The sequence below is a fragment of the Onthophagus taurus genome, chromosome 3, assembly GCF_036711975.1.
Source record: "Onthophagus taurus isolate NC chromosome 3, IU_Otau_3.0, whole genome shotgun sequence".
NCBI classification, from domain to species: domain Eukaryota; kingdom Metazoa; phylum Arthropoda; class Insecta; order Coleoptera; family Scarabaeidae; genus Onthophagus; species Onthophagus taurus.
The window spans coordinates 3,378,601-3,485,570 of NC_091968.1; the positions used below are offsets into that span (position 1 = coordinate 3,378,601).

Genomic DNA, 106,970 nt, shown 5'->3' on the forward strand with positions numbered 1-106,970 from the left:
TATCATTCCCACTATTAATAACAAAATTGTTAATTAAATTATTTCAGTATATGTAGACACTAATGCCCTCTTACTGGGGGATTTCGACATACAATCAGTCCCAAGTTCTCCTATCAAAAATACCTGGGGCTGCTATTAATCATTAGTTGGACTAATGAACTAATGATTGAACCTTCTGTAAGGAAGGTAAAATCTAATAGGACTGCTACACCCTAAAACCAAATGTCTTTAACTTTAGGTCTAGTGTTAGTTCTAGCATTAAATAACTATAAAACTGAAATTGACACTAGACCTCGAACGAGAAACATTCTGGTTTAGCCGTGAGTCTCATAAGACGGCTAAATCTGAATGATTCTAGTTCTAGTATTAGAATAATCTAGTATTGAATAACAATTAAAGCTAGAACCAACACTAGACCAAGAAGGAGAAATATTCTGGTTTGGCCGCGAGTGTCTTAAGACGGCTAAAGCTGAATGTGAATGAATTGATTTTGTGTATTTATTTGGGTTTTTTCCACAAAAGCAAATGGCATCAGTATCTAATATCGATGATGATATGATGGACGTGGTGGATCGCACCACAAGATATCAAAATTTATCGGAAGAAAAGAGGTGTGAAAGAAAGGTTAGCCATATGGTTGACCGGTGCTGATGGACCGGTCGAGGATATCAATGCATCCGAAGACGACGCCAACACGAATCCTGATTATGTGCCAACGTTGGAAGATGCGGCTTCCGATGCTGAGACAGAGACCGTTATAGAAACTAAGACTTCATATGGAGATGATGAGGATTTAGAAGATTTATATGCAGGCGATTGAAGCAATCAATATGGACTAAGAACTACGTTCGGCGAGCTCGATTATAAAATACCGTTCAAAGGATGGCAAGCTTTGGTCAAGCGCTCCGTCAGCTACAGGTAGACTTCGTGCGCATAACTGCGCCATTGTGAGCCTCTGGGTTCCTGGGATTATGCGAAACCCGATTTTAATATTTAAATCCCTAATAACACCAGAGATCGTTAGTTTAATTGTGTCTGAAACAAACCGGAAGGGCCACGAGCTATGCCGTTATGGTGTACTAAGAATCCTAACCAGACACCGCGAACGGTGACAAAACCTGTAACCGAAAATGAAATATAGCCTGCTCTTGAGTTGTGGGGCAACAACACATCCTATCTACAGGGCGACGATTCTAACTAAAACTATTCTACAACATGAGCAACTTAGAGCGTCTATACAGCATGATTTATTAGCTCGCCATCAAACTTTGACATATGATAGCTAATCTAATTACAAAAAAAATGTTAATGAACATATGTCCTATTTCAATTATTTACGAAATTATAACACTTTAAAGTTTTAATTTTTATATCATAACTAACTGCTACATTTTTCTTAAAACACATAAATATTACAAATATTGTTCAAAATAGCCTCCTTCTGCTAGAATACATGCTTCACAACGACGAAATAAAGAGTTCTTCAGCCGAATTAAAATGTCCGGTTGATTTGTTATTTTAGTAGCAGCCATCTATACTCTTTTTAATAACTGTTCTCGTGTGTTAATTTCTACTTGATGCACAATTTGTTTCATATGACCCCATAAATAGAAATCCAATGGAATCTTTATCAGAGGCGGCGCTACCGGGGGTTGCAAGGGGTGTACCGCACCCGGGCGCCGCCTAAAAAGGGGCGCCGGTGCCTTTTTAATGTTTTCTCCAACAATATCTTATCTTTCTTTTGCAGTACTTAGACCTGTCAGCAGTATCTAGTCTTCAGAAAGCAGTATTTAGTCTCCACAAAGCAATTTTTTTTTCTGTACCACTCGGTACCTCATTGCTGCAGCTGTTACCTTGTTTTTGTGCTTATCCTGCATTGGCAAAGTTTCCGTATTGGTGATTTCCTGTCCTGCACAATAACAAGACAAGTCCATTGGTTTCTTGTTCATATTCTTCGCATTCTTTTATTGAATACATAAGTATTGCCATGAAAAATCATGTTTGGTTTATAATCAATTTTTTGTTTTCTCTGAACAGTAATTTCAGACTTCATGTGGACTTTGAACAATGTAATTCCTGTTTTTTGCTGAAGTCTAGTTTATAACTATTGCAATTTCAGACTTTTTCTTGCAAATTAACCTTCTGACCAGAGTATTCCCGACTATTCCCTTAAGTTTGGTTGAATTTTTAATTTTTCCCCCGCATTTTGGGCGCCGCATTCCGCCCAAAATGCTTGGGGGGGGGGCGCCACTCCGGTTCCCGCACCCTGGCGCTTCATTTGCTAGCGCCGGCACTGATCTTTATGTTCATTAACATTTTCTTTTGCTAATTGGATTAGCTATCATGTGTCAAAGTTTGATGTTGAGCTAATAAATCATGTTGTTCCCGTACAGAGACCACACGCGCTTCACCCAGTATATTCCGTCTAAACCAGCAAAATGCATAATTAAAGTCTGGTGGATGTGTGATGCCAATTCCAATTACCCACTGAAAGGAATAATATAATATATGTTGGAAAACAGGCAAATAAAGCGCGTACGATAAATCAAGGTTGTTCTGAAATTGGTCGAAATATACTCCGGTTCTGGACAAACAATGTGTGCCGATAATTTCTTCTCATCTTTTGATTTGGCCACGGCTTTGATGACAAAACGGTTGGCATATGTATGAACCATGCGCAAAAACAAAGCCTGCATACTGAAGGAGATGTTGGATCCAAAACGAGGTGTATTCAGCACAGTATTTGGTTACCACAATAATAACATCGCGCTATGTTCATATGTCACATAAATGTTGTGGTTCTCATCTCGATCGAATAATACAATTCCGCCGTCGAAGCCACTTACTTCAAATTCTGGACTACAATATGTATAAATCCGGAGTGGACATCATGGATTAGATGGGTAGCGGTTACTCGCGCAAATGGGGCACAAACCGATGGCCGTTAACTCTGTTCTATAACATGTTGGACGTGGCGGACTTGGCTGCATTCAATTATTCAATGTTTTTTCGCAGGTAGCTGTAAGCCCACCATAAGACGATCAACCAGTCCATGCCGTTTCTTCTGCGACTCGACCATCGTGCTTGCTGTGCTATAAATTGGATAAAAAGCAGCATTGATTACAAGTGGTGAAAAAAACCGGTGTGTCAACAGCATTAACATGCCAAGTACGCGTGCCTTGAAAGCCGTGTCTAACATTTATTTTCCTACATTGTTACTTAGAAAATATAAAAATATATTTTTATTATTGACCTTGTCTTTTTCCTAGCATTAAACACATTTATATACACTTTTAGTACATCTGCCTATGTATTCCGATACAAATTCCATGTAGGTTTACGCAGACCTAGTTGTACCAGTTAGGGCCAAAAAATCTCTGAACCACCTAGAGTTAAAACTGGAATTAACACTAGACCTAGACTGGTTTAGACGTGAGTCTTTTAAAGATGGCTAAACCTGAATGATTCTAGTGTTAGTTCTAACGCTAGTATTAATTCTTATTTTAGTTGTTATTCAACATTAGATTGTTGTACATTCTTCATTAAACTAAAACTAGAACTAACACTAAACCTAAAACTAGAAACATTCGGGTTTAGCCATACGTCTCATAAGACGGCTAAACCTGAATGATTCTAATTTTTGGGTCTAGTGTTAGCTCTAGTGACAGTGATAATGTAAAACTAGAACTAACACTAGAATTAGAACTAGGAACATTCGGGTTTAGCCGTCTTAAGAGATGTACGACTAAACCCAAATGATTCTAGTTTTAGGTATAGTGTTAGTTCTAGATTTTTCAGACAGTGTTAGTGTAATACTAGACCTAGAACGTTTCCGGTTTAGCTGTGCATCTGAAAACGTCTTTTAATTGTTGTGCAGCGCCAGATTGTTGTATATTTTTATTAAACCAAAAGTAGAACTAACACTAGACCAAGAACTAGAATCATTTAGCCGTCTTATGAGACGCTCGGCTAAACCCGAATGTTTCTAGTTTTAATGTTAGTTCTAGTGTAAAACAAGAACTAACTGTATACCTAGAATTAGAATCATTTGGGTTTAGCCGTCTTTACAGACGTGTGGCTAAACCCAAACGATTCTACTTCTAGGTATAGTGTTAGTTCTACATAGTAACAGTGTTAGTGTAAAACTAGAACTAACACTAGACCTAGAACTAAAAAAAAAATCGGGTTTAGCCATGCGTCTGAAGAAAGTTTCTAGTTTTAGGTCGTTAGTTCTAGTTTTTGTCGTTATTCAGTGCTAGATTGTTGTATATTTTTATTGAGCGAAAACTAGAACTAACTAATAATCTTTGTCGTTTGAAAGCCAGGTATATTCAATAATAATTATGTATATTAAATGTAAGAATAGTGAGTCTCTTAAGATGGCAAAACCTGAATGTTTCTAGTTCTTGGTTTAGTGTTAGTTCTAATTTTAATTGTTATTCAACACTAGATTATTCTTTAATATATCAAAATATATAGGATTATTAATAAATAAAACTCAAAAAAACAAATTAATAAGTTACTGAAATTTATTTAAAAATGAATCCCTAATAAAAAGATGAAAACTAAGCATATATACGTTATTTTATATTATATTTATATATAGATTTTAATAATATATTATATGTACTTTATTGTAGCATACACATAGTTTCTTGTATTTTTTCTGTTTTTTTTTTATTAATTTTAAAACTCTCATGAGACAGGAAAGTGTAGTAGTAATAAAAACCCAAGATTTTGCAATAAACGGGGTTGAAGGTATGGGTTTTAAAGAGGATAATGAGACACTGCATCAAAAACTGGGTGTGGGGAGGAGTCGCTATAATAAACTAACTCAAAATACAAAAAAGTATAAAGAAAAAAACTTAACGCGCTCTCTCGATAATTTTTTTCGTATTTTTTTAACATTTAAAAGTGTACAGCCAACTTTCACAAACGTTAACATATAACTACGACCTACTACTTTGATTTTTTTTATACGCCGGACCAACGAAACCTCGTCCATCTCATTCACTTTGACGATTCCTAACTATGTACAGTGGTGTTCCTGTTGCCCAAAAAGTAGACGAAGGGGGGATGGCCGACGACAAAAATTTTTTACTTAAGTATGCCCATTTTTAATTTTTTACTAATTACTTAAACATTTGCGGCGGCGCTCTTACGTTGTTGTGTACATTATTTAATTAATTAAATTTTTTAAATCCTTTTTTATTTTTCATTTCCGTCCTCGCTAATGAAGTATTTTTGATAAATTTAATTTCTTAGTTTTTTTTTTTTTTATTTAAATGACAACAAAATAGCGTACGGTGAGGCTCCACTACTACGTTGATGATTTTTCTAAACAAGTTAAAAATATATTATTAATAATCATTTTTTATAATTATTGTTTATTCAACATATCTCGTTGAATATTAATACATTAATTTTTAATGTAATTCAGAAATAACTTCATTTGCAATCTTCAAATTTCTTAATTTGTGTTTGTATCTCTTGTTTAGGAAGGGATTCAATAAGAATTAACACAAGAAGACTAGCTCAAGAAGTGGAAAGGACCCTTTTATTCCATTTAAGACACTCATCTGATAATTCAATTTAACAGAGAGGTTATGTTTTGCAACCAAGAAGATGTTATAACAATATATCCAATATACACAGTGTAAAAGTTAGTATATATAATAGTATATAATGCAACTATGAACCATTTCCCTTTGACTTAATATGTCAGAAAAACCCAATGAGATTAACAAAATAAGAAGAACCTCTCTAGCCTTAATCAACCCAGCTATCATAATTTATTTATACTTTTATAATTTGAAGATTGTAAGTCATGAAGTAATTCCTCAGTGTTAAACTAAAAATATATAAAACATTTAAAAAGTTTATAAATAAATATCGAATAAAAAATTATTAGAATTTACCTGCAATGTGGCAATAACCGAATAATATTGCTAAAAACCCAGCGCTTCTTCGTAACTAACAGCACTGTTTTCGAGCGCTGTCCGAATTATCGGTAGGTTTAACGTCGATGGGTTCAACGTTGTGCGGCCGGATGGTGTCACCTTCGGGTGGGTCACGAATTTGCTTTTGTGAGACGATCCGGTAGATTTCCGTCAGGATGTTTTGGAACGCGTTGTCGACGTTCGTCGAATCGAGAGCGGACGTCTCAATAAACGAGAGACCGTTCTTCTCGGCGAACGCTTTCGCCTCGTCCGTTAGCACGGCTCTTAAGTGCCTCAAATCCGACTTATTCCCAACCAACATTATCACGATGTTTTGGTCGGCGTGATCGCGCAATTCGCGTAACCAGCGTTCGACGTTTTCGTAGGTTAAATGTTTTGCGATGTCGTAGACGAGAAGAGCTCCGACTGCACCACGATAATAAGCTGCCGTTATCGCTCTGTAACGTTCTTGACCGGCCGTATCCCATATTTGAGCTTTTATGGTTTTACCATCCACCTAAATTTCAATTGAGAAACAAAAATTATTAATTAAGTGTTTTTAAATTAAGTCATGAATGGTATTGATAAGTTATCGATTCAACAAGTTTTTATTTTTAATGAGGCAATAAACAACGATTAACAAGCAATCAAATTCCTTTGTTCTTAGTATTCAGCAATAATATGACGAGGGTTCTATTTTGCAAACGAAGATGTTAAGAAATTCTTTTTGTAATACAATATTGTATATGGCATAAAATGTAGGGAGGGGAACGAAGAAAAACCCTAGTAACTTTGCAGGTATTCTCAGAGATCTCCCTTTAAAAGGAATAATGTGCGGAAAGTTAGTTATCGAAACACTAGATTATGTTGTATTTCAATATTTATAACTTTCCAAAAATTTGGGAAAAATTAAGAATAATCATATGGCTTGAAAATCGACGATATTTTTTTAATCAGTTTGAAATCAACCCAACCCAACCCAAAAAACACGTTAAAAATAAAAAAAATAGCGCAGAAAAGTGTAGAACATACCGAAAAATCACATTAAAGTTCGATATGACGTCTCGTTTTGTGACCGAATGTTTCTAGTTCTAGGTCTAGTGCTAGTTCTACTTTTCTTTCAATGAAAATATACCACAATTTAACGCTAAACAACATTTAAAACTAGAATTAACACTAGACTTAGAACTAGAAACATTCGGGTTTAGCCGCACGTCTCTCAAGACGGCTAACCCCGAATGATTGTAGTTCTAAGTCTAGTGTTAGTTCTAGTGATAGTTTTAGTGCAATAAAAAAATGTAACGTAGTGATATCTTACACTAACCAACGCTACCTATCATTGTCACTAGAACTAGGAATAGACCAAGAACTAGAAACATTCGGGTTTAACCGCACGTCTCTCAAGACGGCTAAATCCGAATGATTTTAATTCTTGGTCTTGTGTTAGTTCAAATGTAAAACTAAAACTGACACTAGACCGAAAACTAGAAACATTCGGGTTTAGCCGCACGTCTCTTAAGACGGCTAAACCCGAATGATTCTAGTTCTAGGTCTTGTTAGTTCTAGTTTTACTGCAATAAAAAATGCAACGTAATGATATCTTATACTAACCAACGCTACCTATCACTGTCACTAGAACTAGCAATAGACCTAGAACTAGAAACATTCGGGTTTAGCTGCACGTCTCTCAAGACGGCTAAACCCGAATGATTCTAATTCTAGGTCTTGTGTTAGTTCTAGTTTTAGTGCAATAAAAAAATGCAACGTAGTAATATCTTATGTTAACTAGCGCTACCTATCACTGTCACTAGAACTAACAGTAGACTTAGAACTAGAAACATTCGAGTTTAGCCGCACGTCTCTCAAGACGGCTAAACCCGAATGATTCTAGTTCTAGGTAATGTGTTAGTTCTAGTTTTACTGCAATAAAAAAATGCAACGTACTGATATCTTAAACTAACCAACGCTACCTATCACTGTCACTAGAACTAACAATAGACCTAGAACTAGAAACATTCGGATTTAGTCGCACGTCTCTCAAGACGGGTAAACCCGAATGATTCTAGTTCTTGGTCTTGTGTTAGTTCAAATGCAAAACTAAAACTGACACTAGACCGAAAACTAGAAACATTCGGTTTTAGCTCCACGTCTCTCAAGACGGCTAAACCCGAATGATTCTAGTTCTAGGTCTTATGTTAGTTTTAGTGATAGTCCTAGTGTAAAACAAGAACTAACACTAGACCTAGAAAGTATCAGGCTTAGCCCAGCCCAGAATTTATAAACCACCCTCTGCTCAAATAAATCAGTAAATTAGGTTGATTCGAATGTAACGTTTAAAGAGGGGACCCTACCCTCCTCTAAAAAGATATGGTGCATCTGAGTGACAAAGAGTGACTACTAGTGTTGTAGCAGCAATTATTCAATCTGTAATGGAAGGGACACAAAAAGATATCACTCAACAGGAGAATAATTGCAGTAAATAGTCTTCAGCCAGTAGTATTGTAAACTCCAAGTACTTAGTAGTGTTTTGACAGCAGTATATAGTCTTCTAAAAGTATTAAGTAGTCTTTGCCAACAATATCTAGCTTACTCCAAGCAAGTAGTAGTCTTTCCAACAATATTTAATATTCTGAAAGTAGTTAATAGTCTTTTGAAAAGGGAGATAATAGTTTCCTACTTCTCTAGTAGTATATAGCGCTCTGAAAGCAGTAAGTAGTCTTATGGAAGCAGTATCTCGTCTTTCCAATCAGATTGTAGTTGTTTGTTAGTACTATCTAGTCTTCTCTAAGCAGATTGTAATCTTTTCCACCAGTATCTAGCATTTTGGAAGCAGTAGGTGCCTTTTTTAGAGAGCATATCTCTTTTTCCCAAGTAGTTATTAGTCTTTTCTAGTAGTATTTAGAATTCTGGTACATTAGGTAGCTTTTTGGGAAGCATATCTCTTCTTTCTAAGCAGTTATTAGTCTTTTCCAGCAGTATCTAACATTCTGGAAGCAGTAGGTAGCCTTTTAGAAAGCATATCTCTTCTCCAAACAATTATTAAAGTCTTTGAAAGCAATAAGTAGTCTTGGAAGCAGTATTCCGCCTGTTCAAGTAGGTCAAAACCTTTAACAGCAGTGTTTAGCATTCTGGAAGCAATAGGTATTATTTTGAAAACAGTATCTAGCCTTTTCCAAGTAAGTTGTGGTCTTTTTTTGCAGTATCTAGCATTTTAGAAGCAGTAGGTAACTTTTTGAAGTAGTATTTCCTCTTTCCAAGCAGTTTTTAGTCTTTTTACTAGCAGTATTTGATCTTTTGATAGCAATAATTAGTCTTTTGCCAACAGTAGCCAGCATTCAGGAATCAATAAGTTAAAACGTTTAGATTATAGATGATAAACAACGACATTTTAGTCGTTGTGCGTCGAAAACCTAAGAAACAGCCGTATTTCATCCGAAAATATGCGTTTTAAGCAAATGTGCTGCGAAAATATATGGTTAAGTGACGTCACGTCGAAACTTTAAAGTGATTTTTCGATAAGTTTTACATTTTTCCACACTTTTTTTTATTTGTAACGACTTACTTGAGCGATCTCCTGTCCATTACAAAAAAAAATAGTCGATTTTTAAGCGAAATGATTAAATTACACCAAAATTGGTCCTGATTTTTTGTTCCACAATAACTCGTAAGTGATTGATTATTAAAAAAAATTAAAAGGGAATGTTTAAAAGCATCAATTTAAACAATTAAAAACATTTTAAAGGAACTGTCACTTTGACAGTTGAATCATAACCTAAATTTTTTTCTTGTCAAAAATTTTAATCGAATTAAAACATGTATTAGGGTTAACCAAAGAATATTGAAACCAACCTGTATGCTACGTGTGGCGAATTCGACACCAATCGTAGACTTGGACTCCAAATTGAACTCATTCCTAGTGAACCTCGATAATAAATTACTCTTTCCGACGCCGGAATCGCCGATTAAAACAACTGCAAAGTAAAAAATCAATGTATAAAACAAATAGATTAGCAACAAAGGTGATAAATTGTATGAATATATTTAAAGTGGAATCGAAACCGCTGATTCACGAACAAAAAAAATAGGTGACTAATTTCTATTTACGAGACAATAAAGATAATGTCAAAAAAAAACCGGGTTAATACAACTAACAAAATTGAATTGTAATAATAGAATAGGACATTTAATTTATTATTATTACAAGATTAAATGGTTTCGATCACTTGACCTCTTAAAAAATAACACTATGCCTTGTCATCAACATGACAGTTACGTCAAATGGACACTGGCACACAAATAACCCGGATTAAAAATCTATATGCGAAAATAATCCCGTTAAAACCAAAACCAACTAAAACTTGAAACGTACCTTTAAATAAATAATCGTACTCATCATCCCTAGTGCTCATTATTAAAACGGTTTCGTCTCTTATGGGTTTCGCGAGAAAAAAGGAAAACAACAAATATATGTATATATAGATGTAGATATAACACTTGTATAGTTTTTAGTTCATATCACTACGGTTCGTGGGGATAACAAATATATAAGGGGGCGCGCACTTAACGTTATCACAGGCACATATTAGCACGGTTTTGGACACGTAACTAACCGATGACAGATATAAATCCAGGAAAATCGCCGTTAACTCGCACCAAAATGGCGGAAATTTTTTGTTTTATTGTTGGCTGACCGCCCCTTCCTTCAACGCAACCAATACTACGAATATAGCCGCACGTCGTATCAGCACTATATTCATTCATATATGAAGGATACGTTCTAAACTTAATCAAAATAAAAAAATTACAATTTTTATTCTATTATTATATTTAACACCAATCTAAACACATTTAATTAACAACTATTTATCGTTTTTTTTATCTTTAAAGTCCAACATTTTTAATTTGTTGTGTACTGTAATTTTCTTTCGAGGCACCGCGGGCCCCGCAAATTTTGCTTTTACATCTCGTTCTTGTGGAATATAAACTTCGTACATTTTGTAATACTTCAATATGTGATCTTAAAAAAATGACTTATAAAAAGTTAATTTATTAATAGATTAAAAAAAATCTTACTTGTTGTATCTTCTGGAAGTAAATACTGTTCAGCTATTTTACTAGCACTAAATGTTTTTTTATCGCTTTGATGATCAGATATAAATTTAACCACATTTCTCAATGTAACTCGCCCCAAAGGAACTTTTTTAGGTTCGTAAAATCCATAATCTCCACTATCTACGTACGTTCTAGAAGTAGGTAAAGGTCTATCAGGGTTTGTTGTGCCTTGCGATTCATGTTTAACCTAAAATGATATTATATTGTATAAATTAATTAGTTAATTTAAAAAAATTACCATTGGATCATGAGATCTAATAAATACATCTTTTAAACGTTTATCTAAACCATCATCTTTCTCTAAAGCCTTTTTGAATTCTTCAGGTTGATTTTTAAGCATTTGTTGGTAACTTAATTCATCCGATTTGTATTTAGGTGCTGGAGTTGGTTTTGGTTGAGAAATAACTTTATGAGCTCTACTTTCTATATTAAATTCTCGTATTGGTTTCGTTATAATTTTCGATATAGTTTTACCCATGACATCAATAAATAATGATTTAATTTATATTTTATATTAATTAAACAATTTAGAGCTTCACACGTTCGGTTACTTAACTAAGTTGAGGTTATGTTCAGTGTGATTTTGACAGAAGAAATTTATTTTGTTTTAATTTGATGATATTAATAAATAAGAGTAGATATTAGGATCGATTTATTTAAGTATTATTTTATTAATTTTTTTAAGGTTACGTTATTAATTAAGAATTATTTTTAATTTTGAAATTTGCTATCAGAAATAAAGGGTGCAAGGTTGGCAACCGTGGTCCCGTAAAATATGGCGCAGATGACAGATATCTAAAACTCGAACGATTTTCTTTGTTTTCGTTCGCGATTGAGTGCCTTTTAGCGTTAATCCCACCAAATTTCCGGAAAACCCGAAGAATACTGCCACGCGGATTACTTAAACGACCGGAAAAATCACCCGCCGCGAGAAGTGCTTATGCGGTGTTGTTAAATTCCTTTTAGAAAGAGACGGAACACGGCTTTAAATCTGTCAGATTTTCGCTCGTTTTATGGATTTTTGGGGAATATTTCGGAGGTAAGAAGTGTTTATGTACAAAATTCGCTACTGGGGAGACGATCCTTATGTTTATAATCACTATAATTCGTTTACTTAACCGAGTATTGCTAAAGAATGCCCCTCTGGTATGCGATAAAAAGAGATGGACCGATCGCAATTTGGCACATATCTTTAGCATTGCCTGGGGCTTTCTTGCACATTGACAGATACTCTTATATTATCATTCACATATACAGAATCTGTGATTGTATTTAGAAGTTTTCGTAATTAATGTTTAATAATTAAATCTTAATTATTTCTAGAATTCCTATAAGTGAAGAGTTTTAACCCAAAGTTATCAAATGTGAATCGTTTTCAAGAAAATCTGGAGTGCTAGCTAAGCTAGCGTGCAATGTGAGACGATTGAGGGACGTTTGAGGGCCCAGTATGGGCCATCAGCCTTGGCCCCAAAGTGCAATGAACCCCACAATGCCAGCCCGTTCGTCGGGCTATCACCAAAAGGCGCTGGAGGAGATCCACAATTCGTTGCTGCCCTTTGCAAAAAGCAGCGGCGATATTGGTGGGTCCAGCGCGGCTAGTACCATATCAAATCTATCAACGACGAGTGGGGCGAGTTCCCTCAGCTCTACTTTTGGTAGTAATGGTACTGAAAAGGAATACATGAAGCAGTGTATGACTTATTTGATAAATATTGGTTGTTCAGAGGAGATGGCTATTAAAGCTATGCAAATGTCAGAAGGGAGAATGGAGATTGCGGTTGATTATGTTAAGCCCATTCTTGAAAATGGTACGAAATCTTATCAGAAATTGATGAGGAAGCCGAGTATTGAAAGAGATTTGGTTTTGCATCGAGGAAGTCCTGCTTTAGATAGCGGGGCGGGTAGTTCTCGCTCTGATAGCCCTCGGGTGGCCGATTTACATCCGCCTGTTAATCGGCAATACTCCCCTAGCAATTTTAGCGAGCCTCCCCCGCCTCCTCCACCAAGAAATACCCCACCACCACCTCCGCCACACGTGTCTTACCAACCAGTGATTCAACAAATGTTTAAAAGGATGTCTCCAGCACCAGGTGTTCCTTCGCGAGCGCCCCCAGCAGTGCCTTACAACTCCCCCGCTCCCTCCCAACGGGGAACTAGTCCAGTTAGTATGGTGTCATCATCAGGAGGAAGGCAGCCGATGGTTGTTCAAAATAGCCCCCAAGTTCAGCAACAACTCACGCAACAAATCCAAGCATTGAATTTATATCAAAGTTCAACAACAGGAAACGCAGAACCGCCCCCTCCATATCCATTAATCTCACCTTCATCAGGGGGAAATGCCCCACCTCCTCCGAGTTATAGCGCATCGATTCAAAATCGGCAAAGTCCAACTCAAGATTTTCGAAAATCGCCTTCGTCGGGGATTTATTCTGGTTCGGCATCGACGGGATCTCCTAGTCCTATCCCCGTGGCGTCTGCAACACCTACATCCATGCCGAGGCCAACTCCTATGGCGGCTCGCGGGGCTAGACAAGCAAAAACCCAACCACCCATTATAATGCAATCAGTTAAAAGTACTCAGGTACAAAAACCAGTTTTACAAACAGCCGTTGCGCCAACAAGTCCTCAAATTCCCCCATCACCAACGAGTACAATGCCAATGACGAATCCTCCCCCTCCCTACACAGCTTCAATTCAACAAAAACAATACGCAAAACCCGCTGCGCCAAATCCTACATCTCCATCATCGGGGGCCGTCGCCGTACCCACCACGGAACCCCCAAGCTACGCTAGTACAATGCAAGCGAAAGCAAAAGCTGTCCAACAAAGAGTTATGTTGCCTCCCCCACCTTATTCCGATGAAAACATCGCAGCCCAAGTTGCTACAGTTGAAAGTAACATGACTCCGAGGGCAGCCGCTCACATTCATCCTCCACTTCAAAGGAAATATTCCCCAGCCGTTCAAGTAGATTCAAGGGAGAATTGTGAGAGTCGATTGCCCCCATACCCAGATAATGGAGCACCACCTTTACCACCTACAGGTAAATAAAGGGTTTTTCATTAAGAGCGACGCATTTTGTTTTTAACATTTCTCGAATAGGAGTGAAGTTGGCTTCGCAATTCTTTCACATTTTGAAACGTCAGTTTATGCCATTTAATCATGGAGAGATATACGCTTCAACAACGTTTGCAAATTATTCAACTTTTTTATCAAGGTTCACGTTCTATCGCGACTACATTGTGTGCGCTTATGCTAATTTCGGTTGACGAATTGAACGTTTGGTGCCAAATTCGAATCGACTTATGCATTGCATAATGTCCCATCGCCTGTGCGACGACGTAATGTTCGAAGTGAAGAAAATATCGTGGCCGTTCGAGAGAGTGTACCAATCGCAGACGTTGAACACCACTTTGTGGCGAATTTTGTGGAAGGATTTGGCTCTTCGCCTGTAATAAGATAAGATTTCGTTGACTCAAGAACTGAAGCTAATTAGGCTCTACATTTAATACCTTTGTAGATTCAGCTGATGATGGCTTATAAGCTGAAACCGATTTTGAATATATTAACTTTTATAAGAAAAGATTTGCAGGCTGACGACGACTTTCACAAGAAAATCATCTTTTTTTATAAAAATTAATATATTCAGAACCGGTTTCAGCTTATAAGCCATCATCAGCTGAATCTACAAAGATATTAAATTAAATGACAAGAAAATATCTTAAAATAAATGATAACCTAACTTACTGTCAAAGATAAAATAAGAACTTAAACATAAGTTAAATAACTTACAACAATTACAAAACTTACAAAATTTTGGACTTACATGATAAAATAACAAGAAAACTACACCACAAAGACGAATGAACTGACTGTCAAAAAACTAATTTATATAACAAGACAGGAATAAGAGAGATGGAGTGAGATCAAGGAAAAAAGGTGAAAAGCGATTTGCGCTGGAGTTCAATTTGTTCATTTATAATAGTTATTTTTGGATTTTTATTGTTTTCAAAAATTTCATGATGTTCAAGTAGATCTATTTTATGATGACACTTAATGAAGTGAAGAAAATATGGTGGCCGTTTGAGAGAGTGTGCGTGAGCAGCTAAGGATGTCGATTCGACGCCGATCGCAGACGTTGAACATCAGTGTGACCAGTTTGTGGTGAATTTTGCGGAAGGAAAATAAGATAAGGTTGCGTTGACTCAAGAACTGAAGTCAACCGATCATTTTAATCGTCGCAAATTCGCTAATTAGGCTCTGCACCAGATACAAGCTGACGACGACTTTCACAAGAAAATCATCTTTTCTTATAAAAATTAATATATTCAAAACCGGTTTCAGCTTATAAGCTACCATCAGCTGAATCTACAAAGATATTAAATTAAATGACAAGAAAATATCTTAAAATAAATGATAACTTACTGTCAAAGATAAAATAAGAACTTACACATAAGTTAAAAAACTTAATGTAAAACTAAAATGCAAATCTTTAAATATAAATGTAAAATATACAAAGTTTTGGACTTGCATGGTAAAATAACAAGAAAACTACACCACACAGACGAATGAACTGACAGTCAAAAAACTAATTTATATAACAAGACAGGAATAAGAGAGATGGAGCGAGATCAACGAAAAAAGGTGAAAAGCGATTTGCGCTGGAGTTCAATTTGTTCATTTATAATAGTTATTTTGGGGTTTTTATTGTTTTCAAATATTTCATGATATTCAAGTAGATCTATTTTATGATGACCCTTAATGAAGTGAAGAAAATATTGTGGCCGTTCGAGAGAGTGTGCGTGAACAGTCAAGGATGTCGATTCCACGCTGATCGCAGACGTTGAACATCAGCGTGACCAGTTTGTGGTGAATTTTGCGGAAGGAAAATAAGATAAGGTTGCGTTGACTCAAGAACTGAAGTCAACCGACCATTTTAATCGTCGTAAATTAGCTAATTGTGCTCTGCACAAGATGCAAGCTGACGACGACTTTCACAAGAAAATCATCTTTTCTTATAAAAATTAATATATTCAGAACCGCTTTCAGCTTATAAGCCATCATCAGCTGAATCTACAAAGATACTAAATTAAATGACAAGAAAATATCTTAAAATAATTGATAACTTTCTGTCAAAGATAAAATAAGAACTTACACATAAGTTAAAAAATTTAATGTAAAACTAAAATGAAAATCTTTTAATATAAAATATACAAAATTTTGGACTTACATGATAAAATAACAAGAAAACTACACCACAAAGAGGAATGAACTGACAGTCAAAAAACTAATTTATGTAACAGGACGAGAATAAAAGAGATGGAGCGAGATCAACGAAGAAAGGTGATAAGCGGTTTGCGCTGGAGTTTGTTCATTTATAATAATTATTTTTGGATTTTTATTGTTTTCAAAAATTTCATGATATTCAAGTAGATCAATTTTATGATGACCCTTAATGAAGTGAAGAAAATATTGTGGTCGTTCGAGAGAGTGTGCGGGAACAGTCAAGGATGTCGATTCGACGCCGATCGCAGACGTTGAACATCAGTGTGACCGGTTTGTGGCGAATTTTGCAGAAGGATTTGGCTCTCCGGTCGTATAAGATTACGTTAACTCAAGAACTGAAGCCAACCGACCATTTTAGGCCCGTTCACATAACAATGATCTGACACGCGTTTTTTAAGCGCACGGTTTGATATCCAATCAGCACGTCAGATTCCGACGCGCGTTCATATGAACGGTTGTATTTAAATACATTAGCGCCTTTTACACCAAGAGTTTTTTCTACAGTTTTGGAGCGCACACAAGCGTGCATGTTGGACCGCTCTCTTGGAGCGTCCGCTCACGGTATGTGACCAACAAAAGTAACGACGTGCCAAACCTGCATTCCGAACATCCGGTTTTGACGCGTACAACTCATAAGTGGCATATAAATGCAAAAATATGACATTTTACTAACTTCTGGAGTGGAGTGTAGAATTTCTGCCAAGTTGAAATTTTTGGAGACACTCCTATACTTTTTTAGTCACCTTTGCGAAAACATTTCAGTTACAATTATTGTTTCTATTTCAATTCAATTTCTATTTTTATATTCATTATATTTTACTTTCCATAAACAATTATCTTTGTACATTTCTATAAATACACTGCTGGACATAATTCACGAGCACACCCTGTATAATGCGAATTCTCTGTAGGGTTAAGTTTTGTGTTCCTTCAAAATGTAAATCTTGGCACGTTCGAACCAAAACTCTTCTGTGAAGTAAACAAGTATAAACGCTGTGCAGGTTCTAACCTGCGTTCCAACCACGTGAGCGCGGGGCACGTCTAAGATCGGCATGTTTACAAGGGCAGTTTTGGTACGCGCGCTATGGATTGTACGCTCCAAAACTGTAGAAAAAACTCTTGGTGTAAAAGACGCTATTGGATATCAACGCGCGAGCTTAAAAAACGCGCATCAGATCATTGTCATGTGAACAGGGTCTTAAGCGTCGCAAATTCGCTAATTAGGCTCTGCACCAGATGCAAGCTGACGACGACTTTCACAAGAAAATCATCTTTTCTTATAAAAATTAATATATTCAGAACCGGTTTCAGCTTATAAACCATCATCAGCTGAATCTACAAACATATTAAATTAAATGACAAGAAAATTTCTTCAAATAAATGATAACTTACTGTCAAAGATAAAATAAGAACTTAAAGATAAGCTAAAAAACTTAATGTAAAACTAAAGTGAAAATCTTTAAATATAAAATATACAACATTTTGGACTTACACGATCAAATAACAAGAAAACTACACCACAAAGACGAATGAACTGACAGTCAAAAAACTAATTTATACAGGCTGAGTCAGAAAGAATAGGAAATCCGAATACCGGAGATACTAGACACCAAAATATGACGATTTAACCTAACATCTCTCCTATGTCGGTGGTTTTCGAGGCACAGGATGTTGAAAGTTAAATTCTTATTTCGAAATTTCTTGATAATTTTGAAGGTTTTTGTACTATTAACATAAAATTTCTTAGTTTTATGTTTTCGAGCATGAGAAGTACCAATTTGAAACTTCTTTCTATATACACGCTGCTCGTTTGATAAATCAAATCAAAAGTTTTTTGGCTCGACAGCTACGACCAATAAGAGCTGCAAATCACAAAGAGCATTCAATTTTACATAAAAAAGGTACTCTTATTGAAATTGTCTAAGTCTATCGGTTTTCGAATTATTTACTTTTAAATGTTTAAATGTAGTTTTTCTTCTAAAATATTTATTTTTTAACATAAGGGTTATTTTTCCGCTTATGTTTCGACAAATTGCCTGTTAATTGTCAACATTGATCTAATTTCTGTGTGCAATTATCATTTTTACCAACAATAAAGTTATTACCAATTTGAAAATGCCACGACATAATGAGTTTTTTAATAGTGAGAAATCCAAATTTAAGTCCACTGGATTTTTGAAAATGGTCACAATATTCTATTGTTATTAATTAATTGTTATTGTTATCGATTATTATCGTTACTAATTGCTATAGTTACTGTGTGTTATTGATTTTAAATGTTAAAATTACTTTGAAACAATTAAAAGCAGATAACTTGGAAACCAGTAGACTTGGACAATGTAAGCAAGAGTACCTTTTTTGTGCAGAATTGAAAACTCCTTCAGATTTCTGGTTCTAATTCACTATACCTCAACTGACAAAATAGTCATGACTTGATATCTCAAACGTACAGTAACGTGTAATCCCAAACAAATACAGTGAAGACCGGTTATAACGAGCAGGCAAGGGACCGAAAAAATTGCTCGCTATAGACGGTACCTCGTTATAACCAAGGTTGCCGTAATATGTAACATAAATTTTAATACTTGTGCAAAAAGTAGTAACCAGCAATTTTAAGAACGACTTAAAAAAATCTTTTTGTTTTTGCACTTTTACAATGAAATTTTTGTTTATTTACTATCAGAAATTAATCACTATGAGAAATTTTGTTTACTTTAAAAGTATATGATTGAAAAGGTAAAAACAAAAAAATACATTATCATGTTTTTGTCATTTTTCATAACATTATTGTTTAAGACAGATAAAGATTTTCTTCCACAGAGATACGCGTAATTAATTGAGCTAAGGGAATTTCATATTCCTCGCTAAAACTCTCTGCAAGATTGCCGAATGCATGACGAAAGCAATTCATTATTGTTTCTTTTTTAACATTTATCCATGCGCTGTTTAGCATTATTATGGCATCTAAAATATCGATTTTTAATTTTTCGTTCAGATCCATAGCTTCTACTAACTTGAACAATAACTTTTGTCGGTAAAACGTTTTCATTGATTTAATTATGCCTCGGTCCATCGGTTGTAAGACGAAAGTTGAATTTCGCGGAAAGTACGCAAGTTCAATACATTCTAAGTTGTTAATATGAGGATTTTTGTAACGACATATGGATACTAGTTCACGTAAATCTAGCGATAAACTGAACTGCCCATGGTGCCTAAATGGCGCGTCACGACGTCGCCAGATTTTTACGTCATTCGCTCGTTATAGACGGTACAAAACACGCAAAACTACAACCGAGCTCTCGTTATAACCGAGCACGCGTTATAACCGAGATTTTTTACATTGTAAGGATAGGATTTTTCACGGGACTTGGAAGCTTGCTCGTTATAGAGCAGGTGCTCGTTATAAAGCATACTCGTTATAACCGGTCTTTACTGTATCAAATTCGTATTTCTCATGCTCGAAAACATCTAACTACCAAATTTTATGTTAATAGTACAAAAACCTTAAAAATTATCAAGAAATTTCGAAATAAAAATTTAACTTTCAACACCCTGTGTATTACAAACCACCGACATTTGTATAAGACATGTTAGATTAAATCGTCATATTTTGGTCTCTAGTGTCTCCGGTATTCGGATTTCCCATTCTTTCTGACTCACCCTGTATAACAGGACGGGAATAAAAGAGATGGGCAAGATCAACGAAGAAAGGTGAAAAGCGGTTAGCTTTGGAGTTCAATTTGTTCATTTATAATAGTTATTTTTGGGTTTTTATTGTTTTCAAAAATTTCATGATATTCAAGTAGATCCATTTTATGATGACCCTTAATGAAGTGAAGAGAGAGTGTGCGTGAGCAGTCAAGGATGTCAATTCGACGCCGATCACAGACGTTGAACATCACTGTGACCAGTTTGTGGCGAATTTTGCGGAAGGATTTGGCTCTCCGCTCGTATAAGATTGCGTTGACTCAAGAACTGAAGCCAACCGACCATTTTAAGCGTCGCAAATTAGCTAATTGGGCTCTGCACCAGATGCAAGCTGAGACGACTTTCACAAGAAAATCATCTTTTTGGGTGAAGCCCACTTCTGGCTTGATGGTTTTGTCAACAAGAAAGTTTGTCGCATTTGGACGAGTGAGCAGTCTGAAGACACAATTTTATTCGAAACAATTAACTGTTTGGTGCGGTTTTTATGCCGGCGGCGTCATCGGCCCATTTTTCTTTTTTGATGAAAATGGCGCACCAACAACTATCAACGGAATATTAGAGGACCATGATATCAGAATATTTTTGGGACCAGCTCGACGCTATGAACTTGGTTCCAACAGGATGGTCCACTGTGCTATACAGCTACGACTCAATCGAATTATTGAAGACCAAGTTTGGAGAGCGAGTTATCTCACGCAACGGTGCTCGGGAATGGCCGTCTCGTTTGTGCGATTAGTATCGCACTGTCGCTAGTCTATGCCAATAAGCCAGCAACGTTAGAAGAGCTGCAGGCCAACATTGAACGCGAAATTCCTGGTATTTCAGCCGAATCTCAAAATTGTACGTGTGTCGTAAATTGTAAATTGATGTCGTATTCCATAAATAATGGCATCAATTGTACTTTCATTTACAAAAAATCATTTCCATAAGTAACCCACAAGTATTTTGATTGAAAAAATAAAATGCGTCGCTCTTAATGAAAAACCCTTTATATTAAATAAATAATTAAAAATATTAATTATATTTCCTTACTAGCTTCATCATCGGTAATATCAAAAAACAACGTTAACAACACAAAAAATAATTCGGATAATCGTTCAGAAGGTCAACAACCTCCATTTACAACGATAAAACATCAATCACCGATCCCCGAACGGAAACAAATTAGTAAAGAAAAAGAGGAAGAACGGCGCGATTCAAAAGTGCGCAATTATTCCCCGCAGGCATTTAAATTTTTTATGGAACAACACGTCGAAAACGTCATAAAATCGTACAAACAACGTCTTTATCGTAAAATTCAACTCGAAAACGAGATGAGTAAAATCGATCTGAAACCCGACGATCGGTTGCAAATGCGCAAAATGTTATCGCAAAAAGAATCGAATTACATACGGTTGAAACGGGCGAAAATGGATGAGAGTATGTTTGTGAAAATTAAACCGATCGGCGTGGGGGCTTTCGGTGAGGTTACTTTGGTGAAGAAAATCGACACCAATCATCTTTACGCGATGAAAACTTTAAGGAAAAGCGATGTTTTGAAACGAAATCAAGTGGCGCATGTTAAAGCGGAACGAGATATTTTAGCGGAAGCCGATAATGAATGGGTCGTTAAGTTGTACTATTCGTTTCAAGACAGTGATATTTTGTATTTTGTTATGGATTATATACCCGGGGGTGATTTAATGTCTTTACTTATTAAATTTGGGGTGTTTCAAGAGCATCTAGCCAGGTTAGATTAAACATTAAATATAGTAAAACCTCGATATAATGGACGAAATATTTTTAAGTCAATTATTATTCAGTGCTAATTGTTGCATATTTTTGTTATGGGATTTTGTAATTTATTTATTTATATTGGGGAGCAACAAGAGGACAAACCCAATAAAGCGGCTCCACATAATTAGTTATATACAAAAAGTTTAAAGTAAAAAAAAAATTAAAAGGTATTTAAATAAAATAACTTTTTTCACGCTATAAAAATTAATATATTCAGAACCGGTTTCGGGTAATAAGCCATCATCAGCTGAATCTACAAAGATATTAAATTAAATGACAAGAAAAAGTAAATAAAACTAAAATGAAAATATTTAAATATAAATGTAAAATATACAACATTTTGGACTTACATGATGAAATAACAAGAAAATTACACCACAAAGACGAATGAACTGACTTAATGCATCGATGTAAAAGTTTAACTCCCTTAAAATTAATTTTATGGCAGTAGTTTCAGCTGATGATGGCTTATTAGCCGAAACCGGTTCTGAATAGATTAATTTTTATAGCATGAAAGAAGTTATTTAAATACCTAAATTTTATATACATTTATGACTCGCAACATGGATTACCAAAGATATTTTAAAGTAAAATTTAATGTAATTACAAATATCACGTGAACCATAAAACTAATAAGTTATTATTTTAAATTAACATTATTAAATTATTCTATTTATTTAATTACATACAAACATGTTATGCGCAGTCTTCACAGCCTCGCGGACCGCAAACTTAATAGTGCGCGAGCTACTCTAAAAAAGATCGCATCTCACCCGATCCGCGATTCTTTCCATCCTCAGAATAGGTGAGTTACGATATGCGTTTGTTCGAGGAGTGGGCATATAAAAAAGGAAGTTGTACCGTAATTGACGAGGAGAAATAAGATGAGGCTTGTATAGAAATAAAACATCTTTATATGCTCGTCACTGGGAGAGCGTTAGCAAACATTTCATAACTTGTTGGGTTTTATAACATAAGTATTTAATCAGTCATTTCTGGATTCTTGTGATATATACGGAGTATTGATTCCAGATTACGCTACCAAAGTTTAAGATGCTGTTGACATATGCATTGTACATACTTATAATAGCGTTGAGGAATGAAGCCCAGCATTCTGTACGATCTAGCAACCACACCATCTACATGAACATCGAAAAGTAGTTTTTGATCTAATTTTACACCAAGATCAACTGTAGATGTAACTCGGCGCAACTTTTCAAAGTTAAGACTGTAATCATATTTTATGTAATCCTTTTTCCTGGTGAACGTGATGGTGTGACACTTAGAAAAGTGTAATTGATTACTAGTACAAAAATTGCAAATCCTTTCAAGATTTGCCTGTAATTTAACCCAATCGTCGATGTTTCAAATAGAAAGGGAAATTTTTAAATCGTCAGCGTACGTCAGGCAACGCGAATTAACAATATTATAAAAAATGTCGTTTATGTAAATTAAAAACGGTAAAAGACCGAGATGACTGCTTTGTGGTACTCCGGATGTAGTATGAATTACGCGTGACTTATAGCCACCAATATAGAAACAAGCCAACGCAACAAGTTGCCAGAAATACTAAAAAGTTGCAATTTACTTAGCAACAGAGTGATCATCTTTGTCGAACGTCTTACTAAAATCGGTCGACTTGAACATTTTCGTCGAGCGACGCAAATAGAAAATCGATATATTCTAAAAGATTAGTTTCCACTGAATGCCCGGTAAAAACACCAACTTTTCAAAGACCTTTCCAAGTATGGGTAACATAGTTATTGGACGATAATTGACAACGAAGTGTCGATCACCTAATTTAAAAATGTGTGCAACGTTGGCTCACTTCCACGCATCCAGAAACACTTCCAGTTTAATGGATACGTATATAATATACAGATGTCCCACGACGTGACTGCCATAGCTTGGGAGTGTGTTGCTGGGTGATTTCCAGTGAAAAATGTTTAATGAACATACCAAGGACAGTAGAATCTAACAGGACTGCTACATCCATTGTATTTTTGTAGTCTACTACGGGTTGGTTGCCCGCACTCTACGTCACACTATTTGCCACGCCTGGTAACTGTCTGTGTTTTTAGAGGTTATACGATAGACATTAATACGTCTAAAAACATAAAACTTCAAAAATATAATGAATACGTCTAGGATATAACCTCTAATAATACACAGCAAACATAGACCATAACAACAGCTGGGCGTGGAAAATGGTATGACGTAGTGTGCGGGCAGGTTGTCACAACAATGGATGTAGCAGTCCTGTTAGATTCTACTGTCCTTGGAACATACACCTAAAACGCTATCATATAGAGCTATTGATTTAACCGCTGTTGATTTTGTTATTATTAAAAAGTCCGGGTGGCTGTGAATGATAATTTGTTATTTATTGTGACAGTAAACGTCAATTTATTTTCGTGTGTTACATTAAAATACTCTTAAAGATATGTTTACTTTTTCGAATGAAGAATACGCCGACATTCACTTTGTTGAACTGTGTTCTGTTGTTAGAACTGTTTTTAGCAATGTCCGTCGATGTTTAAAGGAAACAGGCAAGTTTGCTACAGCTATTTCTGAACGTCCCGTTCAACAGGAACTTGCTCAAGAAGAAGCAATACTTAATACGATTGATGCTCAAGGTTCTACCAGTGTCCGAAGAATAGCCAACACACTTAACGTAGGCCGGATGAGAGTGTGGAGAACTTTACACAATTTCGGTTTGTACCCGTACCACATCTTACAAGCTTTAAAACCTGCCGACTACGCTTCAAGATTTGAATGGGGCAATTGAAAATCCACGACAAACTCGGGAATACCATTTTCAAGATAGATTTTTGGTGAATGTTTGGTGTGGCATTATTGATGACCGCCTCGTTGGTCCGTTTATAATTGAAGAACGTCTCACGGCCATTCGTTATTTGCGTTTCATTGAAAATGATCTTCCAATATTACTGGATAATGTTCCTCTCAATGTAAGACAACGAATGTGGATTCAGCAAGATGGCGCATCTCCACACTTTGGTCGACAAGCAACAGAATTTCTTAATCAAAATTATACAAACCGGTGGATTGGAAGAGGTTCAGCAGTTCCTTGGCCAGCAAGGTCACCAGACTTTAATCCCTTAGATTACTTTTTATGGGGAAAACTGAAAAGTTTAGTTTATGCAGAAAATATTGAAAACAGAGAACAACTAGTAGCTGAGGCTGTTAGCAGAGCTACCACTACAATTCTAAGAAGAGCTAGACTATGTATATAGCAACTGGGTGGACATTTTGAGCAACTAATTCAAAAAAGCTGTTTCTTTTTTAATGGTATACTACTACTTATTTAAAATGCTTGTAGCTCGGATACGATAGCGTTTTGGGTGTATGTTCATTAGACATGAGCACAGTTTCTGACCAGTATAGCAATGCCCCCTCCACTTCAACGAGACTAAAGTCATGAATGAATACGCGCGAGGAATCAACCGTTTCCACCGCATCATAATAGGTAGCAGACGGTGCTATGAAAACTTCACTAAAATAATTCGCAAATAACGAACAGTCCGATGTTTCAACCCCATCTAGAATTACAGTTAATGGGATACCCGTACCGCCTCTTCTGCGTTTGAGATATGCCCATAACTGTTTTGCGTCCAATGCACACGTTTAATATACGCCTTATAATCCTGATCAATCAGGTATTTAGAGCTTCCTCGCAGAAGACGAAACGTTAAATAGTCCAAAAGATTTCCACAACGCTCCACTTCTTATTGCTTCATGTTGTGCTCTTAGAGAACCAAATTGTGTAACCGTTCTCAGGTTGGCATTTATGTGGCACAAATTTTTTAATGGCTAAAGACAAATGATTATAGAAAAGTGTTGACATTTACATCTGATATCATTAAAAGCAGCTTTTTTTAAATGTTATAAGTAGTAGGAAGTCGTTCAGTGAGGTTGCTTACAGGTGCAATATTGCACGCTAACTCAAGTGATGAATGAGGAACATCTTCTGGAATAATCACAGTTGAATTCTAGATGAAGTTACAAACCGCTCCAAGACCGAATTTAACGTGCTGCCAAATATGTTTCTAAAAGAGTTATGTTGGTTAAATTCCCAAAGTGAAAGAAATCAGCTAAACGTGGGCCAGCAGGAGAGGCAGTATACATTCCAGAACCATCGACACTCCAAACTATCTCGGGCAAGTTGAAATCGCCACAAATCAAGAATGTGTCTCAATTCATTACAAAATACATTTAATGCAACATTATCGTTAGGAATAATATAGATACAACAAATATGCAGGTTGATATTATGCTTATCACAATAAAGTGTTACACAAATGGCTTTATTGGCTGGAAACACGATCAGACGATATCAGCACGATCTCTTCTGTAGATGTTGTAGGAAGAACTTCAGTCGAATCGTACCAGGGTGGAGCCATGTTTCCGTTAGGCATACATATTTTTATTGAACTAATATTAGACGTAAAAGTACTTTCTGGTTTAGTCGCGCGTCTTTAATGGTTATAATAGACACTCCTTTCCCCGTATTAGTCCGTTATATCGAGGTTTTACTGTAATTTGAGAAGTTATGTTATTTAATTTGATTAATTTAGGTTTTACATTGCTGAATTAACCTGCGCGGTAGAAAGCGTACATAAAATGGGATTTATCCATAGAGATATTAAACCAGATAATATCTTAATCGATAAAGAAGGACATATTAAATTGACCGATTTTGGGTTATGCACCGGGTTTAGATGGACGCATAATTCGAAATATTATCAACCCAATGGTAAATTATTAATTTTAATGTAACAAGATTATTTAAAAATGACTTATTTATTTAGGTGATCACAGCAGACAGGATTCAATGGAACCAATTGATGATTGGGATGAGGAGTGTTGGTGTAAACCGTTGGAACGAAGGCGCCGTATGGAACATCAAAGGTGCTTGGCGCATTCTTTAGTTGGTACGCCGAATTATATAGCACCGGAAGTCCTGGAACGAACGGGGTATACGCAATTATGTGATTGGTGGAGTGTTGGTGTTATTCTTTATGAAATGTTGGTTGGAAGTCCTCCATTTTTAGCTAATTCGCCAGCGGAAACACAACACAAAGTATATTAATTAATAAAATAAAAAAAATTAAAATTAAACCAAATTTTTTAAGGTTATTCATTGGGAAACAACACTTCGCATCCCTCAAGAAGCAAATCTAAGTAAAGAAAGTACCGATTTAATACTAAAATTATGTACAAGTGCCGATCGCCGACTCGGTCAAAAAGCATCAGAAGTAAAATCGCACGTTTTCTTTAAAGAGATTGATTTCGAGAAAGGTTTACGCCGACAACCTGCCCCTTACAAACCCAAGATTGAATCGCCAACGGATACGTCGAATTTCGACGAAATCAGCCCCGAACAACTCCGAAATTTTGGCTCGTTAGATTCTGATGAACAACTTGATAAGCAACACCCAGGTTTTTACGAATTTACGTTTCGAAGGTTTTTTGATGATGTTGTTGGATCGGATTTTAATCGCATTAATTTGGACGATAACGAAAATCAGGGTGCTATTTATGTATGAAAAAAAAAGGGGGAAAAATCTTTTTTTCTTTTTGTTTTTTATTTTTGTTTAAAATTTTCGGGCTGGAACCCGATTATAAAATTATAACCCCGTCCAAAAATGTGCTCTCTCTGTATTTATCTCTCTCACTCTATAATACATAAAAAAATGTTTGTGGAGGAAATGATTTTATAAAAATGAAAAGAAGAAAAGATGGGAAAATCAGGTTAGAAAATGATAGGAAAGGTTTTTTTTGGATTGCATCTGTGATATTGTTAATATCATTTAATTTTTTTGGATTAAAAGGTAAGGTGATGATGGAGGATTTATTACAAAATATATGGATTGATTTTTTTTTTGTTTGAGGAAAATTTAAGTGCTCAATTTTAACTCTAATAATTTAAATAGAATGAGGAAAAAGCGCGAGAAATGAAAATAAAATAAATAAACTAACATAAATGTAGATTTTAAACAAACGTGTAAAGTACAAGTTTTTTCTTTTTTTGTAGTATATTTGTGTACTAAAAAATTAAACTGGAGTTATCTTTAATAAAAGAGTTGATCGAATAACGTTGTACAGAAACTATAAATATTTTTTAAAAAACAATAAATTATTATGAGAAAAAGAAAATGATGTGAACATTATGGTGCTATGTTATCATAGATTTTTAAAATGATTTTAAGAAAAAATACACTATTTATGTATACACATTGTGATTTTATTTATTTATGAATACTTAAATCATTTTGTGTATGTATGTGATAAAAAAATATTGGACAAATTAACACGATTAATAAATTATTAACAGCAAAGAAAAAAAAGTTATTTTCTTTTTGAAAAAAATAAAGTGTAAATACCATGTAAAAATACTCTGATTAGGATACTAATTTTTTTGGTTGTAAATAAACATAAAATGGTATCCGTTCGATTTTTTTTCTAGATTGTAACGAATATTTAATGTAATTTAGAGATCTAATTTGCTAATTTTTATTTGTTGCACAAAATCGATAAAAATACAAAAATAAAAAAGTATAAGTAATAAATATTAAAAAAATGAAAACATAAAACTATTTGCGAACACTGCCTTAACATTTTGACAATAATCTATCTCCTAAAAAATATTAAAAAACTTATTTTAGTTCTTTATTTTTTTAAAGAGAAATTTGTATAGCTTTTAAATTCCTTTAAAAGTTAATAAACAATTCTTTTCCCCCCAATTCAATCCCACAAACTATTTTTTCTAATCTTAATATTTGTAATAACGCATAATTTTAGCCTAAGTTATGTACTAGTTCGTCAATTTCTAGTCTATTTTTTTTTTGTTTTTTTTTAAGAAAACCGATTCGAGAACCGCAGTTCTTTTTCAAAATAAACGGGAAATTTATTATTTTTTATTATTATTATTATTCTATTTCGGTTGTTCCTGTCGTGTTTCGCTTTTCAAATGAAAAAAAAACTACTAAGTAAAGAATAAAATAAAAATAAAGAAACGAAAAAAACGGTTCAAAACGTTCGAGTGTACCGAACAAAAACGAAAAATTGTTTCAGTGCCTTTAATCGTAGAGAGCTGTTCATTGTAAATGTGTGTACAGAAAAATAATTATTTACTTTTCAAAAAATAAAGGGTTTTTATTTAATTTTTTTCCTAGTTTCTGAAATCGTGGAAGTCCCATCCTCATTCCATATTATACCGGAAATTTCATATAACTCGCAATATATGAATCCAGTAATCATAGTTGCGAAACTGCTATGCACTTGCACTGTCCCACATAAAATGCAACATAGCTTATAACACAGCAATTTGTAAAATGATAAGTATATTGTAAAAAAACAAACAATTACACATATACAGGATGTTTAGAAATTGGTGGATAATGTACAAGTAGCGACATTCTTCGATCGACTCTGAATCAAAAATCTGAATATTAAAATGTTCTACTATGTTGCCAAACGTGTTTTCGAAAACTGTTATTAAAATTTGACTTTTGCATAGTACTTAACGACCGTCAAAACGATAGTTTTTTACGATTTTACAGCGTTAACCAAAAACAAGTTCCAATTGTGACAACCACAAGGAGTAAAGAATGTTCTTGAGTTAATATTCGGGATTCTTGTTTTAACCCCTTTACTTACACCGATCATGTTCGCTCCATTATTGTATCCGTTACACATCGACAGTTTTGGATATCTAAGTTGTGTTCTTCTAATTTTTTTTTAATATAGAATCTTAAATACTCCCCCGTTGTTTTAACGACAGCCATAAATCCAATGAAGTTTTTTTCAATGTGACCAGTAGAAATATTGCAGTATCGCAGTATGATACTCATTTGTTCAGTACGTCTTACATCTCTGGTGCAACCAAGCATGATGGCATAATATTATGCTTGTTTTATTCTGTGCATAATTTCTCCAATAACTGAATCAGACGTTAATACAATTAATTTATTTTGGATATCATGACTCAAATGATGTGAACAAGTTATACCAATGTTTTAGGGACTCTCTAATCAATTTTTCATTTTCCATATTTATCGTTAGTCCATGTTTAATTCCTTTGTATAGTTCCACCCATTTAAACATGAACTCAATGTATCCTTGAGTCTGGTCGTGACTTTGCAATATTCTTCATAAATCTTTCCAGTCACAACATACTTCTTTTATTATTTGTACCTTTATACCTAGAACTAGAATCATTTGGTTTTAGCTGCAAGTCTCTAAAGACGGCTAAACCCGAATGATTCTAGTTCTAGGTATAGTGTTAGTTCTAGTTTTACACTTGCACTGTCATTAGAACTAACATTAGACCTAGAACTAGAAACATTAGGGTCTCATAAGACGGCTAAAGCCGAATGATTCTAGTTCTAGGTCTTGCGTTAATTCTGGTAATAGTGTCAGTGTAAAACTAGAACTAACACTAGACCTAGAACTAGAAAGTATCGGGTTTAGCCGTGCGTCTTCGTCTTCAAACTTTAGAAAAAATTAATATTTTGAACTTGGGGATTACATAAACCATAAAAAAGATGAGCAAATCACACGACATTTGGAAAACTGACCTTTAACCATAACTATCATAAACTCGTTTCTAAAAAGTATATTATGGGAATTCCCTAAAAGTTTGACAATTTTCTCGTTTAAATGGAGTTCAATGCTATCTTTTGATACAAGTATTACATACTTATGCACCACGCAAAACAAATATGTAACAGCTACACATTTAGCTGCATTCTAGTTTTAGGTTTAGTGTTAGTTCTAATTTTACATTAGCACTGTTAGTATGTAGAACTAACACTGTACCTAGAAGTTCCTAGAACTAGAATCATTTGGGTTTAGCCGCACGTCTGTAAAGACGGCTAAATCTGGGTATCCGGAGCATAATACAGAAAAACTTTAACTACAAAAGTTGTAGCAAATTGTACTCTTAACACAATGGTCTGTAACATTTTTGCTCCCAGATGCATCAATGTGGAGAATTTTTCAAAAATATGAAAATTAGAAGAGTGTTAAAAGAAATCGGCATCGGGAGCATAATACAGAAAAGCTTTAACTACAAAAGTTGTAGCAAACTTTACCATTAACACAATGGTATGTAATATTTTTGCTTCCAGATGCATCAATGTGGAGAATTTTTCAAAAATATGATAATTAGAAGAGTGTTAAATAAAATCGGAATTCGGAGCATAATACAGAAAAACTTTAACTACAAAAGTTGTAGCAAATTGTACCCTTAACACAATAGTCTGTAACATTTCTGCTCCCAGATGCAGCAATGTGGAGAATTTTTCAAAAATATGAAAATTAGAAGAGTGTTAAAAGAAATCGGTATCGGGAGCATAATACAGAAAAGCTTTAACTACAAAAGTTGTAGCAAACTTTACCATTACCACAATGGTTTGTAACATTTTTGCTCCCAGATGCATCAATGTAGAGAATTTTTCAAAAATATGAAAATTAGAAGAGTGTTAAAAGAAATAAAACTTTTACTACAAAAGTTGTAGCAAATTGTACCCTTAAGACAATAGTCTGTAACATTTCTGCTCCCAGATGCATCAATGTGGAGAATTTTTCAAAAATATGAAAATTAGAAGAGTGTTAAAAGAAATCGGTATCGGGAGCATAATACAGAAAAGCTTTAACTACAAAAGTTGTAGCAAACTTTACCATTAACACAATGGTATGTAATATTTTTGCTTCCAGATGCATCAATGTGGAGAATTTTTCAAAAATATGATAATTAGAAGAGTGTTAAATAAAATCGGAATTCGGAGCATAATACAGAAAAACTTTAACTACAAAAGTTGTAGCAAATTGTACCCTTAACACAATAGTCTGTAACATTTCTGCTCCCAGATGCAGCAATGTGGAGAATTTTTCAAAAATATGAAAATTAGAAGAGTGTTAAAAGAAATCGGTATCGGGAGCATAATACAGAAAAGCTTTAACTACAAAAGTTGTAGCAAACTTTACCATTAACACAATGGTTTGTAACATTTTTGCTCCCAGATGCATCAATGTAGAGAATTTTTCAAAAATATGAAAATTAGAAGAGTGTTAAAAGAAATCGGTATCGGGAGCATAATACAGAAAAGCTTTAACTACAAAAGTTGTAGCAAACTTTACCATTAATACAATGGTTTGTAACATTTTTGCTCCTAGATGCATCAATGTAGAGAATTTTTCAAAGATATGAGAACTAGAAGAGTTAAAAAAAGTCGGTATCCGGAGCATAATACAGAAAAACTTTAACTACAAAAGTTTTAGGAAATTGTACCCTCAACACAATAGTCTGTAACATTTCTGCACCCAGATGCATCAATGTGGAGAATTTTTCAAAAATATGAAAATTAGAAGAGTGTTAAAAGAAATCGGTATCGGGAGCATAATACAGAAAAGCTTTAACTACAAAAGTTGTAGCAAACTTTACCATTAAAACAATGGTTTGTAACATTTTTGCTCCCAGATGCATCAATGTAGAGAATTTTTCAAAAATATGAGAACTAGAAGAGTGTTAAAAAAAGTCATCGGTATCCGGAGCATAATACAGAAAAACTTTAACTACAAAAGTTGTAGCAAATTGTACCCTAGCACAATAGTCTGTAATGAATTTTTCAAAAATATGAAAATTAGAAGAGTGTCATTATACAGAAAAACTTTAACTACAAAAGTTGTAGCAAATTGTACTCTTAACGAATGATTCTAGTTCTAGGTATAGTGTTAGTTCTAGTTTTACACTTATACTTTCACAGAACTAACATTAGACCTAGAATTAGAAATATTCGGGTTTAACCGTGCATCTCATAAAACGGCTAAAGCCGAATGATTCTAGTTCTAGGTCTTGTGTTAGTTCTAGTGATAGAGCTATTGCAAAACTAGATTCAACACTAGACCAAGAACTAGAATCATTCGGCTTTAGCCGTTTTATGAGATGCACGGTTAAACCCGAATATTTCTAATTCTAGGTCTAATGTTAGTTCTGTGAAAGTATAAGTGTAAAACTAGAACTAACACTATACCTAGAACTAGAATCATTCGTTAAGAGTACAATTTGCTACAACTTTTGTAGTTAAAGTTTTTCTGTATAATGACACTCTTCTAATTTTCATATTTTTGAAAAATTCATTACAGACTATTGTGCTAGGGTACAATTTGCTACAACTTTTGTAGTTAAAGTTTTTCTGTATTATGCTCCGGATACCGATGACTTTTTTTAACACTCTTCTAGTTCTCATATTTTTGAAAAATTCTCTACATTGATGCATCTGGGAGCAAAAATGTTACAAACCATTGTTTTAATGGTAAAGTTTGCTACAACTTTTGTAGTTAAAGCTTTTCTGTATTATGCTCCCGATACCGATTTCTTTTAACACTCTTCTAATTTTCATATTTTTGAAAAATTCTCCACATTGATGCATCTGGGTGCAGAAATGTTACAGACTATTGTGTTGAGGGTACAATTTCCTAAAACTTTTGTAGTTAAAGTTTTTCTGTATTATGCTCCGGATACCGACTTTTTTTAACTCTTCTAGTTCTCATATCTTTGAAAAATTCTCTACATTGATGCATCTAGGAGCAAAAATGTTACAAACCATTGTATTAATGGTAAAGTTTGCTACAACTTTTGTAGTTAAAGCTTTTCTGTATTATGCTCCCGATACCGATTTCTTTTAACACTCTTCTAATTTTCATATTTTTGAAAAATTCTCTACATTGATGCATCTGGGAGCAAAAATGTTACAAACCATTGTGGTAATGGTAAAGTTTGCTACAACTTTTGTAGTTAAAGCTTTTCTGTATTATGCTCCCGATACCGATTTCTTTTAACACTCTTCTAATTTTCATATTTTTGAAAAATTCTCCACATTGCTGCATCTGGGAGCAGAAATGTTACAGACTATTGTGTTAAGGGTACAATTTGCTACAACTTTTGTAGTTAAAGTTTTTCTGTATTATGCTCCGAATTCCGATTTTATTTAACACTCTTCTAATTATCATATTTTTGAAAAATTCTCCACATTGATGCATCTGGAAGCAAAAATATTACATACCATTGTGTTAATGGTAAAGTTTGCTACAACTTTTGTAGTTAAAGCTTTTCTGTATTATGCTCCCGATGCCGATTTCTTTTAACACTCTTCTAATTTTCATATTTTTGAAAAATTCTCCACATTGATGCATCTGGGAGCAAAAATGTTACAGACCATTGTGTTAAGAGTACAATTTGCTACAACTTTTGTAGTTAAAGTTTTTCTGTATTATGCTCCGGATACCCAGATTTAGCCGTCTTTACAGACGTGCGGCTAAACCCAAATGATTCTAGTTCTAGGAACTTCTAGGTACAGTGTTAGTTTTACATACTAACAGTGCTAATGTAAAATTAGAACTAACACTAAACCTAAAACTAGAATGCAGCTAAATGTGTAGCTGTTACATATTTGTTTTGCGTGGTGCATAAGTATGTAATACTTGTATCAAAAGATAGCATTGAACTCCATTTAAACGAGAAAATTGTCAAACTTTTAGGGAATTCCCATAATATACTTTTTAGAAACGAGTTTATGATAGTTATGGTTAAAGGTCAGTTTTCCAAATGTCGTGTGATTTGCTCATCATTAGACCTAGAATTAGAAATATTCGGGTTTAACCGTGCATCTCATAAAACGGCTAAAGCCGAATGATTCTAGTTCTTGGTCTAGTGTTGAATCTAGTTTTGCAATAGCTCTATCACTAGAACTAACACAAGACCTAGAACTAGAATCATTCGGGTTTAGCCGTCTTGAGAGATGTGCGGCTAAACGCGATACTTTCAGTTCTAGGTCTAGTGTTAGTTCTAGTTTCAGTTCAATAAAAATATACAACATAGTGATATCTTATGCTAATTAGCACTACTTCTCACTGTCTCTAGAACTAACATTAGACCTAGAATTAGAAACATTCGGGTTTAACCGTGCATCTCATAAAACGGCCAAAGCCGAATGATTCTAGTATTAGTTCCATAAAAATATGCAATATAGTGATATTTTATGCTAACTACCTATCACCTGCCAGCCGTCTTAAGAGAGGTACGGGTAAACAGAATGTTTCTAGTTCTAGGTCTAGTGTTAGTTCTAGTTTCATCGTTATTCAGTGTTAGATTGTTGTATATTTTTCATTAAACTGAAACTACCCGGTATAATTGAAAGTTTCTAATCTTGATATTTTTGATTTAAACTTTTATTATTTTTTTTTATTTTTGATTTTTACTACATTTATATCGTCTTAAAACTATCCAATATAAAGGACTACGCTTTTTATCTATTTCTTTAAAAAGATAATGTATAAACCCAATTATAATCAATCTCCTCCTTCATCGCCAATTTTCTTATAATTCTCTTTAACCAATTTCAAATTTTCATGTTCCATCATCTGTTGTATAGACACAGGAATATCCGGGATACTATAGGCTATAATACTTGTTATGGCAAGAACAACATGCTAAAAGTTTACGTATTTTATATCATTATATGTTTCTATTAATTTTGTTACCTCAAATATAATAATAAAGGCCATAACCCATGTAATTTCGTGCCAAAAAGCGCCGCTAAGTATGTATTTATCCGGGTCATCTGGTGGATACCTCAAAGATGGGTATCTACACGTTTGAGGTTGGTTCGGAATGTTCTTGATGGAAGATGGGATTGATGATGGGTAGTCGCTCGTGTTGAATATAGAGAATCTATTTTCGTAATATGGGAGATGTGTGTCCGAGTGAGTGTAAATTGCTGTTGGAACAAATGTCATTGTCCATCCAATAACAATGGCCTTAAAATAAAATAAAAATATGTACATATTTTTATGAATTTTATTTTTTTTAATACGTACGTTTGTAACTACTCCCAAATGAGTCATTGCCATAAAAACTTGCATCCAAGCGCCGATTCCGTTCACACAAATCGGAATTGGTCTTCTATAGTTTCTTAAAAGTTGCACTGCGTTGTTCCTAATCTCCACCAATGTATGCAAAAGGACAATTAATGGCGCTAAAGGTTGCGCAGATGAAAAGAACGTTATATATCCATATTGGATCGCTAAAAAACTTAATTTAATTCAATTTATATCCCAATTAACTATATTTACCAATTTCTTTGTATTCATTAATTAAAAAAAATCTTGACGTCTTCTTTAAGTAATATTCTTGTTCATACGGTGGTAATTCACCGTTATAATCATGAATCATTTTGTATTTTCTAACAATTACCCTGATATAGGTCACCAAAAAATTGACTAAATCTTTAAGTACACATTTTGTGAGTAAAACCACAAAAATATGAATGCAAAGGTGTTCCGCACATCCGGTGGGATCGCAACGCCCCGAAGCATGATAATCTTCACTTTCATGGCCCGGATAATATGCATAACGATGCTTAACAAACGCAATGTAAACAGCGACACCGAAGCTGTTGACGAAAGTCAAAAAATAAATTTTTAAAATATATGAGTTATCGTATTCCTGTTCGGTTCTTGGATTTTCAAATCTAACCAACCAAACCGCTATGTATTTGTAAACCTGAAAAAAGGAAATTACTTTTTTGTCCATTCCGAAAAAAACTTTGATACTTTACAAAGTCAAAAATAATCATTAGTAGAACACTTAGGAGTGACGATGTTGTTTTAGCTCCTATCACGTGATATTTATTTGAAGAATCAAATTGACTTTGGGCTAATGTTAACGAAACGACTGAGTCGTTAAATTTTATTGTTACAATAACGATTCCTAAAATTGAAATCCCCCCCTAAAAGAAACATTAATGTTAATTTTAACGATAAAATTTTTATGTTAAAACTTTAAACCATTGCTGCCAGAGCCAAAATGCTTAAAAAAGAGTGGCAAATATGAACAGCTGTATCTTCATAAGGCTCCCATTCCCCTGTAATCGGCGATAATTTCCTTAAAGTTGCTGAAGTTTCGTATTGGGGCCTAAAATTTATTTTTAATCTCATTTAAAGTACAGTAAAACCTCGATAGACGCGCTCATAGATAGAATCTAAGTTGGGTTATTCCCCAAGTTGCTCTATTTCATGTTCATCGGGGTATTCCCCGAGCTGTTTATACGGTGTATAAATCAAGGATAGTACTAATTGTTGGGCTAAACCCGAATATTTCTGGTTCTAGGTCTAGTCAAGGTAGATGAATATAAGGTATGTAAACTGCAATGCCAGAGGGAAGGATGACAGACACAAAACGAGGGATAGAAACTGTTGGGAATACCAGATAGCGGCGGAGTTAGCGAAGAGAAGTATTAATTATGAGGACATGAAGAGAGGGCAGAAAGGGAGGGAGCGGATAACCGACTGTGAGGGGGAGGTGAGGGCACTTTATCGAAAAACTAGATGGGGGAGGGGAGAATCCAGAGAAGAGCGAGGGCAGTTCTGGGAGTATTTGAAGGGATTTGAGTTGATTTGTATGGTGGAGACCTGGGTTGATGAAAGAGAGTGGGCAAAGATTGAGGGAAAGATACCAGAAGGGTATAGCTGGGATTGCGTGCTTGCAGAGAGGAGAAGTAAGATTAATTAAGAGTTTATTGTATACAATAATCTGTCTACAATTCTATAATGCTTTACATTATTAATGAGAGGAGAAGTAAGAGAGGAAGAGCGTAGCCGGGGGTATTACAAGGTGGGGCAGAATGCAGTCCCCAGTTTCAAAAAATTACTGTAGGACGCCCAGACGGAATAGAGGGGTGGGGCAGGTGCCGTTAGGTAGGGGGAACAATACCGTTATCAATATCCACCATGCCGAGATCAGGTGAGCAACGGGGCTTTGTTGTGGAGACGTTCTTTAAAAACGGGGAAAGTGTTGTGGCGATGCAGAGGGCTTAAAACCTAAAACCACTCGGAATTGGATCAATAATGTAAGGGCGACAGGATCTGCAGTTCCTAAAAAACCCGTTGGGCGATCTAAAAGTGTGCGAACACCCGAAAACATCACGGCACTAAGAGCCACAATTGAATCTTCAACCCGATTTGCGCGAAAACATGCTACTGCGCTTCAAATATCATCCAGATCTGTAAGGCGAATCTTACATTCAGACCTTCACCTGCACCACTACAAGATGATGTGTGCACAGGAATTGAGTGCACAAGACTTTGTGAAACGTAGAGACGCTTGCAATGCAATCCTAACTGCTGTACCCCCCGGTACTGTTGTGTGGACTGAATTTCGCAAGATATACTGGGAAGATTGGCCGAAAACTTCATTGAAGGACTTAATATGTGTATTGCTCGCCAAGGCCTTCACTTGGACGATATTATTTTTAAAACATCGTGAAAAAAAAACGGTATTATATGTACTTTCGAATAATAAAACCTTTTTTATTTATCTCAAACCGTTGTCTTACAATTAACCCTTCAAAATCAGGGACTACATTGTGCCCCACCCTGTATAACAGGAATAGCGAGGGGAATTACGGAGGAGAGTAAGACGGAGGGGAGATGGAGGCAGAAAGGAATGGTAAAAAGGCAAATCAAGCTAGAGGGAGAGAAGATGCAGATAGTCACAGTATATAGCAAGGCAATGAAAGAGACAATGGGATGATATGACAGAGGAGGAGAAGGAGGGATGTCTGATTATTGGAGGGGACTTTAATGCAAGAATAGAGGAAGAAGGGAGAAGAGGGGAGGTGGGGGATGAGGAAGAGGGGCGACGGTCCCAGGATAAGATTCTGAATGGAGAAGGAAGGGAGATGCTGAGGTGGGTAGAGGAGAGGAGATGGGAGATACTGAATGGGAATAGGGAGGAAGGAGATGAAGGGGAATATATACGGGTGCAAGAGGTGTGTCCGTGATAGATTATGTGGTAGTGAACCAATAAATGTGGGAGATGATAGAAACATTTAGGGTTGGGACGTTGGTAGAGTCGGATTACCAGCCTCTAGAAGTGTGAATAAAGGGATCGAGGGGAAGAAGGAACAGAAAGATAATGGAACATAGTGGAAAATACATTAGGGTAGATTGGTCGAAAGAGGGGATAGAACATTATAGGGGAAAGTTGGCAAGCTGGGGTTAAAGGGTGGAGGGGACTGACGGGCTGAATGAACTAATTGAGGTGGTTAGGGAGGCCACGTTGAAGAAAGAGAGTGGGCGACGGGAGGTTAGACTGGGAAGGAACTAATGGTGGGATAGGGAATGCAGAGAGGCCAAGAGAGAAGCTAGAAGGAAATTGAGACAGTGGTAGAGACGGGAGGTAGAGATAGATAGATATATAGAGGTCAGGAGAAAATACAAAGAAGAGGGAGCTGAAGCAAAGGGAGGCTGAGAAGATTAAGGAGTTGAAAGAGGAAAATGAGGTATAGAGATACTTAAAGAGGATGAGGAAGGGAAGAGAGGAAATCAACAGAGATATACAAATGACTGAATGGAGAACCTACTTCATGGGATTGTTGGGAGGGGCGGAAGAGAGAAGACTGGGGGAGGAAGAACGAGGGGTGCAAGGAGGAGAAGAGATAACACTGGAAGAAATGGAAGCAGTGTAGAGGGAACTGAAGAGTGGAAGGGTGCCAGGAGGGGATGAGATCCAGAATGAGGCATGGTTGGAGGCGACGGAGACAGTGAAGAAGAAGCTATGGAAGATAATAAACGACGTATGGATAGGGGAGAGGTTTCCGAACAGGTGGAGGATGGGGATAATATTCCCACTGTATAAAAGGGGGGATTAAAAGGGTGGTGAATTATAGAGGCATCACCCTGTTGGACACAACTTTCAAAATTTATGCAAAGATACTGCTGGGGAGGTTGGAAGACGAAATGGAGAGGGGGGAATTGTTGCCGGATGGGCAGGCGGGATTCAGGAAGGGAAGAGGGGCAATTGACAATATACACATACTGAAACAGCTAGTACATAAGGAGTTGAACAAGAAGGGAGAAAAGTTCTATGGATTGTTTATTGACCTAAAGGCTGCATTCGATAATGTGGATAGAGAAAAGTTGTGGGAGGAAATGAGGATGAGAGGTATCAGAGACCAACTGATAGAGAGTGTAAAGGAGATGTATAGGGAGATGATGGCCAAGGTTAAAATGGGGGAAGAGTTAAGCGAGGTATTCTTGACGACAAAGGGATTGAGACCGGGGTGCCCGCGTAATCCCACACTATTTGCAATATACAGTGTGTCCCAGGATAGATGTTACAAGAGGTATAATGATTTAAAAATTTTTGAATTTTATTTTAAGGCTGAGGAATTAAGCCCTGCTTAGTGTGGAGAGAATTATAAGTATATTTTCATATTTTGTAAATCACCTCGGCCTTGATACTGAAGCGAAAACTATTTTGAGTTCTGGTAAAGTAAGCTTTTTGTTCATGATACGGCAAAATATCATTAAGAAAAGTTGTTTAGAATGAAAAATTATGCAACTATGCAAAATTTCAGAAAGATCTACCTACATTGATTAAACCACCATATTTTAGATTAGATCAGAGTGAAGAAAAAAAAAAGCAATGAAAAATGCTATGAAAAAAAAATGACTTAAGTAGTCGCAAATATTCACAAATAAATTGTATTTTCCCTCAGTTTTAGTTCAAATTTCAAATATTATACAATATTTATGTTATTTAAACTAAAATGTGATGGTTCAACCAAAGTAGATAGATCCTTCTGAAATATTGTATAAGACCATAATTTCTCATTTTGAACAACTTTTCTTAATAAAATTTTTCCGTATCATGATCAAAAAGATTACTTTACGTAAACTAAAAATAGTTTTCGATTCATTGTCAAGGCCGCCTTTGTTTTCAAAATATGAAAATATTCTTAAAATTCTCTTCACACCAAGCAGGGCTTAATTCCTTAGCCTCAAAATAAATTTCAAAAATTTTTCAGTCATTATACCTCTTGTAACATCTATTCTGGGACACCTGTATACGGCAGACTTGGAAAGGAGACTTGTGAAGGGGCAAATGGGTAGAGTGGTGATAGGAGAAACAAAGGTGCACGCCTTGGCGTATGCAGACGATTTGGTGGTCGTGGCTAGAGAAGCGGTGGAGATGAAGGAGATGATGACGTCTCTGGAAAGATATTTTAAGGCGAAGGGGTTGGAGGTAAACGTTGAGAAAACAAAGATAATGAAGTTCTGCAAAGGGAGGAGAAGAAAGATGGAAGAATGGAGGTGACAGGAAAGAGAGATAGAGCAAGTGAAAGAGTACACGTACCTGGGATATTGGTTCGCGGAAAGTAATAAGGACGGGGCGCACGTGAGGGTGATGGGACAGGTTTGGGGATGGAGGGAAAGAACTTTTGGGAAGGACGTGGGAAAAAGAAAGGTTATGTTTGATAGCTTGGTAAGGAGCACAACGATGTACGGCACAGAAGTATGCGGATGGAGAGAACAAGGATTGCTGGAGGATATACAAACACGGTATTGGAGATGGCAAGGGTGACTCCAGATCGGGATCAATGTGGGGATTAAAATATCGGGTTTAGCCGTGCGTCTGAAGAGTTTTACACCAGCTTTGTCGCTAAAACTAACACAAGATCTAGAACTAGAATCATTCGGGTTTAGCCGCACGTCTTTCAAGACGGCTAAACCCGAATGTTTCTAGTTCTCGATTTAATGTTAACTGTAGTTTTACACTGGCACTATCACTAGAACTAACACAAGACCTAGAACTAGAATCATTCGGGTTTAGCCGTCTTAAGAGACGTGCAGCTAAACCCGAATGTTTCTAGTTCTGGGTCTAATGTTAGTTGTAGTTGTATACTAGCACTATCACTAGAACTAACACTAGACCTAGAACTAGAATCATTCCGGTTTAGCCGTCTTGAGAGATGTGCGGCTAAATCCGAATGTTTCTAGTTCTAGGTCTAGTGATAGTTCTAGTTTTATAACAGCTCTATCACTAGAACTAACACAAGACCTAGAACTGGAATCATTCGGGTTTAACCGTCTTAAGAGACGTGTGGTTAAACCCGAATGTTTCTAGTTCTCGGTCTTATGTTAGTTCTAGTTTCGCACTATCACTAGAATTAACACAAGACCTACATCTAGAATCATTCGGGTTTAGCCGTCTTGAGAGACGTGCGGCTAAATCCGAATGTTTCTAGTTCTCGGTCTAATATTAGTTCAAATTTTACACTGGCACTATCACTAGAACTAGGACAAGACCTAGAACTAGAATCATTCGGGTTTAACCGTCTTGAGAGACGTGTGGTTAAACCCGAATGTTTCTAGTTCTCGCTCTATTGTCTAATATTACTTCTATTGACAGTGGCCGTTATATCGAGATTTAACAGTTTCTTAATTTTGATTTTTCCAACCTTACGCTCGTATTAACGTGAGCCGAATAAACGTTCCATTGATAAGCCAAAGAAGATTGTTGCCTCTTCCACATTTCAAAAGAAACGGTACTCCAAATCGAAATCAAAATTCCATAAACAACCGTCGTTTGATTATCAATCATGTGATTAAAATTTGCAACGTGACAAGAGTATTTTAAAGAAGTATAATTGCAAACATCATGAACGCAAGTCGGACACAAAACCATATCGCTATTGCAAACTTCCTCGCTAAAATAAAAAATTGATTATTACATATTAAAAGAAATAAGATAATTTACGATTTGAAATTATTCGAGGTGTACATGCTAATAATTCCAAAAAGAAACGTTGCAATTCCAAGGCAAGAGGCCGGAATTAACATTTTAGCAAAATGATTTAAATAGGCGAAATAAAATCCAACTTCAGCGCCGTAATAATTTTGAATTAAAAACGTGGGTTGTCCTGAAAAGATGTAACTCCACGATCCCCAAAACGTTTTTAAAAGGAAAATATCGGTGACTCCTTTCGCATCGAGAGTGTGATAACTTCGCTCGTGGGTTGGATATATTGTTTGAAGCGTTCCTTGACTTAATAAACGATTTATTCCAACATCATCATCGTCAAAACCATACTTTGCAAATTTTAATATTTGATACATAATTTGAATTTTTTCTGAAACCGTTATATCCCGATTTTTTATGTTCCCCATACTTCGACTAAAAAATAAAAAGAATAATTAATTAGAAATATTTTTTAAATAAATTTGCACTAACGAAACTTTAGCGTTTCCTAAATTTTTATGCGAGCTTGTCAAAACTTTTCTCATATAACCTTCTCTTTCATCGGTCTCTTGAAAAAACGGATTCTCACAATGTAAAGGTATACCCAAACTTGGGGCATATTTTCGTAGGACTTCTTGATCGCCGGTGATTTTAACAAAAACCAAACTTCGGTGAGTTAAAGATTGAACGCTATCGATTACTAAACCACTCTTTTGAAGACTCTCTAAGAAAAATTTGATTCGACTTCGTTTCAATGAGGCCATCATGTCGTGTTTTGTATACGCTAACATAAGCAACACTTCATCCGATTCGTAATCTTTTCCAGTTGGATCGCGTATTGGTAAATCGAACTGTTCATCTTCAGCGAGGGCATTTTTCTTAGAAAACAAAACCATGTTGTGTAAATTATTGAACTAAAATGGAGACAAAAATAACGAAGTTTCAATATTAAAGAAATTGATGTTAGCGTAATGTCAAATTCTTTTATATACTGAAATTGTCTGATAAAAACCAATCGGATCTCTCTTTTTATTTAAAATCATATCTTAGATATGTAAGAAAATTCACCGAAAGTTGTCATTAATACTATTTTTTTTTTGACATAAAATCAACATCAAAACAACTTAAATTAAAGAAATCTGCACTAAAATTGACGCTTTTTCATGTTAATCAAATAACTATTTCAAATTATTAACTTTTATTATTTGTTATTTTGGAAATGGCAGAAAGAAAAAGCGTTTACTTTAGAGACGGTGTAAGTAGAGTTGATTTTGTCCTGGTTCAAAGCAAGATAAAATCGGAAGCTTTACGATTGCAAAATTATCGATTTATCGCCAATTTAAGAAAAATGGGATTGTTGGTTGAGCGAGAAAAAGGAGTTGTGAGTGTAACGCTTTAAGAAACGTTATGAAATTATTAATTTTGACTTTTTTTTAGAAATATGATGATTTTATTTTTATCAAATTGCATACACCGGATTATGTTTTGAAACAAATCGCGGATATTCATGGTGTTGCTTTGACTTTTGAAAAGGATCGAACGGTTCCACATTATAATAATAATTGGTGGATTTTTAAAACTCCTGTTACAAGGAAGATTAACATGCAAGATCCTTTATTTAGTAGATGCTCGTAAGTATTAAAACAACATAATCCCATCATTAACCATCTCATTTTGTTTCACCTTAATCTCCTCCATTTTAGTCATAAAGATTATACAGGGTGAGTTATTAGTATCCCTACGGTCAATAGTTACTAAACCGTTTGAAAAACAAAAAAATATTTTATACAAAAGTTGTTTGACTCACTACTTTTTATTAAGTAAAATTAGTACATAAATTTATTTAAACGGAACATCCTGTATATTTTATCATATTATGAATACAACTAAATTTGTTTATGTATAACCGTATATGTTACTATTTCACAGCGTTCATAGTTCCTGAGATATTCAATTGTTCTTCCAAAATGTGTCCATTACAAGATCTTTTTAAAAACGATATTTTATATTAAAACGAAATTAGATACAATATACAGTGTGTTTAAAAAGCTCAGTTACTTTTGATGTTTTACAAAGGGCTTTTTCTTAAGTTTTTTAAATGGAACAGCCTGTATATTGTGTGCTAGTTGAATTGCTCAACAAGTTCCCTTTATTTAATGATAAGTATGTCATACATGTCTAACTTTAATAGTTTTCCTGATATTAAGAATTTAAAGAAAAATGTGTAATATAATGTCATTATTGTACTTAAAAAACTGACAGAATGTAAATATACTCTGTCCTTTTTTTGTTTTTTCTTTTTTGTTTGTCTGTCATTTGTAAATCAGTAATATTATATTAAAATACAATAAAAAAAAAAACTTTAATAAATAAATAATCAAAACGTGATAAAAATACAATTAAATGGCAGAACAATAAATCCCTTTTTTAATTACTCAATTATTTGAATAAAACGCAGCAACAAACTATAAACAATTACTAAACGTTGCTCAAGAAGTAGGTATTAATTTAATTAATACTTAGAAGTTGTTCAAAATGCCACCCATTTTCTCTTCTACAAGCATTAATGCGCTGTATATAAGATCTTGAGATATCTGTTAATATGTGCATCTTATTTTCTCTAAAGTCGTAAATTATATGGCAGAACAATTGCATATTTTATTACTTACATTTTTTTAAATATCATAAAGTATCAAGTCGCGTTAAAATCTGGTATGTCGGAGCAAAATTATTTTACATTATAAAATATTAATCAAATAATAAAAGGAAGAACAAAAAAAACGAATATAACGTTAAGTACAATAACGCATATTTTATTACACATTATTCTTTAAATTCTAAATACCAGGAAAACTACTAAAGTTAGATATATGACATACTTATCATTAATTAAAGGTAACTTGATGGGCAATTCAACCAGCACACAATATACAGGCTGTTCTGTTTATGAAAAAGCTATTTGGAAAACATCAAAAGTAACTAAGCTTTATGAACACCTGTATCTACTGGCTTTGACTATTATTTGACATAGTTTCAAAGCAAAACTGAAAAAAATGTCATTTTTACATCGCTTTTAAAAAGATGCTGCAATAGACACATTGTTGAAAAACAATTGAATATCTCAGGAACTATGAACGCTATGAGTTAGTAACATATACGATTGTATAAACAAATTTAACGCTATTCATAATATGATAAAATGTATAGGGTGTCCCATTTAAAAAAATCTATATACTTTCCGTTACGCTTAAATGGAACATCCTGTATAAGTGAAAATAATTTTACGTAATAAAAAGTGGTGAGTCAAACAACTTTCGTTTAAAATATTTTTATCATTCTCAAACGGTTTAGCAACTGTAGTCCGCCGGGATACTAATATCTCACCCTGTATAGTGAATTTCACTTAAGATGCAATATACAAAAATACACGCAAAAATGTTACAGGGCATTGTGTTAAGGGTACAATTTGCTATAACTTTTGTTGTAAAAGTTATTCCAAAAATATATGTATTTCCCTAGAAACCAGGGCACCTATTTATTTTGTCCCACATAAAATGCAATATTGCAATCATGCACCAGTCACTCGTATTAATGAAGTGGGGAACATACGTTTAATTCTGGATACTGTCACTTATAGCGTTGTTTTCGATTATAGAACCCATTTTGGCCATGTTTTGAGTTGTCAGTTTGACTGGTTTGGCCAAGTTTGACATAGTAATATTTTTGATTGCATGTTTGTATTGTGTATAGAGGAAGAGTTGCTAGCGATTTGAAGAAAGAGCGATTTGTTATTGTTGCTTTATAATAAGTACTTCGATTGATGTTATAATCAGCCATGGGGAAGCAGCATTGGATAAATACAATAAAATTAACCCTTCCTCTGTAAACCTGGGTATTTCCTGTCCGACCTACAACTGTTTAGGCAAATAATTTCCTCATTTCATATAAAAAATATGTATGCAAAAATTAATTTTTCGATAATTTTATGATTGATTTATCAAGTTGAAGGTTTCGAACATTATCATGAATTGTTTATAAAAATTTGTGAGTGCATTAACAGTATGAAAAAACGACCGAACCCGAAAGACCCATCTTTACAGACGGAAGGGGCTAAAAAACCGTTTACAGACGAAGGGTTAAAAGGAAACGATGTGGTATAAATAATATTAAAAAAATTAAAGAATAAAGTCTTTGTTATTCATTTAAAGACTTTTTAATACACCCTGTACCAAATAACAACTTAATACCTAGTCATGTTTTTTCGATGTTTTCTTTTTTGGAAAACATTGTAAACGACAAAATTTAAATGTGTTTAAAATTTTGTACAGTTTGTAAAGTTTTGTCGCCGAGCAATGTTTTCGTAAAAAAAACATCGACAAAACTTTCAAATAACAAATTTAATTTATATTTCCCGCCTGCCTATAATTTCAGCGCTGTAGGTGACAGTATCCAAAACTAATTGCGCATTTCAATCAAACGTTTATAGTTGCCTATCTATATAACAAATATATTATATCTAATCTATGATTGCAATATAATTTGACATTACAGTAAAACCGCGATGTAACGGATCAATACGGGGAACGCAGTGTCCGTTATAGCTCAATAAAAATATACAACAATCTAAAATAACAAATAAAACGAGACTAGCACTAGAACTAACACTAGACATAGAACTAGAAACATTCCATTTAGCCGTGCGTCTCTTAAGACGGCTAAACCTGAATATTTCTAGTTCTAGGTCTAATGTTAGTTCTAGTGACAGTGGTAGGTAACGATAAGATATCACTATGTTACATATTTTTATTGCACTAAAACTAGAACTAACCCTAGACTTAGAACTAGAAAGTATCGTGCGTCTGAAGATGCACGGCTAAACTCGAATGTTTCTAGATCGAGGTGTAGTGTTAATTCTAGTTTTACACTAGCACTGTCAGTAGAACTAACACAAGACCTAGAACTAGAATCATTCGGGTTTAGCCGTCTTGAGAGACGTGCGGCTAAACCCGAATGTTTCTAGTTCTAGGTCTAGTGTTAGTTCTAGTAATAGTGGTAGGTAGCGGTAGTTAGCATAAGATATCACTATATTGCTTGTTTTTATTCTACTATCACTAGAACTAACACAAGACCTAGAACTAGAATCATTCGGGTTTAGCCGTCTTGAGAGACGTGCGGCTAAATCCGAATGTTTCTAGTTCTAGGTTTAATGTTAGTTCTAGTGACAGCGATAGGTAGCGGTAGTTAGCATAAGATATCACTATATTGCATATTTTTATTGCACTATCACTAGAACTAACACCTAGAAATAGAATCATTCGGGTTTTTCCGTCTTGAGAGACGTGCGGCTAAATTCGAATGTTTCTATTTCTAGGTCTTGTGTTAGTTCTAGTTTTGCACTAGTACTGTCACTAAAACTAACATAAGTATTGCGAGTTATATGAAATTCCCGGTATAGGTACTTCACTCATTCACCTTAATTCTCATGTATGAAAACATTAATCTTAAAATGTAGTCCTTTGATTGCAGTATGTAGTGAGTATCTAGTTTTCGGTAGTAGTATCTAATCTTTTAAAAAAAAAGTAGCAAATTTAATTAAAAAAACTTAAAATAGTTTACTACATTATTTTAAATCTTAATTACAAAAATATCTTTTTAGCGAATCTGTAAGAGGCGAACAAAATAGTACATACACATCATCAGAAAGAATAATGTTAACATATTTCGTTTTGGTTCGAACTGAGTATGGATCACTTCCCGATGAATACGGTTTATTAAATTTACTTGCCCATAAAAATTTTGATGATGCTTATCCTTTACATGACGGTAAATGGCAATGGGATAATTACGGGCCCTTAAACGATCGACAAGTAATTTTTTTAATTATTTTTGGTACCGTATTATTTAAAAAATATTTTTGTTAACTAGATTTTGTGTAAATTTTGGGCAAACTGGCGTCACTTTTACAAAGACCAACCAACCCATTTGATCTACAAGTACTATGGGCCGGAAATCGCTTTTCATTACGCTTGGTTAGGTTATTATACAATAATGTTACTTCCGGTTTCAATTCTGGGTTTGATTGTGTTTGTCGTGAGTCTTTTTAGAATGTTCATTGATGATATGGAAAGAATTAGAATGTAAGTTTTTATACAAAGAATATCAATAACTATTATCACCTTTAATTTCAGTGAAGATATTTGTAATGACACTTTGGATTTATGCCCACCTTGTGTAAACGCAGCTTGTCTTCCACAAAAAATTTACAAATTTTGTAAAGAAGCCATGATAACTTATCTTACAGATAATGATTTGAGCATATTATTTGCTTTTATTATTGTTATTTGGGGTAAAACAATTTTGAGATAGATTATTATTAAAAGAAATTTAGATTTTTTATTAATATTTTAGCATCAATTTTTTTGGAGTTATGGCAAAGAATCGAATACACATTACGTTATAGATGGAATTTACTTAATGTGAAACCCGACATCGATGAACGGTTTGGAAATTTCTTTGTTTTGTTATTAAATAATAGCTAATTTTTTTTTCAGCCCGGAATTTAAAGAACGAACGAAAAACTACGTTCGAATAAATCAATATACTGGTCTTAGCGAAACTTATTACCCTATCAAGTATCAATTAAGACAATATGCGATTTCAGCTGTATTCTGTTTAATATGTGTAAGAAATTTTTAATTTTAAATGAACATAATTTCGTAATTTGGAATATAATATTATTATCTTTCAGATTGCCTTTTTTATAGCAACAGTTATGTGTATTCGAGCAACCGTTTATTTTTTTAGATACAGTGTGTATTTATCGGAATGGGAATTTGTAAGAGAATATGGTGATTTTGCTGTTAAAATGTATAGCGGCATGGCTACCGTTATTTTTATTAAACTCTATACTCCGGTAATTAACTTAATTATACTTTAAATTTAATGGTTGAATCCCAAATAATTGCATGTACTTTCTCTATGCATATTTAAAACGCTATCTTTTATCAAAAGCCGTTAATTCTCCACATCAAGAACTGTACTCAAGCAAACTTATCGAAACACTTGATTCTGTATTATACAGGTGGTCCATTTAACGTGAGACAAGCGATTATCTCGAAAACGGTTCATTTTACATAAAAATGAACCAAATGAAAGTTGTTCTGTGCGAAGGGGGAAACCATATGACGATAACGTTTTTTGACCTTGACCTTATTTTCAAGGTTATATGAAGGTCACGGCTAATTTTCTAAATGGCACTCATGTTTTTGATTGCAAAATCTGAATCTATGCATAAAAGTAAAATAATTAAAAAAAAAAAAAAATTACCGTGTGGTTTTGTCAGTACGATTTCGAAACAAACTTTTGTAGATAAAATCTAAATAATTTTGTTATTTAAATAGTGTTTGTTTATAAAAAATTGATTAAACTATACTATTAATCAACAAGTACAAAATTTATAATAAATGTTCAAATATAGAATATAGAAATATAGAAGTTGTATTACAACATGATATAAAAATTTTATGTGTAAGTGAACATTGGTTAAGAAAAGATAAACTTAATCTACTAGCATTAAATAATTACTCTCTTGCAACTTGCAACATCGTTAGTAGATCCTTCTTTGTTTAGAACGTTTTAAAATATATTTTCTTGGATAATCTAATTACGTTTAACGAAAAAAAAAAAAATATTGAAATAGTAGGAATCAAATTGACGAATTTACGAACTGTGACTTTAAATGTGTACAGATCACCGTCTGGTAATTTTAACAATTTCATCTGTACATTGGAAAATGCTCTTACTGTTGTCATAAGAAACAAAAATAGATAGTATCATGTTATTTGGTGACTTTAATGTAAATTTTCGAGAAACTAAAAGATTGAGAGACTTATTGCAATCTTTTAACTTGAAACAAAAAGTTAATCAGCCGGCTCGTATAACGGCTATGTCACAAACATGTATTGACAATTTATTTATGACGTCTAGTCATGAAAAGAAGTGGTCAACTTCAGTATTAAACCCTCATCTGTCAGATCATCATGCTATATTAGCAGCTCTTGAGGATAATAATTCTGCTGTACTGTCAATGTATAAGCGATGCTACAATACTTCCACTAAAATGAAGTTTGCCCAAAAAATAGAGAAAAATGATTGGAATTATTTAAGCACTATAGAGTCCGCACAAGAAGCTTTCTTCAATATCTACAGATATCATTTTAATGAATGCTTTACTTTAAAACAACAGGCGAACCCATCTAGGTCACTACCGTGGTTTAACAAAAGGCTACATTCTATGAAGGAAAAACTGGATAGACTTGATAAAATTATTGCTAATGCAACAAAAGCAACTGAATCATATGATATCTATAAAAAGTATAGAATGGAATACAGGTATGAATTAATGAAAACTAAACAAAAGTATAATGCAAACTACATTATGAATGCGAGAAATAAGTCTATAGCGGCCCGGCAGGTAATCAAGGGAAACATAAACTTATGTTCAAAACAAAAAATGAAATCTGATGTAAACGCTGAAGAATTGAGCATCTTTTTCACGCGTATACCGTTGGAAATTGCATCATCATTGATGAGTGATGGTCCAAATAGCCCCAGTGATTACATGAACTGTGTAAAATCGAATGTTAATTCGTTTATACTGTTTTCTACGAATGAATTAGAGATATTTAATACTATAATGCAACTCAATAATAGTCACTCAGAAGATTATTATGGTATGTCAACAAGCATTTTAAAATTTATTGCTTACATCATTGTTGAACCATTAAATATTATTATTAACAAATATTTTCAACAATTCATTTTCCTTAATGAGCTGAAAATTGCGAGAATATCTCCCATATACAAGAAAGGTGATGTAAATGATCCTAACAATTTTCGGCCAATAGCTACCTTACCAATAATGTCAAAACTTTTTGGGCATCTGTTGGAATCGCGTCTTCTTGACTATTTGATTATGAACAAGTCATTGATGGTTTTAATGAGTCAAAAAAAATTTCGGCAATAATGTTCTGCCTTACAAAGGCATTTGATTGTGTCAATCATAAGATACTGTTACAGAAACTGGAATATTATGGCATCAGACAACCCACGATAACAGTGTTTCAATCGTACTTAGAAAATCGAAGACAGGTGGCCAAGTTGGTAATTATAGATCGAATATAAGAACGGTGGAAATCGGTATACCGCAGGGATCATCCATACATTATCGATAAGACGATAATGTATGCATATGACACAACATTGATAAATATAGTTGAAGAGCTACACGAAAATGAGGGTCTCAGTCAGAAGGTTGCATCAGATTGGTTTAAAACGAACAAATTTAAACTCAATGAAAATAAGACACACAAAATTGATTTTGGTACTAAAACAAATAATAACATCTCCGCAGTTAAGTTACTGGGGCTGCAGTTTGAAAACTCTTTGAAATGGAATCTACAAGTGGATGTAATAGGAACGAAACTTAGCTCAGTAGTTTACCAACTTAGAACACTTATAAGCCTAATAGATTTGCAAACAGTGATGGTGGTGTATTACTCGAATTTCCAGAGTGTGATGTCATATAGCATTCTGTTTCGGGGAAGTTCCAGGAGCCGAGGGTATACCTTTAAATCAGAAAAAAGCAGTAAGAATGCTATTCAAAGCTAATCAACTAAAAAGTTGTAGGCCACTTTTTATAAAATCAAAAATAACGTCCGTTTACTTGTTGTACATTTATAAATGATTGATGTTCGTAAAAGAAAATCTAAATGGTATATTATGCCGAGAGGAGTTACAAACTACAGTACGAGAAATCAAAAATTGTTACAAATCCCTTACCATAGGCTTTCGACATGCCAACAATCTGTTTACTACCAAGGAATAGGATTTTATAATAAATTGCGGGACGACATAAAATCCCTTTCACGAGAACAATTTAAATATGTCCTAAAATTACATTTTAGCAGCAACCATACATGAATTCACGTACATTTCGTAATTGTCATTTATTAAAATTGTAAACATACTCTTGACGACCTGTAACTTTATGTTTTTTTGGGAATAAATTATTATTATTATTCCCGATAAACATTATCCTTAAGGACGTTCCACAAAAAAAATCAAGAGGTGTTAAATCAGGTGATCTGGCAAGCCAGGAAATTGGAGCTCCCCTTCTAATCCATCGCCCATCATAATCACGATCTAAAGCTTCACGTGCAATATGTGAAAAATGTGCTGGACACCCATCATTTTGCAGTCACATATTTTGCGAGTTCTTTTTCTTGATTCCACATTTCCAGTGTTAGTGAAATCATTCATAACTCTGTAAAAGGTACTTCTCGAAGGCGTATTTCGATCAGGAAGACGTTCTCGATACAAAGCTATATTATCAGCAACTTTTCTGCCACTTTCTCCATAAATAAAAATGATTTCGACTTTTTCTGCCACACTTAGAGTATCCATGATTTAATGACTTAGTTTAAACACTTTGCCTTAATGTAAAACGATGGAATGAATTCAGAGTTTGTTGCCAAGCAGTTTTTATGCAAATTTAGTTTTACCTGTTACATTTTAAAACAATTCAACCAATTAAGTCTCTGAAAGCGAAATTCTGTTATTCTATTATTCTATTATCAAATTGACAAAGGCGGAGAAATGTCGAAAAATCTTTTAGACCTCTTTCCAAAGGTATTTCCGACGAGCCAGATCACCCGATGTATCTCTTCTGGATTTTTTTTTATTGAGCATTATTAAATAGTATTCTAAGAATTAAGAACTAAAGACAATGTATCGAAGCGGGTAGGAAAATGTTTAAAAATGCATAAATCTTATATGTTCTTGCTAGATTATAAACGTTAGTTAATTGTTTTTGAAGAAGTTTCAATTTTTTTCAAAAGATGTTTTGCCGTTGTACTGGCAAAATCACACAGTAACATTTTTTTATTGAATTACTTTACTTTTATTCACAAATTAAGATTTTACAATAAAATATATAAGATGCCATTTAAAAAATTGGTGACCTTCATATAACCTTGAAAATAAGGTCAAGGTCAAAAATGTTATCGTCATAATATATGGTTTCCCCCTTCGCACAGAACAACTTTCATTTGGTTTATTTTTATGTAAAATGTGCAGTTTTCATGATAATCGCTTGTCTCACGGTAAATGGACCACCCTGTATTTACCTGTAAACTTTGTTAGACAAGATCTGTTATCTTTTGGAATTATGTAAGACAGAAAGCAACGACCTCTCGATTTCCTAGCAAAATAATGTGTAATAAGACCACCTACACTGACCCTGAAAAAATAGTTAATGCTTTTGCAGATCAATTCTCTAGAGCAGTGGTTCTCAAACTATGGTACGCGTACCACTGATGGTACGCGAGAAGTTCTCAAGTGGTACGCAAAGCAGTTTATATTTGCATTATCATTATTGTTTTTTTTTGTTCAGTGGTACTATCTGATTTTTAAAATAGCCTTAGTGGTACGCAAGGATATAAGTTTGAGAACCGCTGCTCTAGAGTATACACTGGTGTCTCTGCTTACAACATGGTTGATGTACACGTTACGTATCCTTCAGTATTTGTTGCCGATTTCACTGAAAAACAGGTTTTTCATTTCCTAAAAAAGTTACCTAATAAATTTACTGTTGGTGATGATGATCTTCCTGCATTTTTCATTCGTGATTACTGTGCAGTTTTTGCAGTCCAATTTCGTTGAAGTATTTAAACAGATTATTTATCCGCAGGTTCAGTCATTTGTGTCACCATATCAACATGGGTTTATCAAGCGTTTACCAATCTCGCCGTGGTTACAGAGGTGATTTGTGAATCTTTGGATAGGGGCAGTCAGGTGGATGTGGTATACACTGATTTTTCTAAGGCATTCGATATGATTCATCATGACGTCGTCTTGTATCAACTTAGTGCTTTTGCCTTATCTCCTAGGTTTATGAAACTATTTACCTCTTACCTGTCGGGTCGTATAAATTATGTGATTACAACGGTTATGTGTCTATGGAGTTTACAGCTAGGTTTGGTGTTCCTCAGGGCTCAAATCTAGGCCCCCTACTATTTGTTATCATCTTGAATGACCTTTTAGACAAATTCTATTCCGACCTATTTTTTCGGACCGTGATATTGTCAGTCTTCAGTCGGACTTGGACGTCTCGGTATAACCGTTTTCAGCTAACGATTAATGCCAATAAGTTCGGTGCCGTCAGTTTAACGCGCAAGCTGTCTCCTCTTCCATCTTCTTATTATATAGGAGGCGTTCTTCTTGAGAAACTATCTACAATCAAGCATCCGGGAGTTACTTTTGACCGCAAATTGTGTTTTGTACCGCACATTAAAGATGCAATATTTTCTACGACGAGAAAGCTTGGTTTCGTTTTGCGCACCTCGCGTACCTGTTCTGACATCAGTGTGTACAAGTCTCTGTTTTTGACCTTTGTATTGTCCAAATTGGAATATGGCTCTGTAATTTAGAAGGAGATTTCTGCAACGTCACAGCTTTTCTGCACTGGACGTGAGAAGAGATGACCAGTGTGTCAAGTTATTACAGAAGTTAGTGCAAGGTGAATTGGATTGTGGTTGTACCAATGAGTTTTATCTGAAAAATGACAGATCCAATATTTTAGCAAACTGCCCGGTGTAGAGGATGTGTAAACTAACTAACAATAATAGTGTAGAAGTGATATTTGTTTTATAGCACGTGCTATTTCTTTTTTCTTGTAATATTGTCCTGTAGTTGATCTTTGTCGGGCAATAAAGTGAATCATTATCTTCAACAATCGTTCCTTTGTCTCATTATTATTTTATCATCTTTTAATTTGTGCTTAACGCATTTTCTTTTTATTATTCTTCGTTTTATTAATCGTTGTTTCTTGAGGTTGTTATTAATAAGGCAATATCAGTATCAATGACCTGTAAAAATAAGAAAAGAATCAATTTCATTAACTAGATTATTATTATTAATTGATAAATTTTTTTAGGTTGTTACAAAAATTTCTTTGTTCTTAACCGACAAAGAAGTTCATCGTACCAGAAACTCATATTTAAACTCCTTTATCCTAAAAAGTTTTGTAATGTCATTTTTTAATACTTACACGACGCTGTTTTATTACGCTTTTCTTAAGGTAAACTATAAAATAATTTGTTAAATAATTTTTTAATAATTTTTATTTTTAGAATTTGAGATATACTCATCCTGGAGATCATCTTTCTTATGATAGCACATTTGGAATAGCAGCCGATGTTTGCCCACCAGCTCTCGGTTGCACAGCGAGTCTTTCAATACATATATTGTTTTTAATGTTGAAAAATTATGTGGTGATGTTAATTAAAAAGAGTGGAATAGTTCCGTAAGTTAATAAAATAATAAATAATCAACGAATAATTTTTACTTTTTTAGTTTGTTATATAATTATTACAAACGAGTAAAAAATATCCGCGCTCTCAAGAAAAAAGAGCAAGATTGGTCGAAACAACACTTACCACAATGGGAAGTCGATTATGAATTAATAAAACCATGCCAAATGTTTTTCTTGGAAAGTTTCACATCATCAGGTTTAAAAAAAAACGAAACTAAATAACTAAAATTAACTATTTTTTTAAAATGTAGTTTTAGAATTTGGTGCTGTTACATTATTCGTAGCATCTTTACCTTTATTACCCCTCCTAGCCTTAATTAACAACATAATCAATTTGAGATTATCATCGATGACCTTAACCAGAAGAATTCGAAGAAGTATCCCATCAAGAGTTAATGGTTTAGGTGCTTGGAATACAGTTTTGCTTGTCCTAACAAGAATTAGTTTTGTGATAAGTGTACGGAAATAAAATGTTTTAATTAATTTATAAATTAATTAAATTTTTTAGGGTTGCATTATAGCTTTCACAACAATATTTGTTCATAGAGTTACTTATATCATTGAGAAAGGAAATTACACCGGTTTCGTATTCAATACACTTTCAGCATTTTTGATAGATGACTTCAATACGCAAATGCGTTCAAATATCATAAAACATTACCCGAATTTAACAGCGTGTTATTACCCGGGATTAAGAAAACATTACAACGAAACGCGGAAATATGAATTATCCGATAGATATTATCAAATATTATCGTTTGAATTGTTGTGTTTAGTCATTTTTGTGGTATTTCTTTAATATCATCATGTATTCTTTTTAATTAACACATCTTTTCAGCATTTTGGTTTTTTCTGCACTAATCTACTCACTATTTTAATCCCAAAAGAACCAGAATTAATCAGGGAATCTATCCAATTTGAAGAACAGAAATGGAAAATGGAAAATATCAATAAAACTGAAGAATTCCTAGAAAACTATAGCGTGAATAGTTTCTAACACAATGTGAATACACAAAAAATGTATTTTTATTTACACTTAACATAAATAAATAATACAAATGAAATGTAACATACCTTTTATGTAGCATTCTTCTTGTTTTACTTGTTCGGGATTTAAGACGACAAATTCTTACTAAATATAATAGTTAAATAGGTAAGCATTAATAATAAACACCTTTATTAGAAAATAAGCTTAATTATACAAAAAAAAACATACAAAAGAAAATAGGCGAGTTCCAGCTTGTACTAGTTAGTACAGCTGCTCTAACTAACCTAAGAAATAAAAAAAGAAAAATATGACTCGGCCAAAAATTACAAAGCAACAGCTAGATACAACAACAAGATTGCAAAACATGTCAGATCAGCGTTTGCCCCCATGTAGACATTGTTCAAGAAAACAAGAATATTTCTGTGTAAATTTAAACCTTCGTAGTGAGAACCCTTGCAATTATCGTCCACCTCATTATATTTCGAAGTTATTTGAAATATGTATGATCTCTGAAACAAAGACAAACGATAGAAGGGTGGCGACAGTCTTCCGCGAAATCGCGTATTTATTCGGTGGACATCATTTCAGAAAGTTATCAGTTGGTAGAGATACTGTGGTTCCTTGCAGTTTATAATTTTATGGTATAGGCACAAACACTGCACTTTCCTACGATGATACATATTTAGCCATCCCGCATCCTTCAGTTTATAAGATATTCTGTTATATTTTCTAATTCCATATATATACCGAAGACACGAATTTTGCACTCGTTGAATACGTGTTACATCGCTAACGTCAATGCACGGATGCACGGAATTGAGCCAAAACAGAGGCTTCGCAAAACACCTTTTTCAGATGAATACCAAGGTAGTGTCGATGAGGAAACAACATCCTCAGATGATAATAAGCTCTGGATATACAGTTGGAGACATGCTTCTTATAGCGAAAACTCACTAACCAAAGGAATGTTACAACCATCAATTTGCAAATCAATACTTTCCCGAAAACCATTACATATAGCGGAATTTCCAAAAAGTATAGCATTGGATTTACTCGGATTAAGATGTAGACCGTATTCCCGAGCCACTTTATGAATGTAATCAAGGTCTTTTTGCATATTCGTAATACCCAACGCGAAGTCGCGTGGATCAAATGAAACATACATCTGCAAGTCATCCGCATACATATGGTACTCACAATGATTTAACCCCCTAACGATTTGAGATGTATATAAAGAAAATAGAATAGGCCCTAAAATAGTACCTTGTGGTACACCCTTGCTCAAACAGCGAAATTCAGACAAAGCATCACCGATTCTAACCGACTGATGCCTATTACTTAAATAATTTTCAATTAAGTTTAAAGCGGATTCACTGAAGCCAATATACTTTAACAATTCCACAAGCAAGTCATGACAAACACTATCAAAAGCTCTACTAAAATCCAACAAGACTACCAACGTACATAATCCTTTATCTCGAGCCTGTAAAATATCATTAGTTACCTTGAGAGATGAAAGAAGAAAGATGTGAAGGCAAAGTGTATTGGAGCTAGATGCTAGTAAGTACTATTTGAGAGATATTTGTATTGTCATTAAGTGATGCACAGAAGAAGTTTAAAAATTTTATAGTATGAAATCAAAAACTAAGCAAAACATTTATCTGCAAGGGCTGTTACAAGCTACAACTGTAGCCAAAAGACGAAAACGCAAGGAAAATGGGATGAATAAGAATAGATCGTTTCTACATTTATTAATATCGAAGAAAAAAGAATAAACGATTGTTAAAGAGCATTTGCAACTATTCATTGTATTAGCTTGGAACGAATTAAAAGAATTAAGCGTTTATTTATGAATGATGAAGTTCCTTATGATAAACGGGGTACAAATATTAAAAGAAATGCCATTGAAGAAAGCGAAAGAGAACTTGTTAGTCAAGACTCATATCTTGTCATTTTCAGTTAAAGAATCTTATTATTCTGGTAAGGAGTTCAAGTATCTAGATGCACGGCTTAATGTAAAAACAATGTACGAGTTATTTCTTAAAAAATTTCCATGCAGAAAAATTAAGTACGGTTACTACAGTATGTTCTTTCATGACAATTTTAATTTGCATTTTGGCATGCAACAAGTGTGAGGAATTAATCCTCAAAATCAAGAGATAATGCTAAAAGAGCCGCTGTTGCAGAAAAGGTTATTCAAGAAAGACGAACGAAGAAATTCTACAATGTTTTAAAAACGATTGCAGAAGAATGTAAAAAACGACAAGATCTTGCAGCTATTGCATTTGATTACATGCAGAATCTAAAACTGCCAGAGTGCAGTCCCTGTACAAGATCTCTTTTACCTATCTCAATTAAATGTAAGTGTGTTCTGCATTCACGACTTAAAAACAAACAAATCCTTTTTTATATTTACCATGAGGGTGTAGCTGCAAAAGGTCCTAATGAAATCACTACATTCATAATGGAGTATATAGTAAAGTATGTTTCTTTTGATGTAAAAGAACTCCAATTATTTTCTGATAATTGTCCAGGGCAAAACTGAATCACTGCATGGAATTAACTGAAAGTGGAAGGTTTTAAAAGGTGCAGTATTACCCCTTGCGAGGACATTCTTTTCTGCCTTGTAACAGAAATTTTGGAGTTTTATGATGTCCATACATTCACTGAACTTATTATAACTTCTAGTGCCAAAAACGCTTTTACTATAAAGAAAGTTGCAACAGAAGATATCATAGATTATAAAAACTAGTGGCCAAAATACTACAAGGTTACATGTGCTTCTGATGAAACTGAAAAATATTCTAGAAATGAAAGAACCTTTAAGCTGACTCATCCCAAAAGAGGAAAGAATATCTAGATACAATTGCCGAAACACTGCTTCAATGGGTAGAAGACGATTATAAACAATTTTACGAAGAAATTCTTGAAAGTACCAAGATCAAGGACCCCAAACAGACCAAAACTAAGTAACTGTGTTTTATGTTAACGTAAACCTTTGTTCTTTCGTGTGAAATAAAATTTTGAATTTAATGTACGTATTTATTTGAGAAACAACTTAGGACTTTTCTTTGGCAAAGAATTTTGAGTTTATTAAAACAAATGGCATATCATTATTTTGCTTGTATATTAACTAAAGTACAAACCTGGGTTTGTAAATTATTAAAATTTTCTAAAAAGTAACGGTTTTCATATGAAATGTTTTTTTTTCGTTTCCTGAAATGTTATAAAAAGTGTCTTAAGTTGTTTTAGTAATTAATAAGCGATTCACTTCAACTCTCATTAAACATGATCCTGAGGTTGCGCGCGCAATCTGCCGCCCCTTACGTCACGAAACACTCCCGCTCTTGCCCCTCGCCCAAAAACTAAAATCAAAGTATTGCAGTATAGGAAAACAGACAACCTCTTATATATAATTAGGTTGAAATTGAAGTTAATATCCATTATACCAGTATGTTTAACGTGATAGAAAAAATTTTCGAATTTTGTTGTACTTTTACTGGTTTATTTATATTTTTGTTGTCTAACTAGTTTCGGCAAAAGCCATCATCAGAGACAACTACAAGAATGAACAATTTTTAATCAATAAGTGAAATTTAAATATGTGAATTAACAATAAAAAGTTTTTTAAAAAATACTTACAAGTCAATGTATTTTACAGGAAATTAACATCGAAAATATAAAGCGGTGAACAAATTAAAATTATTATTGTCACAAAATCTACTTAAAATAAACGTAAAAATTCTTTTACAAAACTTTAAAGATTTAACTCCGCATGGACATCTTTTGTAGTAGATGTTACAAGATGGTCTGAGTTCAGGTTTTTCTTTTTTCTTCTTCGTAAGAGAACAATATATAATGCGCATGTACAAAATATTTGATGACAAATATTTGGAATTTGAAATGTGAACTTTAAAATATAAAAATAGGAAGAGGTGTATAAGGATTAGGGTTCGAGAAAGGAAAAGGGGGATTGGCCGTTGGGACCCCAAAAAGTGCGAAAAATGCACGCGGACCGGATGTATTAGTCCTCTGCATTTTGGGGGAAAGGAATGGTTAAATACTTGTAAAGTGGTATTTTTAAAGAAAGTACCTGATCATTAAGGCATTGTGTTGGCTAAATCTGTGTTGTTATTTTTAAATTTATCTATTTCATATTATTCTAATAAACTAAGTTTAAAACCTTTGTTCTGTTTATGTAGCAACGTAACACCCTCTTGTATGTCAAGATCATGTCTAAACATTATCATATGTCTACCAAAATTGGAATTGTCATTATGTTGGTGTTCTTTAATTCTAGTTTTGATAGATCTACCTGTTTCACCAATATAAACCCACTCCCCCCCTTTTCCTTTCTCGAACCCTAATCCTTATACACCTCTTCCTATTTTTATATTTTAAAGTTCCCATTTCAAATTCCATCCCACTATAACATGGACACACTTTCACATCCCTATTAACCCCACTATATTATTTCAAAACTTTGAAATATTATATAAAATCATAAAAAGAATTTTTTTAAAAACATTTTAATTATATTTAATTACAAAAAAAATTTTTATTTTCATGTTAGTCCTCGATAGTTTGATTTAAATGAGTTTTCAAAATACTTTCTAGTTTGAATTTAGAATTAAAATACGTCACCAAATATTTTGTACATGCGCATTATATATTGTTCTCTTACGAAGAAGAAAAAAGAAAAACCTGAACTCAGACCATCTTGTAACATCTACCACAAAAGATGTCCATGCGGAGTTAAATCTTTAAAGTTTTGTAAAAGAATTTTTATGTTTATTTTAAGTAGATTTTGTGACAATAATAATTTTAATTTGTTCACCGCTTTATATTTTCGATGTTAATTTCTTGTAAAATACATTGACTTGTAAGTATTTTTTAAAAAACTTTTTATAAAAAACTTTTTATTGTTAATTCACATATTTAAATTTCACTTATTGATTAAAAATTGTTAATTCTTGTAGTTGTCTCTGATGATGGCTTTTGCCGAAATTAGTTAGACAACAAAAATGTAAATAAACCAGTAAAAGTACAACAAAATTCGAAAATTTTTTCTATCACGTCTTATATATAAACCTTGGTACAACACCCTAGGCAAGTTATTTTAAAAGATGGCATGTTTAGTCAAGATTCCAAAATGGTATAACACTTGACATTTTTCTTTTCCTACAAAATATTATTGCTTGTTTTTCTGCAAAAACTGCGTTATTTAAAAAATTTATACTAGACATAGAACTAGAAACATTCCGGTTAGCTGTATCTCTCTTAAGACGGCTGGTAGGTGATAGGAAGCGCTAGTTAGCATAAAATATCACTATGTTACATATTTTTATTGCACTAAAACTAGAACTAATACTACACCTAGAACTAGAAACATTCGATACTTTCTAAGTCTAGGGTTAGTACTAGTTTTACACTATCACTAGAACTAACACAAGACCTAGAACTAGAATCATTCGGGTTTAGCCGTCTTGAGAGACGTGCGGCTAAACTCGAATGTTTCTAGGTCTCGGTCTTGTGATAGTTCTAGTTTTACATTATCCCTAGAACTAACACAAGACCCAGAACTAGAATCATTCGGGTTTAGCAGTCTTGATAGACGTGCGGCTAAATCCGAATGTTTCTAGTTTTAGGTCTAATGCTTGTTCTGGTGACAGTGATAGGTAGTGCTAGTTAGCATAAGATATCACTATGTTGCATATTTCTGTTGCATTAAAACTAGAACTAACACTAGACCTAGAACTAGAAATATTCATGTAGCCGTGCGTCTTCAGATCGATACTTTCTAGTTATAGGTCTAGTGTTAGTTCTAGTTTTACATTAGCACTATCACTAGATCTAACACAAGACCTAGAAATAGAATCATTCGGGTTTAGCCGTCTTGAGAGACGTACGGTTGAATGCGAATGTTTCTAGTTCTAGGTATAATGTTTGTTCTGGTGACAGTGATAGGTAGTGCTAGTTAGCATAAGATATCACCATGTTGCATATTTTTATTGCCCTGAAACTAGAACTAACACTAGACCTAGAACTAGAAAGTATCGGGTTTCTAGTGCTAGGTCTAGTGTTAGTTCTAGTTTTACACTAGAACTAAAACAATACCTAGAACTAGATTCATTCGGGTGTAGCCGTCTTGAGAGACGTACGGCTAAATCCGAATGTTTCCAGTTCTAGTATTAGTTCTAATTTTACACTAGCATTATCACTAGAATTAACACAAGACCTAGAACTAGAATCATACGGGTTTAGTCGTCTTGACAGACGTGCGGCTAAACCCGAATGTTTCTAGGCGGCCTGCAACATCTCAAATTTTCCTAATGTAATTTTTGCTTAAAACTGACCAATTGCAATCCTTCTTTTTGGCGCTTCAATTTGAAAACACTCCTCCGAATTAAAAAAAAATACAGTATAATGCTGTGGGTATATGTGTGTCCACAATATAATAAGATAATATATTTTAATAATATTAATAATATTTTAATAAATGATAAAATGAACCGTACACATTAAATGAATGATTATAATTTGAAGGACTAATCATATGAACGAGCGATTGATTATTATATTTGATTGATAATGGATTGATAATAATTTTATAAATAATAATAATTTTATATGGAAACGTGGTTTTGTTTGTACATGTCGTGTGCACAGCATGCTACAGCCACTTCCCCTCCTATAAAGATTAATAAAAAGAGGAATCCACCGTATTCCTCTTTTTATTAATTAATGAAAAAAAAAATTCATATTTAAAAATTGAAAGTAACTTTTTTTTGAATTTTTATATTATGAGAATTGATTACCCCGCTGTGGTGACATGTTGAATTTTCTTTTAAAAGAAATGCTGGTTTAAGGTTGTTGATGTTAACAGCTACTTCCTTGTTATTTTTGAAAATTACAAAATATTTCGAAAATGTTTTTATCATTTTAAATGGGCCTTCATATCTTGGTGTTAAAGAGGGTTGAATCCCATTAATTTTGACAAAAACAAATTTTGAAATGAATTAATCTTTATGAATAAATGGTTTTTGGTTAGAATGAAAAGCTGTGTTTACTGCTTTCAAACAAGACAATGTTTCTCGTAAACTTGATAGCAATGGATCAGATTCCAAAGGGTGTTGAATATTAACAAAAATTTCTCCTGGAAGCCTAAGTGGTTGACCGTATACAAGTTCGGCAGATGAACAACCTAGGTCTTCCTGAAGAGATGATCTGAGGCCTAGGAAAACCAAGGGAAGATCATTGTTCCACCTCGTAGTGTTACCTCTGGCAGTTATGGTTGTTTTTAAAGAACGGTGAAACCTTTCTAAAATTCCGTTGCTTTGACGTGTTCCTAGAAGGGTGTGAAATTTTGAAAAGAGTTTTGATTCGAATTGTCGTTCCTGATCATAGGTTATAGTGCTAGGAATGACAAATCGGCTGAAATAATGCCGAAACAAAGTATCTAATAAAAGAAGTATAGCAATAGAAGAAGAACCAATATCTTTGAGAGGAAAAGCTTCTGGCCAACGCGTGAAACGATCTATTACGGTGAGCACATATGTGCAGCCAAGGGACGGAGTGGGAGGACCGACCAAATCAATGTGGATATGATCGAATCTTAATTTTGGGTTCGGAATTTTACTAATAGGTGATTTTGTGTATCTTTGAACTTTTGTTTGTTGACATCGCAAATAGGTTTTTGTTCATAACTGAATGTGTTTTGTCATGTGAGGCCAAAAGAATCGTGTTTTGATGATGTGTGTAGTAGCGCGAATACCAGGATGTGTTAAGTTGTGAAATTTGTTGAAAATTGTTTTACGAAATTTTTGTGGTATGTATGTTCGAGGATTGTTTGTTGAAATGTCGCACCAAAGCTTTACATCTGAATGTGATGTTGTTTGTTGCGATAGGTTATATTTAGTAGTTTGTGTCTTTGAGTATTGTTTGTTTAGTAAATGTGTTAATTCTGTATCATTAAATTGTCTGTGTGTCAGGGTACTGTGAATTTAGAGAATCAATATTTGTTCTGGACAACGTGTTCGTTACAATGTTTGATTCTCCTGTAATGTACCTGATATCTGATGTGAATTGTGTTATGTAACTAAGATATCGTGTCTGACGTGGAGTTTTTTCTGTGTTAGAAAAAATTGTGTTGATTAGAGGTTTGTGGTCAGTGTATACCACAAATTTACTTTAATTTATTACTACATGCTACAAGTACCTAAAGATACATTTTCAAAAATATGACTATTACCACTTAACTAAGAGACATGGAATGTTTTTCTTATTTTTACCAGAACTGGTATGGCTTTACGTTGAGTTTCGAGACACTCTGTATATAAGGAAAATTGACTGATCTCCAGTTAATTAATCATTAATTTTGAAAGATGATGAATTTGTCAATTAAAAAAAATGGTTGAAAATCTTACTTTCTCTCCGGAAGTGAAATCACCTGCCGATTTTATCCTAGTTCAAAGTAGAATTGTATCGGAAACTGCTGAAATTCAAAATACCAAGTTTATAAATAATTTGAAGAAAGCAGGATTAACGGTGGAACCTGTTGATGGTGTTAAATACCCGCAATATATATTTTTTAAACTTTACGCCTCCGATGAAGCCTTAGCACACCTCGCTGTGATTCACGGTTTATTTCCAACGTTTAAACATGACAAAACAATGCCGAATTATACGAATAATTGTAGATTTTTTAAAACGCCGATTAGTTTGAAGCCGAATTATTTGAATCCTTTATTTTCAAGATGCAGGTTTTGATTATTTATTTTTTTTTAATGTAATATTTTTTTATTATTTTTTTAGTAATTCAGTTAGGGGACAAGAAAACACAACATTTACCAGCGCCGAAAGAATAAGTTTGATCAATTGTGTTTTAACTAGAACGAAATTTGGGACATCCCCGGATGAATATGGACTCGGAAAGTTATTGGCCAACAATAATTTTGATGATGCTTTTCCTTTACATGATGGTCCAGATGAATGGAGTGAATCGGGTCCGTTGAATGATAGACAAGTATTAATTTCTTTTTGTATGGAACCGTTGAAATTGAATTATTAAAGATTTTAGCTAAATTCTGGGGAAATTGGAGGATGTTTTATAAATTTCAACCAATTCATATCATTTATAAATATTATGGATCTGAAATTGCTTTTCATTATGCCTGGTTAGAATTTTACACGAAATGTTTGATTATTCCGGCTGTTTTGGGTATATTCGTATTTTTTGGAGGACATTATGATTTATATTTATCGGAGAATGGTGTTGAAAGAGTGTATTAAAAATGATTTACTATCATAGTTTAATTAATTAAAATAATTTTATTTTTAGCGACGAAATTTGCAATTCGAATATGAAAATGTGTCCAACTTGCACTCACCAACACTGCTATTATAAAGAATTAAAAGATTATTGTGAAACAGCTGTAATGGCGTATCATTTTGATAATATTTATACGTTTTCTTTTGGCGTTTTTATAATAGTTTGGGGTTTGTTGTTCTTTTCATTTAAATTTTAGGAGTAAAATTGATTTTTAATTTAAAGCTACTGTTTATATTGAATTATGGGACCGAGAAGAATGTATTTTACATTATACTTGGAATTTACATAGATCTACACAACAAATTGATGAATTGTAATAAAATTTATCATATTAAGTGATTTAATTATTTTATTAATTTGAATCATTTTAAGGGCTAATTACCGGGAAAGAGTTAAAAAATATAAAGAATACAATAAATATACTAAGACCGAGGAATATTACACACCGTTTTTTATGAAAACTCGAAAGTATTTTTATTCATTTCTTGTTCTTTTTAGTATTGTAAGTAAATCGTTTAATTCAAAAAAAAAATAATTTCTTTGCAATTTCCAGATTATATTTTTGTTACTTACGTTAACGATAATTTTAATTTCAATTCATTTTATAAAATACTCAATCATTCGGTATCGTATTAAAGTCGCCGAGATTTACATGCGCCCAATATTGGAACTTTATTCTTCATTCATGTCGATTTTTCTTATGAAGATGTACGCTCCGGTGAGTTTTTTTACCTAAACATTACTTCTTGTAACTTTTATTTTTATTTCTAGCATTTAAATAGGATTGCTAAAGCGTTAACCGACGACGAAATTCATCGAACCCAAGATGATTATCTTAACTCGTTCGTTTTTAAGAGTTACATCTTATCGTTTTTTAATAGTTATAGCATGCTATTCTATAAAGCTTTCTTTAAAGACTTTTGTTACACAAATCCGAGCGATCACAAGATTTATAATCAAATGTTTGGGATCGCCTCGGATCTTTGTGCCCCTGCGATTGGTTGTATAATTAATTTATCAATTACTGTAGGATTTACGGTGGGTAAAAATCATATTTTGGTGTTGGTTTACAAAAGTTATCTTATGGTGTAAGTAATTATTTTATTTTTAAACTGATGTGTTGATTTGGTTTTTTTTAGGTATTTAATTGATACTTTTAAATATATTATGGGAAAAATAAAGAAAATTCCGTCAGTAGCAATGTTGGATATTCCTCAATGGGAGCAAGAATTTTGTTTGCGACCGACATGTTCGATTTTTTTCGTTTCAAGTTTTAGTACAATAGGTAATCATCATAACTGATATTATTTAACATTTCTTGGTCACGCTTCATAAAATGGGTAAACAATCCCGACCAATCTTAACGTTTCTTGGTTACGCTTATTAAAATGGGTAAACAATCCCGACCTATCTTAACATTCATAATTTTTATTTGCTTTTAATATATTTTTGATCTCCTTGAAAATGTTGAAACCATGGACGAAATTTGTTGCTTTTGCAAGTACTTAATGGTAACAATCGGGAAACGGAGCATGTTATCAAAAAACTTTTATAACAAAAGTTGTAGCAAATTTTATTCTTAGCAATATTGCTTTGTTTCACTTTTGCTCTTACATGCGTCAATATCGAGAAAAATACGAAAATATGAAAATTTGATGAATTTGTTGCTTTTGCAAGTACTTAATGGTAACATTCGGGAAACCGAGTATGTTATAAAAAAACTTTTAGAACAAAGGTTATAGCAAATTTTATTCTTAGCAATATTGCTCTCTTGCACTTTTACTATTATATGCGTCAATATCGAGAAAAATACGAAAATATGAAAATTTCGTTATTTTGCAAGGTAATGGTAACACTCGGAAAATGGAGAATGTTATAAAAAAACGTTTAGAGTAAAAGTTGTTGCAAATTTTATTCTTAACAATACTGCTATCTTTCACTTTTGCTCTTAGATGCTTCAATATCGAGAAAAATACCAAAATATGAAAATTTCATGAATTTGTTGCTTCTGCAAGTACTTAATGGTAACAATCTGGAAACGAAGCATGTTATAAAAAAACTTTTAAAACAAAAGTTGTAGCAAATTTTATTCTTAACAATATTGCTCTGTTGCACTTTTACTTTTAGATGCGTCAATATCGAGAAAAATACGAAAATATGAAAATTTCATGAATTTGTTGCTTTTGCAAGTACTTAATGGTAACAATCCGGAAACGGAGCATGTTATCAAAACACTTTTAGAACAAAAGTACTTACGACAACGAAAACAAAATCTTATCAAAAAATAGAATATCGGGACTGGCACGTAATAGAAAAGAATGGACATAAAATAGATAAAACCAGAGGTAGATCACTGGTACTAGCCAATCCGTCCGTAAAAATTGTCAAAGACAACCCCCCGTCCCTCAATAATCCCGATAATGAATGCCTACATTCGAAATTTCCCTTCAAGAACGAACTCTTACACGTTTTCCTAGCATATATTTATCCCCATTCCGCCGTAGAAGAAAACATACTGACCAAAGCAGCTCAATTTAAATATTTAACAATAACTGGCGACTTCAATCTAACCCTCCCGATAAGCAAGCGTGTACATTTTCTCCTATCTAATTCGCATTTCATAGAACACCTTACAAAACCTACCTCCATCATGTCGGCTAACGACACGACGCGTCATTTACTACCCTTATAGTATGTTTAAAAGTATTAGTTAAGATGTTGTCCCATTCGCCTAATAGCAACCCTGTGAAGTTCCAATAAATAATATAAATGGTATAATCATTACCCTAGAATTTGATGTATACTTTGCAGAGAAATCATAAGTTAGTCACAATTCTTTCTTCTAAAATAAGATACAGATGATATTTAAATATAGATTTATTGTTAAGTAAAAAATAATGCTTCCTTTTTGTTAAACTACACCTAATAATGCTTACACTTATAATAGAAAGTTAATTAATATTTATTTTATCAGAAGCCAATCAATGGCTTCTGAATCTAAATCTAACTTGCTTTTTTCTACAACATGTCTAATTGATGATATATAAGGATCATAGGTGTATAGTAACGTATTGAAAACATCTTGATTGCTGGCAATCCTTGAACATTTCCGAGCGTTATGTAACCAGTATTTTTTGTAATCTTTATTTTTAACTTTAATCTAAAATTAGAACTAACACTAGAAATTGTCGGGTATTGCCGTGCGTCTTTTAATAAAAGATTTGACGTTTCGGATGCCATGTTGCAACCTTCTTTAGAAACTGGTTCGAAGTGACGAGATCAAAAATCGGTAACTATATATAAGTCGGAAAAACTAATTAATAATCAGTTAACGCTAATTACAAGCTAATTAATAACTAATTGCGTCGCGTTCGGTGTGAGGCGGGAAGCGGTCTTCGTGTTCACCACCATCTTCCATGTTCTGCTAAGCTCCCAGCCATCCTCTCTGTTGACGTTATTTTTATGTCGGTGGATCTCTATGGCTTCTCTTGTCAGTCTTTGGTAGTATCTGTTGTCCCTAGCCAGCACCTTTGTTTGTTCGAAGTCTATTCGGTGCCCCTCTGCATGGCAATGTTCCGCAACCACCGACTGCTGGGTCTTCTTCAGCCTTACATCCCTCTCATGCTCCTTGATGCGGCACTCGACGTTGCGTCCAGTTTGGTCAACATAAACCTTCCCACAACTACACGATAGTCGATAGACTCCCGCTCCTTTTAATGGAGTTAGTTTGTCCTTGGCTATCGGGAGTGTGTTCCGAATTTTGCTGACCGTGCCGTACCGCACCACGATGTCGTTCTTCTTGAGGTGCCTAGCAATTCGTTCCGTTACACCTGAAATATAGCGAAGACAGATAAATCCAAGTGGTTTTCTACTTACCGTGTCCTCTTTCTGCTTTCACTGCTTGATGGCCTGGTTGATGTCCCTCGAAGTGTATCCATTCTTCTGCAGCACGCCTCATAGAAAGTGTTGCTCCTTCTTCAAGTTCTCTCCTTCACATAGTCTCGCTGCTCGCTGAAATAATGTACGGATCACGGACCTCTTCTGTTGGGGATGATGATGTGAACATGCCTGTAAATACCTGTTGGTATGAATCTTCTTTCGGTATACACCAAGTTCTATATCTCCATTTATCGTCCTGGTGACCAACACATCTAGGAAAGGTAGTTTTTTGGCAGTTTCTGTTTCCATGGTGAACTTAATCATAGGATGTTGAGAGTTCAAGTGATCCAAGAACTCTTGGAGCCGTTTTTAACCATGTTGCCATATCACAAACGTGTCATCCACATATCGGAGCCATAGTTTTGGTTTCCACTGGCTCTTCTTCACAGCGTCCTCTTCGAATAATTCCATGTAGAAATTAGCTATAACTGGCGATAGTGGAGATCCCATGGCTGCCCCTTCCAACTGCTCGTAAAATTCTTCTTTCCAGCTGAAATACGTCAACGATAAGCAATACTCCACCAGATCTGGCACGTATTCTGGTAAACCCTCCGGAATGAGTTTTCGGCGAAGACCCTCTACAGCATCCTTAACTGGTACCCTAGTAAAAAGGGATTCCACATCGAAACTTACCAACATATCCCCAGCCTCCAGCTTTACACCTTTTACCGATTCCACAAATGTGTAGAATCCCTGACATACGATTCCGTGTTACCTGTAAAGGGAGACAGAATCTTTGCAAGATGTTTGGCCAGCTGGTATGTTGGGGAGTTGATGGCGCTGACGATAGGGCGGAGGGGGACGTCTGGTTTGTGAATCTTCGGTAGTCCGTAGATTCTTGGTGGTACCGGCTTTCTGCTGTTCTGCTGGAATTCCTGTGGATTTTATTATTTCCTTCATTTTTCTTACGATTTTGTCTGCGGGGTCCTTCTTTATCTTCCTGTAGGTGGCTGGGTCCAGTAGGTTCATCATTTTGTCGTCGTATTCTTTCCTGTTCATAACAACGGTGGCATTCCCCTTGTCTGCTAATAACACGACGATTTCTGACTTTTCTTTTATAGATCGGAGTGCGTTCTTTTCACCAACCGTCAAGTTGGATTTTGGTGGTTTTGCTGACTTCAATACTCTCGCAACTTCTTGTCGGATCTCTTCGGCTTTCAGTGCAGGCATCCCTCGAACAGCTGCTTCCACTTCGCTGATGATTTCCTCCTTTGGGACCTTCTTCTGAGCGATTGCGTAGTTCAATCTTTTGGCGAGCACAGAGGTTATTATTAGTTATTAATTAGCTTGTAATTAGCGTTAACTGATTATTAATTAGTTTTTCCGACTTATATATAGTTACTAATTTTTGATCTCGTCACTTCGAACCAGTTTCTGAAGAAGATTGCAACATGGCATCCGAAACGTCAAACCTTTTATTAAAAGACGCACGGCAAAACCCGAAAGTTTCTAGTGTTAGTTCTAGTTTTAGTTCTAATTTTAGTTTAATTCACACCGGCCGTGAAAGCCTTCGTATTTATTTTATTTTTAGCTTCTTGTGCATCTTCTGAAAATTGTTCTACTGGTAATACAGCATATTGTATGATGCTTTCACCGTGTATAAGTATTTTGTGTACTGAAGCAGGCATGTAGTACCATTTATACTATAACTTTACATAAAGTTCTACTGTTTTATATGCGTATTCCTCAAACTTTTTGGCATCTGCGGCTCTTTCACTGGCTAATGTTTGAAGAATTATGGAAAACCTTTTAATTAAGTCCTCATCTACTCCTGTAATATTTGCTGTGTACGAAAGATTAGAAAAGAATCTTCTAGGAGTGTTACCATCGTTGTAGTTTTCAGTACCCTTGTCCAGGCTTATCAATAATTACACCTACTTCATCTCTAAATTGGTCTTGTACTTGTTTTTTTAAAATTTTTTAAATGAAATTTTGTACGACATATGAAGAACCAACTCCATAAATCTGATCCAAATGTGTAAAGATAAGAAACCAAATTTATATGTATCTACCCGAGATGGTCTTGCTGTTACCTTCTCCAGATAATTCATTTCCGTTGGTTTGGCAAGGCATACCATACAAGTAGATGTAGAAGGAGTGTCTGTTTATGTGCATACTTTTCCATAGATCATTGTAAAAAATAATTGGTAGTTTACACTAAATTGCTTAACACCTACCATTATAAGTGTTGACGCTAACTTATCAATTTGGGATTCTATATTTGAAGCTAGAGACATCTGGCTTCTCTCCGCAGTTTCTTTTGCAAACCCTATAAATATCGGTCTACAGAATCGAGTTGAAAAAGGAGTTGGGTTATCCCATAATATTGTTGTTGTACGCAAAGAAACTAATGATGAAATAAACAAATGAGAATCGGTTATTTGATCTGTTTCACCTGGCAGAATTTGTTTATATTGGCTTGACCCATCACATCCCCACTTACACATTAATATGAGATCAGTTACCGTAAGATATTTTAACACTTCCTCTGATTATGTTTTAACAAGTCTCTTGGTGGTGTGGTCAAGTAAACTTTGTAATGTTATACTGGCACTTGGTGATGTTACAGTTATCGATAGAGGATCTGGGTAACAATCTTTCTTTGCGCTCTAAACTTGGTAATAACTAGATAATAATTTACATCCTTGTGGTGCAGCTTATGATCGTAATATATTATACTGATACCTAGATAGTCCTATATCTGCTATCAGAGCCAACGAATTATCTTTACTCAATGGACTTTCCATACCTTCATTTTGGAATAATACACGATAAACCAAATCTTGCCGTTCCATTGATATATTTTTTATACTTTAATATTTACGTTCGTAATTTGCCCTTCTGCTTGTAGTCCTTGCAAAATGTATGACATAATTGGTCCAAACCTTCAGCCTGCAGCAAGCGAGTTGAATTTCTTCTCTTTGTCCTTTTACTGGAATCATCAAATGTTTTACACGGACGGCCTATTTTTGAGATTACTGCAGACGTAGATGGTAGATTTTCCTCTTTTAGATTCACAACGAAATCGTTGTCTAACCATTCACAATTTTGCTCTAAAAAACGTTCTTTCGTTCTATGAAATGCAGACTATTTAATTTTGAATGACGATAGCAGACGTTGGTGAATATTTTGAACAACACAATTGAGATCTTCTTCAAATAAATTAAAACGTCCTGCGATATAATTACGAGCAGAAGAAATGTGTTTCGCATGTTCAATAAATTCGAGGCATAATTCACGAGGCACACTCTTCAATAGTAACATATAACCATTTCATTTACAAACTGTCCAAAGATATATCGAATCTAATACCATGCTAAAAAGACGACATACAGACAATATAAGAAGACGAAGGACATAAATTTAAAGACAGAATCAACCGTCTCAATAAGCAAATACATAAAGAAGTAAAAGTATACCAAACTAACCAATGGTTACAAATTTGTTCAGAAATCGTGGAATACAAAGGGCCCTAATACTGGAACAAGATTAAGAAAATCACTAAATACAAGAGATCCTGTTCGATCCCAACACTAATGTATAACAAAACCGAGTGGGTATCTGACATACAGATATGCAACGCTATGGCAGAATATTTTCTAGACGCATTCACACCGAGAGAAAACACGATTCGACAAAGACCACCAGAATTTTATCGATAACTGGTTCGCAAGGTATCTGACAATACTAATACAAAATAAGTGTATCACAGATATTAGCGAAGGCGAATACATTATACATACATATTCATAAAGGAAAAAACACCGCACCACGGCATGACCTGATAACAAAACTTACTTTAAGAAAACTAGATCCAGAGGTTCAGAACTAATGGTGGGTAAACACCCGGTAAATATTTTTTTGTAAACAGCCTAGGAATACACCCGGGGTCTTCGGTATCGGTGGCAAAGACAACATCACTATCCTCTGTGCAAGACAATTGTTGTGCCCTTCACCAGGAAGCGAAAGTTGGATGGACTAATCCGCCCAACTATCCAAGGTGAAGAAATTCCTTTCTCAAAGGAAGTCAAATATCTAGGAGTAATCCTAGACAAAACCCTGTCATGGAATGGACATTTGTGGGGAGTTTTGCACAAAGCTAGACTATCCTTGTGGACTTGTCGCAGTCTTTGTGGAAAAAAATTGGGGTCTTACCCCTGAAAGACTGTACTAGCTCTATGTAACTGTGGTTAGACCTATGATCACATACGGAGCAGCAGCCTGGTATAGGAAAGTCCGACAGACTTAGTTATCAGTCACGAATTCAACGAATAGCTGGATTGGCAATCTCTGGTACGATAGGCACAACGCCAACTCTAGCAATGGAGGTTCTGCTTGGCCTATCTCCTCTGCATTTGCATATAGAGAAAGTGGCTAGAACAACCATTTACAGATTTAAGCAATATGCTCAAAACTGTTCCGACATGTCCTACCAATGGGCTGCGGAAGACATTATAAGCACTGATATTGTGCTATTAATGCCGTCAGATTTGGCGGTATTACTATCAGTGATTAATGCTCGATACCAGATTGAGAGTCTCTCTGATCTGGGTCCCGGGTCACTCTGGGGTTGCTGGCAATGAAGCCTCAGATAAGCTACCACGAGTTGGCAGCGTTGAAGCGTTTGTGGGGCGGGAACCAGCAGTTGGTGTATCATTTGCGATGGCCAAATATAGGATTGGACTGCGGGCTGAAGAGAGACTTCGCCTGTAGACCAGTTCTCCTGGAATGAGACATGCTAAGGTGTTTATTAACATCGCCACTGTCCAACCAGGGAATATTTTAGGACTTGCCCGTAGTAGTATAAAAGTTCTAATGGGTGTTTTTACTGGGCACTGCCGATTAAAAGCACACCTCAACTTGTTGGGTTTAGCCGACGATGTTGAATGCCGACTATGTGTGGAGGAAGCAGAGACGGTTGAGCATGTTTTATGCCACTGCCCTGCCGTTAACCGTATCAGATTCTCGATTTTTGGGTCGCAGTTTATCTCCTCAAAGAATCTGAATGACCTTTCGCCGAGCAAGGTATTAATGTTCGTTAAGAGCATTGGACTGCACGGTGAAATTTGATAACGATATCTATCGGGGTACAATAGATCCTTAGGGTCGCGGTGCAAGGTTGGTTGGTCCGCCTACCCGATATGTATTCTATGTAATGTAATCCTCTGTGCTTCCTTCGATGGATTCGTTTGTAGTTGCCTTTGTTTGTTCCCCCGTTTCTTTCTGTTACTTCAGAATTAGTTAATTTCCAATTATGGGAAATAAAAGTAATTTTTCCAGCCCTCTCTGTTTCCAGCCTATTCCTTTTCTTGCTATGTATCCACGAAAATGTGTTAAATGTCCGTTCTGTGTCCACGGACGACACTGGGGCTGATAAAATCCTAACAGCAACCTTACTCAGATTGGAGCTGCTACACAGGCCCTTCCACCATGCAAATGGATTCATGTTTACTACACTGGTCCACATGAATCTTTTTGCCCACACTCCATCATTTGATTTATAATTTACCAAATCTGCTATTACATCCAAGTGCATTAACTGGGATAGGTTGTGTATAAATTTCTTTGCGTCTATTTCCTCTGACGTCAACAAACTGCTTCCTTTAGAACAAGGATTCAGTAGTGCAGCGGCAAGATGAATAGGACTTATAGCAAATATAGGACTTGTAGCATCCTCTTCTTCAGATGTGCAAATATTTGAAATGCTACGTATAATTTTTAGTTCTATTTCAGAGAGTCCGCCGTGCACTTTGTGGATCATTGGGGTGTTTGATATCCCACAAGGAACTTTGCGGCGCCAAATTTATCAACAATCTTCTTTATTTCACTCTTAACATATTCTGCTGTGTGTTTGCTAAACCCATTCGGGTTTTGATATTACAAAATTTGCTATACCCTCATTTCGTAAATTACTCCATCCATCACATTGCAAATGAAGAATTTCAGCCTGTTTCAGTTGCTGATCAATTATACTTTTCATATCTGCATATTCTATATCCAAAAAAGCTGTGGATTTTCTTTCTGGTTGGCAAGGTATATGACGGTCTAAGCATTTTAAAAAATTTCTCCCAAAGTGAGTATCCACCCATAGATAAAGGGGAACCAGTTGCATATATGGCAAGAGAAATTGATATTGCTGCAAATTACACTTTGGGATACACTACACAACATTCAAAATTAAAAGCTATACGAATAGTCGAATAAAGACGAACCAAATAAATTATGTTTTTAATTAAATTTATTTTTTAGTTGTGGAATATGGATTATTAACATTTTTCGGCGCAGCAGCCCCATTTCTTCCCTTAATAGCATTAATTAACAACATCGTTGAAATGCGAGCAACGGCCATGAAGTTAGTTAAAAAATCAAGAAGAAACGTTCCGAAACGAGTGCTTGGATTAGGATCATGGAAATGGGTTTTAGTCGTTATAACTCGGTTTTCCTTTTTTATAAGTGTAGTTCTGAGGTGTTACTTAAAAAATATGTGTATTATAGTTACAATTTTAGGGCGCAATTGTTTCTTTTACATCATCTTTCGTTCATAGAACCGTTTATTACTTTGAACACGGTGATTTGAAGGGATTCGTAAACGATACTGTTTCTGGTGAATATTTAAATTATTAATTTTTTTATTCAAATTAATTTAACGATTTTTTTTTAGTGTTTTTAATCGAAGATTATAGAGATGATATGGAGGATAGACTGAAAGAAAAATTTTCTGATACTCACACTTGTTATTATCCTGGACATAAAAATAGTTTTAATCATACCCATCCATACCAAGCATCTGATAGATTTTACGAACTTCTCGCTATAAGATTACTCACCGTCGTTGTCTATATCGTAAGATATTTTAGATTAATTTATTTAAAATTATTTTTTTTTTATTTTAGCATCTAATTTATTTTGTTAGTAGTATTTTATCGTTTTGGATTTCAAAGGAACCTGCATCAATTAGAGAACATTTAGCGTACGATGAAATGGTTAAAAGAACGAAAGAAGTAGAAGCAATAACGGGAAATGTTTAATTAAATTTTAAAAAAAATAATAAATTTTTTATTTGTCTATAATTTGCAGTTATAACTTGCAATGTAGAATGTTGCTATACTTTGCAGTGTGCAGTTTGCAGCTATGACGCAGGTTATAATTTATAGCTATCGATTGTAGGTATAATTGTCTATAGCTGCTATCTGCAGTCTTTCGTGAGTAACCATGATGTAATCAGTAGCTAAAGTTTTTTAAGACTTAATCGGCAAAATTAGAAATAATTGTCGATCATTTCAAAAATTTATTTCTCAAAAACTAAAAGCGATTTTTCAAAACGGCTTGTTGTATCCAAAAGAGGATACTTTAAATAATAATTGGTGGTATTTCTACAAGGATCCTTCAAGAAATGAATTTTATAGCGAATTATGAAGGTTATCGATTAAAATTGCAACATCGAAAATTTTACCAAAACTTCAAATATTTTTTTCTCAAAAACTAAAAGTTATTTTTCAAAATGTGTTGGTTCATTAGAAAGAGGACACTTTTATTAACACTTTGGGAAATTTTCATACTCATATTCCAAGAAATGGATTTTATACGAATTTTTAAAACTTAATCGGCAAAAACTGCAAAATGCGAAAAAATTGTTGATCATATAAGTACGAAGGCTTTCACGGCCGGTGTGAATTAAACTAAAATTAGAACTGAAACTGGTTCGAAGTGATTTTTTCACAGTTTCTGAAGAAGGTTGCAACATGGCATCCGAAACGTCAAACCTTTTATTAAAAGACGCACGGCAAAACCCGAAAGTTTCTAGTGTTAGTTCTAGTTTTAGTTCTAATTTTAGTTTAATTGTTGATCATTTTAAAAATTTATTTCTCAAGAACTGAAAGTGATTTTTCAAAACGGCTTGTTGCATTAAAAAGAGGGCACTTTAATTATTGGTGATATTTCTACAAGGATCCTGCAAGAAATTAATTTTATAGCGAATTTTGAAAATTATCGATGAAAATTTCAACATCGAAAATTTTATCAAAATTTCAAATATTGTTTTCTCAAAAAGTAAAAGTTATTTTTCAAAATGTGTTGGTTCATTGGAAAGAGGATAATTTTATTAACATTTTAGGAAATTTTCATACTCATATTCCAAGAAATGGATTTTATACTAATTTTTAAAACTTAATCGGCGAAAACTGCAAAATGCGAAAAAACTGTTGATCATTTCAAAAATTTTTTTCTCAAGAACTGAAAGTGTTTTTTCAAAACGGCTTTTTGCATTAAAAAGAGGATACTTTAATTAGTAATTTTTGATATTTCCACAAGGATCCTTTAAGAAATGAATTTTATAGCGAATTTTGAATGTTATCGATTAAAATTGCAACATCAAAAATTTTATCAAAACTTCAAATTTTGTTTTCTCAAAAGCTAAAAGTTATTTTTCAAAATGTGTTGGTTCCTTGGAAAGAGGACACTTTTATTAATATTTTGGGAAATTTTCGTACTCATATTCCAAGAAATCGATTTTATACAAATTTTTAAACCTTAATCAGCGAAAATGGCAAAATTCGAAAAAATTGTCGATCACTTCAAAAATTTATTTCTCAAGAACTGAAAGTGATTTTGCAAAACGGCTTTTTGCATTAAAAAGAGGATACTTTAATTAGTAATTTTTGATATTTCCACAAGGATCCTTTAAGAAATGAATTTTATAGCGAATTTTGAAAGTTATCGATTAAAATTGCAACATCGAAAATTTTCTCAAAACTTCAAATTTTGTTTTCTCAAAAGCTAAAAGTTATTTTTCAAAATGTGTTGGTTCCTTGGAAAGAGGACACTTTTATTAATATTTTGGGAAATTTTCGTACTCATATTCCAGGAAATCGATTTTATACAAATTTTTAAACCTTAATCAGCGAAAATGGCAAAATTCGAAAAAATTGTCGATCACTTCAAAAATTTATTTCTCAAGAACTGAAAGTGATTTTGCAAAACGGCTTTTTGCATTAAAAAGAGGATACTTTAATTAGTAATTTTTGATATTTCCACAAGGATCCTTTAAGAAATGAATTTTATAGCGAATTTTGAAAGTTATCGATTAAAATTGCAACATCGAAAATTTTATCAAAACTTCAAATTTTGTTTTCTCAAAAGCTAAAAGTTATTTTTCAAAATGTGTTGGTTCCTTGGAAAGAGGACACTTTTATTAATATTTTGGGAAATTTTCGTACTCATATTCCAGGAAATCGATTTTATACAAATTTTTAAACCTTAATCAGCGAAAATGGCAAAATTCGAAAAAATTGTCGATCACTTCAAAAATTTATTTCTCAAGAACTGAAGGTGATTTTGCAAAACGGCTTTTTGCATTAAAAAGAGGATACTTTAATTAGTAATTTTTGATATTTCCACAAGGATCCTTTAAGAAATGAATTTTATAACGAATTTTGAAAGTTATCGATTAAAATTGCAACATCGAAAATTTTATCAAAACTTCAAATATTGTTTTCTCAAAAGCTAAAAGTTATTTTTCAAAATGTGTTGGTTCCTTGGAAAGAGGACACTTTTATTAATATTTTGGGAAATCTTCGTACTCATATTCCAAGAAATCGATTTTATACGAATTTTTAAACCTTAATCGGCGAAAATGGCAAAATTCGAAAAAATTGTCGATCATTTCAAAAATTTATTTCTCAAGAACTGAAAGTGATTTGTCAAAACGGCTTGTTGCATTAAAAATAGGATGTTTAATTAATAATTGATGATATTTCCACAAGGATCCTTCAAGAAATTAATTTTATAGCGAATTTTAAAAATTATCGATGAAAATTGCAACATCGAAAATTTTATCAAAACTTCAAATATTGTTTTCTCAAAAGCTAAAAGTTATTTTTCAAAATGTGTTGGTTCATTGGAAAGAGGATACTTTTATTAACATTTTGGGAAATTTTCATACTCATATTCCAAGAAATCGATTTTATACGAATTTTTAAAACTTAATCGGCGAAAATTGCAAAATTCGAAAAAATTGTAGATAATTTCAAAAATTTATTTCTTAAGAACTGAAAGTGATTTTTCAAAACGGCCTTTTGCATTAAAAAGAGGATACTTTAATTAATAGTTGGTGATATTTCCGCAAGGATCCTTCAAGAAATTAATTTTATAGCGAATTTTGCAACTTATCGATCAAAATTGCAACATCGAAAATTTTATCAAAATTTCAAATATTGTTTTCTCAAAAACTAAAAGCTATTTTTCAAAACAGGTTGGTTTATTGGAAAGAAGACACTTTTATTAACACTTTGGGAAATTTTCATATTCATATTCCATGAAATCGATTTTATACCAATTTTTAAAGCTTTATCGGCGAAAATTGAAAAATTCAAAAAAATTGTCGATCACTTCAAAAATTTATTTTTCAAGAACTGAAAGTGATTTTTCAAAACGGCCTGTTGCATTAAAAAGAGGATACTTTAATTAATAATTTTTGATATTTCCACAAGGATCCTTCAAGAAATTAATTTTATAGCGAATTTTGAAAGTTATCGATGAAAATTGCAACATCAAAAATTTTTTCAAAACTTCAAATATTGTTTTCTCAAAAGCTAAAAGTTATTTTTCAAAATATGTTGGTTCCTTGGAAAGAGGGCACTTTTATTAATATTTTGGGAAATTTTCATACTCATATTCCAAGAAATGGATTTTCTACGAATTTTTAAAACTTAATCGGCGAAAATTGCAAAATTCGAAAAAATTGTCGATCATTTCAAAAATTAATTTCTCAAAAACTAAACGCAATTTTTCAAAACGTTTTGTTGCATTAAAAAGAGGATACTTTAATTAATAATTGGTGATATTTCCACAAGGATCTTTCAAGAAATGAATTTTATAGCGAATTTTGAAAATTATCGATGAAAATTGTAACATCGAAAATTTTATCAAAACTTCAAATATTGTTTTCTCAAAAACTAAAAGTTATTTTTCAAAATGTGTTGGTTCATTGGAAAGAGGGCACTTTTATTAACATTTTGGGAAATTTTCGTACTCATATTCCAAGAAATCGATTTTATACGAATTTTTAAAACTTAGTCGACGAAAATTGCAACATCGAAAATTTTATCAAAACTTCAAATATTGTTTTCTCAAAAACTAAAAGCTATTTTTCAAAACAGGTTGCTTTATTGGAAAGAAGACACTTTTATTAACACTTTGGGAAATTTTCATATTCATATTCCATGAAATCGATTTTATACGAATTTTTAAAACTTTATCGGCGAAAATTGAAAAATTCAAATAAATTGTCGATCACTTCAAAAATTTATTTTTCAAGAACTGAAAGTGATTTTTCAAAACGGCCTGTTGCATTAAAAAGAGGATACTTTAATTAATAATTGGTGATATTTCTACAAGGATCCTTCAAGAAATGAATTTTATAGCGAATTTTGTAAGTTATCGATGAAAATTGCAACATCAAAAATTTTTTCAAAACTTCAAATATTGTTTTCTCAAAAGCTAAAAGTTATTTTTCAAAATATGTTGGTTCCTTGGAAAGAGGGCACTTTTATTGATATTTTGGGAAATTTTCATACTCATATTCCAAGAAATGGATTTTCTACGAATTTTTAAAACTTAATCGGCGAAAATTGCAAAATTCGAAGAAATTGTCGATCATTTCAAAAATTAATTTCTCAAAAACTAAACGCAATTTTTCAAAACGTTTTGTTGCATTAAAAAGAGGATACTTTAATTAATAATTGGTGATATTTCCACAAGGATCTTTCAAGAAATGAATTTTATAGCGAATTTTGAAAATTATCGATGAAAATTGTAACATCGAAAATTTTATCAAAACTTCAAATATTGTTTTCTCAAAAACTAAAAGCTATTTTTCAAAACAGGTTGGTTTATTGGAAAGAGGACAGTTTTATTAACATTATGGGAAATTTTCATACTTATATTCCAAGAAATCGATTTTATACGAATTTTTAAACCTTAATCGGCGAAAATTGCAAAATTCGCATTAAAAAGAGGATACTTTAATTAATGATTTGTGATATTTCCACAAGGATCCTTCAAAAAATGAATTTTATAGCGAATTTTGTAAGTTATCGATGAAAATTACAACATCGAAAATTTGATCAAAACTTCAAATTTTGTTTTCTCAAAAACTAAAAGTTATTTTTCAAAATGTGTTGGTTCATTGGAAAGAAGGCACTTTTATTAACATTTTGGGAAATTTTCATACTCATATTCCAAGAAATCAATTTTATACGAATTTTTAAAACTTAATCGGCGAAAATTGCAAAATTCGAAAAAATTATCGATCATTTCAAAAATTTATTTCTCAAGAACTGAAAGTGATTTTTCAAAACGGCTTGTTGCATTAAAAAGAGAATACTTTAATTAATAATCGAAAGTGATAATAGCGACAGTTCTGTTAGTAATGAATGTGATGATGAATTACAATCGAAGAGAAGAAAACTAGACGAAACTGCAACAAGAGATTTTATATATCGTATTGGGATTGTTACAATGACAAACTTGATGTAAATAAAGTTGTATTCAATGAAAAAAGTTTTATTGGGGTTGAACTTGATTATTATCTGCAGTGTCCAATACCTAAAAGAGATACTAATTCCTATGAATGGTGGAGTACTAAGTAATAGGTTTTTAATATCCGGCCAAAGCCGGAAATTTGGTAACTATCAAAATGGTCGGATAGGCCGGATACCGGATAGTTGTTGGATATTCGTTCCGTCACTAATTTACACTATATATTTATGGATATACAATTTACATAGTTGCAGCTTTCAGACTTCAATCTGTAACTATGGTTTTTTTTCCAAACAGCGACTGTATTTTATGATAGATAATCTTGTCAGTATGGTCTTTAATTAGCTATGATGTTTACATTAAAATGACAATTTATGTCAACCATAAACGTCATAAACATAAAATAATACGTCAAAGAAAGGGATCAAAAAGAATCTTTTAATGGCCAAAAAGCAATTCGGTTTGATTTTTGAACCTGAAGTGAAAGCGCCAGCAGATTTTATTTTAGTCCAAAAAAAGATAATACCAGAAGAAAAGCAGGTTCAAATCAACAAGTTTTTAATGAATCTAAAAAAAGCTGGGTTAGCCGTTGAAATCGTTGATGGCGTAAAATACACCGATTATTATTTCGTTAAACTTAAAGCTTCCGAAGAATCTTTAAAACACCTCTCATCCGTTCACGGCTTATTTCCAACTTACCAACATGACAAAACCATGCCGCATTATACAACGAAATTTAAATGTTTTAAAACCCAGATTTTGTTAAAACCGAATCTTCAAGACCCGATGTTTCAAAGATGCAGGTTAATTTATATATACATATCTCTTTTCCTTTAAATTTTATAATTTGTTTTGTTTAGTAATTCAGTTCGAGGTGATAAAAACGTAACGTTTACAAGTGCCGAAAGAATTTTGTTGATTAACGCTGTTTTGTCAAGAACAACTTATGGATTATTAAAAGATGAATTTGGTTTAGGAAATTTATTGGCTAGTAAACATTTTGAGGACGCTTATCCTTTACATGACGGTTCAGAAATATGGACTAAAACTGGCCCATTAAATGATAGACAAGTTAATTATTTTCTATCTGTTCTAACATGATTAATACGATTAATTCTTTTCAGTTCTTAGCTAGATTTTGGGGTAATTGGCGAATGTTTTATAAATTACAACCCATTCATATCATTTATAAGTATTATGGATCTGAAATTGCTTTTCATTTCGCTTGGATGGAATTTTATACGAAATGTTTGGTTATTCCTGCATTATTTGGAGTGATTGTTTTTTTAGTTGGAAATTTTGATTTATTTTTATCTGGTAGAGTTATTAATCGAGTGTAAGTAGTCACGGTTGATCACTTTTTTTTTTATATTATGCATATCACAGTTGTATAACATCTAGTAAATACATAGTAATTATTTTTAACGCCAAATTAAACTAGATAATGTTTTGCAGCTTTTCCTAGTGGTCCAGTCTGCTTTACCCATAATATAGACAAATACTTTCAAGTCGCGATGGAGGTCGGTGTTTGTTATATACCAGGGTGCTTTCACTATGCACCTTAGTACTTTGTTCTGCAATCTTTGAATCAGACTTGCATTTGTCTTGCAGGTACAATCCCACAGTTGGATTCCGCATGTTCCTTTTGGTTTTAATACTTGCTTGTATAGCAACTTGTTGCTTAGTGGTAGCGTTGATTTTCTGCCAATAAGCCAATATAGGTGTCTAAATTTGATATCAAGTTCCTCACGTTCTTTTTTTGACGTGAGCTTTCCATTTGAGTTTGGCATCCAGCGTCATAACAAGATATTTTGCGGTGTCAGCGTAAGGGACTGCATTGCCATTTATGTGTCCTGGGACATAGTTTACTTTCTTATAAGTAAAGTTTATGTAATCGAGAGAGAGAGAAAACAAATTTTATTTTTGGATGTGCAAAAAATACAAATAAATTAAAAAAAAAGGAGTATATAAGTACAAAAAAAGTTATAAATTAAAACTCAGCCAAAAATAGGGCTATCGACCGGATTCTTTCTGCCCATGCAGAAATGCGTGGTGCAAGTTCTAGTTATCATCAACAGTTTTTGAAGGAGTGGTGGGCGGTCAGATGGGTGGTTTACTCTAGGGATAATGAGCATATGGTGGAAAAGATTGATAGGGAAATTTATGGTAGTTTTAAGAGATAAAGATTGTAGATGGAAGTTAATGGGAGGGATATTAGTGGATTATAAAGGAGATCATTGCTAGGGTTGAAAAGAGGATTTTGGGGATTCCTTATTCGTATTATGGACCTCAATGCCGATCTTTCTGCGACTTCTAAATGGTGTCTTGATGTGCTAGGCGAGTCATTTAGAAGTATTGATCCATATTCTATAATTGGTCTGCATATGGATTTGTAAATGTGCGAGGCACATTTTATGGAAATTCCGCGACTTCCGCAAGATTTCACTTTTCACTTTGATGGCGTGGGCAGAGAATTTTAGGGTTCTGTCGGGTGTTATGCCTAGGTATTTGCAGGTTGGTGAGACTGATAGGGGAGTAGATTGGATTGTGATTGTAGCAGAAGGGGCGTGGACTTGGAGGAAAGGGATGAAGAATTGCGATTTTGAGGAGTTTATTTGAATGCTCCATTTTCGGCACCAGCTCTTTGTTTCATCGATAAGCACCTGTAGGTTTCGGACCGGAGAGGCAACGCCCTGTCGTGAGGAAATCAGTGTTGTGTCATCGGCGTAGAGTAGAGTGTGTGTATGTATGTAGTTTCACGTGGGGGTGACTTACTCACAGCACTTAGGCCCCAGCGGACTCTTTGTACGTCCCCACAATTTACTGTTCATTCAAGGGTCAGAAAACCAGCCCAATCTTTTCATGAACGTTAATATAGAACAGAGAGGTATGTTCCTTATATCCGAAATTTAGAGCCATGGTACTCCGAAAATAGATTCCCTTAAGTACGCGAGGTTTGGACAGTCACAAACAATATGACTTACCGTCTCGTCTTCCATTTCACACCCTCTACAGAGGGGTGTATTTGCCAGCTTCATGTAAAACATGTGCTTACGTAACCTGCAATGTCCGGTCAGGAAGTGGGTGAGAAGCCTCAAGTCACTTTTCGATTTTCCCAGAAACTGAGTACATGTCTTCCGGTCAGGGTAGAGCAGAGTTTTCTTAGCAAAGGCACCTACTGCTGTCCCATCCCATCTGTCGCAAAAAGTTCGGTGGGAGATGGAGTTTATCAGTTTTGATGCTGTATTAACAGCAGAGTAGAGTGTATTTATTCACATCAAAGGCGCCTGAATTGTTGTCATAAATATCGTAGCAGAAGACGTTGTATAGAGAAGGGGAGATGGGAGATCCCTATGGGAGGCCTTGTTAGATGGTGAAACTGCGGGAGTGATGGTTTTTCAGCTTCACAGAACAAGAGCGATCTGAAAGGAATTGCCTTATCAAGTTTAGGAGGTAATATGGAACATTTAACTTATCCAGTTTGAATAGTAGGCCGTTGTGCCAGACTGAGTCGAAAGCCTTTCGGACATCCAGAAACACAGCAGCGGATTTACGTTTTTGATAGCGTGCCGCTTGAAAGTTGGAAATCAATACCGTAAGTGGCTGGAATGTGGATTTGCCGGGTTAGAATCCAAATTGGTAGGGTGGGATGTTCTTTGAGACGACAGCCAGGAGATTGTTCTTGAGATGTGTCTCGAAAAGCTTTCCTATCACCGGCAGCAGTGAGATGGGGTGGTAGTTTGCTGGGTCGGAAAGTGTGGAATCCTTCTTGTGGGACGCATATTATGATAGAGGTCCTCCAGTCTCGTGGGAAATGTTGAGTCATGAGGCAGAAGTTAATTATTTGCCTGATGTAGGAGTGAATATCAAGATCCAAGCTTCTCAGCACCTTCCTCGAGATGTTATCATAACCAGGAGCCGTGTTCTTTCCATGGCCTAGAAGAGTGAAATACTCGTCCTCCAGCATAATAGCAACCTCAGGTGTATCAGAGGGATTTATAAAAGCAAGTTGATACTAGTTGTCTATTGTGCTTCTATTCTGGGAACAAAATGAGGCATCCTCACCAAACGAAAATATTTCCTCCAGGTAGTCAACATGGATGTTAACAATCTCTTCAGGGTTTGAATGCGAAGTTCTATGAGTGGGATCGGTGAGCTCTTTTGTTTCAGAAAACTTTTAGTATCTAGACAGTTTACGAACTTCCTGCCAATAATTTTTCCTCTTACATGAATTGATTTTGTCGCAGGCTTCCATATATTTCTCCGTTGTACTAGTTTTTGTTGAGCTCGTTAAACTTTTTTTTCAGTTCAGGGATCCCGCATGCTCTAAAGTCTCGGTACAGCCCTCTCTTATCTTTGATTAGGCGAATGATGAATGGTGGTAACGGAAAGGTGTAATATTTACAAATTCTAAATGGGCTCTGTTCGTCTACCGATTTCTTAAGTTTTTCATTAAACTTTGATATCAACTCCGGTGTAATCACAGGATCTGCTCTTATGAAGCCTTTTATTGCTAAGTTGACTCTCTCCCTCTTGCAAAGTTTGTAATTTTTAGTTACAGTTGGAGCAGGTTTAGATAACTTTGATGTTGTGTTGATGTGAACAAGAATAGCCAGGTGGTCGGACCACAGATCAGGAACGACCTCTACCAGGGGGATTCGATGCCTCATATTTCTTGTGCAGAAAAGCAGGTCTGAAGTAGAGTTCGGATTGTTCTCCATAACGTATGTGCGAGGTGTCTTGATTTGTACAAAATTTGACAAAAACAGGAATTGACTGATGTGTCTTTTCTTAGCTGGATTCGGGTTAAAGTCTCCGATTATTAAGCAATTATTGAACAGAGAGGCCATGTTAAATATTGACTCTTCAATTTGGCTGAACGGATGGATGTAAATCAGGAATATGTGTAGCCTGTTCGCGCCAAGCATAACGGTGAAGTGGAGAGCATTATTCAATGGCGAGTTGATACTTGGAGAATTTGACTTTTCTAACTGTAGGATTTGGTGGCCCATAACCGCTGCTCCGCCTCTGACGCCCCTATTAACAATATTATCCTGTTTTTGAATTGTCGTCCAATCTTTAAAATTAATATAAGATTTTGATTTTGTCTCCACGAACATCGAACAATGTATGTGATTTGCCATAATGTAATATCCAATTAGTTGTGCTTTCGGATGGTAACTATTGATGTTTGCATATAATAATTTTATGCTAGACATTGTTGGTCTTGTAAAATCGAGGATTGAGTACCGTAGATTAGTTCGGTTGGGGAAAGCTTAGAAGTGTCTTCAAGATCAATCATGATGATATACATATAGTTTCCAGAGAATGAGACAATCATGTCTACTTAATGATGTTTTATGAATTTGCGCTTGAGGGAATTTATGAGCTTTTGGCGATCCCGTGGTTTAGGATTGATTTTTGATACATAGGTATCAATTATGTGATCATGTATAGTGATTGGCTTGTGTATACGTGTTCCTTTAGTAATTCCGGGCATTATTGCATTCGTTTTTTTGTTTGCTGATTTTATTCTGATGTTAGAGACGCCTTGTATAAGAGCTTTGGGACGGTTCTTACACTTGAGTGACCAAGCACTTTTCTAGTCATCACGGTTTTTGAGTTATAAACACAACTCAAATACTGAATACTCAACTTCTAAAATACTTAACTCTTTATAACTCAAAAACAAAAAATTCTACGTGCACCATTCGATTCTACGTGAAAAAATCTATTAGAACCTGTTTTTACGTTTCCGGATAGCCGAGATACAGGAGGTGTCTGAAAATCGTAAATTTTGAAATTTGGTTTGCGCCATTGTAAGTTTCACAAAAAAGTAGCTCACGTTCGCGAAAGCCGCAACTTTCTATCTTTCATAATAACTGAGATTCCCTGTAAACCCATCGAAATTTGGACACCCTGTACACACTATGTAATCGATTTATTTGTATTTAGTTTTATTAGCCATCGCTTGGTCCAGTTTTCTATTAAATTTAAGGCCAATTGTAACTTATTTACTGCAACAGCCAAGATCGCTGTGTCATCTGCGAATGTAGCTGTTAAAGTTTCTGGTATTGTCTTTGATGTTGTCGAAGACCATTGGTATTCTACAGCATTATTTTTAGTTGCTGCTTTTTAGACGTTTTGATTTCTTTTTGAATCGCTGGTTTAAATTGCTTTCAATAAAATCTTGACGTGCATATAATGTTTTTATTGTTTCATCTTGTTGCAGTATTTTTTCTAGCATTAGATCTAATCTACTGTCAGCCTTCTTATCGCTGCAGTTTCTGTTTCGGCATACGAGACGCCTAGCTTTATTTTATTTGAATTTACTGTTTTCTTCTTCCTGATGGCTTGTAGTTGCTTAATCACAATGCATCCTCGGTAGTTCGCTGGATGATTTTCTCCACAGTTGAAACATATAGCCGGTATTTCTTTGGCTTTAGTGCATTCGCTGGTCCAGTGTTCACCAGCACATTTAACACATCTCAGATTTTTGTGGCAGTAAGCTTTGGTGTGGGACCTTGACACCTTTTGCACTGGGGCATTTGTTTTGGCTTTCTGTACTCTTCGATTTTGACACGCACCTAATATGTTTGTTATTTCATGGATTCTTTTTACATCCTCTGACGGTGCAAAATCCAAGATGTATAAAAGAAGAGGCTCTTTTGTTTTGTACTTTAACATTTGGGTTACTTCACAAATGTTACACTTGCGCTCCAATAGATCATCTTTGATATCATTAACATCACAGCTTTTATGCATCTTTTTGGCGACCACTTTCTGATTTCTGGTTTGCTTATTTTCATAAGTTGACCAGGACAAATTCTTTTAAGTAAGCTTCTCTGTACTTTTCTTCCGAATTAACATTCAGTTTTACTGTGTCGTTATTTAGCGCATGTGTTAAAAATCCATCTTTAATTAATCTTCTATCGGTATCTTATATCCTTGCTTGAAACTTTCTAGTTCTAGTTCTAGTGCTAGTGCTAGCTCTATTTTTAGTTGTTTCTTATTAACCCATTATATCGAGATTTTACTGTATCTATTTTCTAATATTAATCATATCAGAAACCTTTTAAATATGGATATCTCCTTAATTTATAAATGTCATCATATTGTTTGACATTATAAATTAATATTGGTGGGGGTAGTAATACCTTTGTTTTGTTATTTACGCCAAATTGTACGGATTGCTTTTCCGGTTTGCTTTCACTTTCCGAAGACAGTTTAGATGGCGAGGTTTCAGTTTTACGTTTTTTGTTTCTTTTAGCTTGTTTTATTATCCAGTCAGTCTCCAAAGCTAACTCATCTTCGTCTGTTGTGTACACCACTTTATTGGTTATCTTATATATATTGGTTATATGTATATATATATATATCTTATATCCCCTCAGGTCATCTATTTGTTTCTGAAGAGTAGCTTCATCTTTAGTGCGTTGCTCCTTTATTTGTTCGATTTCTTTTTTAAGTTCGGCGGAATGTGTTCTTTCTTTTTTTAGAGAATTTAACAGGGAGAATTCCATATCCGTTTTTGAAGTAAACTTTTCCATGTTATTGACCAACTTAATTGTTTGTTTTTATTTCACACTCATTATTGCGCATTCCGATTTACTTACTTCGTTATAACAGCAATTACGAATTTCTGAATTGTTATTTATTGTTATAAATCGCGTGTATGATTTATATTATCAATATCAAAAATATTGTACTGTTCACACTATTTTACATTATCTATATCATCTATAAACGATTTATAAAGCGTCAAATAAAACACTTGACGCACGATCGCAAAACACATCCGCTTAATCAAAATGCACAAATCGAACTGATTATCAACTTAACTTCCATAGTTAGTTCTTTGTCAGCAGTATCTACTCTACTATCAGCTATGTAGTGTTCTGCAGTAGTATATAGTCTTCTGCAAGTAGTATCTTTTCTTCTCCTAGAAGTATCTAGTGTTCTAGTAGCATCTTATATCCTTGCTTGAAACTTTCTAGTTCTACTTCTAGTGCTAGCTCTACTTTTAGTTGTTTCGTATTAACCCATTATATCGAGATTTTACTGTACCTATTTTCTAATATTAATCATATCAGAAACCTTTTAAATAAATAAAATAGCTCCTTATTAAACTAATTTAATTTTTTAGAAGAGAAGTTTGTTATTCAAAAATGAAAATATGCCCACCTTGTACATTTAGGCATTGTCGTTACAAAGAATTCGACGAATTTTGCGATATTGCCAAAACCTCTTTTCTTCTAGACAATAATTACACGATTTCTTTCTCTATTTTTATAACAATTTGGGGCATGTATCAATTTAGTTTGTTACTTAATTATGACGAATTAATTTTGTCTTATTTTTTAGCAACATTTTTATTGGAATTCTGGGCTCGCCAAGAAAACATTTTAACATATCAGTGGAATTTGCATAAATCAACACCGCAAGTTGATGAATTGTAAGAAATAATTAAGTATGTTTTTATAAATGTTTTTTTTTGGTTGATTTAAGGCCGAATTATAAAGAACGAGTTAGTAAATATAAAAAGTATAATAAATACACTCACACTGAGGAATATTACACGCCCTTTTGTTTGAAGTTTTGGAGGAATTTTCTGTCGTTTATCGTAGTTTTTGTTTTAGTAAATTAATTGGTCTTTTTTTTTTGGGGTAATAATTATGTTTAATTTAAAGGTTTTGCTTATTACCGCCACAGCCCTTGCGATTATGATTTCGGAACATTTCATAGAATACAATGTTCATAAACATCGCATAGGAATTTTGATCGAGTGGATGTCGATGATTATGAAACTTTATAGTGCTTTGGTAACGATTGTGATAATGAAATTATACGCCCCTGTAATTAATTTATTAATTTTTCTTCTTTATATAAATAAATTTTATTTTTTGTTGTTTTAGGGCTTAGATAAAACATCAGAAAAGCTTACAAACAACGAAATTCATCGTACTCAAGACAGTTACATGACGTCGTATATCTTTAAAAGCTACATCCTCAACTTCTTTAACACTTACTTAATGTTAATTTACGTGGCGTTTTTTAAAGATCTTTGTTACACCAATCCGTCAGATCACGGGATTTATAATAAATTTTTTGGGGTTGCTTCAAACCTTTGCCCCCCAGCTGTTGGTTGCATCGATAGTTTATCAACACTCATCTCGTTTACTATCTTAAGGGATTACATTTTGATCTTGCTGTTTAATAGTTATCGTCTTATGTAAGGATTTTAACTTTTTTATTTATTTACTCTTTAATTTTAATTTTAAGAAACCTGTATGGATGGATTAAAAAGTGTTGCTCAAAAGTAAAAAAAGCACCCCTTGAATTGACGGATCTCCCTCAATGGGAAGTCGAGTTTTCTTTAATCCCATCAAGCGAATTATTTTTTGCTGAAAGTTTGATGGTGGTAATACTTGAATATGGGTTATTAACATTTTTCGTCGGGGTTGTTCCCCTTGTGCCTCTTCTCGCGTTAATTAATAACATCGTTGAATTGAGAGTAACAGCTTATACGCTTGTTAAAAAAACGAGAAGAAACGTTTCGAAGCGAGTGCTTGGGTTGGGTGCTTGGAAGACTGTTTTACTCGTTGTTACACGAATTTCTTATCTTGTCAGTGTAAATAAATTTATTTATTAAAAAAATGAACTTAAATAAGTTAAATTAAAATTTTTAGGGTTGCATTATTTGTTTTACATCAACTTTCGTTCATCGCACCGTTTATTACAACGAACGCAAAACTATGGTTGGATTTGTAAATGATACTTTATCAGTGTTCTTAGTAGATCATTTCAGAGATGACATGGAAAGTAATATACGAGAGAAATATCCGGATGTAAAAATTTGTTTTTATCCTGGCAATAAAAACAGCTACAACCATACAAAGCCGTATCAACTTTCCGACAGACATTTTGAGCTTGTTTCCATAAAATTCCTTGCGATCGTCGCTTACATCGTAAATATTGATTTAATTTTATTTAATTAATTTAATTTATTTATTTTAGCACATAGTTTATTTCATTAATGCAATTTTATCATATTTGATCCCAAAAATGCCCGCTTTTATCGAAGAAAGCTTATTCGAGGACGACAAAGCGAAGCGAATGAAGGAACTTGATAAAATAAGTAAAAAAGAAAAAAAATAAATATTCGAACGTTTTATTAATAAATTTCTTAATAAATAATACTATTAGTATGATTTAAAAATATTTCAATCAGATTAAGTTAACATATTATTGACAATTTAATTTTAATTTTGTCTTTTTTATCAGTCATTTTATCACATTAAAAATGAAAACTAAAAAGGCAATCGATAGAGATGAAACGATTTTTCTACCATTAATTTCTCAACAACTGAAAGTGATTTTAAAACGGCTTTTTGCATTAAAAAGAGGATACTTTAATTAATAATTGGTGTTATTTCCACAAGGATCCTTCAAGAAATTAATTTTATAGCGAATTTTGCAAGTTATCGATGAAAATTGCAGCAGTGAAAATTTTATTAAAACTTCAAATATTGTTTTCTCAAAAACTAAAAGTTATTTTTCAAAACCTGTTGGTTTATTGGAAAGAGGGCACTTTTATTAACATTTTGGGAAATTTTCATACTCGTATACCAAGAAATCCATTTTAGACGAATTTTTAAAACTTAATCGGCGAAAATTGCAAAATTCGAAAAAATTGTCTATAATTTCAAAAATTTATTTCTCAAAAACTAAAACCGATTTTTCAAAACGGCTTGTTGCATTAAAAAGAGGATACTGTAATTAATAATTGGTGATATTTCCACAAGGATCCTTCAAGAAATTAATTTTATAGCGAATATTGCAAGTTATCGATGAAAATTGCAACATCGAAAATTTTATCAAAACTTCAAATATTGTTTTCTCAAAAACTAAATGTTATTTTTCAAAACGTGTTGGTTCATTGGAAAGAGAACACTTTTATTAGCACTTTGGGAAGTTTTCATACTCATATTCCAAGAAATCGATTTTATACGAATTTTTAAAACTTAATCGGCGAAAATTGCAAAATTCGAAAAAATTGTCCATCATTCCAAAAATTTATTTCTTAAGAACTGAAAGTCATTTTTCAAAACGGCTTGTTGCATTAAAAAGAGGATACTTTAATTAATAATTGGTGGTATTTCCACAACGATCCTTCATGAAATGAATTTTATAGCGAATTTTGAAAGTTATCAATGAAAATTGTAACATCGAAAATTTTCTCAAAACTTCAAATATTGTTTTCTCAAAAACTAAAAGTTATTTTTCAAAACGTGTTGGTTCATTAAATAGAGGACACTTTTATTAGCACTTTGGGAAGTTTTCATACTCATATTCCAAGAAATCGATTTTATATAAATTTTTAAACCTTAATCGGTGAAAATTACAAAATTCGAAAAAATTGTTGATCATTTCAAAAATTTATTTCTCAAAAACTAAAACCGATTTTTCAAAACGGCTTTTTGTATTAAAAAGAGGATACTTTAATTAATAATTGGTGATATTTCCACAAGGATCCTTTAAGAAATTAATTTTATAGCGAATATTGCAAGTTATCGATGAAAATTGCAACATCGAAAATGTTATCAAAACTTCGAATATTGTTTTCTCAAAAACTAAAAGTTATTTTTCAAAACGTGTTGGTTCATTGGAAAGAGGACACTTTTATTAACATTTTGGGAAATTTTCCTACTCATATTCCAAGAAATCGATTTTATACGAATTTTTAAAACTTAATCGGCGAAAATTACAAAATTCGAAAAACTTGTCGATAATTTCAAAAATTTATTTCTCAAAAACTAAAACAGATTTTTCAAAACGGCTTTTTGCATTGAAAAGAGGATACTTTAATTAATAATTGGTGATATTTCCACAAGGATCCTTCATGAAATGAATTTTATAGCGAATTTTGAAAGTTATCGATGAAAAATGTAACATCGAAAATTTTCTCAAAACTTCAAATATTGTTTTCTCAAAAACTAAAAGTTATTTTTCAAAACGTGTTGGTTCATTGGAAAGAGGACACTTTTATTAGCACTTTGGGAAGTTTTCATACTCATATTCCAAGAAATCGATTTTATACGAATTTTTAAAACTTAATCGGCGAAAATTGCAAAATTCGAAAAAATTATCCATCATTCCAAAAATTTATTTCTCCAGAACTGAAAGTCATTTTTCAAAACGGCTTTTTGAATTAAAAAGAGGATACTTTAATTAATAATTGGTGATATTTCCACAAGGATCCTTCAAGAAATGAATTTTCAACATAGAAAATTTTATCAAAACTTCAAATATTGTTTTCTTAAAAACTTAATGTTATTTTTCAAAACGAGTTGGTTCATTGGAAAGAGGATACTTTTATTAGCACTTTGGGAAGTGTTCATACTCATATTCCAAGAAATCGATTTTATATACATTTTTAAAACTTAATCGGCGAAAATTACAAAATTCGAAAAAATTGTTGATCATTTCAAAAATTTATTTCTCAAAAACTAAAACCGATTTTTCAAAACGGCTTCTTGTATTAAAAAGAGGATACTTTAATTGATAATTGGTGATATTTCCACAAGGATCCTTCAAGAAATTAATTTTATAGCGAATATTGCAAGTTATAGATGAAAATTGCAACATCGAAAATGTTATCAAAACTTCGAATATTGTTTTCTCAAAAACTAAATGTTATTTTTCAAAACGAGTTTGCTCATTAGAAAGACGATACTTTTATTAACATTTTCGGATATTTTCACACTCATATTCCAAGAACTGGATTTTATACGAATTTTTAAAACTTAATCGGCGAAAATTACAAAATTCGAAAAAATTGTCGATTATTTCAAAAATTTATTTCTCAAAAACTAAAACCGATTTTTCAAAACGGTTTGTTGCATTAAAAAGAGGATACTTTAATTAATAATTGGTGATATTTCCACAAGGATCCTTTAAGAAATGAATTTTATAGCGAATTTTGAAAGTTATCGATTTAAATTGCAACCTCGAAAATTTTATCAAAACTTCAAATATTGTTTTCTCAAAAACTAAAAGTTATTTTTCAAAACGTGTTGGTTCATTGGAAAGAGGACACTTTTATTAGCACTTTGGAAAGTTTTCATACTCATATTCCAAGAAATCGATTTTATACGAATTTTTAAAACTTAATCGGCGAAAATTGCAAAATTCGAAAAAATTATCCATCATTCCAAAAATTTATTTCTCCAGAACTGAAAGTCATTTTTCAAAACGGCTTGTTGAATTAAAAAGAGGATACTTTAATTAATAATTGGTGATATTTCCACAAGGATGCTTCAAGAAATGAATTTTATAGCGAATTTTGAAAGTTATCGATTTAAATTGCAACATCGAAAATTTTATCAAAACTTCAAATATTGTTTTCTTAAAAACTTAATGTCATTTTTCAAAACGAGTAGGTTCATTGGAAAGAGTATACTTTTATTAGCACTTTGGGAAGTGTTCATACTCATATTCCAAGAAATCGATTTTATATACATTTTTAAAACTTAATCGGCGAAAATTACAAAATTTGAAAAAATTGTTGATCATTTCAAAAATTTATTTCTCAAAAACTGAAACCGATTTTTCAAAACGGCTTGTTGCATTAAAAAGAGGATACTTTAATTAATAATTGGTGATATTTCCACAAGTATCCTTCAAGAAATCAATTTTATAACGAATTCTGAAAGTTATCGATTAAAATTGCAACATCGAAAATGTTATCAAAACTTCAAATATTGTTTTCTCAAAAACTAAAAGTTATTTTTCAAAACGTGTTGGTTCATTGGAAAGAGGACACTTTTATTAACATTTTAGGAAATTTTCATACTCATATTCAAAGAAATCGATTTTATATGAATTTTTAAAAGTTAATCGGCGAAAATTGCAAAATTGGAAAAAATTGTCGATCATTTCAAAAATTTATTTCTCAGGAACTGAAAGTGATTTTTCAAAACACATAGTTGCCGGATATCCGTTCCACCACTAATTTACAGTATATATTTATGTATATACAATTTACATAGTTGCAGCTTTCAGACTTCAATCTGCAACTATGCTTTTTTTTCCAAACAGCGACTGTATTTTATGATAGATAATCTTGTCAGTATGGTCTTTACTTAGCTATGATGTTTACATTAAAATGACAATTTAAGTCAACCATAAACGTCATAAACATAAAATAATACTTCAAAGAAAGGGATCAAAAAGAATCTTTTAATGGCCAAAAAGCAATTCGGTGTAATTTTTGAACCTGAAGTGAAAGCACCAGCAGATTTTATTTTAATACAAAAGAAGTTAATAATAAAAAATATATATAATATTAATAATAATAAAAAATTTTATTTATTTATTTTAGCACATGGTTTCGAACGTTTTATTAATAAATTTCTTAATAACTAATACAATTAGTATGATTTAAAAATATTTCAATCAGATTAAGTTAACATATTATTTTAATTTTTTGTTTTTTATTAGTCATTTTGTCATTTTAAAAATGAAAACTAAAAAGGCAATCGATCGAGATGAAACGATTTTTCTACCGGAAGTAAAACCCCCGGCCGATTTCATAATCGTGCAAAAGAAGATAATATCGGAAGCTGCCGAGATGCAAAACAAGAAGTTCATATCGAACTTGAAAAAATCCGGATTGACTGTTGAATATGTTGATGGAGTGAGATACACGGATTTAGTTTTTATTAAAATTAAGGCGCCCGATGATGTCTTAAAACGTTTGTGTGGTATTCACGGTTTATTTCCAACGTATCAACATGATAACACCATGCCGGAGTATACAAGGTGGCTCAAATGCCTGAAAACAGTTATTTCTTTAAAACCGATTATTCAAGATCCAATATTTCAAAGATGCAGGTTTGTTATTATTTAATTCGAATTAAATTGGAGTTAGTTTTTAATTTTTAGTCGTTCTGTGAGGGGGGAAGAAAATGTAACATTTACGAGTTGCGAAAAAATCACTTTGGTTACGTGTGTTATGGAAAGAACGTCGTATGGAAGTTCAGAATACGAAGAGGGATTAGACAATTTATTAGAGAGTAAGAATTTTGTGGATGCTTATCCTTTACATGATGGACCAGCTGAGTGGACTACTTCCGGCCCATTAAATGACAGACAAGTTAATCATTTAAAAAAATCGTATTAAATCTAATTAACTTATTTCTTATTAATTTAGATTTTGGCAAGATACTGGGCTAGTTGGTGGATGATATGTAAATTCCAACCGCTTCATATCATTTATAAATATTACGGATCTGAAGTTGCTTTTCATTACGCTTGGTTAGAATACTACACAAAGCTCTTGTTAATCCCACTTCTTGGTGGAATTATTGTTATTATGATTGGATATTATTATTTATATTTATCTCCAGAAATGATTGAAAGAGTGTAAGTTATAAAAACATATTAACAAGTTTTATTCCTTTTTATCATTTAACACTGTACAATAATTTTACCTAAACAAAGCTTCCCTTGTTGGTACAACCGTTCTACTATTCGTGTTATTAAGGAAAAGCTATAATTTCACAAAAGGTGGAAGTCCGGTGGATGGAACTGTGATTATCTATCTTTTTCAATTTTGCGTCGTAGATCTAAGAAATTAATAGCTGCTGATTACAGACTGATTGCTGTTGGGGAAGCCAAAGAAGATACGGTCGTTTGTTAATAGCAAAAAGAGTTTTTCATCCGGCATGCCAGCCTCAATGACTTCCATTGATGGAACTATAGTTGACTGGATTACTTATCGTCTGTTTTTGTAGATGGCAAAATCGACAGCTCAGTGGTTGCCCATGTGTCTGGAGTTTTGCCGTGGTCTTCTAGCCCTGGCTCGGATGGTATTCCAACTTCATTCTTAAAAGAGTTTGCTACTGAGCTGTCAACGCCACTGTCAAAGTCTTTACTTGAAGGTGTTTTCCCAAGTATGTGGAAAACGGCTTTCGTTATTCCAATATTTAAATCCGGTGATAAACAGTTGGTATCCTATTTCTACCCTTTCAGCATCCCCAAGGTGTTTGATCGGTGGAGTCTAATCTGTTGTCCTATGTAAACTTTATTCATTCTGCTTTAAATGAGAATACTCAGGTTGATCATACTATTCTTGTACAGAAACATATCTATCTAACGTATCTAACAGAAATCAAGCGGTCAGGATTGGTAGCTTTGTATCTGATTATTTTTAATATTAATTTTCGTTATTATGAAGATGTTTTGTTGGGGATATTTTCCTTGTATGCATCCCGAATATGTAATAAATAAATCAATAAATAAGCAAGTTCTAGCATGCAAAAATACCAAGAAAGAGAAAAAAGGTTGTTGGTGTCAGTCGAAATGGTTCTAATTGATTAAAAATATCTTTGTGTTACTCATTAACAGCAAGGCATGTTAATAGCATTAAAAAATATGTTTTCCAGAACTTTCAAAAACATGAAATTATGAGAAAAGTTGATTGGTTTGAATCAAAATGGTTCCAATTGGTTCTAATCTTTCTTATATTTCTCTACTTCTATAAATTCTTTTTACTAGATTACAATTGGGTTCATGCTAGGTTCATAACCCCTTAAATATTGGCTGATTAAATAAATTATTAACGAGAGAATTAAAATTTATTAATATAATTAATTTTTTTATATCAATTCATCTAATACAGTGAATTTTACTTAACCATTTGTGTCCCAAGAAGTCAAAAATGTTGAAACTTTGTGACAGAATTAAAACGCTATCAAAATACACTCAGTAAACCCCTTTGGAATCAATTTTAGCAAAATATGCAATCCCCACATTCCAGGGTACTTGAGTTGCTTTAGCAGAACAATTTTCACAACTTCCTCTTTCTTTTGAATTTGCGCTGACATTTTCGTGGACGCAGTAAATTTGAATATTTATTTATCAGACCTGTAGCTACAGAACGACGAAAATCTGATAGAATATTGAGAAAAAACATACTGAGCAAAAACTAACATTTTCGCATAATCTAAGTGTCAAAAAGATGCTAATTCAAAAATTCCTGGAAGCCGTGTTTATTGAAATTAAGAAATGAAACTTATTTTAAATTGAAGCTTAAAGCTTTTTGTTTAAATCGATATATAATAATCGGTCGGTTGGATTGGAAAAATATTGAAAAAAAATGTTGAAACAAAACTTACATTTTCGTATAACCTAAACGTATCAAAAAAAGATGCTAATTTAAAAATTCCTGGAAGCCGTATTTATTGAAATTTAGGAATGAGACTTGCCCTAAATTAAAGCTCAAAGTCTTCTCTTTAAAATGATGTATAATAATTATTGGGTTGGATTGGAAAAATATTGAGAAAAAAAATGTTGAAACAAAACTTACATTTTCGTATAACCTAAAAGTGTCAAAAAAGATGCTAATTTAAAAATTCCTGAAAGCCGTATTTATTGAAATTAAGGAATGAGACTTGTTCTGAATTAAAGCTCAAAGCTTTCTCTTTAAAATGATGTATAATAATTGTTGGGTTGGATTGGAAAAATATCGAGAAAAAAAATGTTAAAATAAAACTTACATTTTCGTATAACCTAAAAGTGTCAAAAAAGATGATAATTTAAAAATTCCTGGAAGGCGTATTTATTGAAATTAAGGAATGAGACTTATTCTAAATTAAAGCTCAAAGCTTTCTCTTTAAAATGATGTATAATAATTGTTGGGTTGGATTGGAAAAATATTGAGAAAAAGAATGTTGAAACAAAATTTACATTTTCTTATAACCTAAACGTGTCAAAAAAAGATGCTAATTTAAAAATTCCTGGACGCCGTATTTATTAAAATTAAGGAATGAGACTTGTTCTGAATTAAAGCTCAAAGCTTTCTTTTTAAAATGATGTATAATAATTGTTGGGTTGGATTGGAAAAATATTGAGAAAAAAAATGTTAAAATAAAACTTACATTTTCGTATAACCTAAAAGTGTCAAAAAAGATGATAATTTAAAAATTCCTGGAAGGCGTATTTATTGAAATTAAGGAATGAGACTTATTCTAAATAAAAGCTCAAAACTTTCTCTTTAAAATGATGTATAATATTTGTTGGGATGGATTGCAAAAATATTAAGAAAAAAAATGTTGAAACAAAACTTACATATTCGTATAACCTAAAAGTGTCAAAAAAATTCCTGGAAGCCGTATTTATTGGAATTAAGGAATGAGACTTATTCTAAATTAAAGCTCAACGCTTTCTCTTTAAAATGATGTATAATAATTGTTGGGTTGGATAGGAAAAATATTGAAAAAAAAAATGTTGAAACAAAACATACATTTTTGTGTAACCTAAACGTGTCAAAAAAATATACTAATTTAAAGATTCCTGGAAGCCGTATTTATTGAAATTAAGGAATGCGACTAGCTCTAAATTAAAGCTCAAAGCTTTCTCTTTAAAATGATGTATAATGATTGTTGGGTTGGATGGGAAAAATATTGAGAAACAAAATGTTGAAATAAAACTTACATTTTCGTATAACCTAAACGTGTCAGAAAAAGATGCTAATTTAAAAATTCCTGGAAGCCGTATTTATTGGAATTAAGGAATGAGACTTGTTCTAAATAAAAGCTCAAAGCTTTCTCTTTAAAATGATGTGTACTAATTGGTGGGTTGGATTGGAAAAATATTGAGAAAAAAATTGTTGAAACAAAACTTACATGTTCGTATAACCTAAAAGTGTCAAAAAAGATGCTAATTTAAAAATTCCTGGAAGACGTATTTATTGGAATTAAGGAATGAGATTTGTTCTAAATTAAAGCTCAAAGCTTTCTCTTTAAAATGATGTGTAATAATTGGTGGGTTGGGTTGGAAAAATATTGAGAAAAAAAATTTTGAAACAAAACTTACATTTTCGTATAACCTAAAAGTGTCAAAAAAGATGTTAATTAAAAACATCCTGGAGGCCGTATTTATTGAAATTAAGGAATGAGACTTATTCTAAATTAAAGCTCAAAGCTTTCTCTTTAAAATGATGTATAATAATTGTTGGGTTGGATTGCAAAAATAGTGAGAAAAAGAATGTTTTACACTAGCACTATCACTAGAACTAACTTGTAGCACTAGTGTTAGTTGAGTTTTAATAGTTATTTAGCCTTAGATTGTGTTATATTTTTATTGAACGAAAAGTAGAACTAACTCTAAACCTAAAATCAGAAACATTCAGGTTTAGCCGTACGTCTCTTAAGACGGAAACTCATAGTTATCATAAGAACGTCACCTTTTCTAAGCAAAACATTTCCTTTGCAAAACTACCCAATGCCTGTACTATTAAGCTATGTTGCATTTTATGTGGAGTTATTCATATATTATGAATTATATGAAATTCCCAGTTTACAAAGTCAATAACATCGAAATATTATAATATACAGTGTGTACAAAAAGTATGGAATAATGGTTCTACAGCCTAAACTTCAAGTTATATTAAAGAAAGTTTCAAATAAAAGTTACTTTACACTATTTTCCGCATATCTTGGCGTAGAAATAAAATAAAAATGATGACGGCAGTCTGAGTTACGACACGGTGGGTGTGTTTTTTAAATGGAACACCCTGTATATTTTAAGGTTTTTGGATTCCTTTTGAAAAGGTGTTGCAAAATGCCAATAAGGTTTTAATGCTTTAAACTGCATAGTTTTCGAGATATTGAAACTATTATTTAAAAAGGTTTGACGTAGGCCACTTAGTTTATTTTATTTTAACACTAATGTAAAATTGCATATATTATGGGGATTTTTCGTTAGGAACACAGTTTGTAACGAAGATGTTTGGAGTCGGTATAAGCTCCGCCCATCCCTGTGACGTCAAGGCTTAGGTTGTCTATTCCATAATTTGGTTGTCGCTACGTCAAATCTTTTTAAATAAAAGTTTCGATATCTCGAAAACTATGCAGTTTAAAGTATTAAAATCTTATAGCATTTTGCAACCTTGTCAAAAGAAATCCAAAAACTTTAAACAATACAGGGTGTTCCATTTAAAAAACACACTCACCATGTCGTAACTCAGACTGCCGTCAAGATTTTTATTTTCTTTTACGCCAAGATATGCGGAAAGTAGTTTCAAGTAACTTTTATTTAAAACTTTTTTTAATATAAGTTGAAGTTTAGGCTGTAGAACCATTATTCCATACTTTTTGTACACCCTGTATGTATAATAATAATTATTTTTAGGAGAGAAATTTGTTTCTCAAAAATGAAAATATGTCCAGAATGTACATTTAAACAATGTTTTTACAAAAATCTTGAGGAATATTGTGATGTGGCAAAATGGTCGTTTATAATAGATAATAATTTTACTATAGGTCTCGCTGTTTTTCTAACAATTTGGGGTAAGATATTTAATAACTTAATTATTTTTTTAATACTTGATTAATTAATGAATTAATTTTTTTACAGGAACCGTTTTCGTCGAATTATGGAATCGGCACGAAAGCATTTTAGCATACAAATGGAATTTGCACAGATCAGCGGACCAACTTGACGAATTGTATATAAAAAACAATTTCTTTTTCGTATTTTTTAATTGTATTTGGTTTTTAAGGCCTAGTTATAAAATTCGCGTTAAAAATTACAAGAGGTATAATAAATTTACTCAGACTGAAGAATATTATACACCTATTTTTAAACGATTAGGATGGTATTTTATTTCAACTACTGTTTGTTTCTTGTTTGTAAGTTTTTTTTTTTTTGCATTTTTTAATACAACAAAACCTCGATATAACGAACCTGTGGAATAACCCGAGTTGGATTCTATCTATAATAGATAATATTTCGAGGTTTCACTGTATCACATTCAAATTTTAAACAATTTATTTAATTTGTAGTTCCTCACTGTAATTATTACGGATGGGTTAATTTGTATCACGGAACATTACGTGGAATATTCCATTCACAAATATGAAATATCATGGGCGTTGGATTGGTCGGGCACGATTGTCAAATTTTACAGCGCATTTACAACAATCCTTTTTATGCAGTTATATGCACCAGTAATTTGTTATAACAACATCATATTTATATATTTTTTTAATTTTTATTTGTAGCAATTAGATAGAATATCAGAAAAACTCACCGATAAAGAGTACCATCGCACTAGGGAAAGATATCTTAATTCGTACCTCTTTAAAAGTTACGTTATGAATTTTGCAAATAGTTACTTAATGTTGATTTATACAGCATATTTTAAAGAAATTAATTACACGAATCCTTCAGATTCGGATGTTTATGACGACGTATTTGGTATAGCTGCTGATGTTTGTCCTCCTGGAATGGGTTGTGTTGCTAGTTTATCAGCAAATGTTACGTTTACTTTTTTGAGAGATTATATCTTAGAACTTATAGTTAATATTTATCGCGTTTTGTAAGATATTTAAAAATTTTTTTTATTTCGTTTCATTTTCTTTATTTTTGATTAGGAACTTTGTTGGAGCGTATAGAAGGATTAAAAGTGCAAAGAAAGCGAAAGGAGAGTGGAGTAATATTCCCCAATGGGAACATGAATATTCTTTAATTCCAGCAAATACACTTTTCCTTGCAGAAAGTTATATGTCAATCGGTTGGTGAAACATTTAAATTAATTAACTTAAAATTCACAACGAAATTTGTAGTTTTAGAGTTTGGTTTATTGACATTTTTTATTGCATCGGTTCCACTTCTTCCGATATTAGCAGTAATTAACAACCTGATTGAATGTAGACTGACAGCTTATGCACTTGTTAGAAAAACGAGGAGAAATGTTGCGAAGAAAGTTTATGGGATTGCTGGTTGGAGGAGGGTTATGCTGATAGTCCTAAGACTTTGCTTTTTTATTGGTGTAAAAGACGCTAAGAAATTTAATTTATTTTTCTAAATCTCTTTGTTTAATTAGGGGAGTATAATTGCTTTTACATCTACATTTGTCGACAGAATGGTGTATTATTTTCAACATGATTATTGTATGAGCGGATTTATTAACCAGTCTATTTCTAGTTAGTGTTTTTATAGATTATTAAATATTTTTAAAAATATATTTCATTTCAGTATTCTTAGTTGATGATTACAGCGATAAGATGAAAAACCGATTAAGAGCTGAATATCCAAACGTTGAAACTTGTTTTTATACTGGACAAAAAAACAGTTTTAATCATACACAGCCCTACGAAAAATCACATAAATACTACGAACTCCTCGCACTTAGATTAGTAGTTATTGTTGTTTATATGGTAAAGTAATTCATAGAGCATTAAGAAATAATCAATAATTTCTTTTCCAGCACGTTGTTTATTTTGCCAATAGTATCATTTCATTTTTTATCCCAAAAGTGCCTACAACAATTAAGGATGCTCTCGCATACGACGATTTTATGAAGAGGACTGGGAAGGCAGCATCAAAACAAGGAAAGGTTTAATATAATTTAGAAATAAAGTGTTAATTTTTATTAGTAATGTTTCAACAGTGATTGTAATTCATTAAAATTTACTCTCCAAAAATGTATTTTAATTTTTACTATTTATGGATCATTTTGAACAACCTGATCTAAAATTGCTCAAAACATCTATAAAGTTGCAAAATTGTTCAAACCAGACATTTGAAACCGGCGAGACGATAGCAACAAACCGCTCAGCAACAAATTTTTTCCTTTATATTTCCACCTACTTCTAGAGCCCATATCTTCGTTATCTAGAAAGATAGCATCAATTTACCTCAGAATTACCAAACTTCACGGCCTTGTGCAGCCGTTGCCAGATAGAAATTCAACAAATCGTTTACATATTCGGAAAGAGCTGACCTTGGACTATCTTATTCCGAGTTTTCGTCCATCAATATCTGTCGGCGTCTGTAAAGAAAATGTTCCTGAAAAAGAGCCTACAGTTGGCAACAAACTTTACTTTTGTATTTCCATCTATGTACTTTTCGGACGGATATCTTTGTTATTTATAACGCTAGCGGAAAACTAAGCACACGGTTGGAAAGCTTGGTCGTTACTCTATCATAAACCGAGTTTTCGTCCGCCGATATGGTGATAATGAGAGCAAGAAAAAATAAGAAACGTCGTGCTATCACGAATTTTTGGCGTGGCTAAACCACGCTTGGGTTAATAACTCTCTTATATGACGGGGAGGAAACTCTAGAACTATATTCATCCTATGGCAAATTTTCTGCTCTTTTCATCGGTATATAACACATCTCAATCACACGTTTGCACAATCGTTTTTCAGCCCAGCAACAAACTTTTTCCTTGTATTTCCGTCTACTTCTAGGGCCAATATTTTCGTTATCTAGAAAGATAGCGAAAAACTAAGCACACGGTTGGAAAGCTTTGTCTTTTCTATATCTTAAACCATGTTTTCATCCGCCGATATATTAATAATAAGAGCAGAAAAAAATAAGAAACGAAACACTACATTTAAATCACCTCAAAATTGACCCACTTTAAGGCTTTGTGCAGCCGTTATCAGAGGGAAATTCAACAAATGGTTTACTATTACATATTCGAAAAGAGCTAACCTTGGCCTGTCTTATTTCGAGTTTTCGTCCGGCAATATCTGCCGGCGTCTGTAAAAGAAACATACCTGAAAGACAACCTACAGGTAGCAGAACGCAATCACTTCTTATCCTAACTTTCTTATTTGATGAAGGAAAAATTGGGACAAAATTTTACCCGAGAGAGAATCCTAACTTCATTTCATGTTGACAGATAATTTTTCATTCACTGATGATACATACACATTTGGATAAGAGAATCTGTCTCGATCTTTTAGGCGCAAAAAGGATTAATTCGGTCTTTGATGGGTTAATGTATAGATTGTGACGTTCAAAAATATCAGCTATACTCTGAAGATCAGAGTTAATACGTTCACAAGCAGCTGTCACATCAGACGGCGGAAAGGAGCAGTACAGTTGAGTGTCATCAGCGTAAAAATGCGATCTACAATATTTTATGAAGGTTTTAAAATGACATGTATACACAGTATACAAAAGAGGCCCAAGAATGGATCCTTGTGGTACACCCGACGATAAACTCAACGCATCCGAGATACTGTCACCAACAATAACTGACTGTCGACGATTTTTCAAATAACTCCGCAGCAATTCAACGGCCCCGTCATCCAGTCCAACAAATTGCAAAATAGAACACAGTAGGTCATGGTTGATTGTGTCAAATGCTTTGGAAAAATCTACAAGACACAAAACCGTGGCATTTCCCTTGTCTATTTCAGATACCACATCATCTATAATGGAAATCAATGCGGTGGTACAGCTGAAGCCAGGTCTAAATCCAGACTGCATTTCTGGCAAGATATTGTTTTTGTCTATAAAATCACGCAGTTGAAAAGCTAGAACCTTTTCAGTTACCTTCGATAGTACAGGA

At 33.5% G+C, this 106,970-nt stretch overlaps 9 protein-coding genes across 12 annotated transcripts; 6 read left to right on the forward strand and 3 right to left on the reverse strand.

The window, feature by feature from the left end:
* Positions 1-4,511: 4,511 nt before the first annotated feature.
* On the reverse strand, positions 4,512-10,665 carry LOC111429563 (RAS oncogene family member Rab11). Of its 2 annotated transcripts, none has more exons than XM_023065503.2 (4): positions 10,309-10,665; positions 9,789-9,910; positions 5,919-6,456; positions 4,512-5,337 (listed from the first exon to the last, which is right to left on the reverse strand). In XM_023065503.2, the coding sequence occupies exons 1-3, from the start codon at positions 10,346-10,348 to the stop codon at positions 5,974-5,976; spliced, it is 645 nt and encodes a 214-aa protein (XP_022921271.1). In that variant the 5' UTR covers positions 10,349-10,665; the 3' UTR covers positions 4,512-5,337; positions 5,919-5,973. The 2 variants fall into 2 exon arrangements, with proteins under 2 accessions (XP_022921271.1, XP_071051286.1); XM_071195185.1 differs by lacking the exon at positions 4,512-5,337 and adding an exon at positions 5,544-5,851.
* Positions 10,666-10,752: 87 nt separating this feature from the next.
* On the reverse strand, positions 10,753-11,656 carry LOC111429569 (protein NDUFAF4 homolog). The gene is made up of 3 exons (XM_023065511.2): positions 11,290-11,656; positions 11,013-11,238; positions 10,753-10,956 (listed from the first exon to the last, which is right to left on the reverse strand). The coding sequence occupies exons 1-3, from the start codon at positions 11,527-11,529 to the stop codon at positions 10,799-10,801; spliced, it is 624 nt and encodes a 207-aa protein (XP_022921279.2). The 5' UTR covers positions 11,530-11,656; the 3' UTR covers positions 10,753-10,798.
* Positions 11,657-11,800: 144 nt separating this feature from the next.
* Positions 11,801-28,760, forward strand: LOC111429561 (serine/threonine-protein kinase warts). The gene is made up of 6 exons (XM_023065501.2): positions 11,801-12,090; positions 12,375-14,092; positions 21,079-21,772; positions 26,415-26,593; positions 26,649-26,920; positions 26,973-28,760. The coding sequence occupies exons 2-6, from the start codon at positions 12,499-12,501 to the stop codon at positions 27,384-27,386; spliced, it is 3,153 nt and encodes a 1,050-aa protein (XP_022921269.1). The 5' UTR covers positions 11,801-12,090; positions 12,375-12,498; the 3' UTR covers positions 27,387-28,760.
* A 6,304-nt stretch (positions 28,761-35,064) lies between these two features.
* On the reverse strand, positions 35,065-43,477 carry LOC111429573 (anoctamin-5-like). The gene is made up of 9 exons (XM_023065516.2): positions 42,920-43,477; positions 42,446-42,862; positions 42,147-42,395; positions 36,691-36,817; positions 36,462-36,632; positions 35,977-36,406; positions 35,722-35,927; positions 35,386-35,661; positions 35,065-35,334 (listed from the first exon to the last, which is right to left on the reverse strand). The coding sequence occupies exons 1-9, from the start codon at positions 43,321-43,323 to the stop codon at positions 35,194-35,196; spliced, it is 2,421 nt and encodes an 806-aa protein (XP_022921284.1). The 5' UTR covers positions 43,324-43,477; the 3' UTR covers positions 35,065-35,193.
* A 117-nt stretch (positions 43,478-43,594) lies between these two features.
* On the forward strand, positions 43,595-56,868 carry LOC111422166 (anoctamin-4-like). Its single transcript, XM_071195144.1, has 14 exons — positions 43,595-43,808; positions 43,865-44,058; positions 48,084-48,294; positions 48,353-48,564; positions 48,616-48,773; positions 48,836-48,926; positions 48,979-49,108; positions 49,176-49,340; positions 55,422-55,565; positions 55,618-55,790; positions 55,841-55,995; positions 56,051-56,256; positions 56,308-56,586; positions 56,638-56,868. The coding sequence occupies exons 1-14, from the start codon at positions 43,647-43,649 to the stop codon at positions 56,794-56,796; spliced, it is 2,439 nt and encodes an 812-aa protein (XP_071051245.1). The 5' UTR covers positions 43,595-43,646; the 3' UTR covers positions 56,797-56,868.
* Positions 56,869-65,195: 8,327 nt separating this feature from the next.
* LOC111423628 (anoctamin-5-like) lies at positions 65,196-66,653 on the forward strand. Its single transcript, XM_023056902.2, has 6 exons — positions 65,196-65,549; positions 65,602-65,812; positions 65,860-66,071; positions 66,128-66,285; positions 66,341-66,431; positions 66,491-66,653. The coding sequence occupies exons 1-6, from the start codon at positions 65,197-65,199 to the stop codon at positions 66,651-66,653; spliced, it is 1,188 nt and encodes a 395-aa protein (XP_022912670.2). The 5' UTR covers position 65,196.
* A 24-nt stretch (positions 66,654-66,677) lies between these two features.
* LOC139429560 (anoctamin-6-like) lies at positions 66,678-77,127 on the forward strand. Its single transcript, XM_071195402.1, has 7 exons — positions 66,678-66,836; positions 66,890-67,206; positions 67,258-67,403; positions 76,307-76,512; positions 76,565-76,661; positions 76,719-76,900; positions 76,951-77,127. Exons 1-7 carry the CDS (start codon positions 66,771-66,773, stop codon positions 77,083-77,085), a joined length of 1,149 nt encoding a protein of 382 aa, XP_071051503.1. The 5' UTR covers positions 66,678-66,770; the 3' UTR covers positions 77,086-77,127.
* Positions 77,128-83,001: 5,874 nt separating this feature from the next.
* On the forward strand, positions 83,002-92,777 carry LOC111429578 (anoctamin-4-like). 2 transcript variants are annotated; one of them, XM_023065521.2, is made up of 11 exons: positions 83,002-83,397; positions 83,455-83,665; positions 83,719-83,930; positions 90,741-90,898; positions 90,959-91,049; positions 91,103-91,232; positions 91,285-91,449; positions 91,510-91,826; positions 91,877-92,225; positions 92,284-92,562; positions 92,612-92,777. In XM_023065521.2, exons 1-11 carry the CDS (start codon positions 83,036-83,038, stop codon positions 92,750-92,752), a joined length of 2,415 nt encoding a protein of 804 aa, XP_022921289.2. In that variant the 5' UTR covers positions 83,002-83,035; the 3' UTR covers positions 92,753-92,777. The 2 variants fall into 2 exon arrangements, with proteins under 2 accessions (XP_022921289.2, XP_071051198.1); XM_071195097.1 differs by having other exon boundaries at positions 90,741-91,049.
* Positions 92,778-97,102: 4,325 nt separating this feature from the next.
* LOC111429577 (anoctamin-6-like) lies at positions 97,103-105,089 on the forward strand. Of its 2 annotated transcripts, XM_071195412.1 has the most exons (13): positions 97,103-97,489; positions 97,541-97,751; positions 97,809-98,020; positions 102,791-102,948; positions 103,016-103,106; positions 103,161-103,290; positions 103,444-103,608; positions 103,663-103,979; positions 104,035-104,174; positions 104,227-104,432; positions 104,487-104,586; positions 104,639-104,820; positions 104,871-105,089. In XM_071195412.1, exons 1-13 carry the CDS (start codon positions 97,116-97,118, stop codon positions 105,003-105,005), a joined length of 2,421 nt encoding a protein of 806 aa, XP_071051513.1. In that variant the 5' UTR covers positions 97,103-97,115; the 3' UTR covers positions 105,006-105,089. The 2 variants fall into 2 exon arrangements, with proteins under 2 accessions (XP_071051513.1, XP_071051514.1); XM_071195413.1 differs by lacking the exon at positions 104,871-105,089 and having other exon boundaries at positions 104,227-104,430; positions 104,639-104,730.
* The last annotated feature ends 1,881 nt before the right edge of the window (positions 105,090-106,970 follow it).

What these genes read in the sequence shown, in the direction of transcription:
- LOC111429573 (XM_023065516.2), bottom strand. Translation starts at nt 43,323, where the DNA reads ATGGTTTTGTTTTCTAAGAAAAATGCCCTCGCTGAAGATGAACAGTTC. An exon ending in CACGTTAATACGAGCGTAAG is followed by an intron (nt 36,818 to 42,146) that starts GTTGGAAAAATC and finishes AATAAATTTTAG; the next exon opens with GCCCCAATACGAAACTTCAG. An exon ending in TTTTGGCTCTGGCAGCAATG is followed by an intron (nt 36,633 to 36,690) that starts GTTTAAAGTTTT and finishes TGTTTCTTTTAG; the next exon opens with GGGGGGATTTCAATTTTAGG.
- LOC111422166 (XM_071195144.1), top strand. Translation starts at nt 43,647, where the DNA reads ATGGCAGAAAGAAAAAGCGTTTACTTTAGAGACGGTGTAAGTAGAGTT. An exon ending in GATATGGAAAGAATTAGAAT is followed by an intron (nt 48,565 to 48,615) that starts GTAAGTTTTTAT and finishes CTTTAATTTCAG; the next exon opens with TGAAGATATTTGTAATGACA. An exon ending in AAACCCGACATCGATGAACG is followed by an intron (nt 48,927 to 48,978) that starts GTTTGGAAATTT and finishes TTTTTTTTTCAG; the next exon opens with CCCGGAATTTAAAGAACGAA.
- LOC111429578 (XM_071195097.1), top strand. Translation starts at nt 83,036, where the DNA reads ATGGCCAAAAAGCAATTCGGTTTGATTTTTGAACCTGAAGTGAAAGCG. An exon ending in GCCCATTAAATGATAGACAA is followed by an intron (nt 83,666 to 83,718) that starts GTTAATTATTTT and finishes AATTCTTTTCAG; the next exon opens with TTCTTAGCTAGATTTTGGGG. An exon ending in ACACCGCAAGTTGATGAATT is followed by an intron (nt 91,050 to 91,102) that starts GTAAGAAATAAT and finishes GGTTGATTTAAG; the next exon opens with GCCGAATTATAAAGAACGAG.
- LOC111429561 (XM_023065501.2), top strand. Translation starts at nt 12,499, where the DNA reads ATGGGCCATCAGCCTTGGCCCCAAAGTGCAATGAACCCCACAATGCCA. An exon ending in ACCACCTTTACCACCTACAG is followed by an intron (nt 14,093 to 21,078) that starts GTAAATAAAGGG and finishes TTTCCTTACTAG; the next exon opens with CTTCATCATCGGTAATATCA. An exon ending in GAAATATTATCAACCCAATG is followed by an intron (nt 26,594 to 26,648) that starts GTAAATTATTAA and finishes TTATTTATTTAG; the next exon opens with GTGATCACAGCAGACAGGAT.
- LOC111429569 (XM_023065511.2), bottom strand. Translation starts at nt 11,529, where the DNA reads ATGGGTAAAACTATATCGAAAATTATAACGAAACCAATACGAGAATTT. An exon ending in TTAGATCTCATGATCCAATG is followed by an intron (nt 11,239 to 11,289) that starts GTAATTTTTTTA and finishes ATATCATTTTAG; the next exon opens with GTTAAACATGAATCGCAAGG. An exon ending in ACTTCCAGAAGATACAACAA is followed by an intron (nt 10,957 to 11,012) that starts GTAAGATTTTTT and finishes CATTTTTTTAAG; the next exon opens with ATCACATATTGAAGTATTAC.
- LOC139429560 (XM_071195402.1), top strand. Translation starts at nt 66,771, where the DNA reads ATGCGCCCAATATTGGAACTTTATTCTTCATTCATGTCGATTTTTCTT. An exon ending in TTCAAGTTTTAGTACAATAG is followed by an intron (nt 67,404 to 76,306) that starts GTAATCATCATA and finishes TTTATTTTTTAG; the next exon opens with TTGTGGAATATGGATTATTA. An exon ending in CGTAAACGATACTGTTTCTG is followed by an intron (nt 76,662 to 76,718) that starts GTGAATATTTAA and finishes ATTTTTTTTTAG; the next exon opens with TGTTTTTAATCGAAGATTAT.
- LOC111429563 (XM_023065503.2), bottom strand. Translation starts at nt 10,348, where the DNA reads ATGAGCACTAGGGATGATGAGTACGATTATTTATTTAAAG. An exon ending in GTACGATTATTTATTTAAAG is followed by an intron (nt 9,911 to 10,308) that starts GTACGTTTCAAG and finishes TTTACTTTGCAG; the next exon opens with TTGTTTTAATCGGCGATTCC. An exon ending in TCGCCACACGTAGCATACAG is followed by an intron (nt 6,457 to 9,788) that starts GTTGGTTTCAAT and finishes ATTGAAATTTAG; the next exon opens with GTGGATGGTAAAACCATAAA.
- LOC111423628 (XM_023056902.2), top strand. Translation starts at nt 65,197, where the DNA reads ATGGTTGAAAATCTTACTTTCTCTCCGGAAGTGAAATCACCTGCCGAT. An exon ending in GTCCGTTGAATGATAGACAA is followed by an intron (nt 65,813 to 65,859) that starts GTATTAATTTCT and finishes GAATTATTAAAG; the next exon opens with ATTTTAGCTAAATTCTGGGG. An exon ending in ACACAACAAATTGATGAATT is followed by an intron (nt 66,432 to 66,490) that starts GTAATAAAATTT and finishes AATCATTTTAAG; the next exon opens with GGCTAATTACCGGGAAAGAG.
- LOC111429577 (XM_071195412.1), top strand. Translation starts at nt 97,116, where the DNA reads ATGAAAACTAAAAAGGCAATCGATCGAGATGAAACGATTTTTCTACCG. An exon ending in GCCCATTAAATGACAGACAA is followed by an intron (nt 97,752 to 97,808) that starts GTTAATCATTTA and finishes TTATTAATTTAG; the next exon opens with ATTTTGGCAAGATACTGGGC. An exon ending in GTTAATATTTATCGCGTTTT is followed by an intron (nt 103,980 to 104,034) that starts GTAAGATATTTA and finishes ATTTTTGATTAG; the next exon opens with GAACTTTGTTGGAGCGTATA.